This window comes from Mixophyes fleayi, chromosome 1, assembly GCF_038048845.1.
Source record: "Mixophyes fleayi isolate aMixFle1 chromosome 1, aMixFle1.hap1, whole genome shotgun sequence".
NCBI lineage: Eukaryota > Metazoa > Chordata > Amphibia > Anura > Limnodynastidae > Mixophyes > Mixophyes fleayi.
This window is the reverse complement of record NC_134402.1, coordinates 237,905,620-238,049,798: the sequence shown is the minus strand read 5'-3', so window position 1 is coordinate 238,049,798 and position 144,179 is coordinate 237,905,620. Positions and strand designations below refer to the sequence as shown.

Sequence of the window (144,179 nt, the reverse complement as noted above, 5' to 3'; positions counted from 1 at the left end):
CCTTTGTCCATTTCAATTTATATTGTACAGTATATAACGGCTGAATTTATTAGTATTTTATACAAGTGGAGGGGGGCCTAGAGAGACAGAGTGACCCCAAACTGTCTTTCTCCATGTCAATTAATATTGTACAGTCTATAATGGCTGAATTTTTTAGTATTTTATACAAGTGGAGGGGGGCCTAGAGAGACAGAAACCAAACTGCCTTTCTCCATGTCAATTAATATTGTACAGTCTATAATGGCTGAATTTTTTGCTATTTTATACAAGTGGAGGGGGGCCTTGAGAGACAGAAACCAAACTGGCTTTTTCCATTTCTTTACATATTTAACTATAAGTGTAGGGTGTAATATACATTCAAAGACGATGGCTGCATTGCCAATATGCATAGATGGAGAGGAAGACAATCTGTTTTGTGTGTAGAATAGGCCTACCAACGAAGAATTAAACTGTTTTTTTGGATGATTTATTACCTCAACAATTAGATTACTTGTCTCTAAAACAGTTGGAGCACTAAATTGGGTTAATTTAGGCCCAAAAACATGGATTTTCCCAAAAAATAGCAAAACAAAACCAAACAAAACCAAAACCAAAACCAAAACACGCAATGGCGGTTTTGCAAAACCAAAACCAAAACCAAAACACGACGGTAATCCAGATCCAAAACCGAATCCAAAACCAAAACACGGGGGTCAGTGACCATCTCTACATAAAAGGCACATTGGTAATGTTTTATTGGAAGGCGACTCAAATCCAAATTTTAGGCACTCGACACTCTACTGTCTGCATTTTTTCTTCAAATCAACCATTTTTGGAGCTGAAAAAAAATGTTTTGATTGAATCTGAATGAAGTAATAAATACAGAATTATGTTGTCATTGTGGGCGTGGCTTATTTGTCCCGTGAATTAAAGCGTTAATAGATGGCACAAAATGTATATATATGATAACTAACATATACTGTAATGTACTAATAATCACCCTGAACCCATTAAGAGTACAAATCATTAAAAGTGCGCACTGCTTTAGTGTGCTACATCCCCAGACCCCCTAATAAACCCACATGTCATACATGTGGGTTATATTAGGGGAAGGGGGGTTCACTTTGTAATCCCCAGAAGAAACTGTTCAGGTATTTCAGGTTGTGTGCTGTCTCCGTGCAGAACAGCAAGGAGCAGCTCTAGTAGGTTTTTTTCTTGTTTAAACTTTATTCTCAGCATGCAAGAAACATGCAGCGAGTAAAGTTTGAGCAAAAAAAAAAACAGCATGAAGTGTAGAGAGCGACTGCCCCTCTGTGTTTTAATGTATTAAGTCTCTTTTTTTTCTTCCTTATTTTTATTTTGGGGGTTTCTGGGCTACTAAAAACCCCCCTGGGTGCACCACTGAGTTCTAACAAAAAAAGGATTGAATCAGGTGTAATTTTTTATTCACTTTATTTTCTCCGATTTACTTGGTCGGATTGGTAAAAAGCAACTAACACTTATGGCACAGGGTATTCGGGGGTTCACAGAAGTGGCAGAAACACAGTGTAGGGTATGCCATCTTATAATGAATTTTATAAACTGAACACTCTGCCATCTACAAATGAGTATTTTAATGTTATCTTTGCTATTCTCCCAACGGATGAAACAGTAGGTACTGAACTCGCTCGTTCTGTATCGGATCATCTTACATACCCGTAGCAAAAGATGTCTATTGACTTTAAACCAATGTTTGAGTATCTACTATATAAATGCCTAGTGGCGTGTGTGGAAAAAAAAAACCAAGCTGCAGCGCCACCTGGTGGGCAGAGTTATACACTGACCTATATATTTCTTGAAGGAGAAGTGACAGTTGGGAGTGGTTGGTGGTTGCCGGGGGTGACAGTGGGGAGTTTTTAACACCTTAAGTAGCTTGATAAAGGATGTGGCGATGAAAATGAAGGATGAGGTGATGGAGAAAAATGATGAGGTGGTGACATGTGGACAAAACCACGTTAAAAAAGGGCGCTTGCGTCGGGAAGTAACGCTCTTCCCCTGAGGAGGCCTGGGCTAAGCCCAAATGCATGACAAGAACCTTTTTAACACCTTAAGTAGCTTGATTTGACTAGAATGCATGAGTATCATGCACGGGTTAACTTGTTCTTTAATATTTATTGTTTGAATTTCATTTGTTAATAAAAAAAAGTGAGTATACAAAGTCTACCTATCACCCAAACTCATATAAAATCGCCCCCCAAAGTAATCTTAACTCTTCATTGCCTCCCATGCATCTTCATTTGCCCACTGGTGGGCAATATTGCCCACGTTGGGAATGATTGATATAGAAGTTGTGACACTATCTGGCTTGTTCACGGGTACAATGGAGCATTAAATGAGCTGAACGCTTGACGGAACACACCTGCTTGTAGCAATGTTTGTACAGGTTCCCCAATTATTTTAAAACCTCCTTAATGCACTATTGTTTGTAGTTTACAGGTTGTGCTGGAGGAGCAAACTACACTGGACCATTTTGCATTTTCTCTAATTACCGGTTTCACTGCAGACACCATAAGTGCTTGAGGGTGTGTCTATGGACTGCCTTCTCATAATATCCATACCAATTATATTATCGGGTAATTAAGTGACCAAAACATCAGCTGGGAAAATTTGTCCTTTTGCGATTTGGAGTATGCAGTTTACACGGGTCACCCACAACTGCGTACCTACTAAGCCTTCTACAGCTACGGATGTGTTTGGTGAAGCAGGGATATGTGAAACATGAAATAGTGAGACCTCTGCTCCTGTGTCCTGTAAAGCTGTGCATTATATAGGGCTCACATTTGATTGCCAGTATATTCCCACTGTTACATAGATGCGTTGGTCCCTTGGTTTCATAACACGGATGTTAAAATGTACTTGTGGCTCCTGGGACATTCATTTCATAAAGGGTTGGCACCCTCTACCAACCTCCCTCACCCCCTGCTCCACTGTTTAAAAAATCTGCAATTGGTACACCATATATTTTGTCTTTAGGTACTTCTGCATTTAACAAATCAAGAAACATTTGTTTTATAGTCACCTGTGGTGGGGTGGTTATACTGTTTCTGTTGTCTCCCGTCCCTCCTGTAATAGGCTATTGTCTGTGCTTGCTAACAGTGTCTAAACATGCCACTGACTCAACATTGTACATATGTCAAACAATTGATTCAACAGTCTGTTTAACAGACAACATTGCAAATAAGATAGATTTACAATGAACAGAAGCTGTATTTTAGTCAAACATGCTAATTCACTCAACCTCTGAATCCCTGCTGCTATATCAGACCAAGGTGTTTTAGGTACCAAGTCAGACGAGTAATAATACATTTGTGCAATTGAATCTCTCACTAAAAGTAACAGTGAGAATGCATTTTCAGTCTCCCTTGCTAATTGCAAATTCCACACATTGCATCCACCTTCACCTACAACCTGCCCCTCTACCCTTTTCCCTCCCAAATCTACAGCTCCCTCTCCCACACTGTATACTCACCTCTAGCTCACCTCTTCAACCTGACGCTCTCCACTGGCACATATCCATCCTCCTTTAAACATGCGCTCATCTCACCAATTCTAAAGAAACCATCTCTCTCGATCCTGTCTCTCTCTCCAACTACCACTCGCCCATGCCTCCAATCTACTTGGGTGATTAGTGTACAGCCTCCTGTCTCACTTTCTTACCTGTCACTCAATAATTGTCTCTCTGCAATCAGGCTTCTGCCCTCAGCATTCCACTACAACTGCTCTTACAAAAATGATTAGTTATCTATTTACTGCAAAGTCTATGGACCATTTCTACATGCTCATTCTCCTGGATCTCTCTGCTGCTTTCACACTGCTGATCACCCTCTTCTCCTACACACCCTTCTCTCCATTGACCTTTGTGACACAGTTCTTTTTTCGATCACTTCCTACATATCAAACTGCTCCTTTAGTGTTCCTACCTCTGGAACATCCTCCCCTCCACTTTCAATATCCGTTGAGGTCTCAAAAGGCTCTGTTCTTGGCTCTTTAATCTTTTCACTGTATACCTCTTCTCTTGGGGAACCAATAGGCTCATTCATCCTCCAGTACCACCTCTTCGCTGACAACACCCTAAACTATATCTCGTCCCCTGACTTCTCCTTTTCTGTACTATCTTGTTTAACCAACTGTTTTTATGGTATCTCCACATGGGTGTCCCAATGCTACCAAAAGCTCAACATCTAAAACAGATCTTTTCATCTTCTCTTCTGCCAGAGTCACCACCTCACATCAAATTTCCCTCACTGTTAATAGCACCACAATTTCATCAGTGTCCCGAGCCCACTGCCTTGGTGTCACACTTGACTCTGCCATCTGCTCTATTCCACACATCCAGACTCTCTCCTAGTGTGGTCGACTCCTCCTTAAAAACATTGCCAGAGTACAACCTTTTCTTACCCAAAATGCTTCCAAAATTTTATCATCATCTTCCTTTTTGACTATTGCAAGCTCTTGCTATCTGGCATTCTCGACACCCATGTATCCCCACTTCAATCCATCCTAAATGCTGCTGCAAGATCAAACTTCCTCTCTCTCACTGCTCCACATCTGCTGCACCACTTTGCAAATCCCTACTCTGGCAAAATGGTGCAGCAGATTTCCTTCAGAAGCCAATTCAAATTACTGATCCTTACCTACAAATCCCTCAACAACCCCTTCATGCATCTCAAATCTCCTATCACAATACTCTCTCGACCACCCTCTTAGATCTTCCTCTCACCTGTGTCTTTTTTCGTAACCACCTCTCACTCCCACCTAGAAGACTTCTCCCTTGTTGCTCCCCAATTTCCTATCACACCCAGTCAGTCTGTCCCACAGTCTTCAAATCGTTACACACTCTCTAATGTTTGTTTAAACTGTGCCAATCCTCAATATGTTTTGTTTTCATATCTGCATTTACTTTGTCTACCTTGTATGTCCATGTCTTATTTATTTCCTGTTTTCCCTAGTTTACCACGATGTGGAACACTGTTGCGCCTTACAAATCTGTGATAATAATAATACTAATAATATCTAATCTGTACAAATTGTTGGATCGTGATTCATCTCACCCATTGCATAGGTTTCAAAATTGAAGTGCTTTTGCTAAGTGTAAATGTCTGTGCTCCTTTTGGAAAGCAAGGAATGTGTTATAACTAACAGCAGGCGATCATGTACTGGACAGCAAGCCTAATAAAGCCTGGAGCAACCGGTGGTAGAGTTTAGAAATTCTGACAACCCCGACAGCAACTACAACGACATAGCAATTCCAAAGAGTACTACCCCGACATGAAAAAAAACAACTTACCATGACACAGATGAAAGGATGTGATGACCTAATGTGTTGCCGACTAAAGAAAATGACATCACGTCAAAACACGACTCCCTTTAAAGTGCCGAATGATGGACCTGGCTACCATTGATTCAATTTAAGTAATATTTTACGGGCTAGGGTTAGGATTAGGAGTTAGGGGTAGGAGTTAAGGTTAGGGTTAGGAGTTAGGGTTAAGGTTTACCTTAAATAACAAATTTGACCTCTGTGCACTAACTCTATCTACTTATAGAAGAATTGGCGTCCAGCTGCATAGGAGATCCCACCCTCCTAAATACATACAAATTGATAAACACTGCAGCGCTCAGCCAATCTACAACACCTCCCAAAATAAGTAAACTCCCTTATGCTTATAAAAAATGATTCATGTACATAGACAGTGTCCACATGTAGAATAGTCCTCAAATGTGTTCTGCTCTACTCCGTATCAACTTTTGTAGCCTGTCATGTATTCACACCTCTCCGATAACACTCCCGTTCCATATAAATCAAAGAAACAACTGTGAGTCTTCAAGCCAAGTAAACCAAAAACTGTAACATCCGTTACACACATGTATGATTATGAAGGTCCAATTCCGTCCGGTAACAAAACCCCGTCACTGTAAGGTCCCAGTCTCCGCAGGGTATTGTATGCAGTGCCCACAATCTCTTAGGCGATAACGTCCAGTGTTCTAAACAATGTGAGTCTGCAGAGTTCCGATGATCTCCTTGTAATTTCCTCTCGTTCTATTCGACGGAGTAAAGAGGCGGGATTCAAACTCAAGATAACTTTATTCCATTCTGTTATAGTGACAGCTACACGCTGCAATGGTACAGTGTCCAGTTAAAAAAACACTGACAGTCTTCAATATACACCTCTACGCATTTCGTTCTGTTAAAGAACTTTTTCAAGAGTAATATTAAACGTGAGGGAAGATATGTTATATACTTTCTACTTAAGTGGTAAACTCTCCTGATAGGTTGTTTACAATGGTATCCATCGGAACACCCATAATGATGTTATTAACCCTTCCTTTACCAAGTTCCATTTTAGTATATATATAAAAAGCATTCTTAAAAGAAATTCTATATAAACCCACAAATTAAAATAATGAACATTCACAATATTAAAATCTACAATAAAATTGAACAATGTTAAAATTATAACATCAAATAGTTATCCTATTTTACCTAAAGTGTATATAGTTGTAATAATAATCACATTTATATATCAACTAAAATCTCGTTCCACTATAAAAATATTTACTCTAATGCGTGGTCACAATGTGACCTATATATGTATATATTATTTTTTTTAGACTAAATGTATCCAAAAACACAAACTTACATTACCTTAACCTCCTTAAATATTCCGTAACTCAATTAACTTTCTAAAAATTACCACTACACTCTAAAACTTCCGCTTCAAATTTAGCTTAATTAGACTTCAGACTGTCCAAAAGGACATACAAACATCCCATAAGTAAGAATAGAATATCGAATAACACCCTAATCAGTTAGTATATTTAATAGATGTTAATTATTATAATATTGACTTTAGTTCTAGATCAATATTTAAACCAGTTGGCGCTAAAGTATGAAGTTCATACATCCACCTGACTTCTTCTTTGTTAATCACGTTCAAAAAGTTACCCCCTCTCCAACTTTGTTTTACAGAAGTAATAGCCATAAATTGGAGGCCTGTGGGATCACAGTTGTAATGTTCGCAGAAGTGCTTGGAGACACTATGTAGCGGGAAGCCATTCTTAATATTTCTAATGTGCTCACTTATTCTCACTTTCAATTTTCGCACTGTTCGTCCCACATATTGAATCTTACACGGGCATTCTAATATATATATGACATTCTTTGAATCGCATGTCAATCTATCCTTAACTTTAAATGACTTCCCAGTATGACATGAAGAAAACGTACACAAGGGGATGTTAGTTCTATATCTCAATATTCTACAACATTGGCATTTCCCACAATGATAAAATCCATTTTTTGAAGTTGCCTTGGATAACCACGTCTCGGATTGAGTTTTAACACTCAGATGGTTTTGTGTTATTTTTGCCTTAATGTTCGGGCTTTTTGGTACACTATCTTTGGGTACTGGGGTATGTTTGTCCGAAGGATATCATCTTTTTGTAAAATGTGCCTATGACATCTTAAAATCCTGTTAATTTGTTGGGCTGATTGGGAACAGGATTTTACAAAAAAAATTATATGCTACAGATAACATAGCAATTTTTAATGCTAATCCTATTTGCTACAGTTTGTTAAATTCCCAGTCATTTATCTGCTGCAGTAGTGTATCACTTTTTAAAAGAATGGTTGCATTGGGTGCTCTGCCCTTTAGGATTTAAATGACACTCCAGGCCTGATTCCTTAAGGTACGTAAATGCCATCATGTGCTCTTTTTGAGTAAAATCATTCTGTGCATGCCCAGAACTGGACCATATGCCAGTGACCGCAGAAACATACAATTAAACTTTGAGCACAAAGGACCATTACTATAGCCCATGGTTTCATGGGGAGCGTACTGGGCATATGCATGTAGTTACTGTACAGTAAGGCATGTGCACGCAGCAGAGTCCAAATCAAGCTTTGGCCATCTTAACGGTATGTGATTTTCTGTTGTATGATTTGCACCAGCTACAAGTCGTGTGTAAGTGCCGATTACTAATGATAACAGTCACGTATGCAAGTTAGAACATGTGCTTGCAAACAGGAGCAACTCTAAAAACTAATTATATGTACAGTAGACCTTAATAACATCCTAATACATGTATTTTATGTGGGAAACATGAAAAAACCCTTAGTTCTGTTTTAATGTTTTTTCATTAATGACTATGGGCCTGAATCATTAGCGATCGGATCTGCCGTTTTTTGAGGATAATACAAAAATCTTCTCTGCGCATGCACAGAAAAGGGAGATAAGAAGGAAAATCTGTTGCGTCTTAACTTAAGAAGAAAATCCTTCTTAACTGCACTTAAGAAGTTCTCCAAACACTTAAAAAAAAGGGTTGGGAATGGGAGGGGAATGGGTTAAGAAGTTAACAAGTTAAGAAGAGTAGGCGTTATTTGTAGTGACTTAAGAAGAGTAGGCGTTACCTCAGAATCCATTGGTTAGTTAAGAAGAAATGCTGTGAGTTGTATCTTAACTTCTTGCTTAAACTTAAGGAAGCTCAGGGTCATGTTTAAATTCAAAGCAGCTAGAGCCGCAGCAGTGTTGAAAAACAACACTAATCTGTTCAAATAGCTTCCTTATTTTAAAACACTCACAATTAAATATGCATGTCGTGAAAAGCGAGAACTTACAGATATTTATAAGGGTTAACCCATCACATAATTGTGGGGGATAAGGCCTAAAATCATAACTGCAGTGTAAATATGATATATCAAATGAATCCATTGATAAATTGAGCTATTAAAGTGTAAAATGTGGCTGCTGTGAGATATAGCCTGACCTGGGATGGAGTTTGGCAACATGCAAATGGTGATTGATAAAAGTGTCACAGGCCACAACCCCCTGGGGGTAGGTAGAGCTGTGGAAGTGTCTTTAAAAGGGTGATAACAGGTACAGCAAATTGTCAGACTTTGGGGAACCAATTCACATTGATAAGATGTCCATCTTCCAAGTCAATTTCCCTTGGCCAGAATATACCACTTCAATGTAAGTTATACTCTGAATCTAATCCTTTTTATTTTAAACTGTTTTGCTTGTGTATGTTATATCAATCTATTAATTGTTTATTAATTATTTTTTATGTCTGAATGCCCTGTACTTTTGTATATTAAATCTATAATTTAATATGTTGCGTCCTTGATACTCTAGCGAATCCATTAGCCTGTTAAGAAGACATAGCTCAACCAAGTTAACCCTCCAATGCCAGTGTGTGATTTGTTGATACATTTCATTAACTAGCTTAGTGTGTGCTTGCATTTACATTTGTGTAACAGTCTAGAGGTCTGAAGATTTAACCCTTTGTTCGCTGGTGTGGGTCTTGCTAATCTGTGAGCAGCCTTGTGTGCCAGTGTGGGACAGTATGTTGGGGTTCTTTTGCCCGTATTCAATAGGTGGCGGCAAACCTGAAGTGTGTGGTGGTGCGAGCGCTGTTTGGGGGCGATTCAGTAGGTCTATAACCTGTGTGATAGGTAGAGAGAGAGACTGCGGGTTGAAATCGTGTGCGACCTCATACAGCAAACACCCCAAAGTCACGGTAGCTGTGAGCGTGTTCGTGACAATGCACAACATATTCATAATGCACTTCACATAATTTTTTTGTTTTTGGTTTGGGAAAATGTATTTTCTATTTATATCTAACGTTAAACATTGTGTACATTTTTTAAAAGGCAACCTCTTTTTAATTACAACAAGAATTCTAATAAATTGCAATGTAAAGTGGCTGATATGGCAACAGCTAGTTGCTGATATTTGTAAAAAATTACTAGCAATACGCTAGTAATCAAATAAAAGCATAACAGTTTAATTTATGAAAATTGACCGGATAATTTTTGCAAACTTAAACCAAGCGTACTCTTACATAAGGGATACATAGGAAATCCACACATACATGGTATAGGGCAGGGGTCCTCAAACTTTTTAAACAGGGGGCCAGTTCACTGTCTCTCAGACCATTGGAGGGCCGGACTATAGTAAAAACAAAAACTATGATCCAGCGCTTCAGCCGGGCAGCCAATCGGCGGCGGCCGCCGGCCCCTCTCCTTCTTCCACCAATGACTGTCCTTCTCATGTAAAAAAAATGACAGACAGGCAGCGGCGGCATAAACACCCGGCGGCAGAGCTGGATTAAGGCTTCGGGAGGCCCGGGGCACTTAAGACAGGGGGGCCCCTAAGATCTAAAATTAAGGGCATAGTGACACATCCTGCATTACATCACCTACAGTGACACTTATAGCTCTCCCAGAGGGCTCGCTTAGGTTGTCTGCATAAGAAAAATCATTTTTTCCACAAACTAAAATACTGTACATTAAAACAATCATCAAAACACCACATTAAAATGGGTATTGACACCACACATTAAAACTAGCATTGATATAACACATTAAAAATACCATTGATAATGTGCACTAAAACTAGCAATGATACCGCACTTTAAAAATAAAATTTATAATGCACATTAAAACTAGCAATGATACCGCAAATTAAAATACCATTGATAATGCATCATTGGGCATGGCCAGGCCACCCTCCTACAGACAAAAAAACTGCATTGTTGTGTACACCATTGAACGGTCACCAAAAATTGGGATTATCCCACTACAATCACAACATTTCACAGACTTTGCTGCTCTCTCCTACCTGTTCTTCTCACTTTCACCACCTGTGCTGCAGGTTTCTTTAGTTGCGGCTTGTCTGGATCCTGGAATGTTAGGGGCCCTATTTGGAAAAAAAATGGGTACATTTAGAAAATTACAGCCACCCCCGGCGTTAAATCAGTACCACCCATGATTAATAATTAGGCCTTCCTCCAGCCCCAACATTAAAATAATAGTATTCACATTTAATAAATAAACCTATTTCCCTCCCTACAAACAGCCCCAGCAATAAATAAATAGTATTTACATTTCAGAAATATACCTATTTCCCGCAACCGTCACTGCCATTAAATAATTCATAGGCGCATTTAATAAAGGGACATCATTCTCCCCAAACCACCCCATCTTAAATTAATTAATTGTCCCCACTATTGTGTCTCTCTCCCCCCTTTTTCCTCATGCTGTTTCTCTCTTGTTTCTCTCTGTTTCTACCCTTTTTTTCTTATACTGTGCCTTTCTCCCCCCTTTTTTCCCATGCTGTGCCTCTCCCCCTTTTTCCTTACTGTGCCTCTCTTCTCCCCCTTTTTCCTCCATAGTGTGCCTTTCTTCGCCCCCTTTTTCCTCCATAGTGTGCCTTTCTTCTCCCCCTTTTTCCTCCATAGTGTGCCTTTCTTCTCCCCCTTTTTCCTCCATACTGTGCCTCTTCTGCCCCTTTTTCCTCCATACTGTGCCTCTTCTACCCCTTTTCCTTCATACTGTGCCTCTTCTACCCTTTCCTCCATACTGTGCCTCTTCTGCACCTTTTTCCTCTATACTGTGCCTCTTCTACCCCTTTTCCTCCATACTGTGCCTCTTCTACCCTTTTTCCTCCATACTGTGCCTCTTCTACCCCTTTTCCTCCATACTGTGCCTCTTCTACCCTTTTTCCTCCATACTGTGCCTCTTCTACCCCTTTTCCTCCATACTGTGCCTTTTTACGTTATTCCCTTTTTTTTTTTACTTACCTTTCTATTAGTTTTTCTTTTCTTCTCCTCTCCCCCGTCTTCTGTCTTCTTACTTCCTCTCCGCGCTGCTCCTCACTGAATGACAAGCGTGACTTGATGACGTCACGCCTGTCATTCAGTATCAACAGTGCAGAGAGGAAGGAGGAGGAGGGACACCAGCGCCGCGGTGAGGTGAGTAGTGTATCTTTTTTTTTTTTTACTACCCGGCTCCCCCCACCAACGAAGGGAGCCCCGAAACCCCCCCCTGCTGACGCCGCGGCGGGCCGGATAAATGGCCTCAGCGGACCGCATGTGGCCCGCGGGCCGTAGTTTGAGGACCCCTGGTATAGGGTATTGGTGAGCAATCAAACTCAAGTTTCCACTGTTGAAAGGTGGATTGTCTTACCACTACGCCAACGTGCAAGTGGAAACAATATGTGCATAAAATAGACTAGAAGGAAAAGCTGAGCATCAACTTCTCTCATACCATTCTTTAGTCATTTTTTATTATTTATTAATGTCAACAAGTATACTTTTAAATATTATAGACATAAATTCTTGTTACATGCACAGTTTAAATTTTTCATATATGGAAAAGCATTCATGTTTAATAATAACAATAATAATAATAGGACTTAAAATTCATTGTTCTTTTATTTTCGGGGGGGGGGGGCTTAGGTTTTTTAGCTTTTATCTGTGGATATTTTCTATGTCTTTGGAATCAAGTTATTTGGCTCAGCTGTTTTTCTGTGTCAGGAATTGAACTCATGAACCCACTGATGAAAAGTGGTTTGTCTAACCACTAACCCAACATGCAGATTGACCATTTCATACATTCCAATCCACAAAGACTTGAATGACAACCACCATGTTTGAAAGTTCTATAAGGTTAACTCATAACATGTGAGTACAAATGCCAGAAAACAAGGTAATACTGCTCTAAAAAATCATACAACACAACACAACACATGGGCACTAAATGGCAACATGAAGGTTTAAGGCTAAACAATTTAAAAGTGCACACACATTGTATTTGTGAAATCAACACCTGATAATTCTCAATCATAAATATACATACGCGGTGCCCCAAAACATACAAGCGTACTCTTTTCTAAGTGACACATTCAAGTAAACTCTGAAACATGGGGATATGTAAAGTCCACACAGATACAGGCACGACTCTGGATTCGAACTCAGTACCCTACTATTGGTAGGTTGAATGCCTAATCACTATGGCAACGTCCAGATTGAAATTTACATATACTATATTAAAAATATTAAAAATGCAAGTGAGACAACTGTTACATTTCACATAAGGTACACCTAAAGATTGTTACAATATATCTGATAAAAATGAACACAGACACTTAATACAACTTCATTCTTTGTGATCAGAATACATGCTATGAGTTTGGTACTTTTCAAACATACAAGGGAACTGCATTTTCTTACCTGCATCTGTTATCATTTGATCCGCGGCAGCGTGTACACCTGCAGACACTTCTTTAATTATGAATTGGTTTAAAACACCATTTGTTGCACTTGTTTTTTGTTGGGCGTTTAGGGAGTTAGATTGGTCCGGAAAAGTGCTGTCAAAAGGTATGGTTTTGTGTGCCTTAAATACGCATCTCTACTTGTCTATGTAATGTTTTTAAACTTGTAATTTTTTGTAAGTTTGGGGTGGTGGCAGTTTATTGTTTTTCTTTTGTTTATTGTAAACTATTTTGAATTGTCAAGCTTCTTGCACTGTGTCATGTCACTTTGACTTCAGTCTGAGTATTTACTCAAGGTTTTTTTTTTTTGTAAAATTTTGGCTCCTTTTCTTGTCTTTGTTTCTCACCCCAAACAGATTTGCATATTGGTTTTTGGACCTATCCCGGTTGTGGCTTTTTAAGTTTGATTTTTGGAAGGTGTCACTTTTGTTTTTCCTGTGTGGTAAGTATCTACTCCAACCTACTGTTCTGTCTGTTGTGCATCTCTTTCTGTAACTTGATGGTGATGTGTTTTTATGTTGTGGTGTTTGGTCACTTTGACTTTGGTCTGAGTATTTACTCAAGGTTGGTTTGTTTTTTTCCCACTCTTATTCCTGACTGTACTTGCAAAAATGAAGCCTCAATATAATGCTCGATTTTGTTGTAAGTTTTGGTTTGCATATTTGGAGTCTACATAGGAAATACCAAGCTGTAAAGCCCTCAGGTAATTAGTGTGTTTGCTTTTTAAATCATACTATTGTCACACATACAGGAGATTCTGAAGTTGGATGTGAATCTGGCTCTCGAGGAGAATGAGCCTTCACACCGTCCGAACCTGCAACTGGTACAACATCGCCGTCCTAGGGAGCGTGTCTTCAGGCCACGTGTCAGCCTCTTTGGGATGTCTGATGCTGAGTTGTGTCCGTCGCTATCGGCTTACTCATCATGTCATCTTGGACACCCTGCGCATTGTGCAGAGTGACCTTGAGCCAATGTGCCACATCCCGACAGCAGTACTGCCTTTGACCAAACTATTGGCGGTACTGCACTCCTGTGCGACTGGGTCGTTCCAGACCACAGTGTGGGTCGCGGCAGGTATGTCCCAGGCCACCTTCAGTCATGTGCTGAAGGTTGTGCTCAGGGCATTCCTGTAGCGCATCTCCCAGTTTATACATCTGCCACTCGATGAGCGGATTAAGCAGAAGTTTGCCACCATAGCCGGCTTACCACATGTCATAGGGGCAGTAGATTGGACACATGTGGCCTTGGTCCCGTCGAGTGTGAATGCTTCTCTGTATTTGAACAGGAAGCATTTCCACTCGATTAATGTCCAGGCCATATGTGATCCGTCTCTCCAGATTCGAGACCTGGTTGCCAAATGGGGTGGGAGTACCTGTGACTCCTTTGCGTTTAGGCAATCAGGGGCATAGCACAGATTGCAAGAGAGACAAGGGGGTGCAAGGCCACATGGAGGTGTGTGGCTTCCTGGTTATTGGACTAATGTTTTTTTATCTTATTGAATAAATATTTCATTCAATACAAACCTTAAGTTGTAAGTGACTGTTCTCTGAATGTGATAATTGACCTTGGATGATAGACTTCAACATTGTCATATAGTGCATGTTGTAAGTAAACTGTTTAGTTTGTTTGGGCATGTTTCAAAATGCTCATGTTAATGTATCCACATGTACTAATCTGAAAAATAACATCTAAGGTGAAATGATCTTTCAAATTAACCAAATTGGCTACACAATCTAAAGTTTCAAAAATCCAATATGATTAAGTATATTTTGTACCTGTTAGCTAACATTTTGGAACCTTAAATTGTTAAAGAGGTGGTTAGTTTTAAAGTAATCACTACATGTGAGCTAGATATTGCCCATGCAATCCCTAAAAAACCCCATAGAAAACACATTGAAAAAAGCCTTCAGCCACCTATATTTTGTGGTTTTGCAAATGTGTTTAGTTTCTTTTTTGTTTTGTTTTTTTCCAAGTCCACACTTGGCGTGCATTTTGCCTTTGCCAGAATGTACTTGTAACATTTTAAAATTTTTGCATTTGGAGGGTGGTCAGTTATTTGTCAAAGAGTTTATTAATGTGTGGTTCTTCTGTCTTTCTTCTCACCCTACATAGGAGACAATGCTTATCCCTTACTCCCTTGGCTCCTCACTCCGATGTTGAGCCAACACACAGTGCACGAGGTTACATATAATTCGGCTCATGCAACCACCAGATTGGTCATTGAGCAGACATTTGGCCTTTTAAAGGCCCGTTTCAGATGTCTTGACCGGCCTGGTGGTGCACTGATGTATGGGCCGAGTAAAGTATGTGATATCATAGTTCTGTGTGTGGTGTTTCACAATCCGGAGTGGGGCTCCTGGGGTGGAGGACATGGTTGCTGGGATGGACGAGGTGGGGGAGCCTGCACGCAGATGGCAGGATTCTCTGGAGGGGGTCAGTTTCAGGCATTATGACATTGATAACTACTTTTAAGGTAAATCTAAGTTATAATTACTTTTTCCTGTCAAGCTCAAATGTCAAATACAACAATGCTATCTGGTGTAAAAAAGTTGAAGGAAAAATGATATGTGAATCTACATTGGCCATGAAGAAATGTTTTGCAAAACAAAAATGTGTAATTGTTTTTGTAAATAACACATCCATTAGAAATGCTTGTCAACTGTATAGCAACCTGTTAGAATACTTGGAAATGTGTTTGCATCTCTCCTGACTTTAGGGTCATTATATATGTCAATCATTTGGTTCAAAACCAATTGTTTCAATAATGTTTGAAAAAAAAGAGAGCAACTCAGTAATGCCTAATTTCCAAACCTCAGCGTCCTAAAGCTTAGAAGCACAGACTTGGTTTTCACATCTTCTAACATTACCCATATGCTGTTTTAAGATTAACATTGTTTAAATGGAACAATGGTTTTATTTCAGGCAATGGCAAGGAGCTTTCAATTATTAGTCCCTAACATTGTTAGAAAAACAGTGGGATTACAGCGTTTCCAAAGGTTTAGAAAAGAAATTGTAAAACTCTTTTGTTAATAGCCAAAAGCATGCAACATTGGTAAATGAAGTAATGTGTGACCTTTCTAACCACAGATTGTTTGAGCCACATGCGGCACCATGTAGGTGCTGCCAGGGAGATGGGGCTACAGCACTGTCATTTGGTGTCGATGAAGGTGGCCATGGAGTTGCACCCAGGTGAAGATTTTAAGTATCTACAGTGTATTTTAAAATTACAGGTACTAGTATTTTAAAGTGTGGTTGCAGCATAGAATTTGTGGGTAATAAAGCTTATGCAGTCACAAGGTGATTTGTGTGTGTGGCTTGCCCACAAAATCAAATCCCCAGGTTTAAGATATGATGAGTTTTTAATGTTAAGCTCTACCAATCATCAACAAACGAGACTCCCAAACCAATATATAGCAGGAACCCACAATGCACTATTCCGTAGAAAACTGTGCTAAGGCTAACCAGATGCCTTGCATGTTATGTTACACTGGTCACCTTCATCTGCAGAAAGGCATAAAGAAAATGCACGCATTAAGGTAAGTTCTGAACTAATATTTTGGTATAATTTTAATCCACTTTTTATCATTTCAACAGGAAAAGATGTGATGCATTTTGGAAACCTGCATTTCCTGTCTTATGACACATTAAAGATTTGTGAAAAATCAACAACAGTGCCTATGTGAATCTTTAACTTGGTCTGATTGTTTGGTCAGAACCTAAGGAGATTTACTTCAAATGCCAGTGTCTTTTAGTGTGTATGTATTGTGGTGAAATTATGTTTTAATGCCTCATAAAAATAAATAGTACCCTTCAATAGTGTCAGCAATCACTACCAATGAAGTGTCTTCTGCTTACTACACTGCTGTTCACCCTCTTCTCATACACACCATTGGTTTCATTATCCTTTGGGGCCCATTTAGGTCCATGTATACTTAAAATATATATTGTTTCCTTCCTTGATTAATTTATAATCTGCCTCATACAGCCCTTCCCCTTAACTGACAATATTTATTTGGTGTTTAAACTAGCTAGTAGTAGTTATATTTGTGTGGTTAGTATGTAAGCACTCTTTTATTGTGGCACTTGTTTAGTTTTATTAGTTTGCAAATTCAACATGGCATTTTAACTTACTTCAATCTTACTATTTTAGCGTTACCTCGGTTAATGTATGCAAAGTAGGGTTAGGAAATATTTCAATGGTTTGCAGCTTTCTCAGCCACTACATAATCAAATCACATTGCAACATTTGGATTCTTGTCACAATCCACATTGTGCTAAAAATTTTGCCCGCAGTCAAAGGCAAACCACAAAGTGGAGACAATCAAGTTCAATGTCTTGGTGTCATACGCGTATTCAGCATTTGTTTAAATCCACACTGTAAACAGAGTATGGTACGAACACTAGGCACTTGTAACCTACCTTCTTCACTAATTATTACTTGGTCCTGTGCTTTTGGCTTGAGCCGAAAAATGTATAAAAACACCGGCCATTAGGCTGGTGCCTGCGGGGAGGTATTTAATTGTTGGACACAGAACACTTATCACGAAGTTTGGTTTTACATTTTTAAAATAGGATTGCAGTTGAGCACGTTTTATGGGGTTTGAGTATAGACCATTATGGGTGACCTTCTCTCCCTAAGTCTTCTGAGTCTCCCTTCCTACGGGGGGAGTTGAGGAAACAGTGCCCCAGGAGGGAAACTTCGTCAAACCTTGGTGAAATAGGGGCCCGCTAGAGCCTTGCAGCAGAAATGGTCTTGAAGACTCTTGCCTCCTAAGGGGCCTTTTGCCTCCGGAGGTGTGGAATGTAAAGGGGTTCTCCCTACCCTTGGCAAAGGAGGACCTGAAAAACTCTTTCGTCCCTCTATGGGTCCTTTAGCTCATGATGGATTTTGAGGAAACGGGGCCATTTCCCTTTGGGCCAGGGTTCAAAGCCCCAAGCCTCCCGCACAGTCACAGACTGCACTGGTTGATTTGGAGCACACACCTAGAGGTAAAATGTTAGGGTAACATAAAAAAAACAAACCTCCACAACATTTACCACACTTCCAGTCGAGACCAGCAGTCACACAATCACACAATCTGGCATTTTCCTAATAAACCTACTTCCTAACGTATTATCCATCTGCTAAACATCTGCAATGTTTTTGACACGTTCGTGCAATGTTCTATTGCTGCAACACATATATACATACATCTAAGCAGACTACATTGTTGGTGGATGACACATATTGTGAACTTCCACCACTTGCACACACCTCTCTGATTTTTATCTTGTTTGGGATTTAGAAATTCTGGGGGACAGGAGACGTTTGCCTTGTGATGAATTTAGTTTTGTTGTCCAACATGAATTCAGAACAAGCCTGCACTTTATCTCTTACACTTACTAATGTAGTAATAGCTAGACTGACCCAGGTGATTCCTGGCCATTATTGTGTGGTCTGCTTGGATAGGGTGCATCTTGTTTTTTAAATTTAAATATATAGTGGTTATGATATCAAAGGATCTAACCGTCCTGAATATATATAGTGTGAACGTGTTCCCAGGATGACCTGACATGTGTATTTTGAAGAGCAGTATGTAACTAAACTCAATATTATTGGATATTGATGCAATAAGAATTAATGCATTTTCAATAACATTAACATTGGGATTTGTCCCTGAAAGATCAAAGCATTACACTGAAGCCAGAATATTGATGGTAGTATCTGCAAGTAGCATCTGAAACTGTGTGTGTAATTAATAGTTTGGACAACATTCTACTATTGTAAGACCAATTGGGGCTTGGACATGTGTCTAAGTTTATACTTGCAAAATGTTTTCCATAATAGCACTACGATACACCCATTTCATTCTCCTCACACAGCATACTGGCCACCCTCCAGAATGTATACAGGAGGGTCGCCAGTAATCAAGCAGGGCATGATTCAATAAGGTCAGTTAAGCAAAAGTAAGTAAGGCAAACCCATGTTGCATTGGAGTGGGAGGTACATTTAAAATGTGATTGCAAATTTAGAGTTGGGGTAGGGCATGTCCTAGATCAACTTTAAATTTCAGTGTACAAAACAGCACTCAAGTATTTGTGTGCTACATAAAAAAGCAGCCAGTATTTTCCTTATCTTCAAACTAAGAAACTACTTTGCACCCATTGCATTGCAACATGGTTTTGTCCTAAACACTTGAGTGCGAAAACATACTAAATTTTTTGGTTTACTTAGCTTATTGAATCAGGCCCGCAGTTATTACTGACCACTGCCACACATTTCCTAGGGAGATGGATCCACCCCTCCACGTCCAACATAGGGATTTTCAACCATGTGCATTTATTAATATCTCCCTTCACTAAGTAGTGTTTTTGGGACCTAAGTAGCACTAGTACTACTAGGTGAGGAATATGCCATGGCTGCAGGCCCATGCTGTGACTTAGAGGGAATGATTTGGAAAGGAAAGCAGGACCAAGCTGTAAATGTGAAAATGTAAACAACCATGTCGCAAAGCAATGGTGAATACAATAATGTATTGGATGTAACAATGTAATTCCAAAATTTGAATAAAAAACGCAGCAAAAAAATAAAAATAAAAATAAAGGTACAGTTATACTAGGACCAGACCTAACACTACTCCAAATCTTCCCTGGATTAGCTTAGTTTTTATTTTTTAAGAAAAACTACTACAAATAAATTTCAAAATCAAAACATGCTACACCATACTTGCCAACTCTCCCGGAATGTCCGGGAGACTCCCGAAATGCTCCCGGGAGAGCTGGCAAATCTCCTGCATCCCGCTGCAGCCACCGCTAAATGACACGATTCAGCCAGAATCGCGGCATTTTGGCCCCGCCCCCCACGACAAAACGTCATTTTCGTCGCGGGGGGTGGGGCTAAAATGACGCGATTTGTCTTGCTCTGCCCCGCCCCGCCCCCTCCCGCCCTCCAGTCACGCCCATCTCCCAGAATCAGAATACAGAAAGTAGGTAAGTATGTGCTACACTGCAGGTGGGGCTAATGAATACTCTCTTTTGTTTAGAACTTACATAATGTGTTTCATAACCAAAGCATGTATTGTTTAAAGCATTTGCAGATGACATAGTAATTTTAAAGTGCACTACAATGCAACATGTTTGGCCTAAACTGCCAAATCAATCATTTCCTCCATTAATTATCTGCATAAGGACACCCTAAATAACCTGTACATACAACACAAACCACAGGACAATAACATCTTTGCTTGTTCTACATTAGGAGGTACATACATATTGAGGGACCCCGCAATAATGAACAGAGAGCTCAAAATGTTTTTACATTTTTAAGAAATGCCACAATTAAGCATCCATGCTTATCACTTTACAAAGTTAAAGTGTATGCTGATGTTACACACTTGTAGCTGTGCCTCAAACAAGACTCTTATGTTTTGAATGTAACTCAGTTTTTGCCTGGTTTAATATTTTGTGTGATATTATTATTATTAATTTTTATTTATAGGGCGCCACAAAGTATCCGTAGCGCCGTAAAAGGACAAACAATGGCACAGTACAAGGTGAAACAGCACAGTACAAGTAACAGTAAGCACTATAACTCTGGGGGCTCAGGCACAGCATGAAAGAGAGGGAGGGAGGGGAAAAGTGAGTATAGGCAGGAAACTATGGGCCAAGAGGGTGGGCACGGATGACAGGTTGAGAGTCACTGAGGGGAGCGGAGAGAAGCGAGAGGAGACAGAGGGCAGAGGGACTGAGAGGAGGTGAGCTGAGTAGCTGGAGAGCGCAGTTAAAAGTGATGGAAACAGAAGGTAGGAGAGCCCTGCTCAAAGGAGCGAACAATCTAAAGGGAGGGGAAGACAGACAGACACATGGATGAGACGGAGAGACGGGAGAAACGGAGACGGAGTCGAGGAAGGGTAGAAGGGAAGAAGGGATGAGAAAGAGAGGTAGCCGACCGGTGGGAGTTTAGGCATGAGACTGGAAGGCTTTAAGGAAAAGGTGGGTTTTTAATGTTCGTTTGAAAGAGGACAGATTAGGGGAAGTTCTGATGGAGCGGGGGAGCTTGTTCCAATGGAGGGGAGCGGCGCGGGAGAAGTCTTGGATATGTGCATGAGGGAAGGGGATGAGGGGTGCTTGTGTATGTGTTTGTTTACACTCAGCAGCAACTTCTCAACAATCATCATTTGAAATCAACTTTGTAAACACATTGCTGTCCCATTGGTCTAGTTAACAGTAATGTTGTGGTTTGGCTATTTTATTGTTTAAAGTTATGTCAATTCAGTATACTAATTTTACTGTGTACTCACAAACAACCAGATGTTACCTTTTCCCGTGTCTGCATAATTTATCCAAGAAAGACAATAATTTTTTAAATACTTTCAAATTTAATTTGCAATTTAAAAATTAACATTAAATTTAAACAAGAGGAAAAAAAAGTTGATTTTTTTTCCTCTTTTTGCCCCGCTCAGAGGCTGAAACATGCTCTTGACTTCTTGTCACTGGTGATGTTGAGGGCTCAGAGGAAGCATCACTACTTTCTTGGTCAGCAGGGTGTGACTGACTGCATGATGAAGGGACAGGGTCCTTGCCAGGGGGGTAGGCAAGGGCCTGGGCAGGGGGGTAGGCATGGGCCTGGCCAGGGGAGTAGGCAGGGGGTAGACAGAGCCCTGGCCAGTGGGGTAGGCATTGTCCTGGGCAGGCGGGTAGGCAGGGGCCTGGGCATGGGGTAGGCAGGGGCCTGAACAGGGGGGTAGGTGGTGTGTGCCGAGGGGGGTGCCGAGGGATGTGAAGGGCCAAGAGGATGAGAAGGGGAAGGATGCAGAGAAATCGAAATTGGGGAATAATTTGGATTAGTGACCTGATTGAGGTTCTAGAGGAGTGACATTTAGTCGAGGGCGTGGTGAAGTTTGCAGAATATTTACGATTTGGGTGCACATATTTGTGAAGGTAGAATTTAAAGTGTTGGTCAAATGTGTGCTCTATACGGGTGAGGGCATTGTCAATATTATCAAACTTTACGACAAGGGACTCTGTTGCAGATTCAAAATTTTGACTTATGTGTGATAGTGTCTGCTGCCTCAAGAGTTGTGCATGCTTCCTCTGTGGGGGCTCAACATCACGGGCATCCATCTGCACTTGCTCTCCGTCGGGGTTTGCAGACAGAATTTGTGGCTCCTCCCGCTGCTTTGTAAAAATGAGATAAAAAAAAAAATTGTTTAGGTGTCAATTCCCAAAAACAATTTAAACCAAAAAACCATTGTCAGTCATCCATTATTATTCAGATATTAGGTTTAGGGTTAGACTGAAACAAAATATTAACACATTTGAGAATCAGTCATGAAATTAGAGTCATTATGATGTGCATACTGTTAGAGGTGCCACATATTCGTTAACAAAACACAAACATTAACAGACACCAATAGAATATAGTCCAAATGTACCTAGAGGAGATAACGGCCATGTTAGGGGTGGGTCGCTACCCAGTGCCTGATCAATCACTAGGCTGATCAGGCTGCAGCCTGGGGCGCTGAGTCCTGGGGTGCGCAGCACGGCACACTAACAAGCTGTTTTTTCTTTTGTTATTTTTTTTTCAAATGCCATTGATCGGCTTCTTCCTCCTCTAATGGGGCTGCCCCTGGCCTCAAGGGGACAGTCTCGCTTGTCCCTGTACTCAATCATGCAGCTAACAGCACATCCAATGCTGTTAGCTGCCCTGTCAGTGCGGCTGCGGTGTATTGCTTAGTGTGGTCACATGAGATCTTACATCTCACGTGACCACATTAATCACACAGAGTGCGCCCGCAGTGACAGTGCAGCTAACAACATCGGATGCTGACAGAAGACAGAAGCGCCGGCATCTGGAGAGAGGAGGAACAGAAGACAGCGGGGTAAGTGCAGTTTGTTAAATATCAGGGCGGGGGGGTGACACATCGGATGTGAAGGGGGAGAGATGACTGGGGGGGATTAATGAACTGGCTAGATGGGAGGGCTTATGAATTGGATATGGGGGATTAATGAACTGGCTGGAGGGGGGGCTTATAAATTGGATAGGGGGGATTCATGAAATGGCTAGTAGAGGGGGGATTAATGGAGTGAAATGGGGAGGTAATGAACTGGCTAGAGGGGGGCTTATGAATTGGATGGGAGGGATTTATGAAGTGGCTAGAGGGGGGGATTATTGAAGTGAAAATGGGGAGGTAATGAACTGGCTAGATGGGGGTTTAATGACTTGGATAGGGGTGATTTAATGAAATGTGTATCCATATTTGAAATGTAAAATCCCTAGCTAATGCCACATACTTAGACCTCAGGGGCCTGATTTTATGGTGCTACATTTATTTTCCTTAATCATTGAGGCCCAAGCTCTAGACCAATAAGCCATGTTTGGGATTCAAACTCATAAGCCCAGTGCAGGGAGGCAGAAGTGCTACCCACTAAGGCAACTTGCTGACATTACTTTGCAGACATTTATAACATTACAGAGGCAGATGTGTTCTATTGCAAAAGGAGTGGGACGCCATTTTTGGGGACAATGCTCACAGTTGTCCAAAGGTGGTTACAAGGCCTTACCCAAATACCCCCTGTAAAATGTCTTCCTAATCTGACACTAATTAGATGTTATAATCTTAGAAGGTGGAAAAAATGAATACTTTAGTACAAATTTAAACTGTAATAATGACATTTCAACATCCATAATCCCAAACTCAACATTGTTACAGACCATCTGAAAGTGGTGAGTGTCTGTCAAATATATTTCCTTTTCTTAAAGATTATCTTCATATCTGAAGAAAAATGCATGTTTCACAATGTCAGCTCCCATTATTATCTGGATAGACGTTTATAAGTGAGAAGCTGGATGAAGTTTTTACAATAAGCTTATGTGTAATATTTATTCAAATAGACTATAGAAATCGTGTCCGCTAACAGCAGGCAGTGGCAGAGGTGGAGGAGGAGGTTGAGGAGGCGGCAGAAAAGGTGACAGAGGTGGAGGAGGAGGACAAGCCAAAGGTGTATGAGGTAGTCTTGGAGGAGGAGGTGGCTCAAGCTCCTACGTCTGCCACACAGGCGGTGGAGGAGAAGGCGAGGGTTGAATGTAAGTATTGACATTAAACCCTTTTCCTGATTGTATTCTTTTTGAGGTGCATAGTAGTTGTCCAAAAGCCATGATTTACCACATGCCATTTACCCAATACCTAGTTATGCATTCCACAGGTTTCAAACAGGATGGCCATAATATTAATTGTTGGTGATTCAATTAAAACCCCCCCCCCCCCCCGTTCACCACACAACTGTGTGTATATATATATATATATATATATATATATATACATGCCATCAGGGCCGGACTGGGACTAAAGATCAGCCCTGGCATTGAAAACACACAGCCCCACATGTTGTGGGCTCCATGCACTATATTGTTGCACACTGATGCTGGCACAGTGCGCGTTGCTGGTGCAGTACAATATGTATGTAGTATGAGTGTGTGCGCGTGGGCAGTATTTATTTCTCCTAATGACCCTCAACATTACATTGTTAGCACCCTAATTACATTAAAAAATGCCATAACAATACATTATTAGTGTCCAAATTACAGCAATCAATAACCCCCCACACACACTCATACTACGTCAATACCCACCCATATTACAGCAACCAGCTTTACCCTCCCCCCCACATTCCAGCAACCAGCATCACCCCCCACATTACAGCAATACCCTATCCTACTTATTAGCAATACTAAGCCCCAAACACATTAAAACATTGCCACCACCACGCCACCCCATACTACAGCAATACCACCAATTATAGAGGCGCCACTGTAGGAAACCAATGTTTTGCTTTTTTTCCAAATCTCCCACAAAATAGCAACAACAGAATACATACACACATTATGGAGACAGGTACCCTTTTCCCTCAATTAAATAGTAATAGCAGAATTTTCATGAATCATTCCACGTGAAATAAAACTCTAACAAATATATCAGAAAAAACATAACTATTGAATGATCATTTGAACTCACACGGCCGCATTAAAAGTATTTCCATCTACAGCAAAATGTCAGAGAAAAATATTGTTTTTACTACAGTAACTGGATATGCGTCTTTTCTATTCATTTTAAATAACACAGTATATAAACAAAGGGGGATAGAGGAGGTGGATGAGAGATAATTGGATGTGATCCATCAGTTTGATTAGATAGGACATTTAGATTATTTACCTGGAGACGTCTACCCCCTTGACTCACAGGCAGGGCCGACAAGAGGAATTTTGGGCCCCGGTACAGCAACTTCTTTGGGCTCCCATCATATTCAACAATGAGAGAAATGCCTTTGGCAGAAGTTCATAATATGCCAGACCGTAGTGCGTCCAGTTCATATTATGCCACATCGTAGTGCCCCAAGGTCATATTATGCCACATAGTATTACCCTCAATTCATATTTGGCCATGCAGTAGTGCCCACAAATCATATTATGGCATAGTAGTGCCCCCAAATCATATTATGCCACAATAGTGCCTCCAAATCATATTATGCCACAATACTGCCCCCAAATAACATTATGCCACACTAGTGCCTCCAAATCATATTATGCCACAATAGTGCCCTCAAATAAAATTATGCCATAGTAGTGCCCCCAAATCATTAGTAGTGCCCAGACAAAAACTCATTAACAAATAAAAATTGGTACAGCATATCAGATACTGAGAGTGTGAGTCCCAGGAGAAGGGTAATGCACCATTTACAATGCAAACAAAATAGATATATTGACACAATCACAGATAAAATTTATGACAAGCAGTGTTTTTTCCTCTTAATTAAAAATCTCTGTATAGATAAATATGCAAGAAACATTACAGCGCAATAATGAGCAATACATAGTGTTTTATGAGCAATACATAGGGTTATAAACGTCATTGGATACACAGTAGTGCCCCCAGTTCAAGAAAGTATGGTTAAAAACACATTGCACACTAGAAAATATATGAACTTACCCGATTATGACATTCTGTGTTCTGTTCTCCTACTGGGCGCGCTGGGCGATGAGGGTTCTGCAGCTGTCAGCTTACACAGCAAGTCGCGAGCAGGAACAGAGGGCAGTGGTCGATGTAGAAATTCATAAGTGGGGGTATGGAAAATATAAGTGAATGGAGTATGAAGGTTTGATTTTATATATTTTTTTAACACTTGTCCTCTCTATGCATTCCCATTCTTCATTACTACTTGTGCTATGATGGCTGCATCCCTGACATTCCCATTCTTAAGATGTCTCTCCCTTTACACTTTCTTTTACCTATGCCCCTGCACCATCTTCTCCTTTGTCCCTCTCACTTTAATCCCTGCACTCCCTTCCCCCCTGGCTATCACCCCTCTTCCTGCACCCCCTTCCCCCCCTGGCTCTCTAACCCCTATTCCAGTACCCCCTTCCCTCCTGGCTCTCTCACCCCTCTTCCAGCACCCCATTTACCTCTGGCTCTCTCTCCCCTCTTCCAGCAACCCCTTCCCCCCTGGCTCTCACCCTCTTCCAGCACCCCCTTCTTCCATGGTTCTCACCCTCTTCCTTCCCCCCTGGCTCTCACCCTCTTCCAGCACCCCCTTCCTCCATGGTTCTCACCCTCTTCCTTCCCCCCGGCTCTCACCCTCTTCCAGCACCCCCTTCCTCCATGGTTCTCACTCTCTTCCTTTCCCCCTTGCTCTCACCCTCCTCCAGCACCCCCTTCCTCCATGGTTCTCACCCTCTACCTTCCCCCCTGGCTCTCACCCTCTTCCAGCACCCCCTTCCTCCATGGTTCTCACCCTCTTCCTTCCCCCCTTGCTCTCACCCTCTCCCTGCACCCCCTTCCCCCCTGGCTATCTCACCCCTCTCCCAGCAACCCCTTCTCCCCTGGCTCTCACACCCCTCTCCCCCTTCCCCCTGGCTCTCTCACCCTTCTCCCAGCACCCCCTTCCCCCTGGCTCTCTCACCTCTCTCTCAGCACCCCTTCCCCCTTGCTCTCTCACCCCTCTTCCTGCACCCCCTGCCACCTGGCTCTCTCACCCCTCTTCCTGCACCCCTACCCCCCTGACTTTCTCACCCCTCTTCCTGCACCCCCTACCCCCCTGGCTCTCTCACCCTCTTCCTGCACCCCATACCCCTCTGGCTCTCTCACCCCTCTCCCAGCACCCCCTTCCCCCCTGGCTCTCTTAACCCTCTTCTTGCACCCCTTCCCTCCTGGCTCTCTCACCCCTCTCTCAGCACCCCCTTCTCCCCTGGCTCTCACACGCTTCTCCCCCTTCCCCCTGGCTCTCTCACCCCTCTCCCAGCACCCCCTTCCCCCTTGCTCTCTCACCTCTCTTCCTGCACCCCCTACCCCCTGGCTCTCTCACCCCTCTTCCTGCACCCCCTACCCCTCTGGCTCTCTCACCCCTCTTCCTGCACCCCATACCCCCTGGCTCTCTCACCCCTCTTCCTGCACCACCTATCCCTTGTCTCTCACCCCTCTTCCTGCACCCCCTACACCTCTGGCTATCTCACCCCTCTTCCTGCACCCTCTACCTCCCTGGCTCTCTCACCCCTCTTCCTACACCTCATACCCCCTGGCTCTCTCACCCCTTCCCCCTGGTTCTTTCACCCCTCTTCCTGCATCCCCTTCCCTCCTGGCTCTCTCACCCATCTCCCAGCACCCTCTTCCCCACTGGCGCTCTCACCAATCTCCCAGCGCCCCTTTCCCCCCTAGCTCTCACCCCTCTCCCTAACACTTCATGCCTCTACTGATCCCATCAAATGTGTAAAACAAAGAACACCCTTTTGAAGTAATATATGTCTGAACAATGAGCTAATTATGTTTTTTTTTGGTTTTCAACAGCTCAAGAAGACACCCCGGCTGGGGTTGAAATGCCAGAACCAAAACAAAAAATTTACCATGATATTCTAAAACAGGGGTAGGCAACCTGCGGCTCTCCAGGTGTTGTGAAACTACCAGTCCCAGCATGCTTTGCCAATAGATAATCAGCAGATAAGTGTCAAGGCATGCTGGGATTTGTAGTTTCACAACACCTGGAGAGCCGCAGGTTGCCTACCCCTGTTCTAAAATATAGAAGAAAAATAAAAAAAATAAAAGTTAATTTTGCAAACCAACTATTAGTTTATCAAAATTAAAATGTTGATTTTTTTTACATTTTCAATTTGCAAAATTGTTTATAAAAAATTCACAAAGCTAAAACAAAAAATGTTGTGTGTATTTTTTGTAATTTACAGAAATATGTAGAGGTTATTTGAACCAATAATGGCTGGAGATTTAGAACATACCTCAATATTTAATTTGCATTGGTCCCTTTGCACTACATCATAATTTATTTAATTAGTTATTTATTTCTGATGGTACCAGCAACTCTGAGGCGCTCTACAGAGAACACAGTCCCTGGCCCAATAGAGCTTATAGTATAAAAATACACACACACTTTAATTGGTGAAGTCAAATGGAGTTGATGGGGAAAATTATAAAAAAAAATGGGTAGAACAGATAAGGCATACAAGCAGGAGATGAAGAAAACAAGGTAAGGTTGGCAGATGCTAATTGCATTTCACAACAACACCCCCCCCTCCAAAGGGAGTCCATTTGCAGTAATATCAGACACATAAGGTGCCCTTCGGCCCTGAATCATTAAGGAAGGTATATGCCAAATTACAAACCAAATTAACACCTTCACAAAACCATCTTGCAGGGGTAGGTAAATGCTAAATATGAGTTTAGATTCTAATCGTAAAAAAGCAGAGCGTACATCAACTTCGAATGTCAAAGTAAACCCACACAAACATGGAAGAGAACATTCAAAGTGAATACGTAAGGGAATGGTTGGTAATTGAACTCATGTTCCCAGTGCAGTAATGCTGTAGTGTGATCAACTAAACCACCGTACTGCTCGACTGTGATCTGCATTGATGTTTTGATAAACTGTGTACATAACATAACACGTAGATGGAGAAAAAACACGGATTCAAGACAATGTTGCATTGTAGTCCAAGAAAGACCCCTAAAAATAAAGCCACCCCCCTCTGAGTCTTAGGCCATTCAAAGTAATAGATGTCAGTATTCACATAATAATGTGAATGTAATCTGTAGGGCATCTTCCTTTTTGAAAGTAAAACATTGTAATAAATTCAAAATGCTTCTTGCCTTAAGAAAGTGCCATTTGAGGGGGAGATACATCTAAAATAGGAGGACAGATTTATCATTGTGGTAAAACGTGTAGTAGATCACGTTTGAACGACAGAGTAAAAATCAATCTAACAAGTGTTTGTGTGTTACATAAAAAGAAACCATTACTTTATCTTACTACTATCCTAATTGTAGACCATACTAATTTTCAAAAAAATGCCTGGTTTGGGCACAATTCCTGTTGTGTTCCTTTCATTAATTATTCAGGCCTACAAGCTGCACACAGATGCTAAGTCAATGTTTGGTATTCAAACTCATGACGTCAGCGTTGTGAGACAGAAGTGCTAACCACCAAGGTACCTGTGCGGATTTGAACTGGCATATATTTTTGGCTAATAAGGAAGAGTACTATTATCTAGCTCTTCCATCTGCTGCACACATGCTGTATTGTTGTGCTTCTCACTCTAGTCTCTAGAATTTATTTATCTTTCCAAATGAATGTTGCCTTAGTGGTTAGCCAATCCACCTTCCAACAATGGAGTCATGAGTTCGATTCCAGACTCATGAGTTTTATCTGTATGTACTTTACTATGCATCGATTATGAAAGAGTAGGCCAAGCATTTTTGTAAGGTACATGATATCAATTTTTAAAATACACTACTGTTTATTTTAATATGCATGTTTATTTATGCTAGATTTATTATGAGATTAATCTGCACCCACCTTCTTAGTTCTAATCAAACTCTTTACAAGATCTTTCGTGTAGGTAATTAAGAAGGTGTGTTAGTTTAGCTCATTAAAAACAAATGCAAATCATTTGTCCAAGGTTCTATAAACTTTTAAGTGTTAAACATAAAAAATAAAAGTTACAACTGTGCTGCAGAATACACAACGATTGTGTTTTTTCATTTGTATACAAACTCCTCGCACCTTTCACATTTGCCGTTACGTAACAGTTTCTTATCTTAAAATAAGAAGCGGAAGTTACAATTCATATTTTAAGATAAGCTGAAGATCCGTTGCATCTTATATTCCGTTGCGTAAAGAACTGAAGGTGGGCGTGCTTTTCAACTTTCCGTTCCTTATTGCATTGTGAATTTCTTATCTCCCCGTTTGTTCTTAAAATACGCATTGCAACTTCCGCAACAGATCCGATCGCTAATGAATCGGGCCCTATATTATTAACAGATGACATCTTTTTTATTTTTCTGTGCGGTCTTTTGGGACTTCCAACATATGTATTGGACGAATCCTTCAGTGTATTGTCTGTTTGGGCACAGTGGCCTCTGAATACACCTAATACGTTAGTTTTGTGCACCCTATTGAATCAAGGGTGCACAAAATTGCCATACAGTTTACTAGTTAATTATATTTAGTAATAAAACATAACAGATGGATGTTCAGTTTTCTAATAAGTAGTATTATGAGTTCCCTTCACACTCTTTCCTCAATTTTACATTCTAGAAAATATTCACATGATTTGCATTATGTAATACTTACAAACTTAAATATATGCTGTCAGTGTATAAATCAAGAAAGAAAATAGAGAGCACTACATATCAGAACTTTTAATTGTATTTTTATAAAAGTGTTAGGTTAACAGTTTTTTGCACACATAATTATATAGTATTAGGGATAGTGCATAATTAATGTAGACAAGTGAAGTAAATGTATAAAAGGAATTCCGTGCAGATTCACTGAGCATAAAAGTAGTATTAAATGCATCAGAGAGCACATGGAAAAAGGCGTACTGCATGAAGGAAAAAATCTCTTGCATTACACATACCTGCCAAATGACACAGTCACATTGTATGACACAACTTGATAAACTGTTCACTTAATGATTCCTCTGGTCAGTGGGAAGACACAGGTACACACAGAATAATAGAATGCAAACTGCACTGGGACTGCATAATAACAGTATCTCTTAAAGTTATAGTAAAAATAAGTCACAGCACAAATTGTTTAATTAGTTTCTTTGAAACCGCTGTCTCAATCCGTATTGCTGTTGCAGGTTGAGTAATGCTGAACAATGAAGACTATTTACCATTAATGCTCAACTCAGAAGGCCATTTAGAATGTCAAAGTGGAGAGCTTGCTTCCTGGCTAGCTTCTTCTATATCTCACAGTTCTCCTGGTGCGTGAACTGGAGGAATCTTGCATGAGTGAGAGCATAGCCCTATGTATTAAAATGCAGGATGTAAGATATATTAAATTAATGCAGGATATAAAGTTGGACATGGGGTTGTGTATGTTGGACATTCTGATGTATTATATTTTGAACACAGGTTTAAATAATAATAATGTATAATGATACTACACAAGAAGTACTGTTTATATGTGTGCTGTACTGTGTTCTATGCTATGCATAATAATGATCACAATAATTTTCCCATGCTGACTGTTTGAGGTTGGCTAGTAGCTCAGACAAGTCACAGTCAATTGAAGTAACAATCATTCAGTGTTTGTAGTGAGCAATTGGCTTTTAGGATTTTTTTCCCCTCATTGGATTACAAGCACATAAGAATTTCCCATTGGGTTTCAAGGACAGACACATTTCCCATTGGATTACAGCGGATCAAGAACAAAGAAAGAAGATTTTATTTTATAATGTAATGGTAACCAAGGGTTTGGGATGTTTTCCATTCTCTTTCACAGAATTGTAAAGTTCTGGTGATACAATCTTCAATTCTTTCTTTTGCTTTGCCATTCCACAGAATGCATGTATGTGCAAATGTTTTTGCAAACTTGCATTTTGTTATTTATACTCTATGAATAGATGTGGGCACTTCTTTCTGCCATATAGTATGGTTGGGAAAGGGCTGTGAATACTTAAGGTGAAGTTCTGCGGTGAAATGAGTGAAATTTCATTGTCAAATTTGGCAGTGGTTATGGTAGCAAATAAAAGAAACTCTGTTATCTTACTCCAGTGGACGGATTCTGACGGTTGAAAGCAGGCTGACCAGAGAGGAGTTCCTGATGAAGCTGACTGGGAAGTGATCTGACAAGCTGAGGAGACGGTGGCTCCAGTAGAGTAGTTTCTGGTACAGATACAGACGTGGCAAAATAATGAGAACTGATCTTTTACAATTATAGAGTCCTGGTCAGGTTGGCCTGAAAGGTAGTATTATTAGAAGGTGAAGCTACACAGGGTTAATAATAAAAGTCTAAGGGGTGTATTCAATTGTTCCTCCGGCCGCCGGAAAAACGATAATATTGCGGGTAAAAACCGTTAATACGGTAGTTTACACGCTGAATTTCATCTCGCAGCTCAGGGAGCTGCATTCAGCGAGTAATTACCGTATTAACGGTAATAAATTTAGAGCGCTCGTTTTTCCGGCGGCCGGAGGAACAATTGAATACGCCCCTAAAAGTCCAAATCTAAATAGATACCTAATGTAGCAGAAGGTCAGTCAGGAGCCTTCCAAGGAGTTTAAGCTGTAATGAATCCAATTGTTCAGAGCCAGATCAGTGCACAGTATTGAAATGTCAGTAAGCAAGGTTCCAAGGAGTTAAACAAAAGTGAGTCCAATTCTCCATAGCCAGGTTGATACAGGGTTTAGAAAAAATTAGTACGCAAAGTTCCAGAAGTTTAAACTGTAGCAAGTCCAATTATTCAGAGCCAGGCAAGTACACGGTATAGCAAGTCAGTAAGCAAGGTTCCAACGGGTTAAAGAGTTGCTGGTCCAAGAAGCAAAAAAGCAAGGTCAAAACACAGAAGTAAGTAGCAGTTACAGAGGATGGATATTAGCACAATTACCTGGCAATGCTGTTTGACAGAGGGTCACTTTTATAGTATCCCATCCCCTCCCACCTTCTTCGCTCCCTTTCCCCCACCACCTGCTCTCACCTCACTCACCTCTTTAATCTTTCCCTCTCCACCGGCATCTTCCCCTCCTCCTTCAAACATGCTCTCGTATCCCCCATCCTCAAGAAACCTAATCTTGACCCTACTTCTCCCTCTAACTATCGCCCCATATCACTTCTCCCCTTTGCCTCCAAAATTCTCGAGAGGCTCGTCTGCAGCCGTCTCTCCTCATACCTTTCCGAACACTCCCTCCTTGATCCTCTCCAGTCTGGCTTCCGCCCCCTTCACTCCACTGAAACGGCCCTAGCTAAAGTCACCAACGATCTCCTCTCTGCTAAAGCCAGGGGCCACTTCTCCCTTCTCATCCTCCTTGATCTCTCTGCAGCCTTTGACACCGTCGACCAACCCCTCCTCCTCCACACCCTCCAGTCCTTTGGCCTCTCTGGCCCAGTCTTGTCCTGGTTCACCTTTTACCTTGCTGACCGATCCTTCTCTGTCACCACCTCTGGATCTCTCTCCCCCCATCCACCCTTCCAGTCGGAGTCCCCCAGGGCTCTGTCCTGGGACCCTTACTCTTCTCCCTCTACACCTCTTCCCTGGGTGAACTCATCAGCTCCTACGGCCTCAACTTCCACCTCTACGCTGACGACACTCAACTTTACCTCTCCTCTCCTGATCTCTCTCCCTCCCTCCTCTCTAGGGTGTCCGCCTGCCTCTCTGCCATCTCATCCTGGATGTCCTCTCGATTCCTCAAACTTAACCTTGCCAAAACTGAACTCATAGTCTTTCCTCCCTCTCACACCTCGCCCCCTTCTGATCTCTCTATCACTGTCGACAACACCTCTATCTCCCATGTCCCCAAACTTCGCTTCATCGGTGTCATCCTCGACTCCTCTCTCTCCTTTGGCCCCCACATTCTCTCTCTTGCTAAATCCTGCCGCTTCCAGCTGCGTAACATCGCTCGCATCCGACCCTTCCTCTCCCAAGATGCCACCAAATGTCTTATTCACTCTCTGATCATTTCCCGCTTGGACTACTGCAACGTCCTCCTTACTGGCCTCCCCCACTCTCATTTCGCTCCCCTTCGATCTGTCCTCAATGCGGCTGCTAGGCTTATCTTCCTTTCTCGCCGCTCCTCATCTGTCTCCCCCCTCTACCTATCCCTTCATTGGCTCCCCTTCCCCTACAGAATCCTCTTCAAGCTCCTCACTCTTACATACAAGGCCCTCACCAACTCCACTGCACCCTATATCTCCACCCTCCTCTCTATTCATGCTCCATCCCGCCCTCTCCGATCTGCCAATGACCATCGCCTCTCTTCCCCCCTGATCACCTCCTCCCATGCGTGTATCCAAGACTTCGCCCGTGCTGCCCCCCTCCACTGGAACAAGCTCCCTCCCTCTATCAGAACTTTCCCTAATCTGTCCAGTTTCAAACGGGCTCTAAAAACCCACCTTTTTCTTAAAGCCTTCCAGTCTCCCACTTAATTTCCTACCTTTTCTTCTACCTCTTCCCCTTCATTTCCCTTCCCTTATCCTTTCTCTCACTCTCTCCCCTGTGTCTCTCTGTCTGTCTACCCCACCCCTCAGATTGTACGCTCCTCTGAGCAGGGTCATCTTTCCTCCTGTCCTCACCACTCTTAACTCGGCTCTCCAGCTACCTAGCCCTCCTCCTCGAGGACCCTCTTCCCCCCCCATCCCCTCTCGCTCCTTCCTCTCTCCTCTGGGGGTTTCCCTGTCATCCGGGCGCTCCCTCTCGGGCTCAGCCGTATGCAGGACCTTCCCCTCTCCCCTCCCCCGCCCCTCTAGCTGTGCTTTGAGCTCACCGAGTTACTGTGCTTATTGTTAACTGTACTGTGCTGTCTCACCTTGTATTGTAACTTTGTTTGTCCCTGTACGGCGCTACGGACACCTAGTGGCACCCTATAAATAAAAATTAATAATAATAAATAGTACCTGTAGATGCTTCTTGATGACTTCAGCACAAAACTTTCAGAATGAATGAAAATGAAAGGAAAGTTCTGCACATGCTCAGAACTGCTGTTAATTGTTGCTTTACAATGCATGAAACCGCCCATCTTGGAGGCAGAGAAACGCGTCAGTTAGACATGGAAGGGCTGTTGGATACACCTGTTGCTGTTTAGATCTTCCGTCCTTATACGCTAACATCAATCACTGCAGTGATTGGACTTCAGGATATTATCTTCTCCACGACCGTGGGATTTTTTGATTATAGCGCTATAGGAGGATTCTTTATATGAGAACTCGGGAGAAATTGCTGGTTCCGGTAAAGTCTTATACTCCACATGTGTGGAGTATAAGACTTTCTTTTTTGCACCCAATGTGCTAGGAGCGTGTTAGCTTCAATGGATCTCTCCCGAAAAATGAATATACACACCTGTTATATGTCTTACTGAGGAGTAAAACAACCCTCATAAGAGAAATATCATATGAGCTTTCCGAGGATTGTGTTAAAATCATCTTATACCTGACAATTTACTATTTGGAACCACAGTTTAACCACATACTTTATATGCAATTTGCACAGCAATTCTTAGAGCACTTTTACTAGTTACAGTGCTCATATATCCAGGCTCTATCTACGAATTTATCATATTTTATGTTTTATTTATTTATTTTCTATATTTCATTGATTCTATATATATTTTAATAAATCTGATACATTTAACACACTAGCGCCGCCACTTGTTATCTGTTAGTATATGTTTACAATGCAGAAAGCTGGATGCAACTTCCAATGGAGGAGAGCCTGGGCAAGAGATGCAAAGTCTGAAGATTTGTTGCGGTGGGTCAGTGTAGAAAAAGGCTTGCCCTAGCAGGTAAGGAGGTTATTGTCCAGACCGCTACTATAGTGACAGCAGTGAATTATCGCTTTACACAAGTGATCACTGTAAATGCACCTAACCAATAGTACAGCTAATCTGCTTCTCTATGTTAAAGCTACAGATTGATTATTATCATGGTTAGTTGCTGAATGCAATCAGAAGTGGAAATAGTCACTCAGTTTTGTCTAGGCTGTCTTTTTACCTATATTTTTGTTAGACGATAATGTAAGATTACCTTGCCTCTCCCTATAGCCTGTTAAGGAGATGATAGACTAGCTATGTAAAGGGCACCAAGTAAATATGATGCTAATCATGGATGAAAAAAATAATGTACTTTGTTTGATTAGTCATTTGAAAATTATCTGGATTTATGTATGTGAATTGAAGCCAGTTCACATATAAAAACCCCCAGGATGTTTGTATAAACATTATTTGCATCATTTATTTTCTATTTCTTGCCTCTCTTCCTCATTCCTATTTATGTCTCATTAAGTCTCATCAGTCTACTATTTTTGAATAATGCATGAATAATGACCATCTTCAATTCTATGTAAGATCTCTGTGATAATGATGAAATACAAGTAATAATGTTTACTAAACCACTAAGAAAGGGGACTGCATAACTATAACAAATATACATAAATCTAGTTCAGTGAATATAATCTTATTTAAAGTAAAATAATGGATGATGATACATAAATCTTTCAGCGGCATTTAACTCTTAGCAATTTCACTTTCTAAGTTGGACAGTGATGTAAGAAGTTATAGTTTAATATATATATAAAACTTTTCTAGTGCTTAACTTAGGATTTCATAAACCATCCATATAATTATACAATAAGACCTTATCCTATGGAGGACTTTTCATTTTCGCCAGAGTGGGACTAATTTTGGTTTCTTAATTTTCATGGAGCATTTATAACATCTATGTCTGGAGATACTGATTTGAGCACCCATTGAACTAGTTTAGCATACTTCTTTTGCATTACCATTTGCAATCCTTTTAAATGAAGGTTTTAATGTATTAGTAAATTGTCTGATATATGTTTTATTATTATATTTATCATCATCATCATTCTGCAGCACTGTATAGAGAATATTTGTAATTCACATCGATCCCTGCCCCATTGGAGCATACAACCTAATTTTTTTAACACAGACACAGACAGACACACACAGCAGCCAATTAACCTACTTGTATGTTTTTGGATTGTGGGATTAAACCAGAGCACCCAGAGGAAACCCATGCAAACATGGGAGAATATATAAACTCCACACAGATAAGGCTTCAAACTTAATAATTCATAACCCCAGTGCAGAAGTGCTAAACACTGAGTCACTGTGCTGCCCATTATATTCCAGCAAACTAGTTTTATTTGACTTTGAATGTGGGAACACATTTTAATTTTATGTATATAAACCTTGCTGCATTGTTCTAGCACTCTCTGTTCAATCCATTTACACTATTGTGTAAATACTAATAAAAGGTTCCCCATTAAAATCGTGTTGACTGATTGTAATATTTGATTGATACTAATACTGATCTCTTATAAGCTTAGGGCTTATAGGAAAATGCATTGGCAAGCATTGCTCACTGAAAACCAAATTAAGCAGAGTGGTTTTTATACCAATTAAATGTATTTTAAATATTTTTTTTTGTCTAGTTTACATCAAATATTTATATAGCTGCTCTATTGTCTCTTTCTAAACCACTGATGTCCTAAACTACAATAAAAGTAAACTAAGGAAATGTAATATTTCAAGCACAGGAGCAGGAAAAGAATTTGCATAAACTGTTATGGGTATCAGATAAACCTGTATTGGTGAGATAATGAATTCTGAAGTTGGGCTTCTTCATTGTGAAAGTGAATTCATTAACTGTATGGCTACCATAAATTTTTGTTAGGTTAAATTAATCTAATGTCTAGATCAGTGGTTCCCAAACTTTTGCAGTTCACGGCACCCTTAGAGTCTCCAAATTTTTTCAAGGCACCCCTCCAAAATAATTACTGAGCAGTCCTGTTTTAGAAGTAGTTGGGTCAAAAAATTGTAATAAGTAATTAGGTCACGACAAAAATACTTATTTAGTTGTATGCAAAAATGCCCCTCTGCATCCAGGGACACTGCACCCTCTGCATCCAGACACTTTGCCCCCTCTGCATCCAGGCACTCTGCCCCCTCTGTCACGCTGTCCCCTCCTCTGCCCTCTGTCACGCTGTCCCCCCTCCTCTGCCCTCTCTCACGCTGCCCCCTCTGCCCTCTGCCACGCTGTCCCCCTCCTCTGCCCTCTGTCACGCTGTCCCCTCCTCTGCCCTCTGTCCCGCTGTCCCCTCCTCTGTCCTCTGCCACGCTGTCCCCCTCCTCTACCCCAGGCACGCTGCCCCCTCTGCAGCCCTCTGTCACGCTGCCGCATCTGCAGCCCTATGTCACGCTGTCCCCCTTTGCTGCCCGCTGTCCCCCTCCGCTGTCACACTGTCCCCCTCCGCTGTTACACTGTCCCCCTCTGCTGCCCACTGTCACCCTCTGTTGCCACACTGTCCCCCTCCGCTGCCCGCTGTCCTTCTCCGCTGTCACACTGTCCCCCTCTGCTGCCTGCTGTCCCCCTCCGCTGTCACACTGTCCCCCTCTGCTGCCACCTGTCCCCCTCTGCTGCCACACTGTCCCCCTCTGCTGCCACCTGTCCCAATCCGCTGTCACCCTGTCCCCCTCCGCTGTCACCCTGTCCCCCTCCGCTTCCACACTGTCCCCCTCCGGTGCCACACTGTCCCCCTCTGGTGCCACCTGTCACCCTCCACTGCCACACTGTCCCCCTCCGCTTCCACACTGTCCCCCTCCGCTGCCACACTGTCCCCCTCCGCTGCCACACTGTCCCCCTCTGCTGCCACCTGTCACCCTGTCCCCCTCCGCTGTCACCCTGTCCCCCTCCGCTGTCCACTGTCCCCCTCCGCTTCCACACTGTCCCCCTCTGCTGCCACCTGTCCCCCTCCGCTGTCACACTGTCCCCCTCTGCTGCCACCTGTCCCCCTCTGCTGCCACCTGTCCCCCTCCGCTGCCACACTGTCCCCCTCTGCTGCCACCTGTCCCCCTCCGCTGTCACCCTGTCCCCCTCCGCTGTCACCCTGTCCCCCTCCGCTTCCACACTGTCCCCCTCCGCTGCCACACTGTCCCCCTCCGCTTCCACACTGTCCCCCTCTGCTGCCACACTGTCCCCCTCCGCTGCCACACTGTCCCCCTCCGCTTCCACACTGTCCCCCTCCGCTGTCCACTGTCCCTCTCCGCTGCCACACTGTTCCCCTCCGCTGCCACACTGTCCCCCTCCACTGCCACACTGTCCCCCTCCGCTGCCACCTGTCCCCTCCATTGTCACCTGTCCCCCTCGCTGCCACACTGTCCCCCTCCGCTTCCACACTGTCCCCCTCTGCTGTCCACTGTCCCCCTCTGCTGCCACCTGTCCCCCTCTGCTGCCACCTGTCCCAATCCGCTGTCACCCTGTCCCCCTCCGCTGTCACCCTGTCCCCCTCCGCTTCCACACTGTCCCCCTCCGCTGCCACACTGTCCCCCTCCGCTTCCACACTGTCCCCCTCTGCTGCCACACTGTCCCCCTCCGCTGCCACACTGTCCCCCTCCGCTTCCACACTGTCCCCCTCCGCTGTCCACTGTCCCCCTCCGCTGCCACACTGTTCCCCTCCGCTGCCACACTGTCCCCCTGCGGTGCCACACTGTCCCCCTCCGCTGCCACCTGTCCCCCTCCATTGCCACCTGTCCCCCTCGCTGCCACACTGTCCCCCTCCGCTTCCACACTGTCCCCCTCTGCTGTCCACTGTCCCCCTCTGCTGCCACCTGTCCCCCTCTGCTGCCACCTGTCCCAATCCGCTGTCACCCTGTCCCCCTCCGCTGTCACCCTGTCCCCCTCCGCTTCCACACTGTCCCCCTCCGGTGCCACACTGTCCCCCTCTGGTGCCACCTGTCACCCTCCGCTGCCACACTGTCCCCCTCCGCTTCCACACTGTCCCCCTCCGCTGCCACACTGTCTCTCTCTGCTGCCACCTGTCACCCTGTCCCCCTCCGCTGTCACCCTGTCCCCCTCCGCTGTCCACTGTCCCCCTCCGCTTCCACACTGTCCCCCTCCGCTGCCACCTGTCCCCCTCCGCTGTCACACTGTCCCCCTCTGCTGCCACCTGTCCCCCTCTGCTGCCACCTGTCCCCCTCCGCTGCCACACTGTCCCCCTCTGCTGCCACCTGTCCCCCTCCGCTGTCACCCTGTCCCCCTCCGCTTCCACACTGTCCCCCTCCGCTGCCACACTGTCCCCCTCCGCTTCCACACTGTCCCCCTCTGCTGCCACACTGTCCCCCTCCGCTGCCACACTGTCCCCCTCCGCTTCCACACTGTCCCCCTCCGCTGTCCACTGTCCCCCTCCGCTGCCACACTGTCCCCCTGCGGTGCCACACTGTCCCCCTCCGCTGCCACCTGTCCCCCTCCATTGCCACCTGTCCCCCTCGCTGCCACACTGTCCCCCTCTGCTGCCACCTGTCCCAATCCGCTGTCACCCTGTCCCCCTCCGTTGTCACCCTGTCCCCCTCCGCTTCCACACTGTCCCCCTCCGGTGCCACACTGTCCCCCTCTGGTGCCACCTGTCACCCTCCACTGCCACACTGTCCCCCTCCGCTTCCACACTGTCCCCCTCCGCTGCCACACTGTCCCCCTCCGCTGCCACACTGTCCCCCTCTGCTGCCACCTGTCACCCTGTCCCCCTCCGCTGTCACCCTGTCCCCCTCCGCTGTCCACTGTCCCCCTCCGCTTCCACACTGTCCCCCTCCGCTGCCACCTGTCCCCCTCCGCTGTCACACTGTCCCCCTCTGCTGCCACCTGTCCCCCTCTGCTGCCACCTGTCCCCCTCCGCTGCCACACTGTCCCCCTCTGCTGCCACCTGTCCCCCTCCGCTGTCACCCTGTCCCCCTCCGCTGTCACCCTGTCCCCCTCCGCTTCCACACTGTCCCCCTCCGCTGCCACACTGTCCCCCTCCGCTTCCACACTGTCCCCCTCTGCTGCCACACTGTCCCCCTCTGCTGCCACACTGTCCCCCTCCGCTTCCACACTGTCCCCCTCCGCTGTCCACTGTCCCCCTCCGCTGCCACACTGTTCCCCTCCGCTGCCACACTGTCCCCCTCCACTGCCACACTGTCCCCCTCCGCTGCCACCTGTCCCCCTCCATTGTCACCTGTCCCCCTCGCTGCCACACTGTCCCCCTCCGCTTCCACACTGTCCCCCTCTGCTGTCCACTGTCCCCCTCTGCTGCCACCTGTCCCCCTCTGCTGCCACCTGTCCCAATCCGCTGTCACCCTGTCCCCCTCCGCTGTCACCCTGTCCCCCTCCGCTTCCACACTGTCCCCCTCCGCTGCCACACTGTCCCCCTCCGCTTCCACACTGTCCCCCTCTGCTGCCACACTGTCCCCCTCCGCTGCCACACTGTCCCCCTCCGCTTCCACACTGTCCCCCTCCGCTGTCCACTGTCCCTCTCCGCTGCCACACTGTTCCCCTCCGCTGCCACACTGTCCCCCTGCGGTGCCACACTGTCCCCCTCCGCTGCCACCTGTCCCCCTCCATTGCCACCTGTCCCCCTCGCTGCCACACTGTCCCCCTCCGCTTCCACACTGTCCCCCTCTGCTGTCCACTGTCCCCCTCTGCTGCCACCTGTCCCCCTCTGCTGCCACCTGTCCCAATCCGCTGTCACCCTGTCCCCCTCCGCTGTCACCCTGTCCCCCTCCGCTTCCACACTGTCCCCCTCTGGTGCCACCTGTCACCCTCCGCTGCCACACTGTCCCCCTCCGCTTCCACACTGTCCCCCTCCGCTGCCACACTGTCCCCCTCCGCTGTCCACTGTCCCCCTCCGCTTCCACACTGTCCCCCTCCGCTGCCACCTGTCCCCCTCCGCTGTCACACTGTCCCCCTCTGCTGCCACCTGTCCCCCTCTGCTGCCACCTGTCCCCCTCCGCTGCCACACTGTCCCCCTCTGCTGCTACCTGTCCCCCTCCGCTGTCACACTGTCCCCCTCCGCTGCCACCTGTCCCCCTCTGCTGCCACCTGTCCCCCTCCGCTGCCACACTGTCCCCCTCCACTGCCACACTGTCCCCCTCCGCTGTCACACTGTCCCCCTCCGCTGCCACCTGTCCCCCTCTGCTGCCACCTGTCTCCCTCCGCTGCCACCCTGTCCCCCTCCACTGTCCACTGTCCCCCTCCGCTTCCACACTGTCCCCCTCCGCTGCCACCTGTCCCCCTCCGCTTCCACACTGTCCCCCTCTGCTGCCACCTGTCCCCCTCTGCAGAGCCGTAACTTAGAATTCTAGCGCCTGGGACGAGAAAGACAAATGCCGCCCCCCTAGCCCTCAATTTTAACCAAATTAACCTAAAATATTCCTAAATTGCGCCCCCCTTCAGCACTGCGCCCTGGGCGGTCGCCCCTGTCGCACAGCCCTTGTTACGGCCCTGCCCCTTCGCTGCCACACTGTCCCCCTCCGCTTCCACACTGTCCCCCTCCGCTGCCACACTGTCCCCCTCCGCTTCCACACTGTCCCCCTCTGCTGCCACCTGTCACCCTGTTCCTTTCCGCTGCCACACTGTCCCCCTCCGCTGCCACACTGTCCCCCTCCGGTGCCACCATCCTTTTCACTCTGCCCCACACCAGACATAAAAAAAAGAGAAGACAGAAACTTACCAATCAGCGCGGCGCCGAGACCCAGCAGCCTCCTCTCTTCCGCAGCAGCTTGTCACTGACGTCTTTATTCAGTGACAGCTGCGGGAGAGAGGAGGCTGTTGGGTCCCCGTCTTCTCTTTTTTTTATGTCTGGCTCGCAGCACCCCAGTGACAGCGCCGTGGCACCCCTGGGAGCCGTGGCGCACACTTTGGGAACCGCCGGTCTAGATGGTTGGGGTAAATGGATGAAGGGGCTATATTTTGTTCTATATAACTGCTCAGACCTTCAATTGCATAGACTGCAGAGGTAAATGCATCAAGCTGCAATTTGGCATTTTTAGCGATTTTCTCAGACGAATTTAAACTTGACCATGTATTAAAGTGCATGTTGATAGTAAATCGCCAGTAAAGTGTTTTTTTAAAATCGCCATTCCCAAAATCGCTACGGATCGCAGTCCCGATGTAATTCCATTCTAGCAATACATATGTATGAAGCTGCGATTTTGCGAACTCACTTGACATTGATGTGAAAATCGCCAGAATCAACTTGTTGCTTTGGATAGACGAGATGAGCAAACACGTCATTTTTACACTGCTGGCTAATATACCAGGAGGCACAAAACAAGTTTAAGTTAATCATGATTTTTGGTTTAGAGGGTCACACACAAATGATTATAAGTTATATTACGGGGCAAATTTTCTCAATAATAAATTAGTGGTGCAAATTTCTAATGATTACATATATATTTTTTTATTATTATATTGATTACTATTTAATTACCATTTGGACAATAATTTTTTTAATGATATGGCAAAACCTAATATTTTCAGATCACAACACGCTGTTTTGTATAGCCGTGATTAGCAAACACATCAGTCATTGGTCTATGCAGGCTAATGAGGACTATAAAAAAGGGCCCCAAATGGCCATTAATCTGAAGATGGTAAAAAATTAAGTTGATAAGAAATTTGTTGTTGGGTATATTGGAGCAACATCAGGTTTTGGAGCCAGCACAGAAAGGGAGAGAGGAACATCCCCAGCATCTGGCAGTCTACGTGGTTTTTTTTTTTTTTGGTGTTTTATGTGGTGTTTCAATCATCTAAATCAGGCCTGGCTAACCTGTGGCTCTCCAGGTGTTGTGAAACTACAACGCCCAGCATGCCCTATGAGCTTTTAGCTGGCTATCTATTGGAAAAGCATGCTGGGGCTTGTAGTTTCACAGCATCTGGAGAGCCACAGGTTGGCCAGGCCTGAGCTAAATGTATTTATGTTTCATTCAAGGTGACTTACGATATGGGTGTCAATCCTGGTTTATGACACCTGTTGAATCTACATTGTCCTGCCCAACATATTGGCTTAGTGATTGGCAATTCTGCCCCACAGAACTAGGGTCATGTTTTTGATTCCTGACCATGGCCTTATCTATGTGGAGTTTGTATGTTTTCCTTATATTTTCGTGAGTTTCCTCCAGGTGCTCTGGTATTCTCCCGCACTAACATGCTAGCAGGTTAATTGGCTGCTATTAAATTTACCTTATTCTCTGGGTATCTTAGGGAATCTAGACTGTAAGCTCCAAAGAGACAGGGACTGATGTGAGTTCTCTATACAGCACTGCGGAATTGGTGGCACTTTATAATAGCTGCTGCTGCTGATAAACATGGATATAAAAAGCAGCACACAGTGGGCTAATAGAACATAACTTTGGCCTTTTAAGTCCACATTCAGGTGCCTTGATACATTTGGTGGTGTGCTTCTATATGCCCCAGGTAACGTGGCTGATATTGTGTGCTGTCTGCTGCCTGCGGCATAATTTAGCCCTAAACCAAAATATACCCCTACAACCAGCAGTAGACAGTGACAATGCAGGTGAGCTCATTGCAGCTAATGTGGATAATACAGAGGGGGGGAGGCAGGTCAGAGAATGGATCATATAGACTTATTTTTCAGGTAAGTATGTTTTTTAAGTGTAACTGTTTTGTAGTTGTCAGTAACCTTATGTATTATTTTTATCTATTCTTGCATAATCCACATCATAAGGAATATTTTGGAAAAGCCAATAAGCTAATTTGAAGGGTATGTTTATGTTTTTTGAAATAACCATTTAAGCATTATTATAAGGTAAAACAATATCACAAGATTTGCCAGATTGCTCATCTAAACATCTTAAGGACAATCAACTTTGTTAATACCAGTGTGCATAAAGTAAATATTTATTTTCTACATAATTTTCAAATAACATAAACAATACAATCTGCACAATGACACTTGTTTGATTTGCAGAAAGAAAAAAAAGCTCTTTGCCATAAATGCATAACATAAAACTTTAAAGTCTTTATTTTATTTTTTTTGGGCTGCAGGCTCATGTGTTTTTGGCCGGCTTCTGAAAACCCATCTTCCCCCCCTGATACAGCCACTAGTGAGCACTGGAGTAGCAGGCAATGATGGGCTTGGGGTAGTGCTGCCAAGTGTTGTTGAGGACACCGGTAGCTGTGACAATAATTGGCCACAGACATCCACTAAATTTCCATAAAACTCACAAACATTCACCGTTAGATTGTTTAGGTCTATGTTCATGTGTACAAGGGTTGAATCTATCCTCTCCAAAGAGGTACACATCCTTTGTTGTGTGTCTTGTAAATTACGCAAGCTTCTAAACCCTTTTGTGAGCTGCCGCTGTATTCCCCTCAGGGAGTCCTGATGGAATGCCACCACATATTCTTGTACCCGACTAAATGCTGAATGGATTCAGGCAAATTTAGTACTGATGCTGTTTGAGGTTGGCTGGGTGTGGAAGTTATTGGGCTGGTTGTTGGTGCAGCCCGCACACACTCCTGAACTTTCTTCAAGTTAGACACCATTTCTAAAGTGATATACTCCTCAGTTTCCACGTCTGGTTCCTCTCTTTGTGGTGTGTCCACATTGGCCTCCCTTGCGCCTTGTGATGTTCCTTAGAAAATGGAGAAAAACAAAACATTAATAATCATTATTAGAACAAAAGCAGTTACAGGTGTTTTTCATTACAGGCAAATACTATATTAGTTTAATAGCACCCCCCCCCCCCCATACTACAACATAGTTGTATTTACCTTCATTATCCTCCTGGCTTGTCACTGCTGGTGCTGTTTGATTTTGCGAGGACCCTGTGTGTAGAAAATTTTGAAAAGTTTGATATTAATATATTTTTTGTGTGCAAAATAAATTCACCATAAAAATTAGCACATGTGCAGAACAATCAAACATTCACATGCTGAAGGATTGCTGTTTGACCATAAAGGATAAATATTTGAACAATTATACATTACTCACCAGCCTTAGGTTGGGACAGAGGTCTGTGTGTCCCGCACGTTTATTCCTTTGAGGAGCTCATTTGGAATGAGCTGTTTATAGTCCTCCTTACATGAGGTGTATGTTAACACGAGAGTAGACCCACCGCCAGTCCCTACAGCTGCTCTTCTCTCCTCTGCATTCTTCTCCTTCACCCTCCTTTTATTATCAGGAAATTCTTTTGCAGCGGTTTTTTCTAGAGTGTTTAATGGGGCCCACCGCATTGACTGTGTCACATAATTGTAACCACAGTTCCTTTTTACGTGCAAAAGTGGTCTTGGCAGCTAAACTCCCCAAAATCTGCTCATACATGGGACTAAACTGTTTATGAGCGCACAATTTCTGGCAAAACTGAAACGCACATAGCATCTAGACATCGTCTTCCCAATAGAAGTCCCTGCCTCTTATTCCATATCCAGCTCCTCCTCACCTCCTTGCTCCTCTCTCTCCTTCTCCCGACTCTCCCTAGACTCTTCAAATCTCTTTCCTCTCACCATTCTGACTAGGGATGTGCACCGGCGACTTTTGAGGTCTCGTGTTTTGTGTTTTGGATCCGGATTTTCGTTATTTTTGAGGTTCGGATTTGTCTCGCAAAACACTTGACGAAAGGTCTCGGTTCGGATTTAAGGTATTGGATTCGGATTTTTTTTGAAAAAAACATAAAAAGTTTAAAAATCAAGTTTTTGGGCTTATTTTCACTCCTAGGCTATTATTAACCTCAATAACATTCAATAACAAGCATTTCCACTAATTTACAGTGTATTCTGAACACCTCACAATATAGTTATTAGTCCAAAACGTTGCAAAAAGGTATCTTTCTGGACTGCGTAGAGGAGTGGGTCACCACAATATATATTAAAAACCCTGAACTTTTATGATTCGCACCAATAATTGTACCTGGACTGCGTAGAGGAGTGGGTCACCACAATATATATTAAAAACCCTGAACTTTTATGATTCGCACCAATAATTGTACCTGGACTGCGTAGAGGAGTGGGTCACCACAATATCTTAAAAACCCTGAACTTTTATGATTCGCACCAATAATTGTACCTGGACTGCGTAGAGGAGTGGGTCACCACAATATCTTAAAAACCCTGAACTTTTATGATTCGCACCAATAATTGTACCTGGACTGCGTAGAGGAGTGGGTCACCACAATATCTTAAAAACCCTGAACTTTTATGATTCGCACCAATAATTGTACCTGGACTGCGTAGAGGAGTGGGTCACCACAATATATTAAAAACCCTGAACTTTTATGAATCGCACCAATAAATGTACCTGGACTGCGTAGAGGAGTGGGTCACCACAATATATATAATAAGAAAACCATCAACTTGTTTGATTCGCACCAATAAATGTACCTGGACTGCGTAGAGGAGTGGGTCACCACAATATATTAAAAACCCTGAACTTTTATGAATCGCACCAATAAATGTACCTGGACTGCGTAGAGGAGTGGGTCACCACAAGATATATTAAAAACCCTGAACTTTTATGATTCGCACCAATAAATGTACCTGGACTGCGTAGAGGAGTGGGTCACCACAATATATTAAAAACCCTGAACTTTTATGAATCGCACCAATAAATGTACCTGGACTGCGTAGAGGAGTGGGTCACCACAATATATATAATAAGAAAACCATCAACTTGTTTGATTCGCACCAATAAATGTACCTGGACTGCGTAGAGGAGTGGGTCACCACAATATATTAAAAACCCTGAACTTTTATGAATCGCACCAATAAATGTACCTGGACTGCGTAGAGGAGTGGGTCACCACAAGATATATTAAAAACCCTGAACTTTTATGATTCGCACCAATAAATGTACCTGGACTGCGTAGAGGAGTGGGTCACCACAATATATTAAAAACCCTGAACTTTTATGATTCGCACCAATAATTGTACCTGGACTGCGTAGAGGAGTGGGTCACCACAATATATTAAAAACCCTGAACTTTTATGAATCGCACCAATAAATGTACCTGGACTGCGTAGAGGAGTGGGTCACCACAATATATATAATAAGAAAACCATCAACTTGTTTGATTCGCACCAATAAATGTACCTGGACTGCGTAGAGGAGTGGGTCACCACAATATATTAAAAACCCTGAACTTTTATGAATCGCACCAATAAATGTACCTGGACTGCCTAGAGGAGTGGGCACTGGGCACCACAATAAAATATATAAAAAACCTTCAACAGGTCTGCATTACACTACACATACGGCTGCTCCTCCATCCTCTCCATCATATACATGTTGGAGTTTTAGCGTGTGACAACCTCTTGTTTTTGATAATGTCAGTGCATTTTGAATATTTTTCAATTTGCCCCACACCACTGAATGTACTTTATCTATGATACGCATCTATCTATCTTGACTGCGTAGTGTGGTGGCCCCGGTACACAATTTGGTACCGAGGCCACAATATAATTAAAAAACCCTCCACGTGTCAGAATTCCACCAAACAAGTATCTGGACTGCGTAGTGGGGTGGCCCCGGTACCCAATTTGATACCGGGGCCACAATAAAATAAATACACCCTCCACGTGTCAGAATTCCACCAAACAAGTATCTGGACTGCGTAGTGGGGTGGCCCCGGTACCCAATTTGATACCGGGGCCACAATAAAATAAATACACCCTCCACGTGTCAGAATTCCACCAAACAAGTATCTGGACTGCGTAGTGGGGTGGCCCCGGTACCCAATTTGATACCGGGGCCACAATAAAATAAATACACCCTCCACGTGTCAGAATTCCACCAAACAAGTATCTGGACTGCGTAGTGGGGTGGCCCCGGTACCCAATTTGATACCGGGGCCACAATAAAATAAATACACCCTCCACGTGTCAGAATTCCACCAAACAAGTATCTGGACTGCGTAGTGGGGTGGCCCCGGTACCCAATTTGATACCGGGGCCACAATACCTCCTCCAAACATGCTACAGACAATTCGTCATTGAGATCCCATCAAGTATGTTAAAGACAGACAGGGTCCAAGTGTTATTAGTTGACTTTGTAAACAAAAAAACTGTCCCTGTTGCACATAGTCGTGCAATGAAGACTGACTTTTTCATTTAAAGGCACGATCTTTCAAGTGTAGTGTTTGTAAGTCTAAGTCATATTATACTTTTGGTAAAATTGGTTTTTTTTGTTCCTCTTTATGGTAATTAATTAGTAATAGAATTAAAGTAGGAAATAGAATTAAATAGAATTAAAGTAGGAAATAGAGTGGTATAGAGTTGTAGTGTGGTATAGATAGAGTGGTCCACACAATATAATAATAAAACCCTCAACTGGTCAGAATTCCACCAAACAAGTATCTTGACTGCGTAGTGTGGTGGCCCCGGTACACAATTTGGTACCGAGGCCACAATATAATTTAAAAACCCTCCACGTGTCGGAATTCCACCAAACAAGTATCTGGACTGCATAGTGGGGTGGCCCCGGTACCCAATTTGATACCGGGGCCACAATACCTCCTCCAAACATGCTCCAGACAATTCGTCATTGACAGACCCCAGACAGACAGGGTCGTAGTGTTATTGTTTGACTTTGTAAACCCAAAAAAATGTCCCTGTTGCACTTGCACATAGTCGTGCAATGAAGACTGACTTTTTCATTTAAAGGCACGATCTTTAAAGTGTCAGAAAGAGAGAGAAGGCACAGGAGAGGAGAGTTGTAGCTGGGGACCTGGGGTGGAAGCTCCCAGGCTCCCCCAGCATTGCCTGGAAGTCTGAGCGTGGTGACTGAGCCAGGGCAAGGAATGGGTGCCCTGGATGAGGGGGAGAACTCCATGCCACTATAGTGAACCCAAGAGAGAGGGGGACACTGCACATGGAAGAGGCCCTGGAGTGAGGGCTGCTACAAGAGGCATGGTAGCTGTAGTGTCAGATCCTGAGGCTGAGAGTACACAGAGTGACGTGTCAGAGCACAGGAGACATTATCCCCGCAGAGGAGGGATGAGCTGCAGTTGAGAGGTCTGTTGTTGAAATAGGACATGCACACTTTAACAAACCAATCATTTCAGCGACAGGGCCTACCAAACAACTTTGACTGAAATGATTGGTTTGTTTGGGCCCCCACACCAAAAAAGCTATTCATCTCTCCCTGTACAGACTAAACAGGCTCTACTGAGGCAAGATGTCGTCCTCATCCTCAACCTCTGATTCCTCTCCCCCTACAGTGTGTACTTCCTCCTCATCACACATTATCAATTCGTCCCCGCTGGACTCCACAACCACAGGTCCCTCTGTAGTATCTGGAGGGCAGTGCTGTACTTCATTGAGGAATTGATTATTCATTTTTATAAACATCATTTTTTCAACGTTGTGAGGAAGCAACCTCCTTCGCCGCTCACTGACCAGGTTCCCCGCTGCACTAAAAACTCTTTCCGAGTACACACTGGAGGGGGGACAACTCAGGTAAAATAGAGCCAGTTTGTACAGGGGCTTCCAAACTGCCTTTTTTTCCTGCCAGTAACAATATGGACTGTCTGACATGTCTACTTGGATGGTGTCAGCAAAGTAATCATCCACAATTTTTTCTATTGTCACAGCATCCAATGCAGCGAGAGTAGACATGTCTGCAATGGTTGGCAGGTCCTTCAGTCCGGACCAGATGTTATCAGCATCCCCGCCAGTGCCTCTTTTGGGAAAACTGAGCTTTTTCCTCGCAGCCATAGATGTGGAAGAAAATGAGGGTGGAGCTGTTGGCATGTCACGGTCCTCTTCAGAGGACAATCTCCTGACCAGCAGGTCTTTGCACCGCTGTAGATTTGTGTCCGCCGGAAACAGAGACACAACATACGCTTTAAACCGAGGATCGAGCACGGTGGCCAGAATGTATTCCTCTGACTTTAAAAGAGTGACCACCCTCGGATCCTGGCAAAGCGTACGAAGGGCTACATCCACAAGAGCTACATGCTTGCTGTAATCGCAATGGCTTACCAGCTCCTCCCTCACTTTCTCCAGCTGCTTCTGCAACAGCCTGATCAGGGGAATGACCTGACTCAAGCTGGCAGTGTCGGAACTGACTTCTCGTGTGGCAAGTTCAAATGGCTGCAGAACCTTGCACAACACGGAAATCAGTCTCCACTGCGCTTGACTCAGGCGCATCCCCACTCCTTTGCCTATGTCGTAGGTGGCTGTGTAGGCCTGAATGGCCTTTTGCTGCTCCTCCATCCTCTGCAGCATATAGAGGGTGTAGTTCCAGCGCGTCACAACCTCTTGTTTGAGGTGATGGCAGGGCAGGTTCAAGCTTTTTTGATGTGCCTCTAGTCTGCGGTAGGCACTGGCTGAATGCCGAAAGTGTCCAGCAATTTTGCGGGCCACCGCAAGCATCTCCTGCACACCCCTGTCACTCTTGAGGTAATGCTGCACCACCAAATTAATGGTGTGGGCAAAACATGGGACGTGCTGGAAATTGCCCATATTTAATGCCCGCACAATGTTACTGGCATTGTCTGACACCACAAATCCCCATGAGAGTCTAAGTGGGGTAAGCCACTGGGAGATAATTTCCCTCATTTTCTCTAATATGTTGTCAGCGTTGTGCCTCTTATTAAAGCCTGTAATGCACAATGTTGCCTGCCTTTGCATGAGCAGCCATTTTGTAGATGCTGCTACTGATGCAGCTGTTGCTGTTGCTGCGGAAGGGGATGCATCTACCCAGTGGGCTGTCACAGTCATATAGTCCTTCGTTTGCCCAGAACCACTTGTCCACATGTCCGTGGTTAAGTGGACAGTGGGTACAACCGCATTTTTAAGAGCACTGAGGACACTTGATCGTACTTCTCTGTACATTTTTGGTATCGCCTGCCTAGTGAAGTGGAATCTCGAGGGGATTTGGTACCGGGGACACAATACCTCCATTAACCCTCTAAATCCCACTCCACTGATGGCGGACACCGGGCGCACGTCTAACACCAACATTGCAGTTACAGCCGCAGTTATACGCTTTGCAATAGGGTGACTACTATCGTATTTGGTGGTCATGGCAAACGACTGTTGGACGGTCAATTGTTTGGTGAAAGACTTAGCGGTCTTACGACTTCCCCTCTGGGAAGATGACCGACTAACAGCAGCAACAGCAGCAGTGGCAGTAGTAGGCGTACCGCTGCAGGATTCCTCGGATGAATCCCGTATTGAGGAGGACTCAGTCTGGCTGCTGACTTGGGCTGCAGGACTGAATCTGATGGAGATTGTGGAGGAAGTTGACGAGGAGGGTGTTGCTGGTGTGTATCCAACTGGACCACGGGATTTAGGTGTCCCTGTACCGATGAGGGTCCTAGCCCCAGTTCCTGAACTAACCACTGAACTATGAAGGTTATTCAGGTGACGTATAAGGGAGGATGTTCCTAGGTGGGCAAGATCCTTACCCCTGTTTATTTGAGCTTTACATAAGCTACATATTGCCATACATTGGTTGTCTGGATTTGGATAAAAATAACTCCAGACCGAAGAGGTGCATTTTTTGGTCTTCTGACCAGGCATGACGATGGGCTTTTTCATCCCATGGACATCAGCTGTTTCCCCCCTGGTGCCTCATTTACAATAACCACATCACCATCCTCATCATCAAGTTCCTCCACAGCGCCAGCTACATCATCAATAGGCTCCTCCCAAGCCACCTCTTCCCGTACAGTGATGGGAAGGTCAGGCTTGACAACCACCAACACCCTTGGATTCGCCTTGAGGATTTGTGATAATTTCTCTTTAGAAGGCAGAGTTGTTTGCTGTTTTGTTGCTGACAGCATAACTTTCTTCAATTTTTTGGAGGGGGGGGGAGGAGGAGGAGGGATAAGATCCGTGGGTGAAGCTGAACCACTAGTCATGAACACGGGCCAGGGCCTAAGCCGTTCCTTGCCACTCCGTGTCGTAAATGGCATATTGGCAACTTTACGTTTCTCCTCAGATGATTTTAAGTTTCTCTTTTTGCTACTTTTTCTTAACTTGGGCTTTTTGGATTTTACATGCCCGGTACTACGAGATTAGGCATCGGGCTTGGAAGACGACGTTGATGGCATTTCATCGTCTATGTCATGACTAGTGGCAGCAGCTTCAGCATTAGGAGGAAGTGGGTCTTGATCTTTCCCTACTTTATCCTCCAAATTTTTGGTCTCCATTATATGTAGCACAAGATACTGCAGAATGTGTGAACTTGGTAATATTGCAGTACCAATGGACTTATACTGCTGGATTGGTTTTGCAAATTTGGTTATAATTATTATTTTTTATTTTTTTTTTAAATTTTTTATTTTTTTTTACTTTTTTCTTATTTTTAAAAAACTTGGGAATAGTGGGGAAATAACTATGCCCTTAGAAGCACAGAGCACAGGACACAGCACCACTGGACTGAACAGGACACGGCACAGGACCCAGCAGCACTACGGAACTCAGCAGGACAGAGCACAGGACACAGCACCACTGGACTGATACTGCAGAATGTGTGAACTTGGTAATATTGCAGTACCAATGGACTTATAATGCTGGATTGGTTTTGCAAATTTGGTTATAATTATTAAATTTATTTTTTTTTTTACATTTTTTATTTTTTTTTACTTTTTTTTTATTTTTAAAAACTTGGGAATAGTGGGGAAATAACTATGCCCTTAGAAGCACAGAGCACAGGACACAGCACCACTGGACTGAACAGGACACGGCACAGGACCCAGCAGCACTACGGAACTCAGCAGGACAGAGCACAGGACACAGCACCACTGGACTGATACTGCAGAATGTGTGAACTTGGTAATATTGCAGTACCAATGGACTTATAATGCTGGATTGGTTTTGCAAATTTGGTTATAATTATTATATATTTTTTTTTTTAAAATTTTTTTATTATTTTTTACTTTTTTTTTATTTTTTAAAAACTTGGGAATAATGGGGAAATAACTATGCCCTTAGAAGCACAGAGCACAGGACACAGCACCACTGGACTGAACAGGACACGGCACAGGACCCAGCAGCACTACGGAACTCAGCAGGACAGAGCACAGGACACAGCACCACTGGACTGATACTGCAGAATGTGTAAACTTTGTAATATTGCAGTACCACTGGACTTTTACTGCTGAATGTGTGAACTTGGTAATATTGCAGTACCAATGGGCTTATACTGCAGGATTGGTTGTGAAAATTTTGTGGTAATTAAAAAATATTAAAGTAGTTTTTGGTATTTTTTAAAAAAACTTTTTTTTATTTTTTTAAACACAGGGGAATATTGGGGAAATAACTATGCCCTTAGAAGCACAGAGCACAGGACACAGCACCACTGGACTGAACAGGACACAGCACAGGACCCAGCAGCACCACTGACCTCAGAAGGACAGAGCACAGCACACAGCACCACTGGACTGATACTGCAGAACACAGCACAGCACAGCACAGCACAGCACAGCACAGCACAGCACTAAACAGCACAGCACAGCACAGCACTAAACAGCACAGAACTAAACAGCACAGAACTAAACAGCACAGAACTAAACAGCACAGAACTAAACAGCACAGAGGACCACCTAACACACCCTCCCTCTACCCTGATCAATGCCCGAGTGAAGATGGCGGCGACTAGCGGGGAATTTATAGGATCCGAGTATCGCGAGATCCGACAACGGGATTATGAGTCAGAGCCTCAGTTTCACTTTTGAATTTGGCGCCAATACCCGGATCTGTCTCGGATCCGACTCGGATCCGCAACGTTCGGGTGGGCTCGGATTTCAGAAATCCGAGCGCGCTCATCCCTAATTCTGACAGACAAAGAACACACAGGGGAAAGACAAAACAACAAACAAACCCACTCACAAACCAAGCACAGGGAAAATACAGAAAATACCAAATAAAAAACATTCACTAAAAAAAAAAAAATGAATCAACACACATACAAACAAAGGCAGCTACAGTAAATAAGACAACCCCCCCCCTCTCACACACACACACACACACACAAATCTCACACTCCATGCTCCTTTACAAATATTTGCCTCTCTTCTGTTCTGTCCATTGCTCTCTCTATACTTCTGAAACACCTATCAACTCAAATAAGGAAGTAGCCTAATTTTTATAATGTTAGTGAGGTCTTGCTTGACATTATAACTGGCAAAGTATATTTTGCTTGAAATTTTTCAAACGGCAATGGCCATGGCTTTAAAACTGGCAATCTCACTATGACCATTGTAACTGACATCATTGAAACTGGAGACATTTTAGAAAGTTGCGAATTACACAGGGGGCAATTAAATATGTGGACAATCTGGTATATTTGCTATATGCTAAGTCACTATTATCTCCTTGTAGGCCTTATACTAATCAGAATTTTTTCGTTGTCCTAACTGTTGTAGTTATTATAGCAGCCAAAATGATAACTCCCACCGCTTTTTGCAATGTTGTCTCTTTGTCCTGTAGAGGAAAACTCTATGTACTATTGGATCTCACAAGAATGTGAAACACATTTATCAGTAACTCAGGTTCAGTGGCGGATTGGCCAAAGAAACTATTGGAACTTCTGGGTAGGCCGGTGGCCTCAGGAGGCCGCCTAATGTCTTTTGTCTTTTTTTTCTGGAGGGGGGGTTTAAAGATAATAGAAAATTGTTTATTTACATATGGAGGCTCTGGAACACTCACTGGCCTCCTGGATTATTCTGGGTCCGTATTGAGTTGTGTGTGTGTGGGGGGGGAGTGGCATGTATGCCAACCCTTGCCCCTGTCAGGGTGCCCTCTGGACTAGTGAGCCAGTGAGCTGGGGCATATCTGGTGGCTGGCCCCTCCGATGGGATCAGCCACTTTCTTTCTAGATACCATTGTGTAGCTGCCTTCTCCTATCAGTGCTAAAGACAGGAGTCCCATAGGGCAGCACCTGTCACGTGGTGCACATCCCATGGGCCTCCTTTCTATAAAAATGAGTGAGGGGGGAGGTATGCTAATATAGTGTGTGATTGGGGGGGCTTTTAATATAATGTGTGAGGGATGTAAAAGAGGGGGGGTTATTCCTATAGTGTGTGAGTGTGATAGAGGTTCTTAATATAGTGGGTGAGAGATAGAAGGGGTGGTCTTTATATAATGTGTGATTGAAGTGAGTGGGGAGGGGTCTTAATAATGTGGGTGGGAAATAGACTATTAAATTAATGGTGGTGTTTAGGTGGGGCTAATTATTTAGTGTGTACTATTTTATTTGTGTGGTGATGATGAGGCCTATTAATTTAAATTGGAGGGACAGGACCTATAATGCTGGGCTGGATTGGAGCTATTAATTGGATTTGGGGCTGAGTTTGGGAAGGAGGGCTATTTATTAAATGTGAATATGATTTTTTTAATGCCGGGATGGTTGTGGGAAATGGCTATATTTATTAAACATAAAAGTTATTAATTTATTGCTGGGGCTGTTTTGAGGGTTTATTCATTAAATAGGACTACTTTTAATTTAATGTTGGGGATGGTTGGAGGGGAAATAAGTCAGTTTATTAAATGTGAATACTATTATTTTAATGTTGGGGCTGGAGCAGGAGCTGGCTGGGGTTGGGGGCATCTGCCTCCTGGGCCAATCCCATAGTGGGATACCTTGGGCTAATCCACTTGGCCACCTGCATTCTTTTCTTTTAAAATGTTCCTAATAGGTAGCTGAGACAAGTCTTACCTCCCAGGCTAAAATTTGCAGCCCTCTCCTGGGCTGGAGGGAGGCCTAATTATTAAACGTGAGTGCTATTGATTTAATGCCGGGGCTGGTCGTAGTTTTTTTCAATTTCATGTACCGATTTTTTTTTACCCAAATAGATCTCCCAATGTTCCAGGATCCAGACAAGCAGCAACTGAGCTAAAAACACCAGTAGCAACAGGTAGGGAAAGGGACAAGAACAGAATATGCATATACAGGTACACACACTGGGCACACATACTCAGGTACAGCACTGAGCATACCTATACTGTGCACACATACTCAGGTGCAGCACTGGGCCCACTTATACTGAGCACAGACACAATGGGCACACATACAGGGACAAACACAGTGGGCATACACACACACATGCAGGGACAGACACAGTGAGCATACAGGGACACAACATAATTTAAATGGAAGTGAAAAATGTAAAGCAGTTAAATTTTCAATTTAGGGCTGTTAGTAGGTTAATAATTTAATTTACAGGCAATATGCACTCCACATATCTTTTCAGGGAATAGACTATTTTGTTATGAGACACAGATATAATTAAAACTCCACACAGTTTCCATTGTTTTTTTCCTTTCAGTAGATTCACTGTCTCATCCTTCCTTCCACCTAACCATTCTTTGCTTAAAATTATAATAGTAAGATCAGGAACTGTGCATATCCTTATGAAAAATGGTTTTGCTCTGCCAACAAAGGGTATATGGGTGGGAATGCTTCCTCCACAAAAGAGTTATTGATCAATAGTTGCAAACTCTTTGTTCAAACCTTGTTGCTACTTATTATTAGTTGTGACATATTGTAGAACAGTATTACTGTTATATATTATATACTTTGCATTAGCCTAAGTGACACCTTAAGAACAAATTAATCTGCTAGATTTATTATTAAAGGGAGAGATGTTTGCTCCTAGGTCATCCCAACTATTTATATTTACTTAAATGTATCTTCCTGTGTGGAGATAGGGTGAAGTCGCATTGGGGCTAGTTAATGAATTGAATGCAGGAGGAGTTTAATGTTAGGCTCAGTTGCTGCTTGTCTGGATCCTGGAACATTGGGAGATCTATTTGGGAAAAAAAAATCGGTACATGAAATTGAAAATGATGGCTGCTTAGTTAGTGTGTATAGCTCTAAGTGTATAGATTCAAGTGTAAAACAAAAAATTTAAACAGCATAATTCGGAGTTATACCGGAGTTACACAGGAGGAAACAGGAGAAGAACATTCTGCCTATTAACTCAGCTACACAAGGACTACAGTCAGTATTCACTTGAAACTCCATATTCTACCTCTGATGTCTTCAACTCACCCTGGCTACAAGCTCCATGCAGCATGAGGACTGTTTTGGACTCTGATCTTATTTTCTTCGCATTTCATGAACATTTGTTTTATCTGTCAGTTTGTTTTCACTGCAAAATCCACTATGTTTAATCAGCCTGCTGTACTACTTGCTCAACCACTCCCTACCCATGCTACAGTTATTTCAGTCCCCTATCTTATCACTGTGCTCTCAGTTCTACTTAATGCTTTGTCTGCCATCACAAGTAGGAAGAATTGATACTGATTTTGAACCACTCTCCTCTCTCATGACTCTGCAAAATCTCAGCTATTCAATCACCTGCTCTTTATTACTCTCCATTCAACACTTAAACCCATTCCCCCACATCATTACTCTATACTATCCAGACATCCATGGATAAACTACATTTGCTGCAGCATAGCTCTGCACTACTCATCTGATTACACTGGACATTGCAATTAGATAATTCCTTAATTCCCTAATTTTTGCTATTTGACTCATAAATCCCAATGCTTGCCAAAATATTTTTCTTTCTCTATTTTCAAGGCATTATCTTTAGGACTATATCATCCCTCACCCATCCTGCAACACACACCTCTGTCCACATTGCCCCTTCATTACTTCCCTCACCTCTAGTGAACACTCATGAACTGTTTTCCTATTTAAATTCAATAACTTTAACAGCCGCACCATGCCACCAGAAACTAAAAAAACACACATCTTACAATCATCTTACCTACCTTTCTTCATCCCTGCTTCTATTAGCTGGTGATATATCACCTAATCCAAGTCCCCCTCAATTTTCCCACAGGCATATATCTGAACACTACAGAAATCCAGCAAACCTTAAACGCATCTCCTGTCTCCCCCTCTTCCAAAGTCCTTTAAATGTGCCCTTTGGAATGCACGTTCTGTTTGTAACAAACTTACCTCCATTCATGATCTCTTTCTCTCAAACAACCTCAACCTTCTAGCAATAACAGAAACATGACTCACGCAATCAGACACTGCCTCTCCTGCAGCCCTTTCACATGGTGGTCTCCATTTCACCCACAACCCCAGACCGAGGGGCAGACAAGGAGTGGGGGTTGGACTACCTCTTTCCCCACAGTGCACATTCACAGTTCTACCAAGTGTCCCATCACTCACGTTCACATCTTTTGAAGTACATGCTGTTAGGATTTTTAACCCATTCTCTGTGTGTTGCTGTCATCTATCGCCCCCCTGGTCCACACCAACAATTTCTTGAACACTTCTCTGCATGGCTCCCTCACTTCTTATCTACTGATATCCCCACCATCATCATGGGTGATTTTAACATCCCTATTTCTAATCCACGTTCCAATCCTGCTTCTAAACTAATCTCTCTAACCTCTCCCAGTGGATTGAATCCGCTACTCATCAGGATGGCCACTGTCTTGATCTTGTTTTATCTAGACTATGCTCAGTTTCTTATTTCCTAAACACTCCTTTCCCCCTCTCGGATCATCACCTTATTAGCTACTCGCTCACCCCAAGTTCTTTACTCTCCCTAGTGTTAAACTCTTCCAAGCCTCCTCACAACCGCAGGAATTTCAACTCTATTGATTTTCAACAGTTTTCCACCTCTCTCCAACACCTTCTCTCCCCAATTTCTAAATTCTCCTCCCCTGATCAGGCAGTTCCCCATTTTCATCAAACCCTAGCAACTGCCCTGGATCAAGTGGCTCCAGTGACGTTGGAGTGATGTTGTAGAATTCGTTGCCAACCGTGGCACACTACAGTAACACGAACGCTACAAAAACTTTCTCGTAAAGCAGAACGTCACTGGCGTAAATCTTGTGCCTCTAATGATTTCATCACATATACTGATATCTACCACTCCTATAGAAATGCTCTGGACACTGCTAAACAAGCATACTTCCAATCTCTCATCTATGCTCAGGCTTCTAACCACAAATGCCTCTTTAACACATTTAACTCTCTTCTGAATCCTCCTGACCCAAATCCTCCAACTAACATCAGTGCACAGGATCTTGCTTCCTATTTCAAGGACAAAATTGATAAGATCAGGCTTGAAATTGTATCATCTCCCTTGACAGGCAATCGGCTCAATTCCTTTGTAGCACCCTCTGACACTCTCTCTTCATTTGATCCCACAAATGAAGAGGAAGTTTATACTCTCTTCTCATCTTCCTACTCTACCTTCTGTCCTCTTGATCCCATTCCCTCACAAATCGGTATGTCCCTGTCTCCTGTTCTCATTCCCCCTCTAACTAAAATCTGTAATCTCTCTCTTTCTACTGGTATTTTTCTATCACTAGTCAAGCATGCAGTAATTCCTCCCATTTTAAAAAAACAGAATTCTGACCCTAACTCTCTCGTAAATTACCACCCTATCTCCCAGCTCCCATGCCCCTCCAAGCTTCTCGAGAGAATTGCCTACACTCGCCTCACACACTTTCATACAGCAAACAACCTGTTGGATCCTTTTCAGTCAGGCTTTCGCTCTCAACACTCCACAGAGACCAAGGTTGTCAATGATTTGATCACAGCAAAAAATAATAACCATTACCCTCTTCTAATTCTCCTGGATCTCTCTGCTGCATTTAACACTGTTGACCACTCTCTCCTCATACAAACGCTACAATCCCTAGGTCTTGAAGGCACTGTCCTATCCTGGTTCTCATCCTACCTATCTAATATCTCTATCAGTGTTAATTTCTCTGGATCCACCTCTGCTCTGCTTCCTTTATCAGTTGGAGTACCACAAGGCTCAGTCCTAGATCCTCTGCTTTTCTCTATCTACACCACTTCTCTTCTCTAATAATCTCCTTTGAATTTCAGTATCATCTCTATGCGGATGATACACAAACTTATCTATCCTCTCCTGATCTTTCACCATCTGTGTTGTCTCGCGTTACTGACTGTCTTTCTGCCATTTCATCTTGGATGTCTTCTCGCCAACTCAAACTAAATCTTTCTAAAACTGAATTAATAATTTTCCCACCCAAAAACAGAAGCTTCCTCCCTGACATTTCAATTTCTGTTGATAACATGACCATAAATCCCACCCGGCAAGCTCGTTGCCGAGGTATAATCCTTGATTCACAACTGTCATTTATTCCCCACATCAACTCTATATCTAAATCATGTTACATACACCTAAAGAACATTTCCAGAATATGCACATATCTGACACAAGACACCGCAAAAACATTAATTCATGCACTCATCATCTCCCGCATCGACTATTGCAATTCCCTCCTTACTGGTCTTCCCAAAGTCAGACTTGAACCCCTACAATCTTTCCTCTAGTCTTCAAACCTTCAAGCGTTCACTGAAAACCCACCTCTTCAGACAAGGTTATGATATTCCTCAACCACCATCTTAATTTCCCTAGATTACCCTATTACCATCCTCTACACAGCTAACGCAAGACAACAACCCTCTGACCAACATTGCAACACACACAGCCCACTCAATACTTTTACCTTTATGTTCTAGCTGGTCCATTGTGCAATATGATGTAGCACATGCCCTTGTGTTTCTAACTCCCATTGTCCTATAGATTGTAAGCTTGCGAGCAGGGTTCTCTTACCTCTCTGTCTGTATGTATTACCCAGTATTGTTTTATCAATGTTTGTTCCCAATTGTAAAGCGCTACGGAATTTGCTGCCGCTATATAAATAAATGTTGATGATGATGATGATGATGATAGGAGTTGGCATGAGTGGGGGTATTCTAGGATTAGGTTATTTTCAGCAGAAGAGTTCACAGTAATTTGAGAAGTTGCTTGTAAACAAAATGAGCCTCAACAAATTTGTATCACACAAATTCATGTAGCACACAAATACTTGATAGCTTATTTGTACACTGAAATCTAAAGTTGATATTTGTGTGCTACATGAAAAAACAGACAGTATTTGACTTATGTGTAAAACAAAATCCTAATTTGCACCCCTTGCATTGCAACATGGTTTCGTCCAGGAGACTGAAATAAGAAGTTTCTCAAGTTAAGATCCTTAATGAATCAGGCCCTACATTACATTTTATATTTTGGTCAAATAGAGTAATATTGAAGTTGAATTTACTGCTAACATGTACAGTCACATTTCAATATGCTATCTTTACACTATCATGAGGCGTAAGTAAACACACTTCATATTCCAGACACAAACACTAATGATGTACAGGTGGGTGCATCTTGACATTCGCCCAACTGAAAATATGCATGTAAGTACGTTTTTTCAAATGTTAATCTTTTCCTGCGTATGGTTGGGCACAAATGTATCCAACTCTACATGAACCTTTTGTATGCAATATTTGGGGAATACACAACATGTATTCCATTAAACCTAAAGAAAATAGTGTACAGTGTATTCTATTAAAACACATTGCATGGGATACTGCCTTGCTTGTGTATACCCGGGATCTGCTCTTCTCTCTTCATGTGGATTTTTTCTCTTTGAGATTTTAATAATAAAAAATCCCCTTGATCAAATGAAGCTTGTTTTTTTTTTTCTGACAGTGCCTTCTAATTATACCTGAATTAATCCTACACCTGTGTGGAAGTGGAGTTTAAACTGAGCAGTCGTGCAGCAGTCTATTTATTTAAATTGAAAAGGTGGACAACAACTGTGGGAATACAAATAACATTATTTAATCTGACTTGAGTTTATTTGGTTCTTAATATAGGTCCATATGTTTTCCAATGAACAACAGAACTAAACAATATCTGTCTCTCCCTTGCAACCTCCTCACCAAGCGCCTGAGAGTTAAGACCTGCAGAGAAGGCATCACATAGTGGACTTTGAAGTGCAAGAGGAACCGTCAGACTGTACTAAGACAGCTTTTTGTATGAAGCATCTTGCATAACTATAATTAAAACACAAAATAATAAGTGACTTAAAGAACTGAAACAGAGAAACACATCCATGGAAAGAAAAACAATCTATCACTGAGCAACAAATCCCTGCCTTTTTAATCAACATAAAAGTGAGTTTACTGTATAATATATATAGCTGTAAATAAAATTCTCTTTCATCTCTTCCAATTAGTGGCTTCCCAGGATCTAAAAGCACTTTCTAATTCAGATACCATGCTAACATCTTTGTCACATCATGTAACCTTTTAATAACACTCATCCATTACTGTGTTTCCAGAGCTTCTTTTCCTAATTTTACAGACATTTAGATATAGTTTATAAACTTTCACCGTAGAGGTCAATCTGATTTCTAGTCTACTCATTATCTGTAACATGTGAGATAGCAGTGTCTGCAATATGTTTTGTATAAGAATTGTACTATTTACTGAGACTCGAGAGAAAAAGAACAAATACATTATTAATAAAACAGTAAAATGTATTTGGCTGAGTTCAGAATAATGGCAAATGTTGCACAAAATGTCAAAATATCAAACTGGGAAAAATTATAGAAAATCATTTACAGCTATAACATCTGTATCGTTTAAAATAGCTGTAGAATTTTTTTGCCAGTGAACTCTACACAGTAATGTTTACTGTGATTGTATTTGCACATGTAACACCCCTTTCTTGTCACTCTAGGAAGGAATGGTGATAACACTGAATATTTGTGGGGGTTTTACATCTGATCTTTGCCACAGTGCCTCCATCTGAATATTTGTTAGACTGGGACTAGATGCAGAATACTAGTTGTTCCATCAGGGGTTGATTTGAGAAGCCCCTTGTACCCGACCACACAATCGCTGGCAATAATTTGGTTCACACGGGACTATACAAATAGACTGGGGATTCTTTATTACAAGGTGACGGTGTTGGTAAATGGGTATGATCAAAGGATTTAAATCAATAATGGGTACATATGATAAGGTTAGATTCAGCATAAACAATACTATGCCAGGAAAAATGAGAATTCACTCCCATTTTTGGTGCCACACATCATTATCCCACACACTCTGACTAATAAGCAACAATACAGTCCTTACTTAATAAGTGAAATGCTAATATATATATATATTGTGGCAAGAGCCCGCTACTGCAGAAGCACACACGTACAACTTCTTCCTTTTTATGGTTCTTTATTGTCAGGATGGTAATAATGTTTTGACACCGTATACTTGCACAGCAATTATGGAGACCCTCAACGCTTACTATACATAGTCCAGCTCTCTGTCCAGATCAGCCAGCTAGCCCAGCGTTGATCTCTCTGAACAATGAAACAAGCAGGGTTTTATACCTGACACTCCTCCCACAGGCCTAGCTTGATGGACAGGTGACACACCCACCTTCTCTTTAAAAGGAAACGCCCATCCCTGGCTCTGTTTAGACTATCAGACCCACCATGTCTGTTTGCTGAGAGGAAGCAGCTTTTAAATCATGTAAGTAAACCAATTTTAAACTACACATATGTTTTTACCTGGTTTAATCTCCACCTAGGTACATAACTGTGTCAATGTTTTACTCTACTTTCCTGCTTTCTCTGCATATTGCCAGCTAAATGTCTCCTTTTGTTACAATATATATTATTATATATTATCTATTTTTGATTTTATATATATATATATATATATATATATATATATATAAAATCAAAAATAGATAATACAGCGCGTAACTCCAATTTGACCAAGAAGGTTCAATAACAGTCCAAGTTGGACATAGGATTTCCTATGTACAGGAGGCAGCCACAGTTCCCACAAAAGCCAGATGGTGACCTGGAATAATCTATAATAAAACAAATAGGGAGGGGCGCTCTTTCCCTGAACTCACGCGATAACCTATCGCGTGAGTTCAGGGAAAGAGCGCGGATTCTGGTTTCCTTCTTGGATGAAGACGTTTGTTTTGTTAAAGCTGATTTTTAGGCTACTACTGAGTATCCATTCTGGACTCCAGAAGCACTATTCATGACTCCTGCCTAGTGTACATCTGAGGGGTGATAACGGAGTGGATTCTATGTGAAAAATCATCATCTATTATACAGATAAGCTTTAAAGAATTTTTATCTGGTACGCACACCTTATATTGGTGAGGTGCAGGAGCTCCAGCGTCTAATCCATCTACTTACATTCACCCTTGCTGTTTGAGTGTTATAGAAACTATCTCTCTCTCTCACTCATATGGATGACTGAGCTTCTTATTTATGGCACACCTTCTGTATACCTTCCTATATATACAGTTTTATACTATGTGGCGCCCCTCCCTATTTGTTTTATTATATATATATATATATATATATATATATATATATATGTATATATATTCCTATGATTGGGTTAGGGGTACCAGATCCTGGGGTTAGGTGGCTGCACATCACATGCAAAAGCCAGATATATCACACCAATTCAGTGTCTCGTTCTAGTGGCTTTAGCATTTATTCAGCAGCATCGAATTAAACAAAATAGAAACTCTCAAGTGAAGGATCTTGTGTCACACACACACAAAACATCAGCACTTACTGGTCACAAATTGCGGTGTCTCTGTCTGCAGGCATCCACCTGCTCCCCAGGCTGAGAGAAAGAGAATGAACTGCCAAGCAGCCTTTTAACAGCACCTCATCAGGTGCTACTCCTGATTACCAGCAGCTTGCTTGCTGCTTGGAAATACTGAAATGGGCCTAATGAATGAAGCCAGCCCATCAGTCTCCATTTACAACCCCAGGGACCCTTATAACAACTTTTTCTAACTGAAAAAAACTTTGGGAAATTCCTTCTCACATACAAACAAGCTTCCAGGTGTTTTAAAGCATATAATACATAAAGCTTTGGACATACAGTATATACAGGGCCGGACTGGGACTAAAAATCAGCCCTGGCATTTCAAGCATAAAGGCCCATCTCTGTTGATGAGCATGAAAAAACTGTGTGCCGCCAAGGGCGTGGCCACATTATGTTGGGGGCGTGGTCAACATGGGGCATTGATACATACATTATAATAAAACTTTACATTTATCAGGCCCTCCCTATCATGTCAGCCCCCCACCCCAGAAACACATTACAACATCACCAGTCCACTGTACTTATCTATGCTTCTGATGCTGCTGACATCCATCACAGTGGGAACTTTCTGTAGAGTGAGCAGGGAAGCTCTTAGTCTCACAAGATTAATAAATCTCATGAGACTTAGAGCTCCTCGGCTTGCTCTGCAGGCTGTGTCCTATCCAGGGACTGGGAGTAGCTATCCGCTCCCTCCTGCTAACCAGAGCTGGATTTAGGCTCAGGGGGCCCTAGGCACTTAAAACAGGGGGCTCCTATGATGTAATATGCTTATTAGACATATTTTCAACAAATACATAGGCAATACTGTTGAGCACTACTTTTAGGTGCACACAGTTCTGCCTTCACAAGCAGTACAATGTGAAGTGGGACATACCTCCCAACTGTCCTTACAGTTAGACCAAATCCTGACTAAGCGGGACAGTCACCCACCAAATTCAGGACAGTTGGCAGACTGTCCTGGTCTCTCCTACCTGTCTTGTCATTGTCACCACTTGTGGCTGCTGGTGTCTTTAGATCAGTTGCTGCTTGTCTGGATCCTGGAATGTTGGGGGCCCTATTTGAAAAAAAAAAATGGGTACATGAAATTTAGAAAACTCCAACCAACACCGGTGTTAACTCAATATAGCACCCACGTTATAAAATTAGGCCTCTCTCCAGCCCCAACATTAAAATAATAGTATTCCCATTTAATAAATAATTCTATTTCCCTCCTTCCAAACAACCTCAGGAATAAATTAAATAGCATTTATGTTTAATAAAAATAACCATTTCCCACAACCATCCCAGGCATTAAATAATTCATAATCACATTTAATAAATAGACCTCATTTTCCCCAAACAGCCCCACATTCACTTAATAGCACACATTATAGTCATATACTGTCCCCCACACACATTGGCCATTTTTATTTTCCCCCTCCTACAGCCATTGCCCCCCCCTGCACACATTTAATGCCCCTTGCCCCCCCTGCACACATTTAATGCCCCTTTCCCCCTGCACACATTTAATGCCCCTTTCCCCCTGCACACATTTAATGCCCCTTCCCCCCCTGCACACATTTAATGCCCCTTCCCCCCTGCACACATTTAATGCCCCTTCCCCCCCTGCACATATATTCAATTTCTTCCCCCCCCTGCACAAATATTTGATTTCTCTCCCCCCCTGCACATATATTTGATTTCTCTCCCCCCCTGCACATATATTTGATTTCTCTCCCCCCCTGCACATATATTTGATTTCTCTCCCCCCCTGCACATATATTTGATTTCTCTCCCCCCCTGCACATATATTTGATTTCTCTCCCCCCTGCACATATATTTGATTTCTCTCCCCCCCCTGCACATATATTTGATTTCTCTCCCCCCCCTGCACATATATTTGATTTCTCTCCCCCCTGCACATATATTTGATTTCTCTCCCCCATCACATATATTTGATTTCTCCCCCCCCTGCACATATATTTGATTTCTCTCCCCCCCCGCACATATATTTGATTTCTCTCCCCTCCTGTACATATATTTGATTTCTCTCCCCCCCACACAAATATTTGATTTCTCTCCCCCCCCCGCACATCTATTTGATTTCTCATCCCCCCCCCTGCACATATATTCGATTTCTCTCTCCCCCCACCCCCGCGCGGACATTTTTGGTTTCCCTTCTCAATGAAAATAAAACACACTGACCTCAGCACTGACAACATCGCGCGGCCAGGAAACTGAAGAGCGGGAGCCGGGCTGGCGCACAGAGCCGTCATGACATCACACGTCATGACTGCTACACACAGGAAAAACTTTGTTTTCAAATTTAATCGGGGGATCACAGGGAGCGGGACCGGCCCACACTGCCATCGGCCCTTCTGGCATTTGCCAGAAGTGCCAGATGGCCAAAGTGGCCCTGAGTATATACCTGTCATTTGCCACTTTCCCAGTACTTCTGTCACAACATATATCAGTATTTATCTCAAAGTCTATCTTTGGTGCACTTGACAGTAACCTGGGTCACTGTATGATGTATACTATGGTTGAGTTGCTTTCTGACTTAAAATGCTGCCCTTGTAGCTGGATAAAATTGACAAATTCCTTCCGAGAATGTCTCTTTGGGGAGCATGGAGCAAAACGAGGATGGAGAGTGTATTACTGTCCAAATGTGAGATAAGATTAACACTGATAAAGGTACTCTATGATAATGACAATATAGAGATGATGTAGTATAGGATTTTATAATCTCTCTAACTAATAAATGGGAATGTTAAGGTGTGCTTTTTGTGTGATACACTTATCTCAGTCCTTTCATGGCACCGATTATACTAGTGTCCAACAGTTCTCTTCAGCCGCTATCTTGAGTTCAGTCTTGCTTTTAGTCCTTCACCGCTCACCCACAATTCACCAACATGGGAGCCTCCATCTCCATTGTCAAGTTAGTTTGGGGGACACTAGGTGATGCACACCTGCAGATGTTCTGGACTTATAGCTCTCTGCAGCTCGCCATCCTTCTCACAAGAATGCTGGTACTTACACCCAGAAAATCTTCTGTTTGCACTGCTGCTACATCTTTTCCTCACACACTGCCTCTCGCTCTCTGTAACTCTCTGCCTCAACACTGATAGCATTCTCCACCTTCATGTACTTTTTCCTCAGATTTATCCTCCTGCCCTCATAATGACTCCACCCCTTTCTCTCATGCTCATCCCTGTCTTCTCCCTCCTCCAGATTCCACCTCAGGCTCACAATCCCTCCTTTCTCTCTGTCTGCTTTCTTAGTATACTGTGACAAACTGGCTGCCATGACAACCTTAGCAGATCTGTTAAATTAACCTGGCAGTACCCTTGTTACACACAACTAGAGTTGTATGAAGCACTAGAGATTCTGTTTACATTTTTTTGGCTCAAAATTTGCAAATTGTCAGAAATTGTTCTCTCTTTAAATGTTAGAGACAGAGGCTACAAAGGGTCCTGCCCTTGCATGTCAAAATTGTTACAATTTGATTAAATAAGCTGTATCCCAGCTTTGATTCATTCCACTCTTTTACTATCAGGCATTTACAATCTCTTTGATTGTAGATGCCGATAGGAAATAAGTCATTAACAGTTTTCTGCTCATGCAAGTGAGTGAGAGCTACGGAGGGTGTTTAAAAATAAAATTTAGTCCTTTATTAAGGTTTATTTTAGTTGGAGTTCATCTTTGTCTGTACTTTGGTTTTGTTTTATATTTTAATGTAACAAGTGAACAGTATGCCCTCAGGCAGGAATAAATTGATTGAAGGTTCACTCTCCATATATTTTGCAGTACATTAAACCAGATCACTCACACTAGGGCTCACCAAAATGTAATAGATGAAGATTTAACCAACTAGGGGTTGATCAGAAAGAACCCATTCAAAACAGATTTGATGACACTGATATAAATGGGAACAAGACAATGTGTGAATAATAACCCTGTGCAATGTAATTAAACGCAATTGAACTCTGATCCTAGACCTATAATATATGCACAGTCAATGAAGAAAGCACCTATCAGCTTCAGAGGTGAATTTGCATTCAGCCAGTTAGAAGTGGCTAGCTAGTGCTTTCAACCATCATCATCATCATTATCGTCAGTGTGTATTTTCTCCTGCCCTCTATAGCAAATGCAAAAGATTCAGCTTCTGATAGGCCTATATGCGTTTCCGTGCTGGTTTGACTCAGCGCATTTATGTGAACATGCCCTGCTAGATGGTGCCTTCTCTCTCCTGCGCCTCCTCTCCAGTTGAATGGAGGTGCAAGTGTCTGTATGCACACATATGTGTGAGCTCTCTCTGTGGGCATAAACAGTGCAAATTTTCACAATTTACGCTACGCACACGGGCATACATCAAACTCAACAGCATTTCCTCTATCTCTTTCCTAACTCAAATTATCTCTGTGCTCCTCTTCGGTATTCTTTGTGTTCTGGGACCTCACTTATGCAAGTTATTATATATAGTTTTCATTATTTTTTGTTTTGTTTGGGAGGGTAAATAAAAAAATCAATAAATTAAGAGTTAGGGCTAGATTTATTAAGCTGCGGGTTTGAAAAAGTGGGAATGTTGCCTATAGCAACCAATCAGATTCTAGCTGTCATTTTGTAGAAGGTACTAAATAAATGAAAGTTAGAATCTGATTGGTTGCTATAGGCAACATCCCCACTTTTTCAAACCCGCAGCTTAGTAAATCTAGCCCTTAATGTTTTATAAAGGTTGCAATTTTTATATGCATTTAAAAATAAGGATTAAGGGTTATAATTTTATAAGGTTTACAGTTTAGTTTGTCTTGTTTAGGGATTTAAAAAACATAACAATTTTAATAAAGTGTTATTACATTAAAAACAACACAGTGTGATGTTTTAACAAATTACTTACAAATTACTTTACAGAATCAAAGAAATATCTGACTTTCTTTATAAGGGTAAAACATTTATTTACAGCTATCAAAGGTAGAAATTATACCATCCCAGAACATAAGACTTGAAATGCAAATATCCAATAAAATAATTAAAATAATAATTGTTCAGCAAGTCATATCTGTTTCTATTCACTCACCCAGTAAAAACATTTTAAATCCAAAAAACATGTTAACAAGTGAAGAGCAAGAGCAAAACAGCATGGTATACTGAATTGGAATAAACATGCTGTTGCATCCATTCTGCATAGCTTCTGTGAGTACCTCGTAATGAAAGAGCATGTTTGTATAAGTAGAAAAAAATGAAAAGTTTCTATAGTTACAACAACCTACAAGCACCCTCCAGATATTATAAGATGGGCTGAAGGTGGTGCAGGGTAAGAGTATGTTGATGACTTTACTTGTCTGAAGAGTAGTCAGAGCTCAATTTGGCTATTTACACAAGCAGTGATTTTGTTAGCAGTATGTCCAAACTCAATAAACGGAATATGGCATGGAAATGCTTCACCTGCTTCTTTTTTTATTATAGCATTGATGGTAATGGTTAGGAGGATGAAGGGAACAATGACAGTGATGTTAGTGATTGTGAGGAAACCAGGGTTGGAACTGTAGTTCTCTAAGTAGCAGTGCTCCCCAAAGAGAAATGTGTTCCCAAACTAAATATAACCAAGAGTCAGTAAATTCACCTGTGTTAGTAAACCCCCCAATAAAGTCCCCAGCAGGTTACCTCCCAGCTCAGAGTCCTAACAGGAACAAACTCCCAGCAACAAAGTTGGCAATACAAGTGGGCCAGAGGTTCTCGCCTGTAAGGTGGGTCAGTGTGTCTTGCTGAAGGGGGTCAGTCTTCCTACCGATGTAGGCTCACCAATTTTAAGTCACACTATTATAAGCATTTGCTAAAGTTGCATCATTAAGTTGGTCATGAGCAAGGCTCTGCAGAGAAAACAAAATTTGCTATTGCGGACCAGTTCATATCCTCACTGATAGCTGTTGAGGGCTCATCCGCGATGTCACCATCCAATGCTAGTTTGGACTGTCCATTCATCCCCAAAGGTGGATGCTTTTGTGGAACTCCTGCTGTGACCTCCAGGAAAGCATTCCGGTTTGGCGGTTCCTAAAGATCGAGGTCCAGATGTTGTGGATTCTCAGGCAGCTCCTTTAAGACCGGGCTTCCGACCGTTGCATCAGTTGCCAGCATGTCTGGCCAGACCCACTCACCGAGGACCTCTATTAACAGTGGGAAGTCTCGCCCCAGAATGAGTGGATATGGGAGTTTAGGCACTATGGCAGCCACCACCATAACTGTTTGGTTTTTATGTCTGACTGGCAAAAGTGTTCTCATCTCATGGATGCACAGGACCTTAACCTTGGGCAAGTGAGTAGTTATGGTTTTCAGGCAAGGCAGAGCTGGAAACTAACATATGTTAACTCCCAGAGTCAACCAATGTCAAGACAAGGTTTTGGTTGGTAAGCATTGTTACCAGAACAAACAAGGACTCTTCCAGATGAGGGATTCATGGTACAATAGCTTGGGAAAGCAGGTCGAACATGTCCAACAGAACAGTCCATGGGTTCCAGTAGGTTAGGGCACTCTGTCCTAAAGTGACCTGGCTCTCCACATTCAAGGCACTTCAGATTAGACACTTTTGTAACCAGCCTTCTGTCCATAGCAGTAGTTTTGCCTTTTGGGCCCTGCTGCAAGGATTGTCAAACCTGGCTTTTGACGTGGCATCGGCTTTGGCACGAACTCAGGTTCTTTGGTCATTTGTTGTAGTGTAGAAAACCTCTCTACCACTGTGGCAAGCTCTTTATAAGTTTGTGGGTCTGATTGCAACACTCACCTTTGCAGACTGCAGTCGGCCCCCGGATGCAGTGATCTATCACCAGAACTTCAATAATGAAGGTAGGCATTTTTCCCTAAGGCTGCATTCATTTTTTAAAAAATGTTGGAAAGCTCAGTCAATTGTGCTCTGACCGGTTTGTCATAGCGCTAATGAAACCCCAATGCGAGCCAATATCTTAGACTTTAGACATGGATAATCAGAGGCCCGGTCCTCATCCAGATCCATATAAGCTCACTAAGTTTTAATACCTAACATTCCTCCCACAGCCCTAGTTTGATGGGCAAGTGACACTCCCTTCTTCCTTTAAAAGGAGTTCTCATCAGCTTCTGGTTGCTCTGCTTTCAGACACACCCTGTTAACCTACTGTGGGAAAAGGCACTTTCAAACCCTGTAAGTTAAATCAGAATTTATACTATTATTTTGTCACACATATTTCCTCCACCTGTTTATCTTTAACCTATATATTTGTGACAGAGTCACTGGAAGGAGGCTAAATGACAGATGTATGTGTCCCAGGCTTCCTGCATTGTGTACGTTAAAACACCAGGGAGAATATGTAGGATATATGGGAGGAGCTTCCCACAGAGTGTTTCCATGTGGTAAGAAAACATGGTAAGGGTCCCTGGTGTTATGTATGGAGAAAGAGAAGGGTGGGCTCCATACATAAGGCCCAGTCCGGGTCTTCTGGTCTGCCAGTCTCTAAAGAGACTGATCAGGTGATGCACCTGTGAGGTGTCTGTGAAAAGGCAGCTAGAATAGGCTATCAGTGTTTCAGACCTGGGGAGGAGGTGAGTTGCCTCCTGAGACACACTGCTGTGTTGAGCAATAATATGTTGAGTGTGAGTTTGGATTCAAAGTCCAACACCTAAGAGAGGGTCTTGCTAAAATGTATTAGCTAGTAGCCAGACAGCTAGGATTTTGTTTATGTTTTGTTTTGTTTGCAAGCTAGTGAATAAACTAGCTGTGGCTTTTAGCCTGAAACATCTGGACTTGTGTGGTTTGCTGCTGTTTGTCACCATGTTGTGTTCCCACTGATTTCCATGCAATCAGCCCTAGGCAAACCAGTTGGGTTCGGTGGCACAGTTATAGGGAGACACATGGCAAGAGGTCCCCCTGCCATAATGACAATATCCAGCCTAGTACTAAAAGCATTAAGGCTCTTCCTACACCCCTGGGGCAGTGGGTGTAGGGTAAAAACAGCACAAGAATGTCTTAAAAATAAAGAAAACAAATTTTTGCTTGTGGAGCTACAAATCCCAGGGCTGGCATTAACAGTCTGGTCATGCTGGTGCTTGTAGAACTACAAGCATCCGCATGCCCTGACACCCATGACTTGCTGTGATCTAGTAGTTCAACAAAGAAAAATGTTAAATAAACAACACCCTATTAACATTGCTTTAATAAAAATTATAAAACCCCAAAAATTACAATACCTTCTCTAAAACCAGATCTATTTATTAAAAATAGTAAGGACATGCCAAGCTAAAACGCATACAACTGCACTCAATTCAAGCTTTAGGCATCTCTAAGGTACGTGTTTTTCTGTTGTATCACTTGCACCAGCTACAGGACAGGTGTAAGTGCCCAGTAATAGTGATAACGATCGTGTATGCCTGCTAGAACATGTGTTTGCAATGAAAGGCAACTGTAACAATGCATTTCATGTACAGTAGACATTGATAACATCCTGATAAATGTATTTAATGGGGGGTGAAGGGAACGTTTTTTGTTAAAAGAAATTCATTAATGACAATAAATTAATTTTTTTTTTTTCCTGTGCATTCTGCTGGGACTTTATATTCATCATATGTATTGTACATATCCAGCAGTGTGTTGTGTCTGTCCCAATACAGCAAGTGTCATATAAGAAGTGTGTATGTAGACTCATATTCAACAATAGACATATCTTTAAATCTGCTTGTAGTTGAATAGCCATGTCTATGTCCAAATTACGTGCGGGTTTTCTTTCGTTTTTTTTTTAAAAAAGAAAAATGCACAATATGTTCGTTTTCCATAGAGATGTTCACTGACCCCCATGTTCTGGTTTCGGTATTTCTTATGGATCTGGATTAACTTTGTGTTTTTGGTTTTGCCAAAACCGCCTTTGTGTGTTTTGCCAAAACCGCCCTTGCGTGTCTTGGTTTTGGTTCTGGATCCCTATTTTTTTCTAAAACTCCATTTATTTTTTTTGCTAATATCCCATCATTTTGCTTTCCCCCTTCCCCCCCCCTACATTATTATTAACCTCAATAACACTAATTTCAAGTCATTTGCAGTAGAGCTGCTCAGGCTCGATTCCTCGAGAACCGAACTCACCCGAACTTAGCAGATCCGAGTACCGAGCCGAGCCGACCCGGTACTTTCACGCTTTTTCAGAATTGGAAACGAGACAAAACGTCATTATTACATCGTTGGATCTCGCGAGTTTTGGATCCTATAGGTACCACCCTCCACGGCAATTCAGCGCCATTTCACAGGGACACAGAAGGGGTAGCACAGTCTGTAGAGCAGTTGGGCAGCAACATAGGTAGAATAGAAAGAGAGGGGGTAGCAGTGTTCTTCAAAGTCTACAGTGACATTCAGGAGAGCTCCATTGCTAATTGTCATTACTGAAATAGAATTAATAGGGCAGGCTTGGTCTTCTAAATCTGCAATCCCATAATGTACAGTATTATATAAGGATGAGCGGGCTCGGATTCCGCTAATCCGAGCCCACCCGAACAGTGCGGATCCGACGGGATCCGAGCACTGTTCGGGTATTTCCGGCGCCAAAAAAATGAAACTGAGGCTCTGACGTCCAAGTCTCGCGTCGGATCCCGCGAGACTCGGATTGCATAAATTCCCCGCTAGTGGCCGCCATTTTCATTTGGGCTGTGATCAGGGTAGAGGGAGGTTGTAGGGTAGTGGTACTCCTGTGTGATCAGTCCAGTTGTGCTTTATGCTTGTGTCCAGTGCTCTGTCCTTGCTGAGTCCAGTGGTGCTTTATGCTTGTGTCCAGTGCTCTGTCCTTGCTGAGTCCAGTGGTCCTTTTGACCTGTGCTCTGTCCTGCTGAGTCCAGTGGTCCTTTTGTCCTGTGCTCTGTCCTGCTGGGTCCAGTGGTGCTTTAGTCCTGTGCATTTTTTTGCTAAGTCCATAGTAATTGTCTAACTATTAAAAACTCCAAAAAAAAAATAAAAAAAAAAAAAAAAAATTACATTTTTTTTTAAAAAGTATAAAAACAATTCTAGAGCAATATATTGCAGTCCTGAAATATTAGGACTGCAATACCTACATTCACTGTTTCTGCAGTCCAAAAAATAGGAACTGCAATCTATATTACTACGTTCACTGTTTCAGCAGTCCAAAAAATAGGAACTGCAATCTATATTTCTACGTTCACTGTTTCAGCAGTCCAAAAAATAGGAACTGCAATCTATATTACATTTACTACGTTCATTCTTTAAGCAGTTCCAGAGAATAAGTACTGCAATCTATATTACATTTAGTACGTTCAATTTTTAAGCAGTGCAAGAGAATAGGTACTGCAATCTATATTACATTTAAAACGTTCAATTTTTAAGCAGTGCAAGAGAATAGGTACTGCAATCTATATTACATTTACTACGTTCATTCTTTAAGCAGTTCCAGAGAATAGGTACTGCAATCTATATTACATTTAATATTTTCAATTTTTAAGCAGTGCAAGAGAATAGGTAGTGCAATCTATATTACATTTACTACGTTCATTCTTTAAGCAGTTCCAGAGAATAGGTACTGCAATCTATATTACATTTAATACGTTCAATTTTTAAGCAGTGCAAGAGAATAGGTACTGCAATCTATATTACAAGAGAAAGTGAGGGAGGAGCTGCTAAACCATTGTGATTCCACCAAGCATGTAGCTCTTGTGGATGAAGCACTCCGTACGCTTTGATGATATATTGTGGCCCTGGTACCAAATTGGGTACCGGGGCCACTCCACTACGCAGTCCAGATAGATGCGTATCAACTACATTCAGTGTTGGGGCCAAATCCAAAATGAATGAAAATGACCTGTCATCGTCAAAAACAAGAGGTATTGATGCGCTAGAACTACACCCTGTATATGCTGCAGAGGATGTAGGAGTAGGCAGCTGTGTAGTGGAATTCAGACCAGTTGAGGGTGATATATTGTGGCCCCGGTACCAAATTGGGTACCGGGCCCACTCCACTATGCAGTCCAGAAAGCTACCTTGGTGCAACGTTTTGGACTAAAAAGAATATTGTGAGGTGTTCAGAATAGACTGGAAATTAGTGGAAATGATTGTTATTGAATGTTATTGAGGTTAATAATAGCGTAGGAGTGTAAAAAAAAACAAAAAATGGATTTTAGCGCTTTTTATGCTTTTTTAAAAATAAATCAGAACCCAAAACCCCAAATCAGAACCAAAACCTTTCGTCAGGTGTTTTGGCAAAACAAATCAGAACCCAAAACCTCAAGCTAATCAGAACCCAAAACCCAAAACCCAAAACAAAAAAAGTGCCCGGTGCACACCCAAGAAAAACCTCTCTAATAGAGGTGAAAGTTTACTGTAGAAATACATAAAATTGCCAAGATGCCATACTACCCACTATATTACCAAGCATAGCAGCATCAGGTAGCTCCCTTGTCTTAGCTAGATTTCAGCACATGTAATCTACACTGTCATCATATTCACCCGCATCATTGTGTAAATCTTCCTCAAACAATACTTATTCATCCCCGCTGGAATCCAATGTCACAGAAGTCTGTGTACTATTATGTAATTGCCGATAATGGCCTTCCTCATGGAATTTGTAGTTCATTTTATGGCAGAGCTGTCACAACTTTTTGGCAATTCTTTTAGACCAGCCCAAATGTCAAAATGTTGTGCTGACTCATCTGCATCACCACTGCGTGTCTTGGGAAAGCTTAGTTTTTTCCTAGAAGCAGTTGGCAGAGAAACTGAAGGAGGAGACATCGTTGTGTCATGTACCACTTGAGCTGTCAGCTCATTGCATCTCTTGTGATCGGGGACAGTGGGAAATAAAGACATAGGGCCTGATTCATTAAGGATCTTAACTTGAGAAACTTCTTATTTCAGTCTCCTGGACAAAACCATGTTACAATGTAAGGGGTGCAAAATAGTATTCTGTTTTGCAAGTTAAATACTGCTTGTTTTTTAATGTAGCACACAAATATCAACTTTAAATTTCAGTGTACAAATAAGCTATCAAGTATTTGTGTGCTATATGAAAAAACAGGCAGTATTTAACTTATGTGCAAAACAGAATACTAATTTCCAATGTTACATGGTTTTGTCCAGGAAACTGAAATAAGAAGTTTCTCAAGTTAAGATCCTTAACGAATCAGGCCCATAGCTCTTAAACCTAGGATCAAGCACAGTTGACAAAATGTAGTGATCCGATTTCAAGATGTTGATAACTCTTGGATCCTGGCGAAGCAAATTAAATACTTAATCTACAATTACAATATAGTTAGCGGATTTGCTTTGTTTCATTTTCTCCTTCAATTTCTCTAGCTGCTTCTCAAAAAGTCTAATTAGGGGAATGACTTGGCTCAAGCTAACAGTGTCTGCACTTTCTTCACAGGTGACTACTTCGCTGTATTAAAGTACATTCCCCCTTAAATTATTCTTCTTGCAGCTGCTGCATTCTCCTACATGCTGTTGCACAATCCCGAAAATGACCCTAAATATTTTGGGACACAGACAGCATCTCCTGCATGTCATTGTCATTTTTTAAAAAGTTCTGTACCCCCAATTTCATTGCGTGAGCAAAACAGGAAATGTGATGGAGTTCCCCCCGCTGTAATGCTCTAACAATATTGGTGGCATTAGCAGAAATCACATATCCTCAGGAGAGTCCATACAGGAAAAACCATGTTGCAATGACATCCCTTACTTTTTCAAACAGGTTGTCAGTGGTATTACCTTTGACCTGCTCTTTGTGTGTTACCTATATAACACAGTACAATGCGTTTGCAGATTTAGAAGACCAAGCCTGCCAGACCTATTATTTCTATTTCAGCAATGACAATTGGCAATGGAGCACACCTGAATGTCACTGGACACTTTGAAGAACACTGCTACCCTTCCTCTTTCTTTTCTATCTATGATGCTGCCCAACTGCACTAGACTGCCAAGAACTGAGCTACCCCATCTGTGTCCCTCTTTGAAAGGGCGCTGGATCATTGTGGAGGATGTTACTAATAGAATCCAATACTCACGAGATCCGACGATGTAATGATGATGTTTTGATTCGCTTTCAATTCCGAGGGCAGGCGAAAGTACCGAGCCACCTCTGATCCGAGCCTGAGCATCTCTAGTTTTTCGTGCCTTGATGAATCAGGCCTCATGTTCAAAAGAATTTAGCAAGTTTTACATATAAACAATGAGTTAGCAAGCGTTCCAAAACAATCTGAAGTCTATGGAAGTCTATTGAATTCCAGGGACATATCATTTCTCTGAAGAGGTTTGAGATGGATCCTGTCAAAACTCAGGCTATAGAAGGATAACCAGCCCCCAAAGATGTTAAAACTGTGCAACACTTCCTAGTATTTGCCAATTATTATCAAAAATTCATTAGACTTTAAAGATCATACAATCGTTTTCTGCTTTAATTCATAAAGGTTACCATTTCTATGGACTGTTCAAGCTCAAGGGGACTTTTGCTGCTTGAATAATTCTTTAAAAATTGTTCAAGTATTAGAGCATTCTGATCCTGTGAGAACTTTTATTTGGAAGAAAATGCCACAGCAATTAAAGTTTGCGGCTGTATTGTCACAAAGGCAAAGAGATGGTTAAAACCCCATACATAGTTATAGAAGGTTCACTTGGAAAGCCAATCATTTCAAACATCTTGCCATGAAGTATAGGTCACTCACATTTTAGCAAATAGCTAGCAGGCTGGGGATGCAGGTTTCTGGGATTTAACGCTCGGTGACATGTTCTGATCTGATGTATGTGCAAATAGTGCTTGGGTGCTAGGAAGGCTTTTTTATACTGCTGGTGTCATGACTAGCTTGCCTTAGGCAGTGAATGCTAGGATGCCAGATTATTGTGTGAGTGTCACCATAAATAGCATTTTCAATGCTCCGGATGTTATATCATGTACCAGACCCTTGGACTGTTCATGAATATTAATCTGAGTTCTCCTATTTACTATAATTGTACCCATGTCATTAACTCAGTGTATACTGAATCTAGCGACAACATTTGCTAACACTGATCAGATCTGCTATCAGAATTTATTCTTATGCCCTGACTGCCTGGTTTCTCAGAACCTTAGCGCGTAGGACTTGGAATAGAACAGACTCATAGCATAGTTAAGGGCTCATATAACCCAAGTAAAAGTATCTTGCTTTGGGTGAGGGAAATTACCAGAAATATAATACAGCAACATGCTGATTTAGTAGCAGGGTATCTTCTAGGTATGGATGGAATGAGAGTTAACAGTCTCTGTTATCTGACCATTGAACAAGGTTTTCTGGTTCCTATTGATGGTTGGAACACAACACTGAATTCATATTTTGTAATAACTGTGTAGAAGTGCATGTTGCAGTTGACTGAACCCCAATTGTTGGAGTAACCAATGTTAAACATTTTGCTGTAGAAACTGCTGGGGTTCTCATTAATTGTTGGAGCACCCCACTTTGCAGCTGTCATGTGGTTGTTGTAGTTGGATATCATTGGGCAGGCACAATAAGGTACAGGTGTTTGACTCTTAGAAAGTTCCCAGCGAATTGCAAGGTTAGACCCAGGGCTTAGATTGACTGGCTTCAGGAGAAACGCCACAACCCCGGCTAATCTGCTGAAGGAATGATGCTTGCTGAGCATCTCTTGTTGGCTAAATATCCTCAAAAATCAGGCCTGAAGGGGATGGGAGAACTACCCTAAAATGGAATGCTCTGTGACTTAGTTGGGTCTTGTTTGCAGTGGCTGTTTAAGTGGCTCACCCTTTGGCTTCTCTCAGGCCTGGGTGTCTTCCATGATTAAATTGAGTGAAAAGGCACCTGGAGCAAGGTCAGAGTTGATATGGGCAAGTACAGTAAGAGCGAACCGCGGACTCTAGCTACAGCTATCATGAGGTTGGCTCCACTGAGAGTTGGTATTGAAAATCTAGGTTGACAATTGGGGAGCTGCATCGCTGGCAGTAGACTGGAAGCTCTATAGGACACAGAATGAATCACCACTTCTGCAGGTGAAAATCGGGTAACAAAATGTCCATAGGATGCCCCAGTCATTGAAGGGTAAATTCAGGGTAGATGAACTTCAGTGAGTGGGGATTACTCACAAATGATTGCGGATCTAACTATCTTAAGCAAAGAGCTTAGACAAAATATGTCTGGCTTGAATGGTTGCTAGGTCAGGCCCATAAATTGTTTTTATATCTGCTGATAGAACAACATTTGTAGTGAGACCTAGGATTGGCACTGCTAATTGTCCGGCACCAGACAAATTCATTTTGAGGAAGCTGTGAAAAATAAATGACTATCTGCAAGTATGTTTTGCTAACCTTCTTTTGCTTTTATTTTTGGTTTATCTTTTTTACATATCCCAGTGCAGATTTAAGACTTATCTGAATTGGGATAGCATGTTCAATATTTGATTAGCCACACTACATATTCACTAGCAACATTGTTACACTCTTTAGTGTATATGCGTCTGTAGAAACATCTAGTTTTTACTGCATAGTGAGAATGCAAAAATTAAGTGGGGGACATGTGAGCAGTAGGACCACTCACAAGCTGCAATCAAGAGATTGTGGCTTGTGATTGGTTCTCCCTCTAACTCCCCCCTCTACTGCCATTTCAAGGTGGTTGAAGGAATTGATTTGTATTGCAAAACATGGCTGCATGCTGCAGTCCCCAGGGGGGAGAATATGCATTACCACATTTTTTAGGTGGTAGTACAGCTTTAAAAGTCAATGTAATATCGAAACTACATGTAACACACCTTTTCCAGGCTTCTCTCTGAATTGGTGTTTGCAAATGGTGTAAGATTTTCTCTCTTAGGGGTCTATTTATGACCCTTCGTTTTTTTCAGTTGAAACTTTTCAATCCTTATCTCCTTGATAAGGATTGAAAAGTAACGGCAATGTATTAAAAAAACATCTCAGGGACAGCAGTGCCGATAACCTGCTGTCCCTGAGAAGTGACTCACCACTGTATCAGTCTTTTCTCCTTGTTGAAAGCTGCGGTGAGCTTCTCTTGTATTTGTTTTGGTTACTGCACATGCCTCAACCGTAAATGCCAGGCATGTGCAGTGTCATCTCCCACTGCGAGTCCGTGTTGCTTGTGGGACGGACAGCATTACTGAAGCATCAGCAAATGAATGAATGAATTCTCCAGTATTAACCTCTAAACGTTATGTACAATGTTTTCTGAATCATTGTTTCCTTTTTTTTTAAACTCACTTTTAAAAATAATGTGTCAGAGATGACCTAAACGGGTCCTTTCTCCTGAACTCCAGCTGCTATACCTTGTGGGTATCGATCGATAGAGAGACAGACAAAGTTCAGATGTTGGGCTGAAAATGTATCTGGTTCTGACCAGCCCTAAGTCAGAGTAGTTTTATTTATACATAGTTTCACAGAAAAAGAGAGATAAGGAATGCAAGGTTTCTCAAGGCAACTTGTCCATGTCAGCAGTTTGTGGGCATGATGTAGAGCAGATGTCTTATCACAGTCACGTAGGCCTCAAGTGGGGGTCGTGGGCTCCTGGTACCAAACTTGCTGGATGTGCACATTCTTGAGAAGAGACATGTTGGCGAGAAAGAAATGAATGTAAGGCAGAGTTCATGGAGAATATTCTGCAGCTTGCAGACTATTCTTCTTTCAATAGTAATTATACAAAATGCATTACATTAAGAAGTTCATAAAATGTATATCTCTCACATAAACCCCTCTTTTTATCATTTTTATAATTACCCTGCCTATCCTTTTGGTGTGCATGAAGCACTCCTGCACCCGACCTACTTCATTCAATTCAATGGAACCTCTAATAGGCCCTTAGAGGATGGTAAAGATACATTCAATCAGGTCTATGGTTCATGTACACCTAATTCTTAAAAATAATAAAAAAGAAAAATGGGAAAGACTGGGGGGGGGAGAGTATAAAAGAGCCTTAAAGCTCGGAGAGGACAAGATAAACCTCTGGTACTGGTTTGGGCTTTACATGTCTTTTAAGAGACTTTTTATTCAGAATGAGATCATTTCTGCACCTTTTCAAACAGCATTGGAAAAAACATAAGCTTAGTTTAAAAATGACATATAGCAACAACAATAAAGCTAATATCTTAGCTATCCATATTAAAATGCCTGAAATCCATGCGAAAATACCTTTGCCCCAATTGCTAGGATTTAACCATGAGAAGGCTGATGTCCACCAGCCATTATTTACTGTATCGGGGTCAAAATTCTCTTTCCTGAAATTCTCCTTCCTTTCTTTGGCTTCTGTCATGTACCTGTCTATTACTTCTTCTGGGTTATCAGTGTCATTTGTTACAAAGTTACAACAATGTATTCTGTATTCTGTTTCTAGGGTCAAACAGTACCCTCCTGACTGAGCAGTGATGTAGTCTAATACAAGTTGATGTTGTATTAACTGGGTTTTCATTGCCTGCAGTTCCTTTCCAACATACCTAAAGGATTTGTCATAAATTTCTGTTATGTTATCTAAAAGTCCTGCAACCTTTAATATAGTTTGCCATGTACCCCATTGTTCCTATTGAAACGATGTTGCCAAATCCAATGCCCACATTGTGCCCTTTGGACTTTGCTATGAAAGGGATATGTTCAGTATCTATTGTCTTAATTTCCCTTTTCTCAAGCCTATGGTCCTTTTTATTCCTGAATACTCCTTTGAGGTCATCATGGGTCATGACATAGAATTCAGGAACCAATCTGGCCAAGTAGCATACCCCTATGGAATTTGGGGGGAGCCACCTGTAGGCATTGCGTCCACACACATAATAAACATCATCTGGTAAAAGGTAGGGGATATCATAAAACAGGCAATATGTAGATACCTGTTGTCCTAAGTGACATGACGTGTCATTTTCTGCTCTGTCAGGCAGTGTGCCGTTCCAGGTGAGATTATATCTATCATATTGACATTTTATACACTCCTGGCTCTTTGGAAAAATAGTACCTTTTTCGGTTTTCATCTTCACTGTTTGGTTGCATTCAGAATTACAGTGTGATAAATAAGGTTGAGTGAAATTCACTATAACTTGACAGCGTGATTTAGGGACGGACCCTAAAGGGAAACTCTTATTTTGGTAACTAATGCGTATTTGGCCATATGGGGTCCATATTGACTCATTTATAGCCCTATTGGATTCTATTCCCTTATTGAAACAATATTTTGGTCTGACTCCATTCGTGTTTAGTTTTACTACTGGGTATCTGGTGGTTTTATACTTGTGGCTGACCATGCGTCCACATGAGAAGTTTCCCTCTCTTATTTTAGTCAGCTCTTCACTACTCAAAGGTATGGAAACCAGGGATATATTTTTACTGATGGAAGGAGTACGAGAACATACCCAGCAGTTGCTGGTATTGGTTATTTGACTGATGGCGTTGTGCAAGTGTGCTATAACATTCTCTGGCTCTTCTAAATTAGAAAAGGCTATAGGAAAACATAGAAAAAGAACAATTTTTTAAAAGGACCTTACTCCCCTTCATGGTTTTTCCTGGGTCACCGTAGCCTTTTTGCAGTGGCTGGCGTGGATCCAAGGATCCTTTCCTTCAAGTTTCACAGAAGTGGGTGTAGTCAACAGAACTTGATATGGCCCCTCAAATCGTGGTTCCAGAGACCTCCTCACGTGTCTTTTTACGAAGACGTAATCTCCTGGCACCAGGGCATGTGTTCCAGTGCAATCCTCTGGATCTGGGATTGAAGAGAAAACTCAAGAATGTATGTTAGTGAGGGACTTCTGTAGTTCTTTCACATAACTAGTCAGTTCACCTTGGTGTTTAACTAAAGATTGTGGAAAATAACACCCTGTCTTTGGCGGCCCCCCAAACAGTATTTCATAGGGGCTCAGCCTGTGTTTCTTATTAGGTGTTGTCCTGACTGAATATAGGGCGAGGGGAAGGCATTGCAGCCAGGGCATCCCTGTGCTTTTCATGGCTTTCTGTATTTTGAGCTTGAGAGTGCCATTTAGCCTTTCTACCTTGCCACTACTCTGTGGGTGGTAGGGGGTATGGAATGCTTGAGCAATTCCCAAGTCTGACATGATAGATGTCATCACTTCTCCTGTAAAAGTAGTACCTCTATCTGATTCAATCACCTCTGGAACCCCGTATCTACATACTACCTCAGATAGCAGCTTCTTGGCTGTGTTTTTTGCTGTGGCTTTGGATATCGCCCACGCTTCCGAAGAGACTGGAGAATAGATCAGTAGCTACTAGGACATATTCATATATTCCACATTTGGGTAGCTGAATGTAATCTATCTGTATGCGTTGAAAGGGGTAGAGGGGTTTAGGTGTCACCCTGGGAGGTACTGTTACTGTGTGACCAGGGTTGTGTGTGTTACAGATGGCGCAGGCCTTTACCAGATTACTGGCAGCTGTGCTGAAGCCTGGCGCGATCCAGTGTCTGAATACAGTGTTAATTATTGCGTCTTTTGAAACATGGGAAGGCCCATGCACTATAGCAGCCAGTGTAGGAAAAAGGACTCTAGGGAGACAGTGTCTGTCTGTTGTGGCCCATATGCCCTCTATGTGTTCCGCCCCCCTCTTTTTCCACTCCTCTCTTTCAGATACTGCTGCTTGCTTTTGGAGGATTTTTAGCATTTCCAGATCTATAGGGAGGGTGGGGGGTGTTGTGGACACTAAATAGTGTTGTACTAGCGGTAAGTCTGCTGCAGCTTTTGCAGCCTGGTCTGCTAGTCTGTTCCCTCTTACTTCCATAGTCTGCTCTCTGGTGTGTGCTTTTACCTTTATGACTGCCACTTCCTTGGGCAGTTCTAATGCAGCAAACAACCTCAAAATGATTTCTGCATTTTTAATGGGTTTACCATTAGAGGTCATAAAGTGTCTGTTCTTCCAAATACTTTGATAGTCATGTGCAACCCCAAAGGCATATCTGCAGTCAGTGTAAATGTTAGCTGTTCTCCCTTCTGCATACTGACATACACTTATAAGTGCTTCTAATTCAGCTTGCTGTGCAGATTGCCTTGGTGGGAGGGGTTGCTGGAGTACAATGTCTGTTTCTGTTGTAACTGCATAACCTGTTTTGGGAGAGCCCTCCTCATAGTACCTGGACCCATCTACAAACAGGAGTAAATCAGGGTTGCTAAGAGATGTCTCTTTAACATCCCCGGAAGGTTTAGTTTCCAGATCCATTAAGGCTAGACAGTCATGATCACAGAGAAAATTTTTTAGTTGTGTTTCCTGCTTTGTCACAGTCTCAATACTCTGTATATTGTCTGTGTCTTCAGCATCACTTTCTATACTGTCTGCGTTTGCAGCATCTATAGTGTTACTGTCTGTGTCTGTGTCTGTAGCATCTATACTGTTACTGTCTGTGTCTTCAGTGTTTGCAGCATTTATACTGTTACTCCCCTCTTTTATATCCATGCAACTTGGGAACAATGTTGCTGGATTTAAAACTGTGCATCTTTTTAGTGTAACATTTGAGGGTGTCAGTAGTGCTACTTCATATTTAGTTAATCTAGCCACTGAGATGTGTTTTGTTCTGGCTTGATTCAGTATTTCCATGACTGAGTGTGGTACCTGAATGGTGAGAGGGTGATCCAGCACTATGTCTGCAACTTTTTGTAGCAATAATGCGGCTGCTGCTACTGCTTTTATACATGTTGGGGCCCCTATTATGACAGAATCTAGCTTCTGGGAGTAGTATGCTAGTGGTCTTTGTTTGCCCCCATGGTCCTGCGTTAACACCCCATGGGCATATCCTTTTTGTTCATGGCAGAACAAATTAAAGGGAAGCTCATAGTTGGGGAGCCCATGGGCTGGGGCGCTTGTGATTAAATCTTTGATCAGCTCAAAAGCTGCTTTTTGTTCAGCTGTTGACCAAAACATATTGCAACTTCTATTCATTGGAAGTTGGATCAATGCAATCTGGATTGCCTAAATGGTCTTTTTTGCTGGAGATCGGTGAAGAAAAAAACTTTTGCATAAAGATTAACATTTATTCACTAGGAATTACAGTAACTGTTATTAATTCACGTTGAACAGCTGCTAATACGACACTTGCTTAAAAGTTTCTCTTTGTAGCTTAACTGTGACGCTATGCGTTCCATGCAATGAAAAACTGATTTCCTCAAAGAGGCAGTCCCTAATCTCACAAACAGGGAATTTCAAAGTGACGAGACCTGGGCGAGTGTTCAAAGCCACTCCTTTCTCATCATCTCTTTGTAAACCAAATATTCACACATATTTCCAGATTCTGTGATTTCCATGTACAAATATATATTCACAATTCTCGCTCACAGACTACATTTTATCTCGTAACAATTCTTTATGGGCATAACAAAACCTCCTGATTTCTGAGAACATTTATCAGCGCCATTTTACACAGATAAAAACAGCTTGTAATATCTCTCCATGTAAAGCTCACTCCCACAATTCTCGACTTCATTAAAGAGAAAGCTATTTTTCTCAAAAAAAAAATAAAAAAAAAAAAAAAAAAATTACTTTGTTCAAATATAGAAACGGCTTGTTGGACCCCAGCCAACTTTGTTCTGAAACCAGTAATAGTCATAATGTACATTATTTACAGTCTTGTTACGGACCAAAGACTTTAAAACTTCTTTTGCATCTCTTCAAAAACATTACATTTACACTGTACAGCTTTTTCAACCTTGAAACATGTCTCTTGTAAAACGGTCAAGACAGACAAACATGGATCTCCCTCACACGCAGTAAGACGGAGATAAAACTCACATACAGAGAAAGAAAACTTAACTGCTATCTTCCAGCCTACTGCTGTGGAACTACAAGTCCCAGCATTAGACTAAATACACATTAGCTTCAACATGCTAATATCAATCAGCACTCAGGACATATTTTTCCCTCTTGAAATATAGAAACATACTTGGAAGAACCATTTTATCAATGTTACATACATTGTCAGATAACAAAAAAACACAGAGTGCTTCTTATCTCAACACACTGAAATTTTTTACACAGAATAAGGGAGGGGCACATCTCACTCTTCAGCTGCGCAGCATTTAAACATACATTTTTAGTACACAACCTACTTGATTCATTGTTTTAGTCATTATATCATTTAGCTTGTGATACATTTTCTATTTCATCAGTGTCACTTAAATTTGTTAACTGTAACATATCACAACAATCATTGTCATTCTCTAATTCTTCTGACATTTTACACCATGCAACACATCTGTCAAAATAACCTTTTTCTTTCAGTGCTTTCTCATTGTCTTTAATTAGTTTTTTCAAAAATGGAACTTTTAATGTACCGTTCTCAGACACCCCTGCGGCTCTGAACAGTTTTCTCATCCCTTTTATGAAATCCTTGCCTTTATGCTTTCGCATATACTTTATGGGGTCTAGATCCCCGTACTTTTCGGATTTCTATCCTGTCTTGGACCCTTTATTTCCCATACTGGGATTACCTTATGGTCCAATATATTTTAAATGAGAAAACTTTTATTTGTTCCTGTCTTGCTTTACAACAAGTTTGCAGCTGGTCTGCCTTTCTGAATGTTCCTGACTACTTTTACTAAAATCCAACAAAAAACACAATCAAGTATACAATCAAGATTATTTGCAGGGTAAACTGTGTGATCTGACTGAGTTCTGTGGTGTTATTCATGTGTATGTATCAGGTGTATGGCATAGAGAAGACAATATATCAATACATGTAACAATACAAGACAGATTACACACAAGTACCTTGATACTCTTAATAGTATCTGTTGCCAGAGTTCAGGGATCTCCGTCAATCAGACTGCAGTACCCTCGAGCTGGGATAATTCCTCCTCCACAGAGACAGCTCTAAGAGCAAAAATAAAGCTTTTTGCTCACCAGCGCTGGATTAACGTCTGTCTGTCTGGAAAGGGAGAACCCCGTTGTCGGGAGGTCTGATGTATTGGAGATTCCGGCATCGAGCCCCCACTGAAACTGTCAGAGATGACCTAAACGGGTCCTTTCTCCTGAACTCCAGCTGCTATACCTTGTGGGTATCGATCGATAGAGAGACAGACAAAGTTCAGATGTTGGGCTGAAAATGTATCTGGTTCTGACCAGCCCTAAGTCAGAGTAGTTTTATTTATACATAGTTTCACAGAAAAAGAGAGATAAGGAATGCAAGGTTTCTCAAGGCAACTTGTCCATGTCAGCAGTTTGTGGGCATGATGTAGAGCAGATGTCTTATCACAGTCACGTAGGCCTCAAGTGGGGGTCGTGGGCTCCTGGTACCAAACTTGCTGGATGTGCACATTCTTGAGAAGAGACATGTTGGCGAGAAAGAAATGAATGTAAGGCAGAGTTCATGGAGAATATTCTGCAGCTTGCAGACTATTCTTCTTTCAATAGTAATTATACAAAATGCATTACATTAAGAAGTTCATAAAATGTATATCTCTCACAAATGTGAATAAAGTGTTTTAGTAATAATTAATGTACTGGAATGCTATATATATATATATATATATATATATATATATATATATATATATATAGGGGCAAGAGCCCGCTACTGCTGAAGCACGCGCAAACAACTTCTTCTTTTTATGCAGCTTTATTGTCAGAATGGTTTAGCATGTATTTGACACCACATGAATTTCACAGCAGATATGGAGATCCTAAACGCTAGCTAGACATAGACAATCTCTCTCAAGACCAGCCAGCTTCCCCAGCGTTGGTCTCAGTGCACAAATGACACAAACAAGCTTTTATGCATGATACTCCTCCCCCAGCCCTAGCTTGATGGGCAGGTGACACAGCCACCTTCTTTTTAAAAGGAAACGCCCATCACTGGCTCTGTTTGCACTAACAGACACACCCTGTCTGTTTGCTGAGAGGAAATCATGTAAGTTAACAAACTTTAAACTACACATACGTTTTTACCTGGTTTAATCTCAACCTAGGTGCATAACTGTGCCAATGTTTTATTCTGTTTGTATACTTTCTCTGCCTCTTGTCAGATAAATGCCTCCCTTTGTTACATATCCCTCCCCCTAGCGTCTCCAAGTAGGGGGATGCGGACTTCGCAAGGAGCGCATATTTTCGTGACAATGCATCTACATTCTTGTGCAGAATCCCAGGTCTATGTTCTAATGAGAACTTGAAAGGTTGCAGTGCCAAGAACCAGTGGGTTACCTTGGCATTTACCTCCCGGTTGTTCTGCATCCATCTCAATGGTGCATGGTCTGTTATTAAGGTGAACTCTCTGCCTAGGAGATAATAGCGCAGAGTTTCTGTAGCCCATTTTATGGCGAGACATTCTTTCTCTACAGTGGCAAATGTTTGTTCCCTTGGAAGCAACTTACGACTTAAGTACAGGACAGGATTTTCTACTCCATTCTTCTCCTGTGACAAGACTGCACCTAAGCCAAAACCAGAAGCATCAGTTTGGAGGAAGAACCTCCAGGTAAAATCCGGTGCTTGTAGAACTGGGGGGGAACAAAGAGCTAACCGAAGATCAGACCAGGCGGTTTCTGCAGAGTCAGACCAGGTTAATCTATCTGGACTTTTTTTTTTTAACATGTCCGTTAGTGGAGCAGCTCTAGTGGCGAAGTGGCTTACAAACCGCCTGTAGTAACCTACTAAGCCTAAAAAGGTTCTTAACTGCGACTTTTTTTCTGGTCTTGCCCAATTTTTGACTGCCTCCACTTTATCTAACTGGGGTTTTACACGCCCTCGACCACCAACGTACCCCAAATATTTGGCTTCTCTCATGGCTATGGCACATTTCTCTGGGTTAGCTGTTAATCCTGCTGACCTTAATGAAGCTAAGACCGCCTCAACTTTGGCTAAATGTGATCCCCAGTCTGGGGTATAAATCACTATATCATCCAGGTAAGCGGCTGCATAAGCTGTGTGAGGTCGTAGCAATTTATTCATGGCCCTTTGGAAGATGGCAGGTGCCCCATGCAACCCAAAAGGTAGGACTTTATATTGATAGAGACCATCAGGGGTGGAAAATGCAGTCTTTGGCTTGGCCGTGGAAGTCAGGGAAACTTGCCAATAACCCTTTGTTAGATCAAGGGTTGTCAAATAGTTGCTACCAGCAAGATTTTTCACTAGTTCATCCACACGTGGCATCGGATAGGCATCAAACACACTGTTTAGGTGCCTAAAGTCATTGCAGAACCTAATTGTCCCATTGGGTTTCGGGACAAGCACAATGGGACTATTCCACTCACTAGTGGACTCTTCAATCTCATCTAACTGGAGCATCTTCTCGACCTCCTTTCTCACGTCCACCCGTCTGGCTTCTGGAATACGATATGGCTTCTGCTTTACAATGACTCCTGGCGCAGTGACAATGTCATGTTCGATTAAAGTAGTGCGCCCAGAAATAGAAGAAAAGACATCCCTGTTCCAGCGAATCATTTCTTCAGTCTGTTGTCTCTGCTGAATGGACAAGGCTGGCTCTATGGGCGCTTCAGACTTTTCAATGGCAGTACTCACTACCTCAGGAGAGGTTTCCTCATCATGCCAAGTTTTAAGGAGGTTAACATGATGTATTTGCTCCTCCCGTCTTCTACCTAACTGGCGGACTCTGTAATTGACAGGACCGACAGCCTCTAGAACTTCATATGGACCCTGCCAATGGGCGAAAAGTTTGCTTTCCTTGGTGGGAACTAGGACCTTGTCCCCAGGCTTGAAAGATCGAACAACATCACTTTTATCATAACTTTTCCTCTGTTGTTCCTGAGCCTCTTTTACATGTTGCTGCACAATGGGCCCTATCTTTCCTAGCCTCTCATACATTTGGGACACAAATTGTACCAAAATTGGCTCCCTGGGACCTTGCTGCTCCCACCCTTCTTTTAACATATCCAAGATACCCCTGGGCTGTCTCCCAAACAATAACTCAAAGGGACTAAACCCTGTTGAAGCTTGAGGTACCTCACGGATGGCAAACATCAAATAGGGAATAACATCAAATAGGGAATAAGAGTGTCCCAATCTTTTTTCTCTTGAGTCACTGCTTTCCTGAGCATGTGCTTTAATGTGCGGTTAAAGCGTTCCACCAAGCCATCTGTTTGTGGATGGTATACAGAGGTGTGAAGCGCCGTAACCCCTAACAACTGGCTCATGTCCTTCATCAGTTTGGACATGAATGGAGTACCCTGGTCTGTGAGGATTTCTTTGGGTATTCCCAAGCGTGTAAACATCAATACAAGTTCTCTAGCTATGGTGCTGGACTTTATGTTTCGTAGGGGAATTGCTTCTGGATACCTGGTTGCATAGTCAAGCACCACTAGTATATATTGGTGCCCACATGCAGATTTTTTCAGTGGCCCCACAAGGTCCATGGCTATCCGTTCAAAAGGAACTTGTACTATTGGTATTGGAATGAGAGGTGCCCTGTACATGGGTTTGGGACAGGTTCTCTGACAAATGGGACAGAACCGGCAATACTTTTTTACTGCCATGTGTACCCCAGGCCAGTAAAACCTAAGCAGAACTCGTTCCTGTGTTTTATCCTCCCCTAGATGTCCCCAACAGACATGTGTGTCTGCTGCTTTTAACACTATGGGTACATGGACCTGAGGAACCATCAATTGTTCTACTTTTTCACCCTGTACAACAGCAACTCTATACAGGAAATTATTTTTGACAATAAAATAGGGTATACCTTCAGCAGGCTGGGCGGCTTTCGCTACCCCATTTACCTCAGTCACACTTTTAAAGGCATGTTCCAAAGTGGCATCATTAAGTTGGTCCCGAGCAAAGTCCTGCAGAGGAAACAAAATTGGTATTGCGGACCTCACTGACAGGCGGGGTGGGCTAATCTGCGACATCACCGACCAATGCTAGTTTGGACTGTCCAAGTTTCCTCGCTAGTGGATGCTTTTGTGGAACTCCTGCTGTGACTACCAGGATGGCAATCCGGTTTGGCGGTTCCCAAAGATCGATGTCCAAATGTTGTGGATTCTTAGGCGGTTCCTTTAAGACCGGGCTTCCGACCGTTGATCAGTCCGGCCGGATCCGCTCACCAAGGACATCATTAAATAGTGGGAAGTCTCGCCCCAAAATGAGTGGATATGGGAGTTTAGGTGCTAATGCAGCTACCACCATAACAGTTTTGTCTTTGAGTGTGACTGGTAGTATTGTTCTTTCATACTCCTCTGTCATGCTATGTACGCAAAGAACTTTCACCTTCGGCAACTGAGAAGTTATGGTTTCGGGTAAGGCAGAGCTGGAAACCAATGAAAGTTCACTCCCCGAGTCAACCAAGGCCAGAACAAGGTTTTGGTTGATTAGCACAGTCACCCGGAACAAACAAGGACTTCCTGATGTGGGACTCATGGTAAAACAGCTTGGAAAAGCAGGCCCAATATGTGCCACGGAACAGTCCATGGGTTCCTGTAGTTTAGGATACTCTGCCTTAAAGTGGCCTGGCTCACCACATTCAAAACACTTCAGATTAGACAGCTTTGCACCTGGCCCTCTGTCCATAGCAGTTTTGCCATTTTAGTCCCGTAGCAAGGATTGTCAAAGCTGGCTTTTGGCATGGCAGCGGCTTTGGCACGAATGCAGGTTCTTTGGTCATTTGCTGTAGTGCACAAAACCTTTCTTCCACTGTGGCAAGCTCTTCATAAGTTTGTGGGTCTGATTGCAGCCCCCGCATGCAGTGATCTATCGCCAGAAGTTCAATAATCCGAGAAGGCAAATTCTCCTCAGGCTGCAGCCATTTCTTTAAAATTTTAGAAAGCGCAGCCGGTTTTTCTTTATCATAGCGCCATTGGTGATAGCGCTGGGCTCGGCCTGGCCCAGAAACTCCAATGCGAGCCAAGATCTCAGACTTTAGGCACAAATAATCAGAGGCCCGGTCCTCATCTAAATCCATATAAGCTCGCTGAGCTTCACCAGTCAGATATGGCGCCAGCCTCTCAGCCCAATCTTTAGGAGGCCATTTTGCCCTTTTTTCAAGTCTCTCAAAGCACACCAGATATGCTTCTATGTCATCACCTGGCAACATTTTCTGGAGAACAGGACCAGGTGGTTCATTTCTGTCATGCCTCACCTGGCTTAACTCTTCCCTTAAGAGCCTTGTGTTTTCCACCTGTGCCTTGGCAACTCATAACATCTGAGCTTACTGCTGTTGCTGCGCAGCGGCCACATTCACAAGGGTTCTCAGTACTTCCTTCATGTTGAAGTCTGAGCGGGTTGGGTAGCAGAAACTGGCTTCCCGGACTATCCCACTCCTGACACCACTTGTGGCAAGAGCCCGCTACTGCTGAAGCACATGCGAACAACTTCTTCTTTTTATGCAGCTTTATTGTCAGGATGGTTTAGCATGTATTTGACACCACATGAATTTCACAGCAGATATGGAGACCCTAAACGCTAGCTAGACATAGACAATCTCTCTCAAGACCAGCCAGATTCCCCAGCGTTGGTCTCAGTGCATAAATGACACAAACAAGCTTTTATGCATGATACTCCTCCCCCAGCCCTAGCTTGATGGGCAGGTGACACACCCACCTTATTTTTTAAAAGTGCAAACAGAGCCAGTGATGGGCGTTTCCTAACAGACACACCCTGTCTGTTTGCTGAGAGGAAATCATGTAAGTTAACAAACTTTAAACTACACATACGTTTTTACCTGGTTTAATCTCAACCTAGGTGCATAACTGTGCCAATGTATTATTCTGTTTGTATACTTTCTCTGCCTCTTGTCAGATAAATGCCTCCCTTTGTTACTATATATATATATATATATATATATATATATATATATATATATATATATATATATACATATATATCGCAAACACTTCAGTTACTATTAAATAGTGACCCCATGATATTAAATGTAACTTATTGAAAGCAATTTTTGTAATATATGGTCCCCAATTGCTATAAAATCTGTATACATAAAAAACATGTATTTATGACCAAGGGTTCATATCTTATAGCAAAAACAAATAGGTTAATATTTGTTCACAGTAGCAGTTGAAATTAAAACAATTTTTTATTGTTGTAAAATATAAGGTTTCTTATTGGCAATATAAAATGGTAACCAAACCGTAATATTAATATTAAAACAATGAACTTTTGTTTTTTGTTTTGCTCATATAAGTTATTAATCTCATCCCAAAATTCAAAAATTGGATTTAAAAATAAATGCATTTTGTAAGAGAGAATTATGTGAAAAATAATAGCTAAATATTTGCAGAAATAAAAAATATAAATTCATATTAAATTATTTCCTGAACACTATACACTGATTTATTCTATGACCATTGACTTTTATTTTTATATTGATTATTTAACACATGAACAGGTAACAAAGTATTTTTTTAAATCATATTAAATAAAAAGTTATGTTTTAATTTTGTGTACAAGATTAAAATGTTTAGTTTACATTTTTTAAATCTTACATTATTTATACGTTTGTTACTGTACAGTAAGTACACATATATTACAATCAAAATTTAATTTTCAAATCTTTAATAGTTATTTAATATAGTAATGTCATTTTTAACATGTATTGTAGTGTAAACACTCTAAACCTACTAGATTTTGGATGTTTGAATGTAAAATGTTAGCAGATAGCAGCTGCATGTGTATTCAAAAAAATTTTAAAAAATATTTATCCTTGTGTACATATTATTGTCAATATGGCCTTGCAGTAGAGTCAATAGATATATATATCTAATTAACATTTCTAGATAAGTGTGGTGGGGCTAATGGAAGTGAGTTACTCACACACAACCAAATAGTTTGCTGTCTGTATCCTTATCTTGTGACCTTTAAACTTGCATGTCCTGTCTGCATACTTTTTTTTTTCACATTTGTATATATAGATTTTAATTAAACAATAATTGAAGTTTGTGCAACAATTACTATTAAAATCCAGAAAAGATCCTGCAAAGTAAAGCTTAGTTTATTATTTTTTTATTCATTCTATTGTAATTTTGCTGTCATGTTATAACACAGCAATTTAACCTAAAGAAGCAAACTAAAGAATACCTAATTAAGTAATAATCTTATATAATGTGTCCTTTGGTGGTAAATGTTGTTGTTATAAAAATTAAACACTGTAGTTATTGTGCATTCCTTATTTACCTTTTTTTTTTAAGATAAATCATTAACATATAGGTAAGTATCCTGTTAATTTTGTTTATTTTTTTTCACTTTGTAGATGTCTTCCTACTCAAGCAACAATGAGGATTTGGAGATGATAGAAGTGGGACAGAGTGCACCCCAGAATCCACAAACTAAATCCAGCAAACCCAAAAAAGTAAAAGGGCGCCACGGTTTACTATTGCTGAAAATCAGGCCCTAGTAGATGGCGTCCTTCAAAATTACTCCTTATTATTTGGTCGACCAACGGGATATAATTATGGTTCAGAGGCCAAAGAAGCCGTTTGGTGATCTGTGGCTGAGAAAGTGACTGCGGTGGGTAGATGTCAAAGAAGTTCCAATGTGTGCCAAAATAGATATCAAGACAGAAAAATAACTGTGAAGAAGATGTCCCAGATACATCAAAATGCAAAGAGAACTGGTGGGGGTCCCCCATTGAATATTGAACTGGTGGAATGGGAAAAAATTATTATGGACCACATGCCTCCCACTGTAGTAACTGGAGTAGCATCTGGAATGGACACAGGTGAATATAAATTTTACATTTTATTTTTCAAATAATAACTTTATACCATTTAAATATATAATTAGAATTTTGTTTCTTAGTAATATTTTTTTTTGTTTCATCACATTACAGGTTCATTACCAGGCAATGAGACAGCCACTTCCCTTGCATCAGGTAAATAAGCATATATGTAGTGTAATTAAAAATAGAAAAAAAGTTGTTTCAAATTATTACATAATCACTATAGTTTCATGTATGTTGTATATTGTTCATCTTAGACATTCCTTTGGATATCAAAAGAAAGGAAAAACGAAAGGACGGTTCTTCTGGTATGAGTGGTAAGGCAATATTCTACCAAAAATAATACATTTATAATAACTGGATAATAAATTTGGTAAAATTGCATTTTCAATAACATGTATTTATTTTGGTAAATAACTTTTTTATAATTTTGCAATGCAGGCCATAGCAGCTTATATGCAAGTCATGCTCCAGGTACCTTGCAGAAACGTAAAAAATCACCAAAAACGAAAGGTAAATTCAAACATGTACACTTTAATTTGATATAGATTTTTGGGATAAATTACTTATAAAACTATTGATTAATAACTTTCACATTGATACTGGGAGCTTTAATGTGAGTAATAGTATCATTCATTTACAATAATGTTTGACTTATAGTCTTCAATGATGAATGCTATATTTTTATGGGTCTATTAATGCAGACTAATATGTTTAAATTGTTTTTTTTCTTTTAAATATTTTTTTTAAAATATTTAATTTATCTACTAGTCATGTAAAAAGTTTCTGAATTGGTTGGTGAAGTCACATGTAAAGCTGGAAATATTTTAAAGATCAGCAGTGATGGATTGGTTTTTAATTTTTAATAATCAATATTATCAATAGCCCAGCTCAATAGTGGTTACTGTCAGCTTTAAAATTAAAAAAGGTTTAAAAAAATAAATAAATTCAAAATGTTAATGTGGTGTGTGTGTTAATATTAAGTAATTGTGACCTGTCAGCTACAATTGTGCATTGGTGTAATTTAATTATGTTATCTGCGAACCACAGTCTATTTTTTATTTTCTTGGAAAACAATATCGGTTCATACTTTTAATATTTATGTTTCTTTAGATCATTCAAAAAAGTCATAAAACGTCAAGGGAGAGCACATCGTCATCAGGTAACTATTCCTAAACAGTAACATAAACAGCAATAATAATTGAAAAAAAGTATAGTTTAAACCTGTGTAATTTTTGTTTTTATTTTTTTTTATTTTAAGTCACATCTCAAGGTGCTAAAAGAAAAAGTGGAACCCAAAATACATCTCCTGTCCTGGTTTGTAACATATATTTTTTTATTTGTTATAGTTTTTATAATGTTTTGTAATTCTTTTTTATTGAGTGTTAAAAAACATTTCAAGAACAGTATCCTGAATTTTTTTAATTATTGATCTATTGTTTTTTTTGTGGATAAAAGGAAAAATGTTTCATGTAAAAACTATCATGTTATTTCTCAAAAAAGGTTTTCAAACATCCGCAACAGGCAGTACTACAAAAGAACATGGACATAGGAATAGAGTGTTAAAAAGACCAACGTTTGAAAAGTCAGAGGCTTAATCCATCTGGTACATGTAACTTTTAAATACATTTTGTTACTATGTTACGTTTGGTTTATGTTATTTTACAGAATAGGTATTATTAGAGATCTAGCTCTCTCTCTCTTTATGTACATGATAGAGAGAGTGAAATATAGTCATTGTAGTAACACTACTTAGATTTACCATTTAGAATAATCAATTTAAGATCAACTTCAAATTAATTACTTTCACATGTAACAAATGCTTTTTACAGGAAGCACTGATGAATTAACGTCAAAGCACAAACATAGTTTTGTATAATGCTCAACTCCAATTTCAAATCTACCTGCAGGTGATGTCCAAATGTAATTGCTGAAACCCTTTTTTAAAAAATTACCGCAGGTGCTGCTGTGTATGTAGCTGCACATTTAAACCATTTTAAATGTACCATATTTTTGGTTACCCTCTGCAGACTTACTTCATGAGGAAGAAGAAGAAATGTTCGTTCACGGTCCTGATGACAACCATACCGGCACAGAAAGGAGTAACAGTGCAGAGGACTTTACAACTGAAGACAGTAATCGTTTTCAATATGGCACCTCACGCACCTCCTCACATTCTCAATTAACAATTATAGAAAGGCCCACGGACAGCACTGAATCCACTCATGTGTCTGAACCCACTGCTATACCCACCATGGCTGAAATTCACAATTTGTTTTCCAATAGTGTAAATCAATATGAAAATTTCTCAAAGATCATGGTGGATGAAGTTCGCCAAGGTCTTCAACTAATTAAAATCTCCATAGGAGATCATACTGGGAATCAAAGCAATAACTGTTACCGAATAACTTGTGCTTTAGAGAAAATGATGCATACCTTTGACATAAAAAACAATCAACAAGAAATGCTTAAAATTAAAAAATAAATTGTTAGATTAATGAAGGCACGAGACTAACATCCTTTATCACATCAAAACTGTGGATTAGTGGATGTACAGTCTGCACAGTTATCCAATACTACAACTATATTAAGCGATGCAGAGTCAACTAAGTTTGCTAATGCAAGTCCACCATTAAGTTTTTCTCAGTCCATTACTTTTTCTAATACAGAGACCGTTTTAAGTGATGCAGAAAAATCAAGCCACAGTACATCCACAGTTTTAACAGATGAAGATTCTTACACATTATCAAACACACCCAGAGTATTACAAGCTGCAGTAGATTTTAGTAGTCAGACAGGATCTTTAAGTACTGTGAGCACACATACTGATAGCACTGAACGGACAACACGCAGAGCGAAAAGAAACATAAAACTTCCGAAACGATATTGGGATTTTTCAAACAAATGGTACATAATTATAGTTATTTTTTAATCATAAAAATCCTGAACACCACAGATTATTATCATTCATAAAAAAAATTTGAGTGCTAATAATTCTGTGATTTGATTAAAATAATTTTTTATTTGGGTCCCTGCATAGGTAAAAAAAGGAGGATGCAAAATTAGGAACATCACCACGGGCCAAAGGTGATTTTAAGGTTACATTTTGGATATAAACATTTTTACATAAAATGCTAGCCACCTCAGTGTTCTGACACTGAAGGACGTTAGAATGGTAAACGTTATATCTATCCATCATCTTTTTTTATTTGTGTAGTCAATGCAACTACCAAATGTTTAATTGCATATTCAAAATGGTATTATTGCACAAAGATCCCTAGAAAAGGCCATAACCTTGAACAATTGTAATGTTCTAAAAAATTTAGTCAATGTATCTTTTAAACCACAAAATATGAGAATAAATTGTTAATATGGCTCACATTTCTAGAACCATACTTAGTATATACTGTTTCAGAACTCAGGCATCTGTTTCAATCAATTTTGATGACCGAAGAAACAATTTATACTCCTCCCAAGAATAGTAATCCGCCCAGGGCCATCTCAACAACATTATGGGCCCCCAGGCAAAGCAGTGCACCGGGGCCCCTATATATATAGATATATAGATATATAGATATATAGATGTATAGAGATACAGATATAGACATAGAGAGCTAGAGATAGATAGATGTACTTGCTCAGTGACCCATGAAGTTTTTTTTTTTTTGCAGGATTATTTATTCTAATTAAGAGCCCTGCCTATGGGGCCCCCTTGCCCGTGGGGCCCCCAGGCACCTATCCATCGTGCCCAATGGAAAAGATGGCCCTGAATCCGCCCACCACTATCACTGTAGACCGTAACAGAGATCAACTTCAAGGCTCTGAATGTGTGGATGAAACCAATGTTTTAATGCAGCAGGACTCTGTTACACTTTATGTACTGTCTGGTGAAACCAAACAAGAAGACCTACCTCAAGCACCTCAACCAGTATTAGGAAATCCAGAGGATCCATATATGTTAAGAAAAAATAAACTCTCGAAGAAAAAAATATTTAAAAAAATTAGCAAAGTTAAGATTTGAAAAGCAAATGTTAGAAATGTTGGGTGACATAAAATGTTAGCAATTGGAAAATGAAAAAAAAGTTAATGATATGTTAAAAAGTATTAAAGAAAATGTGGTAAGTCTAGCAGAGATGAAAATGACCAATCAGTCATTTAATGGGAGAATTTCAAAAATTTAGTCGCGATATGCTTGTGGCATTAGTATTAGGCAGTAGTGATGGTACCACTAGCACATCGCCAGAAAACACCTCCTTACATGTAGTCAATAATTCAAGAGAAAGACAATGTGTATGAGAATATATTAAAGTAAGTTTAATTCACAATTTTGCCAAAACCCAGGAAAATGTAGAGTTGAATTTGTATTGAAAAATTTTGTAATCTTTTTTTACATTGCATATTGCTATTAAAAAGATAATTTTGTTCCTGGTTTTTGTAGTAATTAATATTAAGATTGTTGACAAATAATTGTAAAAATTTTTTTACATGTCAGTTAAATAAAATGTTTCATGTTCACTATTTTCAAATAACAATGTTTTGTTTTTCATACTGTAGTGTTACAACTAAGAATATTATTATAGTGGTGTAACTGATAGATAATTTACAATCAATTACACTTTTATGTGCATGCTATTACAGGTATTTACAAACACCAAAACAAATATTAAACTATCAACCAGGGTCAGTCATGTGGTTAAAAAAACGTTTTTAAAGGTTTATTCCAACATTTTCAAATCATTTCATGGCTTGGTTTATATTAAGGGGTTCTTCTTTCTATTTTTTTTAATGGATGGATATATTTAGTATATTGATGTTTAGAGTTTACCACCAAAAAAGTGAAATTGTGTTTATAACTAGTAAACTGTTAGGTTACACATGTAATGGTATGGAACAAGTCTCTGCTTACCTTTCATTAATTAAATGTATCTACACCTTCTCCTAGGTTTACATGTGTGGATTTGTACCTAAATAAAATGCAGGCATCATTGCTTATAATTTTAGTGCTCAAATGTGTTTACTATATAGCGCTATTAAGTAAAAATACACTAAGAATGTAGTATTAGATACTGCATTTACTATAGTTAGATACACTTGTATTTCACATAACACCTCTGTTATGCCAATAAAAAATGAAACCAACAAATATATTATCTTTAGTACTAACTTTATTCTTACAAGAAAAAAGTAATTTCCAATATATTCAATATTCAGTGGTATGCTTGATTTACATCCATAGTTTAAATACAAATATAAAGGTGAGTGTCAACTACACAAACCTTTTTCAAAAAATAAAAATAAAAATAAAAGTAAACTGAACTAAAAACGTGTTTGAAAACTAAACCTAATGCATCAAAGCTGGAATATTCTGTTCACTGTTGTTTGACATCTTTGTTGGTATCTTATGTAAAAAAATAACAAAATTAAAGACATACATACAGACATGTAAAGAATAGGTAGAATAAATGTATGAATTAATACACTACATTTAACTGTTAATATCAATAAATAATGTATGCAAACATTTAAAAATTAACACATGAACACAATGACTAAGGGGGTGTATGTAGAACCTCCTACCTGGTCCGTTATCGCTGCATGTCAGACATGATGACATCACTTTCGACATTTACAGTAAGCACCAGTGAGGAGTCTGAACATAGAAGACAAAGAATAGCACAGAAAAAGACGTAAAAAATAATAAAAAAAAAAATAGTAAAAGGTAAGACAAGGGGGTACACAGTGAAGCAAAATATAAAGGCCACAGTCTTGGGCCACCCATGCCCACTGGCTATCCCCCGGTAGGTTTTTAAACAGATTGCTTTCCTTTCTTTATTGGTGGGGCTAGCGTTTAATTATTAAAATAAAAAAATAATTGAAATGTAAAAAATGGTAATGTGACCTCTGTGCTCCATTTGCATTGAATGTCGGGTGTGACGTCATCACGCCCCACGTTGAATAAGGAGCAGTGCAGAGTTAAGACGGCAACAAGAGTGAAGTCAGAAGAAAATAAGAAAGAAGGCGATTAAAAAGTTAAATGCAAGAATGGAATCAATGGGGATTAAAGGCAACATGGCAGAGAGGGAAGACTAGTGCAAAGCAGCATGGAGGGTGCACTGTGATCATAAGGAGGCACAGGATGGTGATGATGGTGCAAAGAAAGGTGTGTGTGCTGGCACAATGGGCTTGTGGCAATTTAATGTGTGTGTGGTAGGTTTTGGTTAAGTAATCATTGCTATTTTGTTTGTGTGGTGATGGTGATGGTGGGGCAATTTAATTTAATAGTAGTGACTATTAATTTAAGATGGGGTAGTTTGGGCGCTCTTAATTGAATGTGGAATGGAGTTTGAGGAGCATGAGGTCTATTTATTTATTAAATGTTACAATGAATTATTTAATAGCAGTGACGGTTTTTGAAAAAAATTATGTTTATTATTCGTACACTATATTAATTTATTGCTGGGTGCATCTGGAGGGATGGAAATAGGCGTATTTATTAAATGAAAATACTATTACTTTAATGTTGTGGCAGGAGGAAGGCCTAAATATTAATTGTAGATACTATTGATTTAATTCCGGGGCTTGTTTTATTTTTCTAAATGTACCCATTTTTTAAACAAAATAAGGGCCACAACATTACAGACTAAAGACAATACACAAGTAAAAAAACAAGCAGCCACAGGTGGTGAAAGTGCCAAGAACCGGTAAGACAGTCTGTCAAATGTTCTGAGTCTCCTTGGACAATACCGATTTTTGTTGACTGTTTGGTCCAATGTAAGGATTAGGTCTAGACTGTGTACTCTTTATATACACACTGCATTATTTATATACTACACTATGGTGCAAGCTGTCCTGCATGGCCTGAGCACTCCACCTATATTGTCTGGTATCGCCTCTTTGATAGTTGGCTACACTCCCTATGGTGGGCCACTACCATTGCAGTCCACCGGTGTGCCCTTCATGCCCCAGTCCGACATTGGGCATTGGCAAAGAAAAATAATTATTTTGAATAAATTTTAGGTTCAATATTGCATGTTATACTGTAACACTTTTGGACAGATCTACACCAATTATTAGAGACAAGTTAACCCGTGCATGATACTCATGCATTCTAGTCAAATCAAGCTACTTAAGGTGTTAAAAAGGTTCTTGTCATGCATTTGGGCCATAGCCCAGGCCTCAACCACCAACCACTCCCCACTGTCACCCCCGGCAACCACCAACAACTCCCAACTGTCACTTCTCCTTCAAGAAATATATATTCTTTTTTTTTTTTAAATCTTTATAAACACTTTTAACCATTAACAAATTAAATTAATAAATTAAAAACATCTTAGAATACCAAATTTCAGCCCTTTCTGAATTTTTTTCCACCCGTATAACTCCGCCCAGCAGGTGGCGCTGCAGCTTGGTTTTATTTTTTTTCACACACACACAGACAGACTAATACACGCCACTAGACATTTATATTATAGATATTAATAATTTGTAAATTTAAACTACACTGATACTGTATATGCCAGTAAAATTAATGTAGGTTGTTAAGCAATGAAGTGGGTGTTGCATTGGTTTATAAAAGGAAGTAAAAGGACAATTAATGTATACAAATTAATGAAAGCAAGGTTGTAGGAGACTGGGCAAATGAAGGGTGGACAGTGTGAGATGCACAACATTGAAAGAGTGTTTATGTCAAGTAGAATTGAATTTGTTTAAATAGTGTATTTTGGACATCAAAATAAAAAAAATAAAAAAATTAATGACATTATTAACAAAATTAGTTTACTTACAAGAGAAGAAGTCTCTGACAAGTTTTTCACGGACATGGATTCCTAACGTTACATCCTCTTCATTTGCAGTAACAACATCGGGATCCTCAGGTATACTTTGATCAGGAATTACTTGAAGTTTGTGCTCTAGGCAGATATTGTGCAACATACAACACAATACAAATATCTGACAGACCTTGTCAGCCGAATATTGTAATGCACCACCTGAAAGGTCCAAGCAACGGAATCTACTTTTAAAAATTCCAAAAGTCCTTTCAATAATTCCATGTGTGGCTGTGTGGGCATAGTTGTAATGATGCTCTGCAGAGGATTGAGGTCTTGATATAGGCATTAAAAGCCAAGGTCATAAGCCATAACCCAAATCACCTAATTGAAAAAAAAAATTGAAAAAAGAGAAAAGAATTTATAACGTCGTTACAATAATGTATTTCAATGAAAACATTTCGAACAAAGGTTGAAGTGATTAGACACAAATAGACATATATTTTATTTTAAACTACTGCCATTCAAGTGTTGTAATAATATTAAAATATTATGTGATTAATTATATATGTGTACTGAAGAGGTAGGTGGCAAAACAAAAAATAATACATTCAGACTAAGTACAAGCATTAATTAGGCATAAATGTCAATCCATCAGTCACCATGTGGGCCACAAGCTGATTGACAGCATGGTAGGGCAATTTGCATGGGTCTTCAAAAAGCAGAGGCAGCACTGAAATTAATGAGTCTTACCATAAAATGTTTGGACGTTTAAAAAATTTAAAAGACAAAAAATTGGTGTGCTGGACAGTATCATAGCAACAATGGACCAAAAAGTAGAAATATAATAATGCAACAAACAGTTTGAATAACAATAATTCATCATCATCACCATTTATTTATATAGTGCCACTGATTCCGTAGCGCTGTACAGAGAACTCATTCACATCAGTCCCTGCCCCATTGGAGCTTACAGTCTAAATTCCCTAACATACACACACACACAGACAGAGAGAGTGAGAGAGAGAAACTAGGGTCAATTTGATAGCAGCCAATTAACCTACTAGTATGTTTTGGAGAGTTGGAGGAAACTGGAGCACCGGGAGGAAACCCACGCACATGGGGAGAACATGCAAACTCCACACAGATAAGGCCATGGTAGGGAATTGAACTCATGACCCCAGCGCTGTGAGGCATAAGTGCTAACCACTTAGCCACTGTGCTGCCCTTATGCAATTTTAAGAACTTTATAACATGACAATGGTGTAAAGTGTTAACTTTAAACAAAACAATTAACATGTTTCACATTGTAAACTGTTATAATTTAACTCACCAACTAACCATCCACCTTCCAATCTTGATTGCTCAAATTCCTGAAAAATGTAAGAATTACGCAGAATATATGAGTCATGAGTAGAATCAGGGAATGATGCATTGACATTTATAATTCTCCCTTTGCCATCACATACCATTTGCATGTTCATGGAGTGGAAGTGTTTTTGGTTGCAACATACCTCCTCCATATCTTTTGTTGGTGTAAATGCAATATGAGTACAGTCTATTGCACCCTGTCACGGGCACTAGGAGTCTTTACCCAGGAATCACCAGATGGTAGGCTTACCAGAGCAATGTAGATGGTAATAGGGTACTCTGGTAGCTGGGTGATCACGGAACATGAAATGATGGCCGATGAGATGCTCAGGAAAGTCTATGACTAGCAACACTGGTAATAATGAGGTAATGATACACAAGGAACTGTATGGACAAGGACACGTGAAGGTAGTCAGTGGTCTGCGATAGCAAGTTGTACCACTGCTATAGTGAGGAGGAATGTCCAACAGAAACAAGGAGGTGATGAGAGTCAGCGGTCTGCGGGTAGCAAGTTGTACCGCTGTCTGAGTGAAGGAATGGAATCCAAGTGGAGGTATCCAGGTAGTCAGTGGTCTGCGGTAGCAAGTTGTACCACTGCTATGTGAGAGGATAATGGAACAGGTGATACCGGAAACAGGGATCAGTGGTCTGACATCAGCAAGTTGTACCACTGCATATATATGTGAGGAGGTGCACGGGGGAAGACTGCAACACAGGATATACACAGGCACCTTATACACGATCCACAGTAATATGTACAATATAGGTATATATATATGTAAATGACTGATCAGGTCTGCAATCTAGAAAGTCTCTTGAAGTAGTCCAGCACAATGATAACACAGTCAATGATGGCAATAGACTCAGCGGATAGCAGACTCCAGAGAGAACCAAACACAGTCCAGCAAGATATGCAATACACAGCACAGTCAATGAGAAGTATGCATACCGTGGTTCAGCAGTAGCAGTCAGATGGGATTGCAGCGGTACCTGAGCGGCTGGAGGCCGACTGGATAGGAAGTCCCTGGATAGGAGAAGCAGCGGTCTAGCAGGTGCAGCGCACAGGTGAGTAGACCGACAGGGACACGAATCCACAGGAGTCAGCAACACGTGGAACTGGACTCATAGGAAACCCAGGAGAATGGAGATGATCCAGCAGAGGGTAGTAGAAGAGATACAAATCCAATGCTGACAGGAGGGTAGAGGCCAGTGGAACACGTGAAGGCGTGGAGAGTGGATCAGCAGGAGATGGACGATAGCGCTGACCACAGCGGCAGGACTCAGCGGCACACGGAGGTAACCAGTAGCAACCACAGGAACCAACAGCGATGGGAAACAGGAGTGCAGCGCAGGGCAGGAGCTGTAGATCACGAAGTGTAGCAGATGGTAATGAAAAGCGGCAGTCTCGAGGAAGTCACAGCAAAGATGAGATGAGAGTGTAGTGCACGGAGGCAGCGGATAGTAATCAGCTGGCAGTCACGATGTTGAACACAGGCGAGTTGCAAGCAGGAGACTGTAGTGCACAGAGGCAGCGGATAGTAGTCAGCTGGCAGTCACGATGTTGAACACAGGCGAGTTGCAAGCAGGAGACTGAAGTGCACAGAGGCAGCGGATAGTAGTCAGCTGGCAGTCACGATGTTGAACACAGGCGAGTTGCAAGCAGGAGACTGTAGTGCACGGAGGCAGCGGATAGAAATCAGCAAACAGACTTGATGAGAAGCAGGTGAGTGAGGTAAAAGCTGGAGTGCACGGAGGCAGCGGATAGCAATGAGTAAACAGTCACATTGATATAAAATAACGTTGAAGTGGTGTAGAAGACTGTAGTGCACGGAGGCAGCGGATAGGAATCAGCAAACAGTCATGATGATACAGTTGATGGTAGAAGTGGTATGAAACCACAGTAGTAGAAGTGGTTTGGAAACCACAGGAATCAGCAGCACTGAATACACAAGTAATACAGGAACACCTTCAGAGACTCATGAGGAATGAGACTCCAAGATCAGGCAACGTGGTGTTGACCACAGGTGCTTAATATAGGGAGGTTGCCTGATCTGCCAATTAAGTTAAAGGAACATACACTGAAGGTTTAGAAAGGGCTGCGCATGCGCAGTCCCTCAGGATGGAGGACGGCCACGGTTCCTAAATGTCCGGGAAGAAGCACTCACAGTCCGGTGAGTGACAGTACCCCCCCTTTTAAAGGTGGGCACAGAACGCCTGGAACCGGGCTTGTCCGGATTTTTGGAATAAAACTTCTTCAGAAGGGCAGGAGCATTAAGATCTTCAGCTTTGATCCATGAACGCTCTTCAGGACCAAAGCCCTTCCAATGAACGAGGAAACGGAGGACTCCTCGCGAAATTTTTGCATCCAATACCTCAGTAATCTCGAAATCCTCCTCCTGATGAACTTGAACTGGCTGCGGTGCTGAGGGAGGAGTCGAGAAACGGTTGATGATGAGAGGTTTGAGCAAGGACACATGGAAGGCATTGGAAATCCGAAGATTCTTAGGAAGAAGAAGTTTAACACATACTGGATTGATAACTTGAATGATCCTATATGGACCAATAAAACGAGGGGCGAATTTCATGGATGGAACCTTCAAACGAATATTTTTTGTGGATAACCAGACACGATCTCCAATTTTTAGTGGTGGAATAGCCCGCCTCTTCTTATCAGCGAAAGATTTATATTTGACAGATGTCTTCTTTAAACAGGTTCTAACCTGAGACCAGATATTTTTAAAGGTCTGACAAACAGTCTCCACCGCAGGAACTTGGGTGGGCGGGAGGGCAGGAAATTCCGGAAAAGACGGATGGTGACCGTAGACCACAAAGAATGGAGTTTTGGATGATGACTCATGGTACATGTTGTTATGGGCGAACTCAGCCCAAGGGAGTAACTCTACCCAGTTGTCTTGATTGGCTGATGAAAATATCCTTATAAAAGTCTCAAGATCTTGATTGACACGTTCGGTTTGTCCATTGGATTGTGGATGGTAAGAAGATGAGAGTGCTAATCGTATGCCCAAGGTTTTACAAAGGGCTCGCCAGAATCTGGACACGAATTGTACTCCTCTATCAGACACAATCTCAGATGGACATCCATGGATACGGAAGATCTCTTTAATGAAATGTTCAGCCAGGATAGACGAGGAAGGCAAACCAGACAGAGGGATGAAATGAGCCATCTTCGAAAATCTGTCCACTACCACCCAAATAGTGTTATGGTTCTTACTAGGTGGTAAGTCAGTAACGAAATCCATACTAATATGGGTCCATGGTTTGGACGGAATGGGTAGTGGTCGCAGCAACCCTGCTGGGGTTCTGCGGGAGGATTTGAATTGCGAACATAATTCACAGGAAGCAATGAACTCTTTGACGTCTCTCCTCATTGAAGGCCACCAGTAACTTCGAGAGAGCATCTCAAAAGTCTTGTGTTCACCGGCGTGTCCAGAAAAACGAGAGGCATGGAACCACGAAAGGATTTTCCTCCTTAGAGTAGAAGGCACGAGGGTCTTCCCAAATGGTAGCGTTTTGGTGGATGAAGCAGCCAGTGAGATACATTTGGGGTCTAGAATGGTATGGTTGGAAACCTCTTCTATATCAGAGGACGTAGCAAAGGCTCTAGATAAGGCATCAGCTTTTTTGTTCTTGGCAGCTGGTTTGAAGGTAATTATTAATTCAAAACGGGAAAAGAAAAGAGACCATCTTGCTTGACGAGGGTTCAAGCATTGGGCAGACTGGAGATATGACAAGTTCTTATGATCCGTGAAGATCGTCACCGGATGGCGAGCTCCCTCCAACAAGTATCTCCATTCCTCTAATGCGGCTTTGATAGCCAGTAATTCCTTGTCTCCGATGGTATAATTCTTCTCTGCGGGTAGGAGACCCCGAGAATAGAAGGCACAAGGGTGGAATTTTTGCTGTTCCGAGCGTTGGGAGAGAATAGCTCCTAAGCCCACATTAGAGGCATCTACTTCTAGGAAAAAAGGGAGTGTCACATCAGGCTGACGAAGGATTGGAGCCGAAGAGAAGGACTCTTTTAATGTTTGAAAGGCTTGAATAGCCTCAGTAGACCATTGCTTAGGATTAGCCCCTTTACGAGTCAGGGCCACAATAGGAGATGCAATGGAAGAAAAGTCTTGAATGAAGCGTCTATAGTACTTGGCAAAACCTAAAAAACGCTGGATGGCACGAAGAGTAGTTGGCTGGGGCCAATGTAGTACAGCATTTACTTTGTCAGGATCCATCTTCAGACCAACTCCGGAAACAATATACCCCAAGAATGGAATCTGGGGTAATTCGAATGAACATTTTTCTAATTTACAGAACAATGAATTTTTCCGTAGCCTGGAGAGGACTTCTGCCACATGTTGGTGGTGAGAAGGCAGGTCCTGTGAAAAAATCAATATGTCGTCCAGGTAGACGACGACACATACATATAATAAGTCCCGAAAAATCTCATTAATGAAGCCCTGAAAAACAGCGGGGGCATTACATAGCCCGAAAGGCATTACCAGATATTCGTAATGCCCGTCTCTGGTGTTAAACGCCGTCTTCCATTCGTCACCGGAACGGATTCTGATTAAATTGTAAGCACCACGAAGATCCAACTTAGTAAAAATACGGGCTCCCTTGATGCGGTCAAATAGCTCAGTGATCAACGGAATGGGATACCGGTTCTTGATAGTAATGGCATTGAGTCCACGAAAATCTATACAAGGGCGTAATGATCCATCCTTCTTTTTGACAAAGAAGAACCCAGCTCCAGCGGGCGAGGTGGAAGGTCGAATGAACCCACGCTGGAGGTTCTCCCGTATATATTCAGATGTAGCTTGAGTTTCAGGTAACGAGAGTGGATAGACCCGGCCTCTGGGAGGAGTCTTGCCAGGAAGAAGATCAATCGGACAATCCCAAGAACGATGAGGAGGAAGACGTTCAGACTGAGCTTTATCAAAAACATCGGTAAATGAAGCATATTGAGGAGGGAGTCCCGGTGAAATAGCTGAAATGGAAGCTTGCTGTACCTTGAGAGGAATGACTTGGGAAAGGCAATGATGGTGACATTCAGGCCCCCAAGACGTGACTTGAGGGGTGCGCCAGTCAATCTGGGGAGAGTGACACTGAAGCCATGGAAGGCCTAGGACAATCGGACTTGTCGTAACAGGAAGAATTAAAAACGATATCTCTTCATGATGCAGAGCACCAATCTGAAGGGTTACTGGAGACGTACTCTGGGTGATGAGACCGTTGATGAGACGTGATCCATCGATAGCCGTCACAGTAATGGGAGTTTTTAAGGTAATCATTGGTAGAGACCATTGATTAACTAACGATTTGGAAATAAAATTTCCTGCTGCTCCGGAATCAATCAATGCCTGTGACTCAAAGGTCTTGGTAGCAAAGGAAATAGTCACATCAAAAGCGCAGACTTTAGATTTCATAGACGATGGAGAGGACTCCAGGGACCCTAACTTCACCTCTCCAGAACTAGTTAGGGCCTGGCATTTCCCGATCTCTTAGGGCAGGAGCTGAGGACATGAGTGGAATCAGCACAATAGATACAGAGTCTATTCTTGACTCTTCGTTTCCTCTCCTCAGAAGATAACTTGGAACGTCCAATCTCCATGGGAATCACAGCGGGTGACACTGGACGAAATTGAGGGTTAGAGCGAAAAGGTGCTTTAGCAGAAGTCGTTTTCTCAGCCTCTCTTTCACGAAATCTCATATCAACACGATGGCATAGAGAGATCAAATCTTCAAGTGACGAAGGAAGCTCTTGGGTAGTCAGTGCATCTTTAATTTTATCGGAAAGCCCCTGCCAGAAGGCGGCAACTAGGGCTTCAGTGTTCCACTGAAGTTCAGAGGCTAAGATCCTAAATTGAATGACGTACTGGCCTACAGTATGAGATCCTTGTCGCAGACGGAGGATGCTGGAAGCAGCGGAGGTCACACGACCTGGTTCATCGAACACACTTCGGAATGTAGAAATGAATTTGGCACTATCTTGTAATATTGGATCATTCCTCTCCCACAGAGGGGAGGCCCAAGCCAGGGCTTGTCCTGAAAACAAAGAGATAAGATAGGCCACTCTGGAACGATGGGTAGAAAAATTTTGAGGTTGGAGCTCAAAATGGACTGAACATTGGTTAAGGAAACCCCTACAAGTTTTGGGGTCTCCATCGTACTTTGACGGAGTAGGCAGGTGAAGCGTGGAAGCTATAGACACCTGGGATGGCAATGGGGAAACGGAGGAAAGCACAGGAGCTTCAGTAGTAGCTGTCACAGTCTGTCCAGATGTTCCTTGGGAGGTTAATGACTGATAACACTGAAGTAACAGCTGTTGGCGGGCATCCTGTTGCTCCACACGGCTAACCAGATGTTGCAGCATCTCTTTGGCGGTAGGTTCCACATCTGGGTCTGTCATGGCCTGATCTTACTGTCACGGGCACTAGGAGTCTTTACCCAGGAATCACCAGATGGTAGGCTTACCAGAGCAATGTAGATGGTAATAGGGTACTCTGGTAGCTGGGTGATCACGGAACATGAAATGATGGCCGATGAGATGCTCAGGAAAGTCTATGACTAGCAACACTGGTAATAATGAGGTAATGATACACAAGGAACTGTATGGACAAGGACACGTGAAGGTAGTCAGTGGTCTGCGATAGCAAGTTGTACCACTGCTATAGTGAGGAGGAATGTCCAACAGAAACAAGGAGGTGATGAGAGTCAGCGGTCTGCGGGTAGCAAGTTGTACCGCTGTCTGAGTGAAGGAATGGAATCCAAGTGGAGGTATCCAGGTAGTCAGTGGTCTGCGGTAGCAAGTTGTACCACTGCTATGTGAGAGGATAATGGAACAGGTGATACCGGAAACAGGGATCAGTGGTCTGACATCAGCAAGTTGTACCACTGCATATATATGTGAGGAGGTGCACGGGGGAAGACTGCAACACAGGATATACACAGGCACCTTATACACGATCCACAGTAATATGTACAATATAGGTATATATATATGTAAATGACTGATCAGGTCTGCAATCTAGAAAGTCTCTTGAAGTAGTCCAGCACAATGATAACACAGTCAATGATGGCAATAGACTCAGCGGATAGCAGACTCCAGAGAGAACCAAACACAGTCCAGCAAGATATGCAATACACAGCACAGTCAATGAGAAGTATGCATACCGTGGTTCAGCAGTAGCAGTCAGATGGGATTGCAGCGGTACCTGAGCGGCTGGAGGCCGACTGGATAGGAAGTCCCTGGATAGGAGAAGCAGCGGTCTAGCAGGTGCAGCGCACAGGTGAGTAGACCGACAGGGACACGAATCCACAGGAGTCAGCAACACGTGGAACTGGACTCATAGGAAACCCAGGAGAATGGAGATGATCCAGCAGAGGGTAGTAGAAGAGATACAAATCCAATGCTGACAGGAGGGTAGAGGCCAGTGGAACACGTGAAGGCGTGGAGAGTGGATCAGCAGGAGATGGACGATAGCGCTGACCACAGCGGCAGGACTCAGCGGCACACGGAGGTAACCAGTAGCAACCACAGGAACCAACAGCGATGGGAAACAGGAGTGCAGCGCAGGGCAGGAGCTGTAGATCACGAAGTGTAGCAGATGGTAATGAAAAGCGGCAGTCTCGAGGAAGTCACAGCAAAGATGAGATGAGAGTGTAGTGCACGGAGGCAGCGGATAGTAATCAGCTGGCAGTCACGATGTTGAACACAGGCGAGTTGCAAGCAGGAGACTGTAGTGCACAGAGGCAGCGGATAGTAGTCAGCTGGCAGTCACGATGTTGAACACAGGCGAGTTGCAAGCAGGAGACTGAAGTGCACAGAGGCAGCGGATAGTAGTCAGCTGGCAGTCACGATGTTGAACACAGGCGAGTTGCAAGCAGGAGACTGTAGTGCACGGAGGCAGCGGATAGAAATCAGCAAACAGACTTGATGAGAAGCAGGTGAGTGAGGTAAAAGCTGGAGTGCACGGAGGCAGCGGATAGCAATGAGTAAACAGTCACATTGATATAAAATAACGTTGAAGTGGTGTAGAAGACTGTAGTGCACGGAGGCAGCGGATAGGAATCAGCAAACAGTCATGATGATACAGTTGATGGTAGAAGTGGTATGAAACCACAGTAGTAGAAGTGGTTTGGAAACCACAGGAATCAGCAGCACTGAATACACAAGTAATACAGGAACACCTTCAGAGACTCATGAGGAATGAGACTCCAAGATCAGGCAACGTGGTGTTGACCACAGGTGCTTAATATAGGGAGGTTGCCTGATCTGCCAATTAAGTTAAAGGAACATACACTGAAGGTTTAGAAAGGGCTGCGCATGCGCAGTCCCTCAGGATGGAGGACGGCCACGGTTCCTAAATGTCCGGGAAGAAGCACTCACAGTCCGGTGAGTGACACACCCATTACATTTGGTATTTGTCAATTACATAGAAAGCTTGTTTGACCTCTTGCCATTCGCTTGCGTTACGTGGGAGATAGATGTAGTCTTGTACATGTTTCAGAATAGCCTTGACTACTTTGAAAAAGAAACAACAAAACATGGATTGGGACACTCCACCACAAGATGCAACCGTTGGTTGAAATGAACCAGAAGCCAAAAAAATGAAGAGTACTCAACAGTTTTGTGATGCCTGGTACAGCATTTGTTTTTTTGGTCTTCGGTTGAATATCTAACTGGATAAGTTGATATAACGACAATATGGCAACTGAAGGCAACCGATACAGTCTAACAATGTCTCCCTTGTGCAGACCATGAAGCGTTTGCCGTGGCCTGAACACACATGCTCTTCTAAGACGTCTTCTTCTTTGACGTGTAGGTGCTGTGATATTTCGTGAAATTGGAAGTGCATATCTGGCCAGGTGTATATTTAAGACTCTCAAATATTGAAGTAAAAGAGGAATCATTCTTGAATATTATTTAGAAATATTCACAAATGTATCTATTAAAAGAAAAATGAAAAAAAAAATTGGTAACACTACGGGCCTGAATCATTAAGGAGAGCAAAGCATAAAAAAGGAGTAACATTTGCACCTGGGCAAAACCATGTTGCATTGGAGGGATAGTTAAATTTAAAATGTGGGGACAGATTTATAGTTGGGGTAGGACATGTCCTAGATCAACTTTAAATTTCAGTGTAATAATAAAGCTAGCAAATATTTGTGTGCTAGATGAAAAAACAGACAGTATTTAACTTATGTGCAAAATAATAAACTAATTTGCACCCCTTGTATTGTAACATGGTTTGTCCCAGAGAACGGTTACTCCTTTTTTACCTTAATGACTCAGGCCCTACATGTGCAAAATGTCTAATATCACTAATTTGTATCCTTGTTATCAACGTAAAAAGGAAAGGTAAATCTTGGCAAAAACATAAAACACATACAAGATGCTTAATTACAGAACAGTATTACATTACAAAGTAGCAGTATAAAAAAAACATAAAGATGAATAAAATTTGATAAATATTAATAAATTCATTATCGATAATTTATTTATATGGATCAGTTTTAAAAATTTGATATACTACAATATAGTTGGTTGATTATGGCAATTACTAAAACAATATAAAAAAATGTACATGCAGCAATGGAAAAAAAAACATGGTGCATGATTGCAGAGAACAAGGGTGTGACAACCTTTAAACATAGTGTACCGTATAAATTATTGTGAAGCCAAGGTAGGACTGGTGTACGTGGGGGTGTGTGTGTATATATATATATATATATATATATATATATATAGTGAACATTAAACTAAAGAGGAATGATCCCTGCTCATATGCAACATAGTAATAACCTCAATTAATACATGGCTACATAAGTGACACCTATTACTTCATATAGGCCACACAGTACTACACCCAACTCTTATTATCACACACTGTTGAGCACACGTCCTATTATTACCACATAGTTGTCCCCACATTCTGCTTATGACTCATAATAGAGAACAGTAAATTATATCGTTCCTTATAGTAAACCTACAGTTGATATTATGATTAATATTATACTACTGTCAGGTCTTGTATGACACTTTACAATGTTAAATTATACAATACTAATGCGGAAGAAAACAACCAGTGTATTGCAAACATACTGTAAGTGTCCCACATGTCACATTACACAAGTAAAATTACCAAAATGTATTTGATGGCACAGATAGGTGCACACGAAAAATACTACCATACTAAACTGCTAAAATGAATTTTTAAAACAACAATGACACATTTCAGTGGTTAACGGCAAAGTGCACCCAATGCCAAATGAGACACATGACTCACATTCATTAATTTATAAAAAGCAATATTTATTTTTAATAAAATATACATTAAACTGCTAGATGGGTATAGTTCATGGTAACAAAAAAATAAAGGTCTGGAAAAATAACATATATTTAACTAAATGAATGCTTTATTTACTTACAATATCTGTACTTATAGTTAACAAGTTAACCCGTGCATGATACTCATGCATTCTAGTCAAATCAAGCTACTTAAGGTGTTAAAAAGGTTCTTGTCATCTTCATTGCCACACACACACGCCGCTAGGCTTTTATATATTAGATAATACTAAGAATTTAGTAGGTCAGTGTAGTATATAACTCCGCCCAGCAGGTGGCGCTGCAGCTTGAGCACTCTGTCACCCGGTAGTTTTTTTTACACACAAACACACACACACACACACACTAACACAGCATGTGTGTTCATGAGGTAAAATTATCTCACGAAAATGAGTTTGACCCCTCAACTTGTAAATTTAGCCTTTACTACCCCTCCAACGGGGGGAAGGGGGGATGATGGAAGTTAACTGACTTCACTATTATAATTTTTTTGTCAAATAATGTCAGTATACCAGATTTCAGGTCAATTGGATGAGCGCTTTCTGAGAAAATAGTTTTTTACACACACACACACACACACACACACACACTAACACACGCCGCTAGGCTTTTATATATTAGATAGCCACAGCAGTGATAACCTGTCTCTCGCCAGCAGTGACAAGAACAGGGAACTCAGCATGTGACTAGGAGGGATCACATGATTCCTCCACACAGGTGCCGTCCAGCTCTGCTCTCTGGAGCAAAGCTGACAGCTGAGAAACCTTTCACTTTCATGTAGAAAATGAGAAAAATATCAATGGCCACACTTTTATACATAGCGATACTGAGCACTCCTCATACACTGTTATGGGGAGTGCTCAGAGAAATGCTAATAGATGCAAAGCAGCAGATATCTCAGATATCTTTGCATCTTGCTACAATAATACATACTGATTTACCGGTAAATCCCAGTAAACAACTGTTCTCGTGTTCTCGGGAATTTACAAGGGGGGGATTACTTTGATAAATTTATTAGAGGATTGGGCAGCAACTATTTGTCTGTATTTTATAGCAAAAAATATCTTTGACATAAAATATTGACAGGTCATAAAACAAATGAACATACAATAATAAAGGCAACAATTAATTAATAATTAATAATAAATATTAATAAATAATTAATAAATATTAGAAAGCTAACAGTTTACATAGCAACTCCTATAATTTCCCTTGCACTACTACCTTTACCTCTTACTTAGTGCCTATAGATGAGGGGGTGGGGTACGTTATTCCTACGATAGTTATATCAACAATGAATAGACCGAAAAAATAATTCCGAAGAATATAAGTACGATATGAATGAAATGTACACTTATTATAAAAGAGACACAGAAGATCTCCTATCCGCCTGCTAATAATTCCAAATAGAATAAATGCCGGCACTTCACATTGACATCACATAATATACTGTAGAGTATCTCCTTACTCAAAGTGTATAGTATTTCCTTATTTAAAGCAGCAATGCCAGGCCCCAGCACCTAACTCTAATTCTAACCCTTACATTAGATTGTACAGTTGCCGGAACCTGGCATTGCTGCTTTAAATAAAGAAATCCTAATGTCGCTACATTATGTGATGTTAATGTGAGTGCTGGCATTTACTCTACTTGGAATTGATAGTAATTCGGCGAGTCGGAGAGCTTCAGTGTCTCTTTTATAGTAAGTGTACATTTCATTTATATAGGACTCAGACTCTTCTGAATTATTTTGTAGTTCTATTAGTAGTCAAAATAAGTATCATTGAAATAAAAAGTACCACCGAGATGAGATTAGCTGACATGCTACTTACTCTAGCTGGTTTGATTGCATAACAGTCTGCAGCAATACTTCCCTTAGAAGTTTAACTTTCTACACAGGTTATGCAATAATTTCACAGTATTTTGCAAAGTTAACATCACACTGTACCACACACAGACCCTTTAAACATGTATGCACAATAATACTTTTAGCTCTCTTATTGGTGCATACTGGTAGCCTGTGATCCATCACAGTCTATGCATATACCTAAATTACGCAGATAATCCTTGAATTGGACGCAGTGCTTTTCATAGGGGCCTTTGAATAGAGACCTCTTAAATCCTTTGTAATCTTGTTTGTTAAAGTAAAAAATATGAGCAACTATAAATATGAAACAAGGATCAATTTCTGTACCCAATATTGCTGTTTTTATATGCAGCTTATTATAGGTAGCAGTCGCAAACAGTAATATTGTGACCGGTTAGCATTATATCACTTTGTTAGGATGTTTAATATTAGTTGTCAATACAGTAGTAAAGTGTATTATTAGCAAATATGTTTGAACATTCCTGAAAGCATGGACACTGATGAATTTATAACACAACATATGAACAGATTCAGCCACAATTGAATTAGAAGGTGACTAGGGACAAAGCTCTCCTCCCCCACCTGTTACTATGGAACTTGTGAAGACCTGAGAAAAACCGGTTTTGGCTTTTGAAGCAGGCCACATGCTGTGGGCAGTTCCTGTGGAAAGCTAAACTCCACTCACAAGAGAGGTTTTTGGCCTCATGTAACAAGGTAAGTGAAGCTCACTTGCTGGCTGTTTTTCTACCTCGGAAGACATACATGGCCCAACTGCTGACATGGAATGGCGGTCTGAATAAGTGGCCTGGAAAGGCCATTTATATTATAACCTGGTTAGCAGGAAAAACTTAACTGTAAAAGGAGTGTTGTAATGGAAGATGGTTGGTGTGTGGTTCTGTGTTGGTTTAATGTTGTAATGGAGTTTTGTTAGGTTATTTAAATACAATTGTCTGAGTTCAGATAAAATGGAGTTAGTGAAGTTTTGGTCATGGAAGCATCTGTAGTTTTGGCAAAGGTTAGTCTTGGAAGGCTAATGGAAATTGCAAATGTTGTGTGATAAAAGTGTATGGAAATAGTTTGTTTTATGCAGTTTAGTGTAAATGTATAGTAAGTGTGTGGAAATGGTTGTGGTTAGCTTGTTCGATAGAATGGCTGTGTTGGAAAAGTATATTATGGGAAAGTGAAGAAACCATGTAGATGGTATTGGAAAGTCTGCTATGCTGCTGTTGAAAAGTGTGGCTGTAATTAGGATTTAGATGCATAGCAAGTGATTGGATTGTTCAGGAAGTGGTCAGGTTGTTCAATATAACGTTTTGTTAGATTGTTGGTTTAAAGGGTAGTTTGTAACTCTGAATCTCTGAAATAATGTGGTTTATTGCTGGAAATGTTTATGTAGTTAATATGGCAGCAAGGTGAAATACCATGTGTTTAGAGCATGCTGAGTTCAAAATAGAGAAAATGGATATAGAAGCTCCATGCTTGTAAAATGGCCGCCACCTAGAAACGTTCAGGTGAAGGAAATGTGGATAGTGAATAATGGCTGTTGGACTTTGACTGAGATAAGTGAAATGAAATGGTAGAGGGATAAATGTAGTAAAGTATGTGAGAATATTTGGAAGGTTAAAATGTATGCTTGATTGTGTGTGTGTCTCTCTCTCTCTCTCTCCAATCCTCCACCTATACACACACACACACACACACACACACCTGGAAGAATAGGTAAAGCTTGACTAACACACTTACACAGACACAATGACTGGTATATTTATATAACAGCCAATAAATGTAATGTATTGCACCAAAATCTATACTTTGTGTAAAATATTGTTACGCTGTTTACTGTTTTATAATATATACATAAGTTTTACAATTATAATGTTAATAATTCAACACGTTTTAAATTAAACTATTTTTTGTGAGTAGTTTTTCTTGAAGATATGAGCATAAGCTATTATATGAATATTGGTCCAGTGGATTTAAGGAAAAATAAGAATTATATTAGGTTAAATCACAATTACCTTTGCGAGGAGTGGGTTGACAGTAATAGTCATATATAACGGTATTAAATGGTCATCCATAGATTATTAGGGAGATTGAAACACCAGAACACCCTAGAAACCCTTTTACAGACACAGTAATTCTAGAAATGCCAACTGTAATCCAGGAACACAATGAGAGACATTGCTACCTTTGAGGCTTTGAGTTGTAGTGAGGTTCTAACCCCTTGACCAATCACCTATGACTGTACTGCTTTCTTTGTAAGTAGTAAACCATTATAAAAAATATAGCAAAAAGGAAAGTCAGAGCACTAAATTAATTGTAGTAAGCATTCAAGTGTTACAGGCAGCAACCATACAATACATAGTATGGTACACAAGTACAGCAACACATAACAAAGTGCTTTAGATGCAAAAACTGGGACAAATTGCTAAAAAAATGTTTAGATAGAAAATTTGTAAACCACAGATATAATGTGAGATGGTTTCACCCACACAGACAGAAGTTTCAAACAGGCAGGATTACACTGGTGATGTTATGTGCCAGACTCAAGTATGTATCCAACCCTGACTCTGTACGCCAGGTATGAAGCCATACAGAGACAGCAGATACTATGCATATATAGTCTCCAAATCCAGGTAATCAATGAGATTGAGTTCCTACCTATGCGCTGCAATCTGTAAAATTGACTAGTAATGAGAGTGAAGAATCCATTGTAATGATTAATATCTCAGGAACTAATCAAACTTTTCTTGTAGATATAGGGCTGGTCAAATCTGTTTTAACCTCTCCCTTAAATTTGTCTGTTTCCTGGAAAACCATTCCTGCTATAGGTGTGACAAGAAAACTGCTTTACTGCTTAACTGCTCTATCAGAAGTTACTATTGGTTCTTTGCACACTAAATATTATTTTATTTTAACTGCAGCAGCTCTTACTTACTTGTTTGGCTGATACTTATTATGTAAGATGGGGTGCATTATTTACTGTAAGTATGGTGTTTTCTTAGACATTCCAGGGAACCATACTCAGGAAGTACAGGACATGTTAGAAATCTCACAAAGCTTAATGATGCACAATTCTGTCATAAATGGGAATCCATCAATGGTAGAAAATATACTCTCTCAAATACCTGGTTCGTTATGGATTACAGGTGAACAGATTACTGGATTAACAATAGGATTAACAAAAGGTTATTTTAATTCATAAGTCAATCACAGCCAGTAGTCCCATCTACCCTGTTAAAAAGAGTGGGGTTAGGGGTTATCGTCTAGTACAGGATTTAAAGGAGATAAACAAAGTAGTTGAAAGCTAATTTCCCATAGTGCCCAATTCAGCTGTCATTTTTATGCAAATTTCTTCAAATTCTATTTATTTTGTCATCATTGACCTCTTTTCCACTTTCTTCTCTGTACCTCTACACCCTGTCAGTACCTCTTTGCCTTCACCTTTTGAGGTGTACAATATACATGGACAAGGCCTCCTGAAGGGTTCATTGACAATCCTAGTATCTTTTCCAAAGCCTTGCATGACTGTTTACAATCCTTTCAACTAAGTAATGAGCTTGTCGTTATACAATATGTAGATAATTTATTGCTGTTTTCTAATTCATTAATGTCATCTTTATATATATTTTTTTTAAAGAAAAGTATAAATTATAATATTGTCACTCATCATATTCCAATTATTATACTACTGAAAATATAATTTAATTTCAATACGCATTTAAAATGTTATCTACTTTATCATAGATTTTTATAACACCGCTTCCAGGTGCGGTCAATTTATCTAAATAGAGTCTCTACCTGCTCCAAATTCCCTCTATTCAAAGTAGGTTCCAACTCATTTGGTATTTCATTAAAGGGATCATTCAAAAGGATCCTTTTTCCATACCAACTTGTGAGTTTAAAGCATGAAAATCAAATCAATAAAACTTTCCCATGCTTCAAAAAATTCACTTACTCTGTTCTCCTTATGCAGAGAGGACTCAAAACAGTCCATTCTGAATGCAAAAAAACTATTTTACATGAAAAATATCTAAGTATGGCGGTTGTTCCTGTGTCCAGATTTGCAAAACATTATTTTTAGCGGCAGCAGAAATAATCAAACGTAGCTTTCTGCTACCCCTTGTTATACGAGAAGACACCATCACAATTCTCAGTACAGCCCATTCAGGTGACAGAGGTACATATTTTAAAAGATACGTTGATGCATATTGATGGACCAGCTGCCAAAACCGCCTAATATAGGAGCACTCCCACATACAATGAAAAAGTTAAGCCTTTGAAGTAAAACATTTCAGACACAAACCCAAATCAGATAAACCCACAAACATACCGGGACAAATAGCCCTTATGGAAGATTTTATAATACATTTCCCTATACATACTCGCGGCTCACGTTTTAGTAGAAAATAAAATTGCTTTAAAAATCATATCCAAAGTCACCTGAGAATCAGTTTAGTAGAACAAGCCCGAACAAGTTTTCATACAATCAAACATTGTTTATAAAAGTTGGCCAGTAATTGCCCCCCCCACCTAACATCGACTACTATATCTAATTCATTAGTCCAATCTTGAGCTGAAAATGTTTAATAGCAAAAGAGACGTAAAGTTGAGCCTGATGCAAAAACGTGATTATAGGGCAACTCAAATGTAGTAATCTGAGCATCTGAGCTATAGTGAGTGGTTTTCTAGCTTGCTGATCCACCAACCATCCAATGTTGAAAATTCCCCTCTTCTGCCATGTATTAAATGGATATATAGCTTTCCCCTCTTGAAAGCCAGGAATTTAAAAATTGTAAATAGAACGAGTAGGTACAATTAAGCTAGTATTCAATTTGGAGAAGTTACAGCCATGCCAGATGAATGTTAAATACTTAGAACACTGTCTCAACCAGGGACTAAGTCACCAGACATGATACAGGCAATACAGGACATAACACAGACACAGAACAACAGCAGATATGTACGTTCCTCGGAATGTGTGGGTATTGTCAAAATGGGACACCAAGGTTCTCTATTCTGGTATTACCATTGCAGGAACAAGTCTTGTCTTCTAAACCTGAGTGTGTCCAATACACTGAAAAAACAGAGCAGGCTTTCCTTGACCTCAAGGATAGTTTTAGAAAATATCCTGCATTGGGTATCCCAGATTATGTGAAACCATTTGAATTGTACTGTACTGAAGCTGTTGGCTGTGCGGCAGGAGTCTTAACACAGAAACATGGAGATGCTAGTAGACTGATTGCATACTACAGTGCCCAATTGGATACTGTTACACAATCACTCCCTATATGTCTAAAAACAGTAGCAGCAACATCTCTTCCTGTCAGCAAGAGTGAGGGCATAGTACTAAGCACAATTTAACAATGTATGCACCTCATGCAGTATCTGCTCTTTAAAATGCAGCCCACACTATGTGTCATCAGCAAGATTTACAAGATGGAAATTAACCCTAATGGCCCCTGCAAATATAACCATTAAAAGATGTAATAAATCCAACAACATACTTGCCATATGTGCACCAAGGTGCACAAATGGAGAAAGTTGAGAATTTGGATGAGGAAAGATAAAGCAGGTATACAAATATGCATGATTGTCTGGAACATGTGAATCAAACTTTTTCTGCGAGACCCTATATATGTGACACCACTTTAGAAAATGTATATTTTACTTCTTACCCTGATGGGAGTTATCATAGATAGACAGAATAAGGATATTTGTGTACTGGATATACTGTTAAAGTGACGTAGTTACAATAGAGGCTGAACCTCTTGGCCCACAAGATTCAGCACAAGTAGCGAACTGGTGGCACTAAGATGGGTATGTGAGTTGGCATAGGGAAAATCAGCCAGTATCTAAACTGATTCTAAATATGCCTCAGAAATTTTAAGACTGCAGCAGGTACACCAGTAGCGCAAGCAGAGCATATACAAAGACTTTTGTCAGCAATACAATTACCTACAGCAATAGCTCTCATTAAATGCAAAGCACACACCTTTAACAAAGATTCTCTTTCCCTAGGTAACAAAAGAGCAGATGAAGCTGCTAAAAGAACAGCAGGTTCATCAATAGAGTTACCAGTGTAAAATGTAATTGTTTTTGGGGCTCTTGGTGCACAAAGATTGATCAAAATGCAATATTTGTGTTTGCCACAGGAGAAGACCACCTGGAGAAAGAAGGGGTGTGGTAAAGAGTCCTCTGGACTATGGAAAGATGGGTATGGTAGGGCAGTAGCTCCCAGAGCATATCTTCCACCTGGCAGAGGCAACACATGGTCTGACTCATCTAGGTAAGGGAGGTATGTGCAAATCATATTGGTAAAACAATATCCATAGTGCCCTCCCACATCCCTCCTACAGATGGTCCTTTCCATACAATACTAATCAATTTTATACAGTTGCTACCCTGCAGATATTTGAAATATGTTTTTGGTTTAGGTTTATCTGTTTTATCATTAGTTAGAGACTTCTCCTGCAGCAACTAACACTGATGTATTCACAGCTAAAAAATAGTGCAATAATTTGTTTGCAAATATGGGATTCACAAAACCATTTAGAGTGATAAGGGTACACACTTTTTAGGAAATGTTTTTCAAGCTATGTGCAAATTGATGGGCATAGACAGTAAAATGCAGACTCCTTATAGACCCCAAGCCAGTGTGAAAGTAAAGATGATTAATGGCACTATCAAGAATAAGTCGAACAAGCTGATGGCTGAAACAAAGTTGGAGTGGACAGAAGCCCTGCCACTAGTGTTACACTTCTAGACCACCTCTTAATGTGTCACCATTTGACAAGTGGAACAATGAAGTGACTGTCAGTTTTCTGATAAAAAATGGGCAAACAGCTGAAACAGCAACAGAAAAGCAACTTCTGTCACCGGATATGCCAGAAACTAACTGTCATGGCATTGAACCTGGAAAATATGTAAAGATAAAAAACTTTTTGCGCTCAGGTGATTCAGTAGATTACTGAAAAGGACCATATCAAGTGTTGATGACCAGCACCACATTTGTAAAAGTAATAGAAAGAGACAGAAAATGTTCAAGATGAGGCTACTGAGGAAAACACAACACCATCACCCGTGAATCTATTTAAGGACACTTGACTTGCTTAAAATCTCAAACAACCATAGTCAGACAGACATTCGTTACAAATATCATAACGGAATATTGATTCTCTTTTTTTTTTCAGTACCTCCTATTTTTGTAAAGACATTTAGTCCAAAGAGATTGTTTCTGGGCATGGGTCTGATGATTATAGATATAGACATTAAAAAGATAGCCCCCTCAAATCAGCCCTACACCTTCTTCAATTCAGGGGTTAAGGAAAGGTCTGCCAAACATAAAGCACAGTCTGAGGGGTTATTTTTTAAAGAGCATTGTATTTGCAAAAACATTCTGGTAGGTTAATTGGCTGCTAACAAATTTACCCTAGTCTGTGTGTGTCCGTCTCTGTCTGTTTGTGTGCGTGTGTGTGTGTGTGTGTTAGGGAATTTAGACTGTAAACCCCAATGGAGCAGGGACTGATATGTGTGAGTTCTCTGTACAGCGATGCGGAATTAGTGGCGCTATATAAATAAATGGTAAAAATAATAATAAAATAATGATTTGCAAATATTGAGAAAATATCATTAATGAGAAATGTATCAAGTGGTGTCAGTCCAATGACACTAATGTTTACAAACAACTCCTGCTGGATAGATAAAATTCTTTAGTGGGAAAGTTACTGAACCAATGTAAACATTGGGTATGTTCTCACATGACCCAGGGACAGGATGATGTAGGCTTAGTCCCCATGCAATTAAATGTCTCTGAAGTCCTTCAATTGTGGGTGAGAAGCCCTACTGATGGGAGATTCAATTCAGCCAATTCAGCCAAATTTAAAACTTTTCCAACATTCAATGGACAAATCTTTAATATGCATTAATATTACAAATACAAAGAAATCTGAGTACTGGGAGATTATATGGCTCAAGCAGACTATAGCCTACTCTGTAAGGGCAGATGGCAAGCCTATCGACACAGATAAAGTCAATAAAATCAATAGTGATTATGTTTTATTGGAAAGGTAATACCAGAAATAATAATCTTGTCACACGAACAAATGACCAACATACATACATCAGCACCACATCCCTACGTACACACAGCATATGAACCGACCCAAGAGAAGTAAGTCACCTGGCGTATAGCCCATAGCCACAAATCTAATAATGGAATCAAAAGGCTATCAGTTCTTGGTAGCTTTGAACATAACTAGGGTTGCCAGAGGAACAATTAATTACAATTACATTCAGGCCTTAGCAAAATAATTTGATAATATTACAGAAATGTACAATGATAGTTTTAGGTACACAAGTCAAGAGCTGCAGGCATACAATAAAGAACTAGTGCAGCACGGATGGTAATCAATTATTTGACAGCTGCCACTGATGGGTATTGTGTCCATTTAGCCACTCAGTTTGGAGCTAAATGTTGTACCTATACAACCAATAACACTGACAATCCCATGGAAATTATTGACCATAAGATTGATGACATCCTGTAATTGAAATGGGATTTTAGAAAATTGCATAATGCCTCTCTGACCAGAGTTGTAGAGAAAGTAGCGGGATTGGTCTCATGGTTGAATCCACTAAATTGGTGAATGGATTTGGTGAATGGGTAAAAGAACTGCTCTCTGCACTAGGAAAGCTCTTGATCCTACTCAATTCTACTAGGTATTCTACTAATCATCTACATGTTCAGTAAATGTGTTCCTCTGGTAATGAAGTGTAGTAAAGGGGTAAAACGAAAGGAGTCTGAACCAGTAAATACTGAAACAGTTTTAAGAAAAGCATAAAACACAGAACTGAACATTCTACAATATGATCCCACTTGGGAAAGGGCATTATGATAATCTATGGATTACTATCAAAGGGTGGTCTGTCAATGTTAAAAATATGAGCAACAATAGATATGAAACAAGGGTCAATTTCTGTATCCAATAATGCTGTTCACAGTTCTTTCTTATTTGTAACTAACATATTGCGACCTGTTAACATTTGCATTTGTTGCTTTGCTAGGATGTTTAATTAAATTATTTTAATATTAGCTGTCAATACAGTAGTAAAGAGTATGATTAGCAAATACATTTGAACACTCCAGTCTAGGAATACCAACTATATCCTAATAACACAAAGAGAGAGTTTGCTACCTATGGGTAGTAGAGTTCTAATGAGGTCCTGACCTCTTCACCAATCACCTTACTGATTTTTTGTGCATACTCTATAGAAATACACTGTGTTCAATGTACTGCAATGTAATCCACTTTGGATTGAAGCTTTATGCTAGTACTAGCTGTATGCCTGCATCTGAATTGGCGGTATTTTTTAAATTACTTTAGTTGCAAATAAATCATCTTGTGCTATGGAGCCACATTTTTGATTTGGACAATCTATTAATGTAACTCTAATAAGTTATAACTCTTCTCTAGAAACAATAGCACAGTTGAAAACTCTCACCTTATGCTGATGAGCAACTGGAAGTCAAACACACTTGAATAATTATGTGTAATCACACACAATAGGTAACAGGATAAATCACTTGACTATTTAATAAATGCAGCTACAGATTTCCATGGCAAATAGCACAACTATATAATGTCAAAATGACTACTCTTCATGAGCTGAATTGTATTCATGCAAAATGGCGGGTGTCAAGCTTACTTCTCTCTGTTCAGCAGCTTTATTTTTCCTGTAATCCTACAACTTCTGACAGGAGTAACAATTTGTTAGCTCAGCAAATATCTATATTGCAAAGTCAAACTGAAGCTGGGTACACACTACAGAATTTTCCACCACCTTTTTATGTGATTGATTTTACATCTGATCGATGGTTCGATCGCTCGGTCCATGGACTGCCTACACACTATCCTTGTTTCAGACGATAAAGGGAAGAGCGGCCGTCCCGGTAGAGACTTTTCACAGCTATGTTGTCGTGAGCAATGATTTTAATTTCGTACACACTGAAGCAACATTTGTGGGGCATGTACCGATATACCAAAGACATTAGCATAAAGGGGCAGAGCTTTCACTATAGTTAACACCCAAAACCACATAAAAAGAGAAGACCACACTGTCTCTTCATTCATTCATTCACTCATTCATATAAAATAGAAGTTTATTACCATACATAAAATTTAGAAAAAACATTTAACTTGTAAAGTGCAATGCAATAATTATTCAATAATAATAAAATCCCTTTGTATGCAATGGTCCTGTACGGGTTAAAGTTATAGCCCAAAATCTCCTTACACAAGGTTATTATACACGAATAGGCATCACCCACAATGCTACATTCTCTGCGGGCATTATCGCGGATTGGTACACAGCAAAAACGAACGCCCATGTCTGAGTGTATAAAATGACAGAGGAGCCTGTCTGGTGCCGAGGAACGTGAGAAGATGGCGGGTGAGGAGAAGGTGTCAGTGAGGGTTGCAGCTATGGAGACGGAGACAAAGTTAGAGATGGTGCTGGAAGGGCCAAAAATTTTTGAAAAAGTTAAAGTGGGGGATGGAGATGCTCAAGAAGAGCAAAGAGCAAAGCCCATGAGCCCAAGAGAGGTGGAGATGATGGTAAAAGTACTGGACCAGTACGACTACGACATTAAAAAAAAGTGAGTAGCATGTGTAGTGTACCTGTTTGGAGGACTTTATCTATTTCATTCTAGTTTCACACAAAGCAATGCAAGAGTGAGAAGGGTTGTTTAGATACCACTGATGCCACTAATGTAACACCTGTTATCAAACAAGAAAAAAATGATGTTGAATACCAAGATATGAAAGAAGTTACACACAAAGGTATTTCAGTGAACATGTATAGACAACTAAATGCTTTGGGCACAATACTGTACCATTATAATAACCAAATTGGCGCCTGTTTTCCAGAATATATGGAGGTTAAGCCCGCTATTATTGAGATTGTGCCAGAGGGGCCACAACATAAACTGACCTCGAGCAGTGTGCAAGGTGAGCAAATGAAAGTAATTCTGCTGTTGGATATAGATTACAGATATATAAGTTTAATGGTAAACATTTTTTATTTCCTTGTTTCGTAGATAAAGAAATCAAAGGGAATATAAATCCAAGCGACATCAAGAAAAAAATTAAAAACCTTGAGAAAAATTTTGTTGAAATGTGTATGCTGTTTGGAACTGTTCTGCCACAAGCCAGTAGCACCTTTAAAGTGTAATACTACTTTTTTCACTTATCATATTCTGCAATAAAAAATGTTGTACTTTTTCCTGCAATAAAACTGTTGCATTAACACTGTGTGGTTTATTCTGGGTATTTTACAAATATTAGTTAATAAAGGTTAATATGACTTTTTATAAGTTTAATAGTTTATAAAGGTATACATTTACAATGGCTATATATGAATAGGTTCCCAATATAAATGCAACACACATGCTTTGCACAAGTGTAATGGTCTGCAACCAGACAGGTGCAATACACATGTATACAAAACAAAACAAAAAGTCAGTGATGTGCGGATACTGCACCACGTGGGACTGGTACAGGCATCATAAATTTACATACAAACGCCCCCAGGTCGAGGAGGTATCGGAGGATTGTCATGGATCGGTCGAAAATGTATACACAGTACACAACGGAAAGGAGATTGGAACAAAAATATTGAACGGTACGACCAACCAAATGAGGCGACAATTGTCCATTTGGGCAGACTTTCGACCTCTTGTCACTACACACACTGACCCGACTTTCAAATGAGCGGTCGTATGTCGGCTGGTTGAGCCGATTATTGGACTAAAACCCTGTAGTGTGTACCCAGTTTGAGTCTCTGAAACCAAACCATGCTCTCTATTGCCCTTGTAAAATATATCTCAGTACAGCACTATCAAAAGGGCATAACACAAATCCACATCTTCAGTATGCACTTTTGTCACCCCTCTTGTGTAGGATTTTTATATTTCGTACTGTTATGGCTGGCATATGTATGGCCATGTGCATATGGTATACAGAAGAATCATCCTTAGTAAAGCATCAAAAACATATAGATTTGTAATGGAAAATGATTAGTCTTTAGCACTATACATAGCTGCTCAGCTGACAAAAAAAACAAATGAAGGAATAGCAAATAAGGAAAATACATAAAATAACAAAATAAGGAATGGCACCTTATATATAAAGCATAATCTCTTGATCAACTATTATATTTATTACCCTGAGCGAATATTTAATTGTAAAGCAAAAATATGAAAGTATACTATCTACATGCTGATCTAGAGATTTTACATCTGTGACAGCTATTTTACACAGACCATAGAACTATGAATTTTGCCCATTAAGTTATTCTTTCATTGGAAATTATGCTTTTATAGAGTGCTTGTTGAGCAGTGATCACAACGGCTGATTCCATCACTGCCAATTATATTCTCTACACGTATGACTCAGTCATTGCTAATATTTATTGATGTTGAAAGCATAAAGTAGGGCAACATGCATCTCCTTTTAAACAAATATAATAAAAAAAAAGTACTATTACACAAAGTACATACTTTAAAATAATATGACAAAATACAATTAACATCCTTTGTTCTTACTGATTTCAAAACAAAATTCTAGCAGGTGTGAGGGCTTTGAAAGTATGGTATTTGAAATCAGCATGTACTTCAAAAGGAAAAAGGAAATGTACAGGGAAGGTTCATTAAGATGAGTAGTATGTAGCAGCTACAGAAAATGTCAGTGAGACTGCATCAAAGTACTTTAGATTATTTATTTCCCAGAAATGTGAGTATTTAGTTGATAAACCTGCAATGCAGTGTTAATCCCAAAAGTAAAGAATTTCATAAAAGTGGAGAAAACAGAAGGTGGAGGTGTTTAAAATAATGGTTATTAACTCCATATTGTCCAAAAGTTGGCAACAGGTGTATCACCATTTAATATCCAAAAAGGGTAGTAAAATGGATGTAACAATGATGGTATATATAACGCAGAATACATTTACCTCTATTTTTTTTTAAAAAACAACTTGTTATTTCAAATAGAATAAAGACATTAAATGGAATGACATGTTTTGTTGTGAAACAATGTAGTAGGAGTTGATAGGAACGGAGAAAAAATAAAAAGGAGAGGAAGGGGTAAATGGGAAGAACATAATTAGGGGAGGAAGGAGTAGAGAACTGCGATTAAACAATAAAATAAAGCAAAATAAAAACAATGAACAAACAAAAAAAATTAAATTTAATAAATTATAAAAAAATGTTTTTGGCTGTTTACCTATGGGAGTGAGTTGTCTAGCATAGAGAAAGGCAAACCCAAGATCCCACATAAGATTAAATGTATCCTATCCTCAAATTGATAATTCAAGATATGAAAGGCCAATTTATTAGAATTTATAAAAAAAATTTGAATTAGCAAACATAAGAGAGCAGATCACATTGACAAATTGAAAGTCACATTAAAAATTCCATGAATATTGAATATTGCATCTCTTTTAAAACAATATATATTTTAGGATACTGCCCACAAATCTGCATGGTCCCCTCTTTTTCCACAGCAACACTTTTAACACCAATTTATGGACATTTTTCTTTAACTATTTACTACCTCCGCTTTTATAAAATATCATCCTCACTAACAGAATATGACTATTTTGGTTAAAGGCACATAATTTATTCTGTGAAAATCCAGCATGTGTCCTTTGCAGGGGCTGTCTGTTGTCAATTAGGGTTCTCTGTAAACTATGTTAATGTTTTGTGCATTAGTCACTGAAGCTTAAATTTAATGAAATGCAGAGTCTATCCAGATAAATGTCCACTGGTGGCAGACATTTTTGCGACGGACCTCATGTCGGCACTTAACCTGCCGATCTGAAAATGTCGGCAGGCTAGATGCCAACACTTACATTATGCAGACAGGTTGACAATGTTGTCAATGTGATTGGCGACATTGACAATGTTGACGGGTCAAAGGGATAGCTGCGGGACCCGTCGGAATTGGTCTTTTAATTGCCAATGTCACCAATCATTACATTGTCTGCCTGTCTGCATAATGTAAGTTTTGACAATTAGAATGCTGACATTTTCATGTCAGCAGGTTAAGTGCCAACATTAGATCCGTTGCAATTATGTACCTTACCCATGTCCAATTGGTCAGGGCATAGATGTAATATTGGTAACTAGGGGTGAGCTCTATGTGTATTTTGTACATGTGGTACCCCTTATCTGTTTTACTTCACTATGTATCAGTTGCATGCTTTGACTGGCTTGAAATCTGATCCATGTACAGTAAAGTTGTCCTTAGATTTTCCCTTAATTTGGATGATGAACCAGTCATTGATAATGTTCTCTTAGGTTTGCTGACATTCACTGGTACTCTTGCTGTGGTATCTTTCTCTATCTTGCTAGACTCCAAGGCTAAAACTCCTATTTTCACCTCTGTTTTGTACTGTTAGCTTTCTAATTAATATTGAGTCCAATAGCCAAGCAATTAATAATTTCTGTCAAATAAGCAGTAAGTTGTTAAAACCCTGTCTGAACGTATTGACTACTGTTTATAAGGTTTTCATGTATTACGAATGGGGATAAATAGGGTTTGTTTTACATACATATAACATTTTGGCAATATCTTTAGAGATATAATGCTATTAAACCACGAGATGTGCTTACATAACCAACTTTGTGGACCCTTTTATGTAGATATGAGAATATGTATACAAATTCACAAAAAAAAGCTTCCATGTTTGTATACAATTGGAAATTTTGGATAAAAGGACATAAAGATAGGTGATTATTGTTGAAAAATGTACTTCTCTGATGTGAACTTAAATAATTTTGCTCTGAACCTTGCAAACGGAAATAATTCTCTTATCTATTTATAAAACTGACATTATATTAAACTAATTCTTGGGCTTCATTTACAGTTCATGTAAGTCCAACTTTGAAACGTAAAATTTTGCAAAAGGGCATAGCACAAATCTACATCTTCAGGATGCACTTTTGTCACCCCTCTTGTGTAGAATTTCCATATTTCGTACTGTTCTGGCTGGCATATGTTACGTTTGTTTTACAGTAAAACAACATTGAATATTGAATGAAACATAAGGTACATTTCTGGCCCCCTAGACCTGAAAAGGTGGATTGGGGCGTGCAAATACAATTGACTTAAAGGTTGTTCTGATACTGAGTAAGCCACCACTCCTGATACAGCTCTCAAGCCACATAACAAATGTTGCTGCCCGACTACTAGTGTCAACATAAGGATGAAGACAATCAGCCTGTTTCTCTACTGGTGTAAAAAAAATAATAATATATATTTTACCTTGACAAGCCTGATGTAGAATTCTCAATGTCTTAAAGATATGACATAAGAGTGATTGAAAGTTAGTATGGGGGGAGGGAAAGAGATGTGTACATAGGGCACTCAAGGACCAAAGTAAAATATATTATATATTTATTGATATGCAGTAAAATAAGAATAATAATTTATATATTTTGAACAACATTAGCGAATTGTTAAAACATGAGTTTGATATGAAGAACCAATAAATGACTGTTAAAATTGGCAGATAAATACTGCTAGACGCGCCGTGGGCTCTCGTTTAAATCAGTAAATACCTGTCAACTAGTTTTATTACTGTAAACAGAAAGTTAAGGATCAATGTCGTCAAAGTTGATGATTGGATCCTAGCAATATAAATAACCGGGAAATATTAACTACCACAATCCGAGTGGGGTATATTATAATAGTAGTTTCCCCTTCTCTACATAGCAAGGTAGCAATGTTGTTGATTTTTCCAGTAAATCTGTTTATGCCAACACTTATATGTTTTAGCCAGTAAGGGGAATATAGTACCAGATATGATATCCCTCAACCCTGATAAATAGCCTGGGTATCTTTGTTGCTCGGACTCAATCCTCCTTAAAAGTGTCAGTTAATATGCGATCAGTAGTATTCTCCTAATAAGGGTTTAGTCTGTCTATAATAGATTATTGTCGTTCGGAAAAATAACTACTTTAGAATAACTGATTTTATCTGCATGTTAGGCATAAAATCGGAGACAGTCTGTGACGTGTATAGAAGCCAACGCGCGTTTTGCTAAACTAAGCTTTCTCAAGGCAACCAGATACAGCCTTCCTATTAACTATTTAAAGCGGACAGCCCGCCCATCAGTGACCTCATCCCTAATAATGTTATTAGTGACGAAAATGAAAATTCTTTGGTTGATGTAACTTTACACCAATAAAAACGGGATAATTTTCTCTTTAGTGTTCAATTCAAATGACAGGTAAAAGTGTATTATGTCACATAATTGATCTATCTATTTATTAGTAAAATAGATAATAATGTAGTCCAGGTAAGTAGATCCAAAGGACCACATCACCTTTAAAATTGTCAGGAGCCACGGCGGTACAACGTATCCTGGCGTGCGGTAGCAGCCGAGCATGTGCATTAGTTACAATACACTGTTATCTTTGTGGCATAGAGTAGAAGAGTGTAGGGACATCCTCCTACTCCAAGGGGAGCTCTCGTATGATTCTAATCTGTCATTTATATTTTCAAATATGTTCCTGGTTTGTGATATGACTTATGCTAGTTCTAAACTAAATAATTAATTAGCAGCCTCCTGAGGCTGATTGTCAGCCCTGTTCTCCTCCTTTCTGATTTGTCCATCAAAGTATATAAGGCAGTGAGGACTTGGCCTTACTGCCGGTTATAGTCACTACTTGCTAGCATACTTCTCCTGCTGTTGTTGTACTTGCTGTCTTCTGTGTTACCGTTGCTGACCCCTGGCCTGGATTTTGACATTGCTGATTTGCCTGTGACCCTGACCCCTTGCTTGGATTTTGACCCTGCTGATTCGCCTGTGACCCTGACCCCTGGCTTGAATACTGACTTTGCTGATTTGCTTGTGACCCTGAAACCTTTACCTGGATACCTGATTCCTCCTCTTTGTAATACCTGCACTACGATCTCAGGTTATCAGCTCCTACTACTAGAGAACAAGACCTGGGGGCATCTGAGTACCTGTGAGCATGCCTAGCTCTACGGGAAAGGCGGCTGCTATAAACGAAGACCTCTGAAGCGGTTCTAGCAGTTGATACCTGGGGCGTGAGCCTTAACAAAAATACTTGTGTATCAGTTATTTGGCCAATGGATCCAAATAGGAAGATGTCCATCATTGCAATTTATACAGGAATGACCATAATGCTGCACTTTTTCATGAATGCCACAAGAGAAAAAATCCACAGGCAATAGGGTGGCATATATTCAGCTCAGGAAATGCATCTACCCTAATATTGGTTACTGAAATATAAGAATACATAAATTTGCCTATATCCCAAATTGTGTACTATAGTAGGAAGATCTATAACATACCTATCTAATAGTGGAAACAATATTATAATCATACAATTAATCTTCTGATGGAATAGAAATATTGGTATAGTGAAACAAGAGGGGAGCACACTCGATTGTAATTATCCATGGATTAGTTATTAAATAGATCAATATCCATGCATGTCTTATCACGGTCTGTGATAGAGGTGTAGCATGGTCCAATCATCGTGTCCAATATATAACCACCACATGAATATATCAGATAAAAATGGTGAAATTTGAAAAAGAAAAGAATATAGTCAATGAGTGAGTGGTTCCTACCCAAAATAAAGACATATTAAGGAAACCATATAGAGATCCACTGCCAAATATAATATCATATGGCATAAATGATTAAAGTGCTGATTGAAAATTAATTAGAAGCCCCACTATGGGGGGATAGTGAAGAGAATAAAATATATATATTTATATATCCTGTAAGGATATGCGTGTCACATTGTCAATAAGGATGACAAACACTAATGCCCAGAAAGATAGCAACTCATGTGTGATTTATCTTCCAAAATAAAATATAGGAAACCAAAGTACCCAAATTGTGTGTGATTCTAAAATTAAGTGCACTGTGGTCCTGTTATAAAAGGATTTAATCCCTATACAGGAACAATATTGGGACAGTGTTCTTGATCAGTCATCATACTAATCATAGATAGATCATAAAGTTATTATAATTAGTGAGGCCTCGTGGTGCCAAACTGTCCATAAGAAAACTCCTTTTTGATTCTCTTTTCAAAAGCTCTTTATTAAGGTCTTCCCCTCTAAGGCCTAGTTTGATTTGTTCCATAGCAAAGGCTTGGAGATCATGTGGGTTGCCCTCATGGCACTTCAAAAAGTGTCTAGCCACTGTAGTCAGTAGTTTAAAATTGTCTGCATCCCTTTTGGCACGTTTGATGTTTCCCACATGTTCTAAAATCCTTCTCTTTAGCGGTCTGCTTGTCATGCCCACATAGTGTAGGCCATATGGGCAGGTCAGGCAGTAAATGACATTCGGAGAGTTACAGTTCAAAAAGCCATCTGTCTTCCATGTTTTATGGCAACGGTGCTTATATTCTTTAGTTTGGGCCATAAATTGACATGCCTGGCAATTGCCACTTCTGTAGAAACACACTGGTCTCTCTGAAGCTACAATGTTGGGGGCTAAGTTGCTATGCACAATGCAGTCTCTAAGATTTCTAGATCTATGCCATGTCATGGATACCCTGTCCCCCAAAACAAAGTCAAGATTATCACCAGATTTAAGCACTTCCCTAGATATTAGTGCGTGTCTGTTGTTTCCATCTCAAAGCTGTATTGTATCTTTGAGATGATGCGAGTAATGGTAGGGGGGGTCTGAGACTTCCAATTTTGTGCTATTGCTGCTCTAGCAGCAATCAAAATGTGTCCCAATACATAGTGATCGTGCTTTGGAATAGAAGTCGGGTAGATGTGAAGGAGAGCTAAAGCTGGGTCTGGAGCAACAGGAGTCTTCAAAACTGAAGAAATCAAAGCAAATACCTCGCTCCACAGCGGCTGTATCACTGGACATAACCAGAATACATGGAAGATATCTGCTATTTGGGCACATTGACGCCAGCACAATTTTGATTGGCTTGGCCAGAACCTGTGTAGCCGTTCCGGGGTAAGGTATAGCCTGTTGAGAAGTTTAACCTGCATCTCGGTATGGTTAATGCAATTAGACATACGGTGGGACGTTACATAGATTCTCTCCTATTGTCGCTCAGTGAGCACTAACTGCACATCCGTCTCCCACTGGGTTTGTGTAGGTGTTTTAGTTGGGGGGATCAGGGAGTAAATGTAGTGGTACAAGAATGTTATTCCGCCTCTCCCACTACCCTTCGTCAATCTATCAATGACATGTGTTGGGAGTGAAATAAGGGAGTGGGGGGTCCTAGAGACAGTTCTGACCCAGTGTCTGATTTGCAAGTACCTATATGTCTCTGAGGATGGCAAACTATAACGAGCTTGGAGCTGTGGAAAGGGAAGAAAGATGTCTTGGGCAAATAAATCCGACATGGAGGTAATCCATCTAGCTTTCCAAACAGCAAGATTTAGGTCTGGGATAAGCTGAGCCACTGCCTGTAGGGAGAGATTACGAGATGGGAGAACAAAGTTTGGATGCAGCCCTATAGTTCTATCCCACACCTGCATGGCATCCGAAATGGACCGTAGCCTGCATACAACAGATGGATGGACCGGCCTACGTGTCCAAAGGAGGTCCAGCAGCGGGTAGCTGGGACACAAGGCTCTCTCCAAGTCCACCCATGGCTTAGAGGTGGGGGGAGCGCCCAGTCCCGCAGATGGCTCAATATACAAGCCTCTTGATAACTAAATAGGTTAGGAAGCATCAGCCCCCCATGTTGTTTAGATAGGGCCATGCGTTTATGGGAGAGGAGGGGGCGTTTCTGCCGCCACACATAGGACATCATTAACATATGGAAGCGGGCCATCAATCGCCTGGGTAGCATATAGGGAATAACACGAAAAATATACATCAGTTTGGGTAATAACATCATTTTAAAAACAGCTATGCGACCCAGCCAGAAGACCTCGAAGTTAAGCCAATTCTTAGCTAGGGAGGAAAGATGCAAAAAAATTGGAGTGAAGTTAGTTTCAAATACTGTAGACAGGGTAGGGGGAATGTAGATGCCCAAATACGGCAGAGAATCCTTTACCCAGGAAAACGGAAATTTCTTTTGCAAAGACGATAATGAGGATTGCGGTATATTAATAGGTAAGGCTTCAGATTTAGTCATATTTAATTTATATAGTGAAGCTGAGCTGTAGTCATCTAGGATACGCTTCAGGGCTGGCAACGAGGTCTCCGGGCTGGTGACAAATAGAAATACGTCATCTGCAAATAGACATAGCTTATGTGTATAGGAGTGAAATGTGATGCCTGGGAAACGAGAGGCATGTCTGATAGTGTGTGCTAAAGGCTCTATGGCCATAACAAGGGGGAAAGGGGACATCCCTGTCTTGTTCCATTAGTGATAGGAAAGGGAGGGGATAGGAAACCGTTACTAAATACTCTTGCAGAAGGGCCTTGATACAAAGCTAATATGGTTTGTAAGATGTTACCCTGAAACCCAAATTTGAGTAAAACTTCTTTCATATAGAGCCAGTGGAGCCTGTCGAACGTCTTCTCTGCATCCAGAGAAAGCATTACTAACTCTGCTCCAGTCCCAGATAGAAGGTCCACCACATCTAGAATGCGTCGCGTATTATCTGTCGCCTGGCGACCCAATATGAAGCCCACCTGGTCCGGGTGGATTAACTGAGGTAAGAGAGGATTCAGGCAATCAGCTATTAACCTAGCATAGATCTCTAGATCAGTATTAAGTAGTGCTATAGGTCTATAATTCTTGCAATCGGAATGATCCTTTCCGGGTTTAGGGATTGTTATAATTTGCGCTTCTAACATCTCAGCCGGGAAGTTGCCTCCCATCAAAATATTATTATATAGATTGGTAAGGAGCGGGGCCAGCTCCAACCGAAATGTGGAGTAAAATGCATTAACGAAGCCATCCGGACCAGGGGCTTTGTCTCTAGGGAGGGACTTGATGACCTCTTCAATGTCTCGCTGAGACCAGGGGAGATTGATTTGCTTCAGACTTTCAGGATCTAACGAGGGGAGATTAAGTTGGTGAAGGAAGGTAGAGATAGACAGTTCTGATGGCTGCACTGTGTCCTTGTCATCCCGTAGGTTGTATAGTCTGGCATAATATTTAGCGAATTGGTTTGCTATGTCAGCGGGATTGTGGATCTTGTTACCCCTAAAGTCATGTAGGGTTTTTATTCGGTTCCTAGCTTGCTTCCCTCTGAGTTTACGGGCCAGAAGCCGACTGGCTCTATTACCTGAAGAGTAGAATTTCTGGCGCAATTTAGTAAGGGCTGATTTCATGCGAGATATAAAAAGTGTATTAAGCTGTTTCCTAATGCTGTTTATCTCTTTTTGGCGGGCTTTAGAAGGGCGTGACTGGTTTTGTGATTCTAGAGTGGTTAGAGTAGATTCAAGTGTATGCTGTCCAAAAAGGTATTGCTTTTTCAAGCGTGCGCCAATTTGAATAGCTGAGCCACGTAAAACTGCTTTCAGTGCACACCAGTGGGTGGAGACCTGGATATATTGCGATGGTGTTTCTGACAAGCCAAGCTTGGCCTCCAGAGAGGTGAGTAGGTAGGTCGGCATCCGCCACGGTCTCGGGGGGATTTTAGTGAGGTTTAAGTTCCAGGTCCATTCTATCGGGGCATGGTCTGACCATGTGATAGGAAGGATATTCACTGTGTTAGTGTGCTGTAATGTCCATTTGTCTGTCAACACCATGTCTATCCTAGAGTATGTGTTATGCACACTAGAATGTTAAGTATAATCCCGTACATTTGGAGATTGGACCCGCCAGACATCATAGAGATCGTATTCCGCTAACAGTTTACGAAATGCTGTTGAAGGACCTATGGTTGAGTCAGGCCCCACCGATCTTAGTGGTCTGGATTTATCAATTTTGGGGTCTAGAGTCAGATTGAATTCTCCCATCAGGACCAAATGGCCTCTACGTACTTTCTGGATCTCCTCGCATAGTGACTTAAGGAAAGGAATCTGACGGGAGTTTGGGGCGTATAGGGAGACTAAAGTCACCTGTTTATCCTCTAGCAATCCAACCAGGATTATAAATCGACCAGATTTATCTTCTATTTTTAGCTGCAAGTCAAAGCATACATGAGCACTGAACAACACGGCTACTCCGTTTCTTTTAAATGGGCCATTGGCAAAATATCCAGAAGGGTATCTTGGGTCTCTAAATTGGGGGGGGGGGGCATTGGACGAGAAATGTGTTTCTTGCAGGGCTATAACATCTGCCTTACGTTTATGAAATGTAGTGAGTGCCAATCGGCGTTTATTAGGGGAGTTAAGTCCCTTAACATTCAAGGAGTAAAACCGAACCATAGTTTATGGGACCTGAAAGGGAAAGGATATCAGAAGTGCGCCTGCTTCATTTTTATAATGTGTAGTGCAAGAGATCCTGGGGGAAGGGGAACCAGGGTGGAAAAGTGCAAAAGGAAAAAAGAAAAAGGAGACTAAACTAACCCGTAGGACGGGGTCAGAGCATTTGCCACAGAGGAAAGCATGTGGCAAAGTAGGTACCATGTGGGGAGGTGGTGGAACAAGGTTATGGTCCCACCCATGTAACACTCAGGGAAGGATATTCAAGAAAGACAAGCAACAATATAACAACTGTACAATATCAAACTTAAACCTCTAATATTATATGAAAAGAGACATATCTTACAACCGTATAATACAGGCATTGCAAAGGAGGGATGTATTTCCCGGCGGGGGAGCTAAGCCCACCCACCTCAGCGTCCCAATCCTCTCATGAGTCCAGCGTAACCTTCGGTAGACCTGACAAATTTTGAACATTAAGCATCAAGATACTTGAAGCAAACCACAACAGTGTAAACAGGAGATACTAAATGTTAGGAAGAGAGAAAAAAAAAACGATTATAATTATACTTATCAAGCCAGAGGAAGAAGTTGTATAACTTTACGTGTTATTCGAAACAAAGATCCTCAGTCATTAGTAACACGGGTCCAATCTGATTGAAGCGGGGTCCTGCTAGGTGCGGTTCCTGATGGAAGAGGTATATGCCATTCCTCCAGGAGTTTGGTGCCAGCTTCAAGGGACGAGATGACATACGAGGACTCCTCATGGCTCACCAGGAGCTTGACCGGGAAGCCCCAACGATAGGAGATGTCGTTTGCTCGCAGGGCTGTCGTTATTAGATGAAGAGCTCTTCTTTGGTTGATGGTGGTAAGTGACAGGTCTTGAAAGAGCTGAAGATCTCCCAGGGATGACACATTGGACGGGTCTCGGGCCGCTCAGAGTATAGCTTCCTTAATATGGAAGAAATGCACCCTGAGGAGAGTATCTCTTGGTAGATTCCCCGGCACAGATCGAGGCCGTGGAAGACGATGGATGCGGTCAATGAGAAAGTCCCTATCGTCAGTCACCGAAACCAACTTCTTGAACAAAGAGACAGCATAGTCCTGTAGATCGGCATTGGAAACAGATTCTGGGATGCCCCTAATCTTAATGTTGTTTCTGCAGGAGCTGTCCTCCTGATCCGCCATTTTACCTCTCAAAAAAGCAACCTCATTCTGCAGGGATTGGTGTGAGGAGGAAATGTCATTGTTGAACGCAACCACCTCCCCCATCTTTGTCACAAGGTAGTCTGTACGGTCTCCAACTTCGGCAATCTCTGCTTTCAAACCCCCGATTGCCGCTCTCATTTCAGAAGTCAGGTCAGCTCGAAGAGCCGTTAACATCTGGTGTAGAGTAGACTGCAGGACACGTGCCGTCAATGGAGCATCGAGTGCAGCATCGGTTCCTAGATCAGAGACAGGAGGGCGCAGAGGGGACATCTCCGATTCCCTGACCTGGGCCGCTGTAGGGGAAACTCTGGAGGTAGAAGGTGAGCTTGTTGCCGACTTAGGTATTGGTTGAAATTTAAGTGGAGGAACCAAAATGATAGGCTTGATCTTTTTAGGAGCCATAACGAGTTGACAAGGAGGCTGACAGGTGACTGAGGCCAGCGAGATTAAGGGATGAAGGCTGCTTGACGGTTAATTTCTCAGAGTGTTACACTGGATGGGCCTCCTTACATGTTCAGAAGATTTCCATTATTATTCCGGGGAAATACCCGTACAGTATGAGAGATAATTACTTGTTTTCAATCGTGTGATGACAGGGGTGCCAGCAACCTGTGGTGCTAGATATTATGCCAAACTCTGTAGCTGCAGTATTGTGTTTAGCCAGCAGGTGGCAGCAACAGTCCAGTAATCAATTGAGTGCCGGTTTTAAGGAACAAAACACAGAGTACAAAGTAGTACACCTACTGTAGCAATGTGAGATCCCTGCTGTGTCACCCAGAGAACATTCGGTGTGGTTTGATGTGCTCTCTGCCATCCACACGCTGCCCGCAACCACTCAACAGCCCCCGCTGTGCTTTGCTTCTCCTAGCACTGCCTTTTTGCATATTTTTTTTTTTTTTTTAGGCCACGCCCCCACCAGAAGTGACTCGCCGAGCTCCACCACCTGCACTCGAGGCCGGGGATCGAAACCGGAAGTAGGCCTCCGTGACTCCGGGAGTGAGCCAGGCTTTTATCCCAGCATCTGGGTCGGCTGGGGGCACAGGACCGCCGCGATCCCGAGGCAGAGCCCCGTCGGGAGCCCGCTCAGGAGGATGCAGCCTCCAGCTGGAGAGTGATGTAGTGGCTGGGGAGTCCAAACAGGAGAGAGGAGCGCCCGGAGTTGTGCCAACATGTCCGGGGGGTAAGCTGCCCTGACTTATGGTGTCTAGGGTCCCGCTCAAGGGGAATAGAGAGCAATAGGGGAGATTTAGGGGCCGACAGAGGAGAGTTGGTAAAATCTGTGTCCTCACATTATGGCGTCCAAACCACGCCCCAAGATGCTTATTTTTAAGAAGAAACTGGGAGATAGAAGTGAAGTTAAGATGGATTTTCATTTTAACTTAAGAAATTCTTCACTTACGCAGTGGATTTTGCTTCTCATCTCCCTTTTCTGAGCATGCACAGAGTGGATTTGCTTAAGATGAGCAAAAAACGGCAGATAAGATCACTAATGAATCAGGCCCACTGTTCTTTGTTTTCGGAGGTGGGTAAATAAGAGTCTCTCTGTTTCTTTTACTTGCAGAGATTTCGGCCTTTCGGATAATACGTTTACTATAGCCCCTACTTTTCAGCCTATCTTTTAGCTCATTAGTTCTTTGAGCAAAAACATGCTCATCAGAGCAATTCTGTTTCGTCCAAAGTAATTCTCCTTTAGGTATGCCCCGGATTACAGTCGGAAAATGTGAGCTGGTAGATTGCAGCACGTTATTAGTAGCTGTTTTCTTACGGTAAAAATCTATGCTCAGACGGCCTCCTTGTGTTTTATGGATCATCAGGTTCAGAAAATTAATCCTACTGTCATGAATCTCAGAGATCAATTTCAAATTAAGATCATTGGTGTTGAGAATTCTGGTAAATTCATGGAAGAGAGTTTCCTCCCCCTCCCAAAGGATGAATATATCATCTATAAATCTGAGCCACATGTAAATATTGGTTTTAGTGAAGACTCTCCCTCTCCCACCATCCCAGGAAAATATTGGCATATGTGGGCGCACATACACTACCCATAGCGGTTCCTCTAATCTGTAGGTAAAACTTTTCCTCAAAGACAAAGTAATTTTTCGATAGTACAAACTTCAATAGTCTTATGATGAAATCACCCTTGTCCCAAATTGAGGAAATATTTCACCGTATGTAAGCCTTGTTGGTGTATTATATTTGAATAGAGGGATTCCACATCAAAGGATGCTAGTTTGGTTGTTTCATTGATCGAGATATTATCAAATTTTGCTAGTATATCAGACATGACTCTAACATATGAATCAAGGCTGATAACGTGGTGGTGCAGATGTCTATAAGAGTGAGTAGTGTTTTAGGACAAAAAAGTTTTAAGTAAAGGGGGCCACATGTGATAGTAGGCAGGAAGTTTTACTTTTGCCAGTATATGCATTCCATCTTGGACTGAATTCCCACAAATGGTTGAATAAAGCACACTAAGGCACTTCCTAAAAGCTGAAACTGGGTGCAAACCTATTTTTGCGCCAGACTGTCAAATAGGTGTCTTAACTTAAAATGAAAGCATGTCCAAATAGTTTTCAGTTGTGTGCCTTACAGGGAAGGTGCGCACCACTTACATCATTTATCAGACTACACAGATTTTCACACACTACAGCAAGATAAATTATTAGCCGCTTGACCAGTTATGTGTCTCCAGTCTTTGGTGTGTGCTCAGTGCTAGCCAAAAGTTAATCCCAAAAGAAGACCTATACACTGAAATTGGATCAACATATCAGTCGACGCGTCACACATTTTTTCAGGCATTAGACTAGTCAGGCGGTGAAACCGCTAGTCTGTTTTATCAGCTTATATATCTTTTTGCATTTTTAATATATTTTGCATCCCGGTGGTTTTCATGACTGGCATGAGTATGGCTGTTTTCTTTTGTGATTTTTCCCTCTAGGTATCATGATTGGGTTTTTTCTGCCTACATGTACGATACACACTAACAAATATATAACATATTTTAAAGTTATTCTTAACTGAATATATAGTTCCTTTTTATGAATTCAGCAAGTCCAAGATTAAATGGAACAATTTAAATCATCTACAATTGCTGGCATTTGGTAAAGAAAAAAACACACATTATATCCACAGGATGAATAATTTTCTAACAATAAAATTGTCACATCTCTTATGATAGTACTAATGTACTTTGTTTTGAAATCATGTAGCGCAACTATATTGATATTGCTTCAGTAAGTTTGTTCTCAGTTTAAAACCTGCAAATTATGTATTTTAGTCAATGAGCAACAATTACCTAAAACTGTGGGGTTGTTAGAATGAAATAAGAGTTGTGAAAAAGTAAAAAATGTTTTACGGTGCTCAGCTTGACAACACTTGATGGAACTTGTTTCTTTTCTCACCAATTTGCTTCACTGCTGTGAGTCCTGATAT

The 144,179-nt window shown here is 41.3% G+C and overlaps 3 long non-coding RNA genes across 3 annotated transcripts; 1 reads left to right on the top strand and 2 right to left on the bottom strand.

Moving 5' to 3' along the window:
• Nucleotides 1-44,784: 44,784 nt before the first annotated feature.
• LOC142107565 (uncharacterized) lies at nucleotides 44,785-67,733 on the bottom strand. Its single transcript, XR_012679980.1, has 3 exons — nucleotides 67,688-67,733; nucleotides 45,612-45,665; nucleotides 44,785-45,472 (listed from the first exon to the last, which is right to left on the bottom strand). It is a non-coding gene; the product is annotated as an uncharacterized LOC142107565 (long non-coding RNA).
• A 15,987-nt stretch (nucleotides 67,734-83,720) lies between these two features.
• LOC142151937 (uncharacterized) lies at nucleotides 83,721-88,209 on the bottom strand. Its single transcript, XR_012691269.1, has 2 exons — nucleotides 87,936-88,209; nucleotides 83,721-83,931 (listed from the first exon to the last, which is right to left on the bottom strand). It is a non-coding gene; the product is annotated as an uncharacterized LOC142151937 (long non-coding RNA).
• Nucleotides 88,210-127,965: 39,756 nt separating this feature from the next.
• On the top strand, nucleotides 127,966-128,406 carry LOC142107560 (uncharacterized). The gene is made up of 3 exons (XR_012679975.1): nucleotides 127,966-128,041; nucleotides 128,129-128,209; nucleotides 128,299-128,406. It is a non-coding gene; the product is annotated as an uncharacterized LOC142107560 (long non-coding RNA).
• Nucleotides 128,407-144,179: the final 15,773 nt, after the last annotated feature.